Source organism: Chiloscyllium plagiosum, unplaced genomic scaffold (genome assembly GCF_037043375.1).
Source record: "Chiloscyllium plagiosum isolate Xiang-an unplaced genomic scaffold, Cpla_swu_hap1 HiC_scaffold_27, whole genome shotgun sequence".
In the NCBI taxonomy this organism is placed as follows: domain Eukaryota; kingdom Metazoa; phylum Chordata; class Chondrichthyes; order Orectolobiformes; family Hemiscylliidae; genus Chiloscyllium; species Chiloscyllium plagiosum.
In genome coordinates this window covers 65,309,754-65,437,558 of record NW_028270165.1, presented here as the reverse complement: position 1 = coordinate 65,437,558, position 127,805 = coordinate 65,309,754, and the positions used below count along the sequence as shown (strand labels likewise).

The 127,805-nt window shown below is 41.5% G+C and overlaps 3 protein-coding genes across 3 annotated transcripts; all 3 read right to left on the bottom strand.

Annotated features, from left to right (window-relative positions):
- Positions 1-6,298: 6,298 nt before the first annotated feature.
- Positions 6,299-42,299, bottom strand: LOC148144492 (scavenger receptor cysteine-rich type 1 protein M130-like). Its single transcript, XM_087975349.1, has 14 exons — positions 42,254-42,299; positions 33,991-34,023; positions 32,958-33,272; positions 32,085-32,399; positions 28,860-29,174; positions 26,827-27,144; positions 23,255-23,572; positions 21,727-22,067; positions 21,210-21,540; positions 20,757-20,873; positions 19,295-19,402; positions 17,914-18,027; positions 16,594-16,725; positions 6,299-6,486 (listed from the first exon to the last, which is right to left on the bottom strand). Exons 1-14 carry the CDS (start codon positions 42,297-42,299, stop codon positions 6,299-6,301), a joined length of 2,991 nt encoding a protein of 996 aa, XP_087831475.1.
- Positions 42,300-58,066: 15,767 nt separating this feature from the next.
- LOC148144491 (scavenger receptor cysteine-rich domain-containing protein DMBT1-like) lies at positions 58,067-95,137 on the bottom strand. The gene is made up of 15 exons (XM_087975348.1): positions 95,006-95,137; positions 93,031-93,164; positions 87,745-87,836; positions 77,163-77,195; positions 76,131-76,445; positions 70,563-70,877; positions 68,532-68,849; positions 64,706-65,023; positions 63,183-63,523; positions 62,666-62,996; positions 62,529-62,570; positions 62,229-62,345; positions 60,763-60,870; positions 59,384-59,497; positions 58,067-58,194 (listed from the first exon to the last, which is right to left on the bottom strand). Exons 1-15 carry the CDS (start codon positions 95,135-95,137, stop codon positions 58,067-58,069), a joined length of 2,838 nt encoding a protein of 945 aa, XP_087831474.1.
- Positions 95,138-101,358: 6,221 nt separating this feature from the next.
- Positions 101,359-119,471, bottom strand: LOC148144490 (scavenger receptor cysteine-rich type 1 protein M130-like). The gene is made up of 13 exons (XM_087975347.1): positions 119,054-119,471; positions 118,173-118,487; positions 114,947-115,261; positions 112,909-113,226; positions 109,344-109,661; positions 107,816-108,156; positions 107,299-107,629; positions 107,162-107,203; positions 106,861-106,977; positions 105,395-105,502; positions 104,014-104,127; positions 102,690-102,821; positions 101,359-101,378 (listed from the first exon to the last, which is right to left on the bottom strand). The coding sequence occupies exons 1-13, from the start codon at positions 119,469-119,471 to the stop codon at positions 101,359-101,361; spliced, it is 2,889 nt and encodes a 962-aa protein (XP_087831473.1).
- Between the last annotated feature and the right edge of the window lie 8,334 nt (positions 119,472-127,805).

The following is a 127,805-nucleotide window of genomic DNA, read 5'->3' as shown; positions in this document are numbered from 1 at the left end:
CACTCGCTGCTTACATTGCTGCATTAACTGCAACATACTTTCACAAGCTGGAAGGCACTTCGCACAAAGCAATCGGCTTCATTTACACACCGCCCATTATCTGAACAACTTGAAGCATTCGCCACCAAGATTCAGCCACAGAAGTTGCGCCATCAATGTTAACGGCAACAACTCAGCTAAACACCTTCACACAACCGAACAAAACTGCACCCGCACCAGCTAACAAGGTGCACAGAAAATTGAAAGTCCAGGCACTTTCAATTTCCCATCCTGATTGGAATGGCGTCGTTGTTCCTTCACTGATACTTGATCATGATTCTGTAATTCTCTCCTCACATATGATGATGAACCGAGCCTCAACTAATGCAGTGGACCATGAGTTCAGGTCACCGCCGCCTGGTTGGATTTTATGTAACATTTACCAAACCAGACATTCCCACAGTTTTGAATTTTAAAAAAAAGTGTCGTGAAATAAATATCCTAATAATGATTTCCACCTCTCCCATTTGTCACTAAGAATAAAGTTGGAAAAGGATTTATTTTGGATATTTCATTTTTGAAAGGATTGCGTGATGAAAATCGTAGTGTAAAACAATATCGAGGTAAACATATTAATTCCACATCAAATAGTGGAATAAATCTCGAATGCAGCGAACGTGAATTAAGTAACATATGTAAAAATCACAACGCCAGGTTATAATCGAGCCAGTTTATTTGGAAGCACTAGCTTGTGGAGTGCCGCTCCTCTATCAGCACAACGACATGATGAAGGAGCAGCGCTCTGAAGGGGAGTGCTTCCAAATAAACCCCGTTGGACTCTAACGTGATGTTGTGTGATTTATAACTTTGTCCACCCCAAACCAACACTGGCACCTCCACATTAAAGTCACCTAGTTAAATGAATTATATCACAAAACGGTCACACAGACCACAGGTATAATCTGAGAGTATAATCCATTTGTGTGTGAGTTCAATCAATGGTGACATTGACTGGTGTTTTACTGACACCATGTTCACTGTTAGCCCAGAATCCGGTGCATCCAAATGTAACAGACAACCGTTACAGCTGGTCAGAATTTCTTGAGAAGATTGAAAATTGCTTTCTTCTTGGCTTTCCTTCAGTGATAACACCGTCAGCAAAACAAAAATTCAAACCAAGATAAGACGCCTAATCTGCCTCCATATTCCTATTCAGTTCATGTCTAAAAGTAGGTCTGGCACAACTTTCATCAGACAATAGGAGATATGTTTAAAGTGAGTTCAAATTTTCGAAGAGTAAACTCTGCCAACAAAATGATATTACTGTCAGCCCTGCCTCAATTTGCAGCTCTCTTGCCCCGACACAGAAAAGTAATTGTTTAAACCCGATTCCACCGGTTTGAGCATAAAGTCAGCGCTGAAGGAGCAGTTTGGTTCACAGGTCAGTTGGTGCACGTATCTTAGCGTCCTCGATTCTCTGTGGGAAAAGGAGAGGGCCGATCCTGTCGGGTTGCTCACTCAGCAGACTGTCCAAGTCATTTGGCAGAATGCTTCACCATTAGAACGTTCTAACAAGCACGAAGACAGCACTTGGGAAGGGCACAGACTGCCAGATCTCTCATGTACACCTAGTTAGTTTGCGGCTACCCACACTGCTCTCTCAGTGAATGCGGGGTTTGGAAGAGTGGCGGGGACACGGGTAGGGACTTAAAACATATCCTACTGGAATGGTCCTTTGCAAAAGATGTCTGGCGAAAGATGTAGTACTTTCTGTCGAGTCTCTTCACAAGCAGCTCTTTGACTCAGGACACAGTGGTCTACGGTCTGTTCCCCATGACACACCCCGACTCTGAAACAAACAACTGCACCTGGAAGAGCACCAAATCGCTGAAAAATGCACGTTTGTTGGCATTAAACTCTTTGGTATTCCAGGGCAAGTATTTGACCCCGAATGAGGGTTGCACAGTGGAACATTCCAAGGACCAGGACTAAGTGTTGAGGGATGTATAAAAGGTTGGGGCAGCTGTCACTAAGGCAGTGGAGAAAGACCACTGTCTTAGGTCTTGCTGCAGAAGGTATATGGGGGTCCGTTCAGTTACCAGACCCCCCTGATGTCTCAAGTATATATAGTTACAATCTTGTCCATGTAAGACATGCCTTTAGAGTGTTGCTGTAGAGAGTCAAATTCCAGTGTTTGTTTTTCCTTCATACAGGATTGTACAGAAGTCGGAGAAAGTGAGGATTGTAGATGCTGGAGATCAAAGACAAAAAGGGTGGTGGTGGAAAAGCACAACTGGCCGGGCAGGACCCGAGGAGCTGGAGAGTCGACGTTTGAAGCAGAAGATCTTTATCCTGATGAAGATTTTACGCTCGCAACGTCGAACCTCCTGTCCCTCGTACGCTGCCTTACCGGCTCCGATTTTCCAGCACCACACTTTTTAACTGCGGTACAGTAGTGACCTGTTTCAATGACTACCTATGTATGTAAAGGTATTTTATACATACAGTTTTTATTTGGAGAGAGAAAAGAAGCATCTTTCTGTAAAAATGTTTACAGTAATTTGACGGAATTTCATCAACAACTTTCCCAGTCCAGGAAGGAGAGCTTTTGATATTGGCCTGGCCAGTGCCAATCATTCGACCAAATTCAGTGAATAACAAAACTGGCGAACAAAGGAACTGTGCATGTTGGAAATCAGAAACAAAGGAGAAATTGCTGGAAATACTTCGCGGATCTGGCAATATTTGCAGACAGAAAGCAGCGTGAATGTTTCGCTTTGGTTATTTGAAGATAACCAGTTAACTGTGCTCTTTATTAGAGCGACAATTCTAACAGATTTCATGGAATAAATTGCCTGCCAAGTTTCCAAAATTACAGAACTGTCTGAACAATAAAATATAACAAATTAGCACACAGCGCCTTTGTTCCACTGAGGATGCGAACGGCTAACTGCGCCCTTTGTCACAGCAATGTTTCTTACACTTTCCTCGGAGGAACTTGCCTGTCACGTTTCCTAAATTGCAGAACTGTCTCAACAACAAAATGTACCAAATTGGCCCAGAGTTCCTTTGTTTCACTGACATTGTCAACGGCGCTATATAAATGCATCAGTATCGAGAAAGTTTTGGAATATAAAAAGACGAAATACTAACGAAAATCAGTGGCACATCAAGCTCCTAGAAATGCAAAGATATTCAGTTTCTATTTTACACTCTCCCAAATATTGACGAATAAATTAGGTAGATATTGTTCAGCAGGTTTCCCGACCACACATACTGTTAAAGCAGCGAAGGGCACTGTTTCCAAACACACCCGAATTGTCTGAGTAGGTTTTCAACTCTGTGATCTGTACGGAAACTACGAATAAGTGCAAGGATTGGGGGTGAATGGGGGTTGTGGTTGGGGAGCTCTGAAGCATCAGAATCAGTTCCATAAAAAGTCAGAAAATAATGAAGACAAAATAAATTTCATTCCTTATCATGCCACTATTTCATCTCGCATAGACTGATCATTATATTTTTGCCACATGTATGTTACCAATCATTGACCTATAAATGGTTGAGAAAATGTATTCAAGAGACCATAACTCACAGTTCAATAGCTGCAGAAGAAGTAAATTCACGAGGTTTACAAACATCGTCCCAGCTGGTGGTTCCAGATCAAATCTGAACGTTAGCTGAATGCTGATCACAGATACTGAGCAGCAGTTAACATATCAAGTAACTCCTCGATTTCTGTAACAGTTAGTTCCTTCACCACGACTTATCCAGGGGCTCGTGTTTCTTTCCATCAACCAATAGATTTTGATGTGAGCAGACTATTGAGTAAACTCTGTCTTCTCCACCAATGAGAAATGCTGTGACCATTAATGGATACAATGAAACCGGGTTCCAAACGCTAGTTCATCTTAACAGAACAATGACGCTTCAGATTTGACTTGGAAGCGAGTCCCCACGCCGGAATCCATATCACAGAATCACACCACCACAGGAGGTTGTTGGTCTCAGAATCTTTGAATATACTCTGCAACTCAGCATCTCCACGAGCAGCTGGAGAAAGAGCTCAATTTCCATTTCGTCACTTTCCACTCTTCAGGACTAAAAATGGAGACTAACACCTTCAGAGCTGAACCTCTACCCTTCCTTTAGATTACAAGTAACCCCTTTCCTCCCTTATATATTCCTGTCCTGTCGACATTGGTCTCAGCACAGCAGACCCACATTAATCTCATTCCTCCAATCCTTAGCATCTATTCTGAGTCATAATTCTGTCTATTACTATAACTATCAGTCCGTTGTTTATCCTCTGAGCACACAGACCACCTGTTTCAGTCTCTTCTCCTCCCCCGTCTGTGCACAGTATTAAAAACTGTCATTATCCAGAATAATCACATTTGATTCAAAATATTAACTCGCTTTGTGTGTCCACACACGCTGCTCAACTTATTGTTTTCTTCAAATGTTGGTCTTGTTTGTTTATAAAATCAGCTTTCCGTTATTCTAAAAGTGTTAAGCATTGAATTAACTTTTAGAAAGACTTTAAAAAGTCCCCAAAAACCTTATCTTATTTTTACTACAGTTCGTAATTTCTATGTCTCTTCTGCAAACTTGTTCCCTCGTCTCCATCACTATACTTTCTAATATTTTACTCATCAGGATCATTCGGTAGAATTTGTCCAACCCAGTTGCGAGAGGAAATAATTGTTTTCTTTTCCTCATCCTATGCAAAATCTGCTCAAATTTCAAATCATGTTGATTTCCCTCCTTGGATGGTCAGCTCTTATGGGACGGAAACAGTGCAATACAACAATTATTCAAATTATTCAAGTTTGACAAATATCAAATTTCCTCTTGATATGCCTCATCTTTCAAACTTGCAGGGCCTGACATCATGGCAACTGTGACGGTACATGTAGAGCGGAGAACGTAGAATATCGAACATTACAGCGCAATACAGGCCGTTTTGGCCCTCAATGTTGCGCCAACTTGTGGAATCAATCCGAAGCCGACCTGTGGAATTAATCTATCCTACAGGAGTCCATTTTCATCCATACGTCCGTCTCGTGACCATTAAAATGCACTTAAAGTTGGCTGGTCTGCTACAGTTACAGGCAGTGCATTCCACGCCACTCCGACTCTCTGAGTAGACTAAGTTATACAAGAATGGAACAAGTTTGTCACTTCATCAGAGAAAGTGAGGACTGTAGATTGTGGAGATCAGAGTCGAACAGTGTGGCGCTGGAATAGCACAGGAGGTCAGACAGCAAGCGAGGAGCAGAAGAATCGACGTTTCAGACTGAAGGCTTTCATTGGGAATGAATCGTGGAGACTGGTAAACTGCATTTTTTGCCACTAACTGAGATGGCAATAGATTTAGTACAGGTTTTGGTTTGTCACAATGCAAAAGTTTCCAGATTCTGAAACAGAAACAAGTCTGGAAGAATAGGGATGGAAAATATGAACTGTCTGTTCTAAATTCGAGGAAGGGAGAAACAGGGATGAACAGGCTGTCCGGTTAATTGCAATATTCTGAACAAGGTAGCGTCCACCATAAACAATGTGATAACAAGCATCAATTGGGGCAGACAAAATTGAAATTAATTATGGAAGAGAAGTCGTGGTTTGAGAATTCCACAATATTTTGATGAGGGAACTTTTATATTGAATATGGGAGAATCTGTCCATGTGATATCGACGGCTCATTGAACACTTTTGATAAAATCTAGCGCAAGAGGTTGGTGTACAGAACTGGAACCTGCGCTATGATATGTGACATACAGGTCAGGACAGAGAACTGTCTCACTGATAGAAAAAGTTGTGCATTTTCAGTGGGAAGGAGGTGATAAACGGAGTGTATGGGAAATCGAAGGTGGGGCATTAGCTATCTACAGCGCACTTCAACGATTTTGGATGAGGGGATCAAATGTGACTTTGCGAGGTTTGCTGATCAGAACCTTACAAACAGGCTTCAAGGCCTTCTGGACAAGTTGAGTCAAAGAGAAAATGCGTGAAAGATGCCGTCTAACTCGGATCAGTGTAAGGTTAACGACATTGGACAGAAAACAGGAGAGAATAGAACACCAGAGAGTAAAATAAATATTTAAAGGTATGTTAGTGATAATGAACAAAGAGAAACGGATGACCCGGTACCCCATTAACTGAAAACAAGGAAACAATTCCGAGACTAAAAGGTAAGTGCGAATTTGACCTTCTTTGAAAAACGGGTTCAGTCCAAGAATAAAGGTTTTTTTTAAAAAAATGCTTCTACAGAACATTGCAGAGACCGTTGAAGTATTATGTGCCGTTTTGATCGCCTTGCCTAAGATACAGGGCTTTGCATTGGAATAGTTGCAGTGAAATCTACCAGACTGATATCGAGCATAGCAGATGTGTCCTGGAAGGAAACATTGTATTCATTGTGTCCACAATCATTGGTGAGGATCTCATTGAAACGCAAATACTTCTCACGGCCTTGACATGCAGGATGCAGGTTTGATGTTCGTCTGGCTTATGGTATCGAGAAAAATGGGTCATGGTCTTGAGATACAGGTTTGCCATTTCATAGGGTTGCACAGAGATTTTGGCACTCAGGGAATTGTGAGTGGAATTCTCGACAAGATTGGGATGTCATTGGGTACATTCAAGAAAGATGCATCAGTTTCCTACCAGCGTGAAAACTGTGGAAGCTAAATGTAGAAGGTAAAATTAGAACATACAGCGCAGAACAGGCCCTTCGGCCCTCGATGTTGCGCCGACCTGTGAAGTATTCTCAGTTCGTCCCCCTACACTATCGCAAAATCATCCATGTGCTCATCTATGGACTGTTTAAATCTTCCTAATGTGGCTGAGTTGACTTCATTAGCAGGTAGGGCATTCCAAGCCCTTACCTCTCTCTGTGGAAAGAACCTGCCACTGACATCTGTCTTAAATGTATCACCCCTCAATTTGTAGTTATGCCTTCTCCTACAAGTTGACGAAATCATCCTAGGAAACGTACTTCACTGCCTGCCCTGTCTTAACCTCTGATCATCTTGTATGTCTCTGTCAAATCCCCACTTAGCCTTTTTTCCAATGAGAACACAAATTTATCGGTCTGCATTCGTATGAGAGAGAGAGAGAGAGAGGGGGGGGGGGGCGATAGAGACAGAGACAGAGAGAGAGAGAAAGAGAGAGGGACATACAGAGAGAGAGAGAAGATTGGTAATGTGTTCAACTGGAGGATCACCATGAAGTCACCTAATAAAAGCGCAACACTCCAAAAGCTTGTGATTGCGAATGAACCTTTCAGACTTTAATTTGGTGATGTATGACTTCTAACTTCATGGATATAAAACGTAGAATTTGAAATTTTGAAACCATTTGTTAATGTAAATCGATATCTAGCGTCATTTCATTCTACCAACAGTTTCATTGAAATGGGTGGAACAATGCACAAGAAGATCAGCGATAGTTTCAGGACAATCTGCTGTTCAGACAACTCTTTCATTGCACTTTGGGGCATGTGGAGCAGAAAGAGGGATATTTCAGATATTCTGGTGTCTTCAATTGTGGAATGAAATGCAGATCATGACCTGAACCTCAGACCATTTCCCTGTAATCAACTTCACAGTTCTGTTTAAAATTCCATCACTGGATAGGGGCAGCGCTGTCTCTGCCAGCATTTATTACCCATCGCTATTTCCCCTTGAGAAATCCGTCATGAACTGGGTTCTTTAAACATTGAACACGAAATGCTGCGGTTAGACCGACAATGCCGTGAGGGAGGTATTTTCCAAGATTTTGACCCAACGGCAAGGAAGGAATGGCGACATAATTTCAATTAAGATAATGAATTGCACAGATGGGAACTTGGTCTGTTCCCAAATATCTGCCGGCCTTATTCTCTGGGTAGAATTTCTCGTGAGTTTGTAAACTGCAGTCTGAGGAGCCTTGGTGAATTTATTCAGTACCTTGTGAAAATACTGTACATTGCTGTTACTGATGGTAGTAGATTTTTGTGGATGTGGTCACAGTCACTCGAGCTGCTGTGGTCCGGATGCTGTCAAGCTTCTTGAGTTTTGTTGGAGATGCACCCAGTCCGGCATTTGGGAGTACTCCATCACTATGTTTCCCTGTCCTAAGATTCAGCGAGACATGTTGAGTTTCCCAGCATTATCGATGCTTGATTAAGAGCTAAGTTGCCCTGGTGGAACTCAGACTGGAAGTCAGCACACACTTTATTACCGTGTGGTTCCTATTTGACAACACTGTTGGTGACCCCTTCCAACACATGGCTGCTGACTGAAAGCAAGCGGTTTGGACAATATTTGGCCTAGTTGGATTTGTCCTTTGGTTAACATAGGAACACATGTGGCCCATTTCCCGCACTACCTCGGGACATAAATAGTGCAGAGACATTGATATAAAGGTCATCATGTCAAATTATCCTTTTGCAGGTAACCACTCTTTACGGAAGTGTAGATCACAAAATACCTGAAACAAAATTGGATAATCACAGAATACAAAATGAAGTTGTGGAAGTGTGTGTGTTATTTTCTCTCCCTGAAAGTCTGTGATCAATGTTGTTACAACAGCATCAGTGCTGTAACTCAGTTGTTTGTAATATACATAAGTGTTTTGAATGAAACTGTAGGTGCTCTGATCAGTGACGTCCTGATTGTCACACTTATCATCAATACCGATTTGGAATCCACATCGCTCCTTTACTACTATAAGGCCTGTCTCTGTCTTATTCTCTGCTCACTCTCCACATCTCTTTCCCTTGAGCATCTTAGATAAATTGCACATAAATCAGCATTATCCAGCCCTCTTCAGGTCTGAATAACAGTCAATGGACTCGAAACATTAAAATCATATTTGTCCCAAGTTTCTGCAGATCTTCTGTGTTATTAATTCAGATTGCCAACACCATCAGAACTTTGATCGTGTGGCCATGGTTAAGAAACTGGGTACAGTTTAGCGTTATAACTACATTCATTCACATTATCAACAATTTCCATTTTATCCTGTGCTGTTTTGATCTAGTCATCTACAAGACAGCGCCTGCACCATGTCTCGCAGATGTGCTGCAGAATTTCACATCATATATGGGTTGTGTTACGATACAGGGCAAATTGCCAATCATCTGAAGAAATCTGATCTTTCAGACAGAGGCAAAATGCATGAACACACATTTTGATATCATAAATGCTGGACGTTACCAATGAATTGATTGCATCGAAGAGCCGTAGCATGTTGTTAAAAAAACACGCAGAAGCATATTTTACAGCAGATCATAATTTGGAATTTGGCAGGATTTATGTAAGGTTCAGTGTATGAAAAGGCAGCTTCTCATTCTGCAGAACATCAGAAACGTCACTGCGCGTCTTGCCTTTCTGTTCAAACAACAGGAAACACCTGGTACCGTGGTAAATTCTGTACTCTAATGTTGTCGCCTGTTTCTCCTTTAAAATAAAAAATATCAGATGGAAAAAGCAGTGAATTCGGAATTAGAATATACACTCAACAGAATCTCAATGGGGGCGTCAACATGGAAGAGCACATCTCAGCTCCAGGCTCATGTCAACTGGGAATCTATAAATATGTTAACACCTTAAATCCTGAACGGTCGCACAAAATTTCTGTAATCTAGTTACTGGTAAACAAACGTCTAACAGAATGATTCAGCGTGACAGAAACGATCAGTTTGAGATTCAATCAGTGCGAACAAACGTGAATTAGGATCCAAGACTGAGGCTACACGTTTGAAGACAGTCTGTCTGTCACAGAATCACTGAGTTGCAATAGCCTTACAGACTGGGATGAGTTTGTTCGGCCAATGGTGTCTGTGATGGAAATGTGTTGCTGGAAAAACGCAGCAGGTCAGGCAGCATCTAGGGAACAGGAGAATCGACGTTTCGGGCATAAGCCCTTCTAAGCGATTCTCCTGTTCCCTAGATGCTGCCTGACCTGCTGCGTTTTTCCAGCAACACATTTCCATCTCTGACCTCCAGCATCTGCAGACCTCACTTTCTCCTCAATGGTGTCTCTACTGGCTTTTCAAACACTCATGATTACCTAATGCCAGTGTCCTGTCTTAATCGGATAATCTTGCAAATATTTGCTTCCATATTCATCTAATGCTGTGGCAAGTTTCAATCTGCATTCCCCAAGTTTCCAGGCAGTGCCTTCCATCACCTGACGTCCATCTTCGCTGCTTTTGCAGATCTCTAAACTATTGTCGTCACCTGCTTGTCCCATTTGTTTTCGGGAATGCTTTCTCCCAATCTACTCTGATTCCACGTGATTCCAAATTCTGATCATTGACTTTTAAATGATTCCCACCTGACAAAATTAGATTTCCCCTGAAAAGAATCCCTTAAATCTAATTTCTCCAGTTACTGCCTGATGACCTTATCATTTGCCTTGCCCTGTACTAAAACATTTACCAGGGGACCTGTATGATCATTATTCTACCTACCTTAAACATACTGAACTTTGATCACTGTTCCCAAATTGTCCTGCACTGAAACATTATTCGGAAACAGACAGAAATTGTTAAAAAAAAATACTCAACAGGTCTGGCAGTATCTGTGGAGAGCAAGCATAGTTAACGTTTCGGGTTCACTGACCTCCTTCAGAATTGGCTTTGGCTCTGAAGCTATTGATATATATCCTGGAGAAGGTATGGGGACGGATGAATGAGTGAAAAATGGAGTGAGGTGGGACAATGAGAGATGAAAATAGTTGGATAGACAAAGGATTGATAAAAGGCTCGTTGGGAATGTTCTCATCACCACCTTGTTCTCTGGAAAGAATCTCTCGCAGGTTTGCTATTATAACCTCGCGAAGCTCAGTGCAAGCTGGAGGAACAACAGGTCATTTTCCTTCTGGGAACTCCGCACCCTTCTTGTCTCAAAAGTGTGTACATGCGTTTTTTTCTGTGTTTGAGAAGGTGCGGGGGTCGGGCCTGCCTTCTTGAACTGCTGCAGTCAATGTGCTGTAGGGCAGAACCACAATGTCCCATCGGGAGGGATTTCCAGGATTCTGACCAATTCACACCATTCTGAGTCGAGATGGTGAGGGGCTCGGAGGGGAACCTGCAGGGATTGGTGTTCCCCCATATGCTGCTCCTTATCCTTCAAGTCCCCTCCTAGTCACACGCCTTACCTTCTCATGGACGTAACTAGGGACAGCATGATAAATGGCGGGAGTGTGGTGCTGGAAAGGCACAGCAGGTCAGGCAGCATGCTGGGCCCAGCCAAAGACACATCAGGTCCAGTGAATGAATTAAAAATAAAACAAATCCATTCTATTTTTTTGAATACACAGCCTGGGTAATTTACACTTCTCCAGTCCTCTGACAACACTCTCGTATCTGAAACGTGTCACATTGACTCCCCCAGTGAGCCACGGAGGTACCAATGAGACTGGGCAGACGTTCGATGTTACTGTGTAGAACGCTGCTGGAATGGAATGGGTTAATGGAACCTGTTTGTTCTCCATCTCCCATTAACATCAGGCTCCACAGTTTATCGCTGTGTACCTGGAGGGCACTCTCCTCCTTTAATACTCAGGGACTCCTTGCAACGTGTTACCCTGCCATGTCAGTGGTTGTGCCAACTCCCTCAGTAATGGGGGACGGTCGTCTCGACAGACAGAGGAAGAGATTGGATTCTGAGAGTGACTGATTGTGATCATTACAATGGACTGAAGTTTCTACAATTCACTCTACTGGCATTCCCAGAATTGGTTACCTCTAACATCTCGAATTCAGGACGTGTTTTGGATAATTCAGGGTGTCTCCTACCCCATTCTGGCTGTCGTTGGCATTCCTGGTATGAATCTGGTGAGGACACACCATCTAGTGAGGCCACTTTTGATGTACCACGCTCAATTCTGCTCGCCCTGCTTAAGGAAGGATGTTATTAAATTGGAAAAGAAAGCAGAAAAGTTTGACAATGCTGTAATCTAAACTGGATGGTTTGTGTTGCCAGGAATGGTTGGATAGGCTGGGACTGATTTCTTCCCGGATTGTAGGTGACTGATGGATGACATTGTAAAGCTTTACAATGTCACGATTGACATACATAACGTGAGTATCCAAGGCTTTTCATTCGCCAGGGTGGGGGAAACCAAACACACAGGGCATAAGTTTAAGGTGAGAGGGGACAGGATTACAAGGGAACTGAGTGTAGCTTTTTCACATGATTCGTGTTTGGAATGAGCTGCCAGAGAAAGCGGTGGAGGCTTTTTGCATTTCTAATCCAAACAATGTGAATGGGATACCTTTATCCCAAGCATTTGGGTAGCCCTGACAGTTCGCTCTTAAACATGATCTACGGGGTCTGATGCCACCTTTCCAAGGCTCCCTTGGATTCAGGATGGTACGCATTTAATTTAAAGTGCTGCATGCAGAATGTATCCATGACTTCCTTAAATACCGTGGAGCAAAATTGGAGACTTGGTCTGACTGAATCTCTCTAGGTTACCCATACTGGGTAAAGAAAGGTACCAACTCCTCCACCACCCTTTTTGCCTTAACACACCAATATGGAAATACCTCCGCAAATCTGATAGCCACATCCATTACAGTGAGCAAGCAATGCTTCCCATTTCTGGTTTTACGGAGAGGACATACACAATCATTCATAACCCACGTGACGTGTTCTTGGGATCTGCGGTAATTGGCAGCAAATGCACTAGTTTGATTACTGCCTGTGGCTCACCCTACTACGCACCTCTGAAATGTATGGCAAAGTGTACACATCCTTATGCAGTCCAGGCCAACAGAAGTGCTTTGGTACCATAGCCTGTGCCTTGATCACACGAGGTGACCTCCTCCTGGTAATTCATTGCTCCCCATAATAATTTCCGAGTTACTCAGGGAGAGAGGAAGAGGGACAGGGCAGACAGGAACACGACAAAGGGAAAGAGTGAGAACAGTGAAGAATCAGAAGCAGGAGAGGAAGGGATAAAGCGTGGGGGAGAGGGTGTGGGGAACGGCAGACATGTCGAGAGATATGGAGCAGGGGACAGATGAAGGAAGAACGAGGTGAGAGTGGGACAGGGAGAGGGAGAGAGAGAGAGATGGAGGAGTGAGGAGGAGAGAAGAAGAAGGCAGAGAGAGAAAAAGAGAAGAGAAATGTCTCTGTCCCAATTACTCCCTTGTGTTAAAACTGATATAACGCCACCCTCTGCTGGACTGCCAACGCCACTGCATAGGAGAAGATGCAGCGTACCATCAGAGAGAGAGAAAGAGAGCGACCAACTCACAGCAGCATACAGATACAGAAAGACAACCATCTATATTGATGCGCACATCGGTACCCACGACACTGACGCACATACGCTTCACACAGATGCAAGCACACAGACATGCACACACTAGTGAGATGATTTCAATTGTACTTCAGGTTCCCTCAGAGTGAAAGATGTTTCTGTTGAGAAACCAATGAGTTTCTTCTGCAATGTCGAATTGATTTATCTTTGGGCTGTTTCCTGACATTGTACACCTTAAATCGAACATTTGCTGGCAACTGTATTCGGGGACCTCCCAGTGAATTGTTTTAACAAGGAGAAATGATGAATATTCTTGCACTTTGTGCAATTTACATATCTATGTAATTTATTGAGTCAGATTCTAAGTAATGGAAGAATTTAATATCTGAAGGGGTCAGGCCAACACTGGGTCTGTTCATCTCCTTCTGCTCATATCACAGGGGCAAGGTCGATTGAACAAAATTTCTACAAGTGCAGGTTTGAAGAAGAAAGTGTGTTGCTGGCAGCATCCAAGAATGATTCCTGAAGAAGGGTTCATACCCGAAGCGTCGATTCTCCTGCTCCTCGGATGCTGCCTGCCCTGCTGCGCTTTTTCCAGCAACACACTTTCAGCTCTGATCTGCAGCATCTGCAGTCCTCACTTTGTCCTTGAAGAATAAAGTATCGTTGTAACCTGGGAAATTCACAGGCTTGAATGCTTTATCCAAGAAACAATATCTACCGCTTATGGACTGGTATTGGTTGGCATTGTCTCACTTGGAATACAAGAGGAGGACGGGGTTGGCGGAGGGGGTAGAGAGAGGAAGCGAGAGAACTTCTGGCAGCCAGAACTGTGTGTCATCTTCCAAATGTGGCCGAATTAAAGTTCGACAACACACAACCTGACTGCATAAAAATTAAACCACGTATTTTCCGACTAATGCAGGAAACCTTGTCATGTGCCTCCTTGCTTACCTGACCCACCTGATGCAAGCAGATTGTAAGCCACGATCCTTCTGAATGTTAACTTTCCAAGTTCCCTTTCGTTTCCTGTGTTCTTCCATCCTGCAATCAGCGTTCCAACGTACTGGCCGAATCAAAAGTATTCTCATATTCAGAGATGCAGTTGCACAAGCACAGCCAATTACAACCACTCTCACTTTCTCACTGACACTCACACACATACACTTGGCACTGACATCAACAAACGGACTCAGAATCCCAAAACAAACTTGCAATCACTGCATGTTTATTGATGAATTGTGTCCTACATTTTGCAACATCACTTTCAGAAATATTCCCAGTTCAGGGACAGAACATTTCATTCAATAAATAGCAAACCAGCACTTCATAGAATTCTTTGCCTTGACAAGTTTAAAAGCCTCCTTCATTCGTTATGAGAAAGCAAAGCAATTTCACATGGAATTTCCTCAATACCTCATTGACAAGCCACAGGACCATCGTCCACTATTGTGACTTCAAACATTCACACTGAGAAATGAATTACGTAATGTATGCACACATAAAAAATAACTTCGATGCACTCTGTTTATACCCACTTTTAACTCATTAAAACACACAACATGCAATTTTTCAGATATATTTCAAATGTATATATATATGCAAATATATACATTTCAATGCCAAAGTACATGCTGCTGAATTACAACCAGTTGCAGCTTATATTGAGAAAAATATTTTGGAGATTCAAAACGATAGTCGGTGACTTCTCGCAATATTAGGACGTCCCATGTTGAAATCGCTTCTAAAATCGACCTGAAATGATAAAAAAAATAATTTGAGTCCACGCGTTCAAGTCACGCCTGGCTCTATTCACAGCACATGAATCTACCAATCCCTAGCTGAAACTCTCACTCCATGGAGTAGGGACAAGACTAATTCTGCCTCAGCAAGGTCAGACTGATGACGGGCCATATTTGGAAGGCACATTGACATGTTTCTCGATCTGTGTGTTTAGTATATCACTGGCCATGCACGATTTTGCAGGTGAGATGTTGATTGAAAGTGCAAGATAAACAAATATCTATGGTTTCTTTCGCACTCCTAAAACAGTTTAATAGATCTCTGTGAAACAATAAAAGTTGCTTTCTTCATTAATTTAAACAATCCTCACGAATGTATTCAATGTTTAACTGAAAAATAAATGTCAAGTTTCCCATGATGATTTTCAACATTACATAGTGCTCAAGATATTTCAGAATTTTGCAGAAAGCCAAGGCATCCCATTCTCTCCTCTGCATCAGAAACATTGGAACTCAGAGGGAAACGTCGCAATTATGGGCTTGATGCGAACGTTGTAAAAGTTTGGATCGCACATCCAGTGCATGTCAACAGTGAAGGCGCCACCGATATGCGAGTTATCAGGGGAAGTCAGATGTATTTTCTGATTGGACAACAGAGGTAACATGGCAACGGCTGTATCATAGTTCTATCGAATCATGCAGTGCAGGGAAGCTCATTTGGCCATTCATAATCAGAAGCAAACAACGGGAATTGCTAGAAAAAACCCAGCATGTCTGGACACATGTTTGGAAGACATCAAAGTTAAAGTTACAGGCCCGGTGACCATTCTTCAAAGAAACATAGGACCTTGGTTGTTAGTGTGGTGACTGTTACATGTTACAGGAGAGTACTCACAACAGTAATTAAACAACTCTCTGTGAAAAAGGAGAGAAAGTGAAGAATAATGGAAGCGGATAACTGGGAACACAAGGAACATTGGAGCAGTTTTTCTTTTCCAAAATGCCATTCGAAAACACTAAAATGGTTAAGCAGCTGATCAGATAGTCTGGGTTTCAAAGGCAACCGTGAGTTATTGGCATTTTTAATGTTCAGCTTAAGGAGACGTATTCTTCTTCGGGAATGGGTGTGAATGCAGTTCCTGAAAACAACCACATCAAACACACGTCTCTTTGCACATTACAAGTAAAGGTCCTAGGCTCTGTATTCCCTGTGAGCTACAAGAACTAAACCATTCAAACTGTTGAGCACGTAAAACCCTATCTTTCATATTCTCCATACAGCCAGTTGATGACGCATTGAAACAGCAATTTTGTAGATATGTAATTACAAAATTCGGTGAACATCAGCTATTCGAAGAACTGACAAAACGCAGTGTATGATGAATACCATCAAATTCATTTTTAAAGACGGTTCTTCATGCTATTGAAATAAAAATCGTTCTCCAATAATACATTGCTTTCTCAGTGACAAGCTGTGGAAGTGAGGCACAGGTTTGGACGTTGTTCTAGGATTTTCAGTAAATATAATATTATCATGGAATGGAAAGGAATTATCGCAGTGTGAATGCACAGAAAGGTGGTTAAAGATGTGAGTATCTGTTATTCAACTCACCAAGTGAACAAAGACCACTGTCATCATCTGTAAGTGTGAGGGGTTCATCAGGATCACTGTCCAATTGTAACTTTCCATCATGACAGTCTGCATCTTCAGTCTCAACATCGTCATACTCACCACGAATTCGACCTGGAGACAAAGATGAGCATCACTGATACAAATTGAAATACACAACAACGATAACTAGAAAACGAGACGAATGCCTCAGATAAGGCAAGTGCGGGAAACTGAGACCAGAAGAGTTCGGTCATAATTCTGAAGTTACGGAATGAGCAGAGTTGGTGCAAATTGGGATTGTTTTCTGTGGAAATGAGAAGGTGAAAGGTTATCTGATTGAATTATTCAAGATAATAACCCGGATAAGACAGGGAACATAAAGTAAACTACTTCAACTGATTAGACTATTTTAGCTCGAGGTGTTATACACAGAATTAATGCCAGACCGTTCAGGGAAGATGTCAAGAAAGGATAAAGTTGTACAGGGTTTGGAAATATATTTCCCAAAAATTAGCTGATGTCTGATCAATTCTTAATTTTAAATGTGGCCGAGATTATTGTTGATCAAAGGTATTTATGGACATGCTTCAAAGGCAGGGAGCTGGATTTAGGCCACACCATAGTTTGGAATTATCTCATTGAAAGGAGGAAGAGTTACGAAGGGCTGAGAGACCTACCGCAGTATCTGTCTTGCAATTAATTGACTTGGAGCTGAGCATGCAGAGTTGCTGGCATGCCTGCGATGAGTCATGAAATGATGACGACAGTAGTTGGGGAAGACAGGAGGAACATTTCTCTTTGGTGCAGAGATCAAAGATCAGGGATCATACATTTCAGAGAAGTGATGGGAGAAGTAAAGAGGAAATCTTCGACTCTCTGCCAGGAAGGGTGATAGAGGCAAAACACGCTCAAAAAAGTATTCAGTGATGCACTTGCAATGTCAAGACATACAAGGCTGTGGGCCAAGGTGTGCTGGAAAAATGCGATTAGAATGATAACCTGGTTGTTTTTGTAATGTTCAGCTTAAGGAGACGTATTCTTCTTCGTGAATGGGTGTGAGTGCAGTTCCTGAAAGCAACGACATCGAACGCACATCTCTTTGCACATTACAAGTAGAGGTCATAGGCTCTATAATCTCTGTTAGAAACAAGACAGCCGGACAGACCATGCCCATGATCATGTGGTATCAAAACAACGATTTTCTCTTTAACCAACATTCCACTGGTCACACTACCATGTGAGGGTTGCCATCGTTAAGTTTAGAACAGCATAGAGGGTGTAGGACGAAAATTAATTGACAGAAAGTGATGCTATACACACCTGGAATACTGTTGGATTTCACCTCAAGATTTTCAGATCCGGGATTATTGTCAGTCAAGTTGTGGCTGGTGTAGTATTCAATGCGATTGAGTGAGTCAATGGAAGCATAAATTACTAAAAATAAAAATGGAGAGTTATTTTCAAACACGAATTCCAAGAGAAGCCATGACCAATAAGATTGAGAATGAGGCAAATATTCTTCAACCAGATGCTTGCGAATCTATGGAACACAGATGGCTATTGAGGCCAATCAGTGTGTATTTAAAACAGAAATACAAAGGTTATTGATTAATAAGGGGATAAAAACATCCAAGGAGAAGACAAATCAAAGTGGTTGAGAATCACATCAGCCCTTATTGAATGGCAGAATAGACTCGATGAGCCAAATGATCTAATCCTGATCCTGTATGTCGTAGACTTATGGACTGTAGTTGAAGGTTTTATGTTATTAATTGTAGGGTGACAACAGAAAGTATTGTTCTTTAATCGTGCCTGTAGAAATATCTGGAATAATGTCAAGTGAACCCACTGCGGGAAGGAATATGATATAAGATCGAAGAGCAGGAGTACTCCATCTGACCGTTCCAGCCAGCTCCGCCGTTCAATAAGATCATAGCTGATCTTTTCGTGGCTTCAATTCGACTTACTCACGATTTTAACGTTCAAAACATTATTCACCCCAGTTCTAAAAACATCTGATGAGGCAGGGAATTCCATACATTCTCAATCCTTTGGGTGAAAATTTTCCTCCTCAATTTAGTCCTACATCTGCTATCTCTACTTTTCAGGCCATGTCCGTTCAAATAATAGTCATTTCTAATTTTATTCCAACCAAAATGGATAATTTCACATTAATCATCTACCAGACATTTTCTTTCCATTCATTTACACTGTATCTGAACACCTGCAAAGTTTCAGAGTCATATGCACACTTTCAGCACCACTCATCTTCTGTGATTCATCATATTTGTTTATACATTGAATCCTCAATTTTGCTTCCGCTCTTTGGTGCTGTGTAATCCATACTTACTGCAAAAATTATATCATTTTAAAATCAATGACGAATTGATTAGTTGTCCAGCCATCTGAAGGGGTCAGGGTGGAACCAGGGTAGAAGTGAAATTGATAGTTCTGTTTGCATTTTCAAATACATGCCAGAAATAATCTACCATGAATGTAGGCCAGTGGAGATTATTATATTGAAATTCTTCATCTCACGAAATGCGGACAGAAACAAAGTTAATGAGATAGCTTCCCACACACGACGACTGTGTTTTAACTATTAATCATGTTCATTCAGTCATTGATCACGGAAGACTGCAAATTAATTGGAAGCTATACTTATCCAGTCATGATTCACGATACAATTGGAAATATATACCTGGTCCATGTTTGTGATCCGTCCTCTTGCCAGGGGGAATATTCTCAATTTCTTCATAAATTCCTTGGTACAAACCAAGGCGTGAGCCTCTGCCACCAAGGTAAAGTTCTGTTGAATAAACAATAGACTGGTCAGCATTTGTAGCTGAACACTCGCAGAAACAAGGTGTTTATATCTGAAGAACCAGGGGAGAGAAGAACGAGTTCACACAATGCTGTAGATTAGAATCTTCGCACAACGTTAACTGATCGCTGAAGGGAGAACATCTTGGAAAAACAAGTTAACAGGCCATGATTAATTTCCATGTCACATCAGTTACCGAACCTAGTATGTTAAACAGAAAGAGCGAGACGTCCTTGTTGGTATAAATTTGGGTATTTTGTTCTAATTTTGCTGATTCAAACTTCTATTCAAGAAAATTCTCAGCTCGCAAATGTGAGTGAAAATGTTGAGTGCAGAAAATGAAACTCTTTCATGCAATGAAAAAACGAAAATGCTAATAACCTATATTTTTTAAAAAAACTTGATACCATTGAGGAGATTACAAATTAATGTTCAACATACCGTGGTGCTAACAAACAAGGTTGATAATAATGTTGTTAGAATTGGACTACTTTCATTAAACAATTGCATAATTATGACAATTAGTTAAAAACCAAAACGTGAGACGAATGAAATAAGGTGCACCTTGATGACATTGATCGTGATAGACTAAGTGCATAGTTTTTATGGCTATATGTAAAGGAAAATTAAGAGCATGTGAAAGGATAGAAAATGATTGTTATTAGTGTTGATTGTCATTGCCAACTCGTGGAAAATGGTTCCCAAGCAAACGCTTTTAAATTATTGTGCAAAGTACAGAAGTATCATTTGCTCAGTCAAGGGAAGCCAATTGTTGCCTAACTGGAAGTTCCCTTAAAAGGACCCTTAATCCTCTCAATGATCTTGGGTTGTGGTAGCAGCACCCAGACACTGAAGAAACATAAATAATAGTAACTAATGAAGAAATATTTAGAGGCAGTCTGCAAATAACTCAATGAAACGGAGAAATATTGCTGCCATCATTGACCTGCTCTGGAATGTCATGTATATGTTAACTGAAAGATAAGAAAGTGCAGTCATTATATTTCTTTCCCAATGATAATGACTGTAGCAACTCCACATTATAAGTTAATTCAGTTTCTCTCCAAATATATTGAGCGACTTGATGCATACTTCACACAGTTAGAATATTCTTTTAACTGCTATTTACAGATTTGATGCATTTATCTGAGTGTTTATTAAAACTTAGCGTTTCATTGGGCAAAGTCCCTCGAAGAAAACAAACAGCCAAGAAGTGCCGCACAATCGTGACCATCTCAGTCAAATGCTCGAAAAGTGCAATAAAAACGTACAGCCCCGAGAACATATGCAACAGTGAAAGTGACGCAGTGTTATCTCAGTTGGGAGATATGATGCTTACCTTTCATTTGCAATTTTCTTTGCATGACCACCAGTAATGCGATTAACTCACAGATTAACAAGACTCCCAAAGATGAACAGACGACAACAGGCATGGAAATAGACGGACTTTCCTGCCCTTAAAGGAGGGAGTACAAATGGGTTTAGCATAGTTAAGGTCTGTCATGGAAAATTGTGAATAATCATCATTAAGGAAACAATGACACTAGCTTCCAAATCGTGAAAATGCCAACAGCATCAATGTCACTTTTCAGGAAAGTAACGCGAACACAAATACTAATAATAGTATCAGTCATAAATACCCGCAGGTGGAGGTGAAGGGGAGACCGTCACCAACTCGGATCCTGTGGAACAGAAAGTACGAATAGTTATGAAGGGAAATGTAATTTAGGAAATCAAATAGTTGCCCTGATTTTTAACATTAATGGCGCACGTCAGTCAGCATCAATCTTACCAGAACACTTTACACTGGCAATTTCCTTGTGGTTGCACTTGCTTTTAGCTGGAGCTGCGGAGAGACAGTCCAACAGAGAGAATTCTCTTCCCTTACACTTCACATCATTCTGCCAGATAACATCTTTCTCCTGCGAGAGAGCGGCCTCATCTCGGGCTGATAGAGCGAAGCCACATCCCAGCTCTCTGCAGACAACATTAGCATCAGTTATATCCCAGGAATTGCCACACAACGTTCCCCAGCGTTTATCGCACATGATTTCCACTCTTCCAGAACAGTTGCTGCTTCCTCCATGCAAGTGCACACTGTCTTGCCTATCTGTGGTACAGAACTGATTATTATTGAATGCAGTGCAAAGCAGAATCTCCAAGAATTGGCACATAGAGAAAGAAGACGCACCTAATTGTTGATGGCAGTAAGTTGAACTGAGGGTCTGCTCCTTTGTCACATTGCTCTCTGTTGGAAGGAGAAAGATGCTCAATCTATTGGGAATTCATGCTTGAAATGACACCCGAACATTGAGAAGGCTTGTCATGTTACCTGAACAAACTACACCAGCATCTTCCCGGTGTTGACAGTCGTGTTGACCCCACGGATCTGTGTGACATTGCCACAGTGTCGACTCGTGTGACAGACACTCCATCTCATCGAGCCAAATAGTTCCCGTTCCTGCTCCGAATGATTGAGCGTCGTATTCAACATACTGGAACGCACCACAGTGCAGCTGTTTACAAATCACTTTGGCAACGTGTGGATCCAATGTGTCTGAACACACTGTTCCCCAGGTCCCATTGTAGAACACCTCCACTCTTCCCTCACAGCCATGCTTTCCATTCACCAGCCGCAGCTCCTTGTGTTCTGTTCAAACAATAACAGATATCCAGAATGTTAGATTGTTCATATCGCTGGTGTGTCCTGTGATTGCCGAAACGAGCAGGATGCATGATATGAACAAAGGTAATTGCTGGAGAAACTCAACAGAATCTGTGAAGAGAGAAAGCACAGACAAATCTCCAGGTCCAGTGACGCGTATTCTGAATTGAGGAAGTGTCTCTGGACATGAAACGTTGTCTCTTTGTCTCGACGGATGCTGCTAGACATATGAGTTTTTCCAGAAATTTTCCTTTTTTGTTTTAGATTCGCTGCATCCGCGGATCGTTGTGTTCAGTTTTCTTCATGACACATATTGCAATGAAAAAAGGAGTGAGCCAAATGTGTATCGTGCATGGAGTTTAGAAGGACTTGACCAAGGCACTACTAGAAACTGGCGAACTGTTTGAGAACCCGAAATGGTCGAGAAGCAGAAACTGACAGAAAACAGAAAGCCTGTGTTAAAGGTAAATTGTCCACTTTGCAGAAGTGACGATCCACTGGAACTGGTTCTGATATCATGGCTGTTCAATTATATATATATATATAGATAGATATGCAATCACTTTTAATTTTGTATCACCAGGGAAGTTTCAAACTGCTCAGTTGGAAGCAAATTACGGAATCTTTTTACCGTTCTGAAAAATCATGAAAACAGCAAGTGCACAGTAATAAACAGGCAGTACAGGTCTGATACAATTGTACAGGAGCTATGTCTGATACAGTGAAGTCTGCTCGGAAACATAAAGAAAAAAAAATCACTCCTTCATTTTCGAGCCACAAATAGTTCGATAGACACACGAACATGTCTCATATTTCTGGTGGCTCGTTACAAAAGTAAAGATCATAAATTTGGAATTCATTTTTAGCAAACCCTTTATGACAATCAGGGCAATATTGACATCCACTTGGAGTCGTGACAACAGATCAAAAATGACACTTTTCATGACAAACGCGACGTGTATCAATAGAAGATTTAAAAAACTGACAGAAAAGCAACTTAGATTAGAGAAACGAATTGTTCTTTCACTTTTTGTGTACATGTAAGTGTCAGAGATCGTTTCTTTAAATTACTGCCGCTGCTCTACATTCCTTCGAGTTCAGTGAACATACGTCAGCATGACGTCTCACCTACAACATTCGAGCAAATTAAAAGCATTGAAGAATGGCCTCACCCGAGCACATAATTCTCACATCCTCTTTATGAGAACAGTCGTCTTGGTGACCCAATGGTACTGAAGGACATTCCCAGAGAAATGACTCGTTTCCAGAACACTTCACATCCTTCCACCAAATGTGGACTGAGCCCGGTCCAGAGGAGGAAGGGGGTGTCATATCCAGTGCTTTTCCACAACCCAGTTGTTTACAAACGACTTCAGCGTCTACCACATCCCATGAATCATCACAAACTGAGCCCCATATTCCATTGTAGTAAATCTCCACTCGACCAGCACAAGGGCTTCCACCATCTGACAGCCTTAACTGAAAGTGATCTGTGAAAGAATTACACATTTAATGCACATTCCCTTCATCACTCAGGGCAACATAGTGTATAGATACAGGAAAGAGCGTTTTAAATGTTCTCATGAGAAATACTTATTGTGCTGAAACTTAATTTCTTGCAAAATTAATCGATCAAGTGTAACCTTTTAGCAAGAATGGACAGCACATAAATGTTTCAAAATATCTTATTGCACCTGGTACTGCCAGGCTAAGTTTCCCTTTCTATATTGAACATTCCGAGAAATATTTTGCAAACAGTTGCATTTGTGCTTTCTCTTCCTGTCACTCCATTTATGTCTGTCCACGTGTTACTTTGTCTAATGCTCAACCTATTTTATAGTGCACATAACTGTACGTTTATCCAATATAAATACCGTCTCAGCTTTCATTCATCAGCGCACATGAGAATACTATACCTTACGAGAATATAACTGAAAGACAACATATATATTAGCATGACAGCAATAGCACTTTGAGTAGTTGTAGAAGTGTAAATACTGAAAGGGGACGAAAAGTCATTTCAGGTTATTATCACGTGTACGTAGATACAAAGGTCCAGAACTAATTCACAGAATCACGGATTTAAGAAGTCTTCAGCACAGAGAAAGAACCTTCGGCCTACCAATTTTGTTTCTGTCAAAAACAAGCTTCTAAATATTTTAATCTCATTTCCCAGCACTTGGGTTCGTCCTTAACTCCTTCGCATCACAAGTGCACATCTAAATATATCTTAGATTTCCCTAACGTTTCTGCCTCTACCACATTTACAGGCAGTGAGTTGTAGACTACTCCCCCGCCCCAAGTGGATGAAAAAGAATATCCTCAGGTCCCTCTGAACCTTCTGTCCATCACCTTAACTCTATGCCGCAAGGTAAGCAATTGCATAACATAGGGGAAAGATTCCTTCTTGCTTATTATCCACCTCAATCCTGCCCATACTCAGTCGACTCTGTTCAAAGGAAATGAATCCAAATCTGGCCAAGTTGTCTTCATAGCTAAATGTTGTTCATCTCAAGAAAATCTCTCAGACGTTGCCCACTGCATTGTCTCCATTACTGTCAAATCCATCCTCTGATATGGATTCCTTAACTGCACACAGTTTTCTGCTCTGGTCTAAATCATGCTTCTTGCAGTTTGAGAATAAACTTGTTCGCCCTTAAAACACTGTCTTCAGCTTCTAACGAACCATTTTATGATCTTTATAGAGGAAAAGTGAAGCTTCCATCACGTCAACAGCATAACAGCTGTTTGTAAGTTATTCTGCACAATGGAATTTTTGACAACTTGTGCGCTGGACCTGACACGAGAGGAGACCTTCCCTGAGCTCACTGCTTGCAAACTGCTTTTCTGATTGATCACAAGTCACACAGTTGCTTATATCTACCGCACAGCATTCCAATGTTGTTGCAATGTCCCCGGTTGTAATTCGAGATGACTACTTTACACACATTCACCAAGAAGCCATTGCCTAGACATTTCAATGAGCATGAAAGCGTTCCTTCAGGGTCTCATCACCATCCCGAGATACATAACGCACAACGACTCCCAAAATATTATATAATTCCAGTGCGGCGACTTCGCATGTGAAACATCTCAAGACATTTGTTTTGTATGGAATCCATCTCTCGTGCATTATCTACAAAATTCAAACTGCGCTTTCAGTCTCTGCAATGCTGCACAAGATCAAAATTTTCTCAGAGAAGATAAAAACCTCTACTAATTGAAAGAAATGCGGTCATTTCAAGTAATGGAGTCCTAGAGATGTCCAGCACAGAAACAAACCCTTCAGTCCAACTCCTCCATGTCAATCACGTATTCTAAATTAATCCACTCCTATTTGACAACATTCCGCACACATATCTCTAAACCCTTCCTATTTATTCACAAATCCAGATGACTTTTAAATGTTGTAACTGTACTATCCTCCAACACCTCACTGTCAAGATATTTCATACGTACAACCTCTTTTGTGACAAACATTGTCCCTCAGTTCCATTAGAAATCTTTTCGCCTTACTTTTAACCTCTGCCCTCCAGATTCGGATTTCACTATCCTGGGGACAATGCCTTGTCTATTCACCTTATGCATGCCCCTCCTGATATAATAAACTTCTGTCAGGTCTCCCTTCAGCCTCTGACCATCCAGGGAAAAACGCCCCAGTCTGTTTATCTTCTCCCAAAAAGTCAATCCTTCCAACTCTGGTAACATCACTGCAAATCTTTTCTGAATTCTTTCAAGTTTCCCAGCATTGTTCTTCTAAAAGGGTGGCCAGAATGATACACATAAGTCCAAAAGTGGCCAACCAATGTACAGCCACAGCATGACTTTCGAACTCTTGTATTCAGTGGCACGGATCAATTAATGTAAGAGTACCAATGACCTTCTTCACTGCACTGACTCTCCATGCCTCCATTTTCAATGCGCTTCGAGTCTGCACACCGAGGTCTCATTGTTTGGCAACAATCCCCAGGACCTTACCATTAAAAGTATAATTTGTGCACGTGTGTCAACTGTACTTTTGGGTTAAGAAACTGTAATTAGATTCCTGATTAGATTAGATTTCTTAGAGTGTGGAAACAGGCCCTTCGGCCCAACAAGTCCACACCGACCCTCTGAAGAGCAACCCACCCACACTCATTCCCCTACATTTACCCCTTCACCTAACACTACAGGCAATTTAACACGGCTAATTCACCTATACTGCATATCTTTGGACTGTGAGAGGAAACCAGAGCACCCGGAGGAAACTCACGCAGAAACGGGGAGAATGTGCAAACTCCACTCAGACAGTTTGCTGAGGCGGGAATTGAACCCGGGTGTCTGGCGCTGTGAGGCAGCAGTGCTATCCACTGTCCCACTGCCGCCCCTTAAGATTAGATTAGATTAGATTCCCTACATTGTGGAAAGTGACCCTTTGGACCAACCAGTCCACACCGACCCTCCGACGTTTAACGCACCCAAACCCATTTCCCTCTGACTAATGCAAATAACACTCTGTGCAATTTAGCATAGCCAATTCACCTGACCTGCCACGTAATGCTTGTATCTCACAACAAAATGGTGTCAATTTCTCATATTCATCCATCTGCAACCGCCGCCCACCTCAGATCTGCTTTCATCCCAGAGATGAATAAATGGTTTCAGTGGCACTGACAAGCAAGTGGTGTACATTCTCAATTTACTCAGCAGATGAATATTTGTCTTGATATATCTGAGCCGGTTTAAATGTGAAGAGTCTGCTTACCTGAACAGAGGACCCCTACGCTACTGCCTTCGATGTCAGACGAATTCAATGTGTTGGAGATCCTGCAGTCCTGGAGATGTGATTCATGTCCATGACATTGGACAACATGTACCCACGAACCACCATCACTCTCCCCGTACTTTGAAGAATTATATATTTCTAAGGCATAACCGCATCCCAGCTGTCTGCAGACAACGTTGGCAACATTCTGATCCCACACGGTGTCCTGCACTCCGCCCCAGCTTCCATGAGAGTAAACTTCAACTCGGCCATCACAGCGGCTTTCTCCATTCACTAGTCTTAGCGCCCAATTTTCATCTGCAAAATAAGAGTTACTGAGAACAGCGATTGAAATGAACACAGATATTCGAGAACTGACAATCACAGGAAAATGTATGATTTGCAATCATAAAGATATTTTGTCCATTTACTTTTTCAAATACTTTCATCATGTCATCACATTTCTTCTGTCAACAAAATTGAGAGAGGCGTGGAAATAAAAGTGCTGCTACTCTGGCATTCGTTTGAAAATAAAGTCTCGTCTTCAGCGAGCGACCTCATCCATTCAGGCCGACTGTCAGTCTGCAAATGCTACTCGTATGCTTTGACCATTTATATGTTGCCACTCCTCTCATGGTTGATGGCAGAGCATGTTGCACTGAGCAAATGACCCGCAACATGACTGAGACAACGGTCAAGAATATAATGGAAATTTAGGAACAAGTCTGTTTGAGAATTATGACATTCAAAACACTTGTGAAAATTTGGGATAGCTCCTAAATTTTAAAACGTGATGCTGTCACTCACTAACGTAACTGCCAATATTCTCCATTATCTTTTGAAAACTGTCTCCACGTTATTGCTACGTCAAAACCTTTTATAAGAAGGTATGAATACATCTGATTTCTGCGGAGCCATTTGTGTAGATCCTGATATTCCCTGCCAGGAGTTGAGGGCAGAATGTCATGTCATAAAAATGTTGTCAGGAGTAATTCAGATGCTTTATGCATTCTCTGGGGAATGTTGGAAAATTTATGCTCTGGAATTGGAGCCCAGTTTCAGCTCGTGAACAGGGGAAACTATGAAGAAATATTGAAACCAAAACTCATGAAGCTCCTAATGTTTGTCAGGAAATCAAATCTGATTTCCACATTTGATCTGCCCGACAAGGTCTTCAGGCTCATAAAAGAGTGACAAAATCATAACTAAAGGCCTGTAAAACCAACTTAGTTAAAATGAAATCAGGCATGAGCACAAATCCTTGCCTCACCAGTTACATCTCCGTTCCCTGAAAGACTAAGTATCACAATAATTATTGTTTAAATGTTCGTGGAATATTCCAAATCTGAAACAGTACAGAGAGTTTAGAAGCACTAACACAATTAGTAACCCAGGCAGAATGGATGCATTTTTGGAGAGACAGGGGATTGACATTTGAAGAATGCGGCAGTTATATGCAAAGATTTAGGAAATTAATTATCATCTTGGATGGCATTCAGAATTTTTTAAAAAAACATAATGTACATTTAATACAAATAAACTTCCGAAAACTCAAGTGTTGCATCTCAGAACATCATTGTGCCAAATCAAACATGGCCTCTTGATTTGCAAAGTGGAGGTAGAAATTAAGACCTGGTGGTGCTGAGAGTGCCCGAAATTCCAGAATAGCAGCTGGTAAAGATCAAACTGAGTTAATAGTCTGGAATGGAAAGTTAGTCTTAGCGATGGTGACAGTCAAACGATCATCAATTCTCCTAACAACTCATCTGGCTAATACTTTTCCTTATGGAAGGACATCTGCCGGTCTAACCTTTTCTGACGGACATATGACTGCGGATTATTAACCATATAGTTGAAAGGTAATGACTTCCTGAAGTGAAATAGTGCACCAGTTAAACGGAGATTAGTCACAAAAGGCCGACAGGCCATGGGCTCACCAGTGACATTCCATTAAGGTATAAATAAAATAATTCCAAACTTTAAGTACACAAAAACACTGTTTCGCAAAAGAGCAATTACTATAAAAGACACACCCGAGCAGATGACATTGGCCATATTTCCATGTAAACAGTTGAAGCTTTCCCCATGTGAAACAGGACAGTTCCACAATCGTCGCTCGTTTCCGTTGCATTCATAGTTTTCCTTCCACACTGGTCGGGCTCCCCTCCCAAATCGAGCATCTCTCGGGATCGACTTTACAGTCCCGCAAAAAAGGTGCTCACAGACCACATTGGCGTCTTGTAAGCCAAAGTAAACACCGCACAGCGTTCCCCACTGCTCTCCATGCAGGACCTCCACTCGCCCAGAGCACCTGTTCTCCCCACCAACCAATCGGGGCCCATTGTTTCCTGTTTTGGATCAAATAAACAAACAAACGTTTGCAAATATCCACGCACTTGTTCGAGATTCAAAAGAGAAAATAAATCGAATCTCATCCTCCATTGCCCAATACAACACATGACAGTTACAATGTCTTCAAAATAATTACGATTATTTCATGAAACTCTTTCCACTATTCACATTGAAAGGGTATTCCCAAGATAGTGATTATGATCATTTACCTCAGTCCTGGAAAACCTATGAAACGAGGGTGTAAAGGTTAACTTGATGCAGTCCATAGTTTGATAACAGCAGTGTACTTTTGGTCCCGATTGCTCGTGCAGGTTAGATTGACTTTTGCAATCATGCAGTAATGCTTAACTCAATTTACTGATGAATACGTGGCTGCATTCTTGTTAGAGAGATGTGGTTGATGGTGATTTAACCTGATGGTCACTATTCATCAGCCGAGGGTTGAGCTCAGAAGGTGGAGGAACAGAGGGATCTTGGGGTCTATGTACATAGATCTTTGAAGGTTGCCACTCAGGTGGATAGAGTTTGTAAGAAGGCCTATGGAGTATTATCGTTCATTAGCAGAGGGATTGAATTCAAGAGTCGTGAAGTGATGTTGCAGCTGTACAGGACTTTGGTTAGGCCACAGCTGGAGTACTGTGTGCAGTTCTGGTCGCCTCACTTTAGGAAAGATGTGGAAGCTTTGGAGAGGGTGCAGAGAAGATTTACCAGGATGTTGCCTGGAATGGAGAGGAAGTCGTACGAGGATAGGTTGAGAGTTCTCGGCCTTTTCTCGTTGGAACGGCGAAGGATGAGGGGTGACTTGATAGAGGTTTATAAGATGATCAGAGGAATAGATAGAGTAGACAGTCAGAAACTTTTTCCCCGGGTACAACAGAGTGTTACAAGGGGACATAAATTTAAGGTGAAGGGTGGAAGGTATAGGGGAGATGTCAGGGGTGGGTTCTTTACCCAGAGAGTGGTGGGGGCATGGAATGCCCTGCCCGTGGGAGTGGTAGAGTCGGAATCATTGGCGACCTTTAAGCGGCATTTGGATAGGTACATGGATGGGTACTTAATCTAGGTTAGAAGTTCGGCACAACATCGTGGGCCGAAGGGCCTGTTCTGTGCTGTATTGTTCTATGTTCTATGTAAGGACATTCATGGCAACTTCAGATTGTGGGGGTAATGAAACAACGCTGATGGCATTACCTTATATCAAATACCAGTCATTCAGCCCACTGAGGTCGCCGATTCCATCAGGGTGTTACAATACAGTGCAGTTAACGAGGCGAATGTATTAAATAATTATTTTTGAAGGCAATTTCCGAAACATGGGCAACAAATGAGTTTACATGTTTGAGGCAATTGAGATACTTATAAAGTTAAAAGTTTTTTTGTACAGTGAGATGTTGAGCATCCAGGTGACCAAATCATGACCAGTGCATCAGATGCTGGCTGCAATATGCAGTTTCAATAATATTAACCTTTATTCTCCCATCGAACCTACAGTAATGAAATCAATTATAACCTGCGAAAGTGTACCGTTTGGTAGAATGTGACATGGACTTCCCCGAATTTGCATTGAGGTGCAGAGTAACACTTCAAAATTAGCCCCTGGTACCATGCATCAATGTTTTCAATCCATTATTCATGACATCTCCCAACTTCAGTAGAGCATGCAAAGAGAACAGAACAGATAAGTACGTGACAGATGAAACTTTAAGCAAAGAAGTTTGAGGCAGTATATTTTGGCAGCCTGGAAAATGACATACAACGTGCATTTAGATGTTTTCACCTTTTCCCTCTTCATGTTGTGAATAAGTGCACTTTGACAGAAGTGCTGGAGCTTCAAAAGCTGAGATACATCAAGTTGACAGAATACTAGGTAGAGTAGTCAGCAATGCAACTTAAACTTAAATTTAAGAATAGAAGAATTTCGGGCAGAAAGAGAGAAATAATTCCTTTGCGTTTGGGAAGATAGGAAAACATTGTTTATAATTATGTGGAACACATAATTGACAAAGTGTGTCCTGGCTCTTGAGGAGATGCATACTCGAAGAGATACGCGAACAGGCTTCTATTTTCGACTAATGTGTATTGTACAGGTTATGGATCATATTGAAGCAATGAAGCTGGAACTGATAGAGGTGTACGAGAATATTACTTGATGAACAAAGCAGCAAACGAAAGAAATTACGGGACCTGCCAATTGATCATCGAAAGAGTAACAGGCAATAATGTTACGATTTCGGACAAAAGGTGCACAGTATTACATATTGGAATGTAGTGAATCAGACTGTTGACAAAGTGCATACCATGCAAAATACAACGTGTTACGAAGGCAAGATAAATTTACAGCAACGTGAAAGTTCTGAGATTGAGAAGGGTCGCAAGGAAGGGACAGAACGGTGAATAAATTACCATGATAATATCTATCAACCAACGAGTGTTTGTGAGCTGGAACTTCTTGCTGAAGAAGTTGTTGTCAAGAGTGATCTTCAATGATGTCATACAGTCTGTTTGTATTGTTATAAAATATAATCGGGTCAGGGAGATTCAGAAAATAAACAATTGCCTTGTCGTAACTGTAATTGTCTGAGGTTCACGTCAATGTATCTGTATCGACCAACGATTCATATTATCCTCCATGAGCGACGTTTAGTCAACGTCGACACTAAAGTGTATTGACTGTGGACAGTTGAAGAAATGTCTTTCCCAATCCAAACGCAAACGTTTTAAAATGTTTAAATTTTCAATAATTTCGTGTAAATTTTACCTCATCACTCTTGTGCCAGAGAATATGAGAACCTTGAGGATTAGTTGAGATTTGTCACGGTCAAAGCAATGTCAGGAATGCCAGCGACATTACTCTTACACACATGAAGCGGAAATGTGTCTTTTTCATTCGGTTAGCTTGTACTCACCTGAACATATCAGGGTGACATTGTTGTGTCCAGTGCAATCCTGGTGCGTGGTTGAAGACCGAGGGCACTTCCCCAGCTGAGTCTCATTGCCCATACATTGAAACACCTCAGTAGCCGTGAGAACAGCACTGCCTCCAGAATGCATCGAGCTTGAAACAGACACTGCGACTCCACAATGAAGCTGTGCACAGGCCACATTGGCGGTTTTCAAATCCCATTCAAGCCCACATATTGTTTTCCAGGTGTCACCGAACTGAACCTCCAGTCTTCCAAAGCATTGGGAATTTTGTGGTAACAACCTCGGAGCTCTGTGATCTGAGATTTTTTTCAAAATCAGAGCAATTTTTAGCAACAGCGACTTAGATTATTTTCTGATAAACATTAATGTGATTAATTTTATGTCTGGCACATCTGGAAATAAATTGTTCCTGCAATCAGTTTGCTACCCTGTCGATCTCATTCATGTTCACCCACAACCCCGACCCTCAGCTAATCTGACAGAAAGCGACTTTCAATCTCGAGATAAATGGCACAAAGTGATTCTGCCAGTCAACTCAATGTCGAACGTCAGTATGCATTGGGTTGTAAATGTGATAATTCCTGCAGCGCAGTTCTCTCAATGTGGCTTCAAATGACCTCACAATCGACACCTATCCTGCCCCTTCACCGGATTGGAAACGGTAACAGGAATTCACCTCTCCCATTGTCTTCAAATATTCACAAATTGCATTGTAACACCGAATAAATTGGGGGTTTTGTTAGTATCATGCTAATAATATTTGGATAGTTGTCGTTGTGTTATCGTATCCCTTTCTGGTTCCAGACAGCACTGACTAGTGATAAACCTACACAGAAATGGCAATAGATTTTTACCTGAACAGACGACACCAGCATCATTGTCGTGTGAGTAGCTGTAGTGACGCCATTCCTCTGATTGACACTCCTTCAGAGCGCGCTCGGTCCCGCTGCACTCAACATCCAAGGTCACAATGGGTCCGGATCCTTGTCCAAAGTGAGCCCCGCCCGGGGCAGAGACCGCGGTCCCACAGTCCAGCTCCCGACACACAACAGCAGCATCTGGCAGGTTCCATTTATAATCAAGCACAGTTCCCCACTGCCCCTTGTAGTGAATCTCCACTCGGCCAGCGCAAGGACTGCCCCCATTCTCAAGTCTCAGCCTCACTGTCTCTGTAAATATAAAAGTGGTCACCAACGTGAACACTGCTTAATTGTAAAATATCGAATCATCGCCTGCATTCCCGGCTCACAACGCAACGGGAGTGAGGGCATGGCAAAAATGCAGGCTATCGCAATATAACTCAGGATACGTAATGTGGATGGAGAAGGGCGAATGGTCATTTGAAAAAAAATGATGCCGACTCACAGAGAGCGAGGGTCAGAGATCAATTTCTATGGAAACATATCCATAAACTGGCCAACATGAGAAGATTTTTATTTCTCATTCATGGGATGTGGGCACGCTGAATAGCGAGAAAAACACACTGATCCGCCCTGCGAACATCTGAAAATGAAACAGCATTTCCGTCTCCCAGGGCCAGAGATATTGTGGGATGTCCAGTCATGTGAGCATGATGTCACTGCTCAATTGTGAGTGAAATAATTTATATAAATTTCCGACAGCAGCACTGCGTGTGCAGGTGCATCTTCACAGTATCTCCATGTGTTGTCTCTCTATCTGAGAACGGCAGTGTGCGGAGGAACTGAGTTTTCACACTCTGCTCCCCTGAAATAAGAAACCTTCAGGAATAATGCATCCCCATTAATTATGAACACACAGCTGTTCAACTTGCACATTAAGGCAAGGAGATCATCAGCACAAGTTTGTGTTTGAACGGAATCATCAGAATATAGGTTTTGCCTGTATATGAAAAAAAAGTGCAATTACCTTTACGATCGGCCTGAGTGTCGCCACGTCTGCCTGAAATAGGGGGATGAAAATTAAAGTGTTACAATTCAATTTAACACGAAGAAATAAATTGAACAAATGCAACAAATGCGGGCAATAATTATCGCTAGTTTGCCAAATAATCCTATTTTACACAGAGGATAGTGTGAGTAGGGAATAAGCTGCGAGTGGAAGTGATTGAGGTGGAACATTAATAACGTGTAAAAGAGGTTCAGACAATCATATGGATAGGGACAGTAGAGAAGGATATGAGTCAAGTGCAGAGAAATAGGTTTTGTGTGGATTGACATTTTGGTTGACATGGAACAGTTTGGGGCAAAGGGTCTATCTCCGTGCTATGACTATATATGATATCTGGAAATTTCACATCCTCATTTCATGCAATGCTGATAAAAGCAGGAAATATAATTACTGCAATTATCAATTATTGTCTGTTTTCTTCTAAAGTTAACCGAATTGTTTCCACACAGAGAGACACGCTGCCAATTCTCTGACTGGTCTACTCGTCACTGCATTTCCACCTTCCTTAACATTGTGATGATCGCCAAAAAGAACGATAATGCTCCCCAGTTACCAAAGCTTTCAGCATTTTAGAAACTTTAGTGTATCAGCAATACTGAAATAAACACTGACTAACAGTGCTTCGTCAGCAACAAACTTCCGAAAGTGTTTTTTTAAGTGCTTACCAACTTTAATATTCGACTTTATTATGTTCCCCTATCTACATGGCGACAGTATCACGAGATTCACTCAACAACAATATCCAGCAGGAATTTTCCATTTTCCCAATTCTGGAACATGACGTTTTACGATGGATTGAAAGAGGCAGTTCAATATGTCACTGTCCACAAACCATTCCGTGATCACAACAGAGGAAGAAGGTCATTCGGTCCAAGGGGCCTGTGCTACCTCTTTGAACAAACTGCTTAACTTGTTCCAACCACGTTCAACTGCACTTGGGACAAGATGGTGATGAACACGCTATGTACTTTTGTTTTAAAGGAATATTCGAGTGTTTCCTGAGTTGCCCTGTTATTGATGTTACTAACAATATATTGTCCTCCTCTCCCAAGCTGACAGAGGAATCGAAATATAGTTTCAATTTAAATTTAGTTACATTTTCTCCCAATGCGTGATATATTTTGATGATTTTTAGCTTCCTGAGAATACGATCCCATACAATTTTTAAAAAATTTCGATAAGCCTCGAATTACTTGTTTTGAATCTCAGAATAATTTCCTTAAAACTTTCAAGCAATCAGACAATACGGGTCATCGGTACATGTGTTAATAGATGGTCGCTCACTGTGATGTATTCAATCCGTGCTGTACAACCTCTCTCATGACCTGCATTCACCGACTTGACTGATCGTTCACCTCTTTATCATTCGTATGCAATATCCTTACAATGTAATGCTAAATCCTTATTGTTTTTTAATGTAATGTGTTGCAGGAAATGAACAGGAAAAATTTAAAAGAATGTCTTGCAGGTTGGTCCGTTCATCAGACGTTTGATGTTCCTTACTATCTGGAGAGTTTTGGAAAACAACAATTCCGGATCAGATCAGTGACACCATTGTGAACTCTCTCACTGATGGGAGAACTGATGCAAACTAAATCTACTGAAAGACTGTTCGTCGCGATTTCAGACAGATGTAACTATGGAATAAACTTGTCTGGTTTTGAACACGTATGTTGTCCTTTTGAACTACTTTTGAGAACATTTACTGTCTCACATGAAACACTACAGAGGACATACCTTTCAGCGTTGAATCAAGTGAGAGTCGGTACAATTAGTGTCCTACACTTTTCACACCGATAAAAGAACATAAGAACTCGGAGCAAGAGTGGGCCACCTGGCCCATCAAGGCTGCGCCGCCATTCAATGAGATCCTTTCGTGGATTCAGTTAGACTTACCCGCCTATCCTCCACAGCCCATAATTCCTGTACTGTTCAATAATCCATGTATCTTTGTTTTAAATGCATCCAACAAGGTAGCCTCAACTCCTTCACTAGGCAGGGAAATCCACAGATTCACAACAGAATTGGTGAAAAAGTTACCTCAGTCTGAAATCTTATTCTCCCTATTTTAAGGCGACTTTCCCGGGTTCTAGTTTGACCCGCCAGTGGAATAAACCTCCACGCTGCTATCATATCTACTCCCTTCATAATTGTATAAGTTTCTGTAGGAGTCACCACTCATTCTTCTAAATTCCAATGAGCGTAGTCCTCGTCTTCTCAAGCTCTCCTCACAGGCCAAACCTCTCTTCTCCAGAATCAATGCTGTGAACCTTCTCCGCTGTCTCTCTAGTGCCAGTACATTCCTCCTCTAACACTGAATCCTGCCTACTTCAAACTGAATCGCTGTATTGAGAAAGAAGTCAAGTTGATTTTCAGTCTGCTTCAGCCGGACATGAGGGACATGAACGTCACTTCTTAACTGTAATGTTTATTTAGATTTCAATAAATAGTCATTTGTTTGACTGATATTTTGTAATTTAATTAAATGTCAATCAAGGCAGGGAATATAAAGAAACAAAATTACTGATAGCAGCAAAAATGCAGAATACCTGTCCTTTTTGAACGCGAATTTAAACTGAACACATATTAATTACTAAATTTAGAACTAAATAATGCATTCACCTCCCATTTGATATGACTTTACTCATTCATTTTAAAAAAAGTATCAATTCGACTTTACAGTCTACCCGAGTAGTAGAATTATGTCGAGAATAAAGAATTAATGTCTTAGTAAAATTGAAAACCATGAGTTGAACATGGGTGCCTGGAAGTGATCCTTGTATTTCTTCTTGTCTAATATCGAATTTATAAAAGAGCAATAATGGATTAAGAAGTCCGCTATCCATTACTTCTGCACGAGGTGAATATTGAAGTGGTTTATGCAACTTACAATTTCATATTTCATGCACTTCCCTAGTTGCTCAACAAAGATCTACAAAACATAATGATGGAGCCGATCACCATCTCGTGCTTTGTCATCTGATCCAAGAATGTTGTTACTTCTAGATTAGTAAATATGAGATTAAGCTATCCAATTTGTCCTACTGTTTCACAAATTGAGAAGTTTCAAAGCGCGAGATGAAACAAAATAGTGTGCAAGTGATGCAGAACCAGAGTAAAATTACTTCTCTTTCAAATCTATTGTCTCCTCTTAGGAGCCACTGAGACTGTTGATCTCGAAGGTACACAAAACTAAACTCAGAAATCTTTCTTTCAATGGTTCTGAGCAACCTCCGGAAATTTAGTTTTGCATCGGTCCCCAATCAAGTCTCCTTCAAGTGCTTTTAATAAAATTATATGCAACAGCGTCAGGAGTTCTGCCTCTGGTCGTCAAACTCACAACATAAACCATTTCACAAATTAAGCCAAAGCAATTGAGACACCAGGCTGCTGGCAGAAAAGAAAAGTGCATATGGAAAATCTGAAACAAATATGAAGAATGCTGGATGAACGCAACACATGCGGAGAGAGGAACAGTGTTAAAGTTGCGACTCTGTTGGGACTCCTTATTTTCTATCCTTCTGTTCTGAGTGATCATATCAGACTCGAAACATTATCTGTGTTTCACTCTTCATTAATGTTGACAGATTTCCTGTGTTTATACAAAATTTTCCAAGTTTCTTTAAGGTATGAAGCTGTTATGCATACTGCACAAAGTTCATGTTAATAAATGTATAATCAACCTCCTTTCTTCATATATCAGCTAATAAAATAATGTTGAAAGTATTCACACATATAGAATGTGAAACCAAGTCTGAACAACTTGAACAGTGTTGATATGCATGTCTTTTTTTATCTTCTGCCATATACCTTAGGACAAAACAGACAGCAACTATACTTTAAAGGAGATAATACCAGTTTAATCTTCTGGATATAAAATGCAATCCACTCTCAGTGTCACTGCACCCATTATATGGGTGTAAATGGATTGACCAAATACAGCACGTCAACAAAATCTAGGCACACTAGTTACTCTAACCCAACATTTCGATCTCGAGAGACTGATTTAACCTCTGCGATCTGCTTTATGGAAATAATCCACGACATGCCGACTTAAGCACTTAATTCATTAATATACATGTAAATATACCGGATATTCAACGGGAGAAGAATGAGAAAGAGGGCTTCAATACCTTGGATAATTCATGATGCTGGATAAGTAGGAGTAAATTTTCCAGAGAATGAGAAGCCGAACTTACCACAAAGCAATACACCTCCGTGTACATGAACTCTCTTAACATACTACGCCATAACATTTACAGAATCTCGTGTAACTTAGACACCCTACAGTGTGGAAACAGGCCAAATGGCCCAACATGTCCAAGCTAACCCTCCGAAGATTAACCCAACCAGACCCATTCCCATCTGATTAATTCACCGAGCCCAGTGTGGGCAACGTGGCATGGTCTGCACATCATTGGACTGTGGGAGGAAACCGGAGCACCTGGATACACAGGGACAATGCATAAACAGGGACAATGTTTAAACTCCACACAGACATCGCCCGAGGCTGGAATCAACTCAGCCAACATGCCGCTCCATATAATGATCTGAACTGGGATGTCCATCCTTTCACTACCAGTCAAGAACAGGAGCCACATTTACAGCATTATTCACTTTCTGACTCCTCAAGAGTAATAACTGTGAGCAATATACAAGCCAGCGCTATGAACAGACATTCGCTCCTTAAATTGCTGCAATAAACTGTAACACACTTTCAAAAGCTGGAAGGCACTTGGCACAAAGAAATCGGCTTCACTTACAACCCTTCCATTAGCTGAAGAACTTAAAGCATTCACCACCAAGATTCAGCCACCAAAGTTGCGCCATCAATGTTAACTGCAACAACTCAGCTAAACTCCTTCCCACAACTGAACAAAACTGCAGCCACACTACCGAACAAGGTGCACAGATAATTAAAAGCACCGGCACCTGCAAATTCCCATCCTGATTGGGATGGCGACATTGTTCCTTCACTGATATTTGGTCAAGATCTGCAATTCTCTCCTCACATATGATGATGTACCTCGCCCCAACTAATACAGTGGACCATGAGATCAGGTGACCGCCACCTGGTTGGATTTTATGTAACATTGACCAAACCAGACATTCCCACAGTTTTGAACAAATAGTAAAAGTGTTGCGAAATAAATATCCTCATAATGATTTTCACCTCTCCCATTTGTCACTAAGAATAAAGTTGGAAAAGGATTTATTTTGGATATTTCATTTTTGAAAGGCTTGCGTGATGAAAATTGTGATGTTAAACAATATTGAGGTAAACATGTTAATTCCACATCAAATAGTGGAAAAAACCTCGAATGCGGTGAACGTGAATTTAATAACATACGTAAAAATCACAACTCCAGATTACAGTCGAGCCAGTTTATTTGGAAGCACTAGCTTGTGGAGTGCTGCTCCTCTATCAGCACAACGACATGGTGAAGGAGCAGCGCTCTGAAGGGTAGTGCTTCCAAATAAACCCCGTTGGACTCTAACATAATGTTGTGTGATTTTTAACTTTGTCCACCCCAAACCAACACTGGCACCTCCACATTAAAGTAACCTCGATCCACAAATAATATCACAAAACGGTCAGGCAGACCATAGGTATAATCTGAGAGTATAATCCCTTTGTGCATGAGTTTAATTAATGGTGACATAGTGCTGACTGATGTTTTACTGACACCATATTCACTGTTAGCCCAGAGTCTGGTGCACCCAAATGTAACAGACAACCGTTACAGCTGGTCAGGTTTTGTTGAGAAGATTGGGATTGCTTTCTTCTTGGCTTGCCTTCAGTGATAACACCGTTAGCAAAACAAAAAATCGAAACAAGATAAGACGCCTGAACTACCTCCATATTTCTATTCAGATCATGTTGAAAAGTAAGTCGATTACAACCGTCATCAAAGAATGGGTACAACTCTCACCAGAGAATAGGAGATATGTGTAAAGTGAGTTCAAGTTTTCGAAGAGCTAACTCTGCCAACAAAATGATATTAATGTAAGCCCTGCCTCAATTTGCAGCTCGCTTGCCTCGACACAGAAATTCAGCGCTGAAGGAGCAGTTGATGCACGTATCTTAGAGTCCTAGACACTCTGTGGGAAAAGAAGAGGGTGAACCCTGTCGGGTTGTTCTCTCAGCAGACTGTCCAAGTCATTTGGCAGAATGCTTCATCACCAGAACGTTCTAACAAGCACGAAGACGTCGCTTGGCTTGTGGTGAGAACGGCACAAACTGCGAGATCCCTCATGTACACCTGGCCAGTTTGCGACTACCCACACTGCTCTCTAAGTGGATGTAGGGTTTGGAAGGATGGCAGGGCACACGGGAAGTGACCGTAAAACATATCTTTCTGGAATTGCCCTTTGCAAACGATGTCTGGAGAAAGATGCAGTCAATTCTGTCGAGGCTTTTCACAAGAAGCTCTTTGACTCAGGACACTGCTCTCCGATCAGTTGCCCACGATACACACCGACACTGAAACAAACATCAACTGCGCCTGGAAGAGCATCAACTCGCTGAAAGATGTTCTTTGGTTTGCATGAAACTCTTTGGTATTCCAGAGCAAGCGTTTGACCCCGACGGAGAGTTGCACACTGGCACATTCCAAGGTGCAGGACTATGTGTTTAGGAATGCATTAAATGTTGAGGCAGCTGCCGCCAAGGCAGTGGAGAAAGACCACTGTCTGAGGTCTTACTGCTGAAGGTATATGGGGGTCCGTTCAGGTATCAGACCCCCCGATGTCTCGTGTATATATGAATACATGCCTTTAGTGTGTTGCTGGATAGAGTCAAATTCCAGTGTTGGTTTATCCTTCATACACGAATGTACAGAAATAAGAGAAAATTAGGATTGTAGATGCTGAAGATCAAAGTCTAAATGGGTGGTGGTGGAAAAGCACAACTGGCTGGGGATAATCCGAAGAGCTGGAGAGTAGACGTTTGAAGCATAAGATCTTTATCCTGATGAAGATTTTATGCTCGAAACGTCGAACCTCCTGTTCCTTGTATGCTGCCTTACCAGATCTGCTTTTCCAGCACCACAGTTTTTGACTACTGTACAGAAGTGACCTGTTTCAGTGACTAAGTATGCATGTAAAGGTATTTATATGAATAAAGTTTTTATTTGGAGACAGGAAAAAAGAAGACATCGTTCTGTAAAAATGTTTACAGTAATCCTACTGAAATTCTTCAACAACTTCCCCAGTCCAGGAAGAAGAGCTATTGATATTGCGCTGGCTAGTGGCAATCATTCAACTAAATTCACTGAATAACAAAACTGGTGAACAAAAGAAGGTCAAAGAACTGTGCATGTTGGAAATCAGAACCAAAGGAGAAATTGCTGGAAATACTTCGCAGATCTGGCAACATTTGCAGACAGAAAGCAGCGTGAATGTTTCGCTTTGGTTATTTGAAGATGACCAGTTGACTGTGCCCTTTATTAGAGCGACAATTCTAACAGATTTCATGGAATAAATTGCCTGCCAAGTTTCCAAAATCGCAGAACTGTCTGAACAATAAAATATAACAAATTAGCACACAGCGCCTTTGTTCCACTGAGGATGCGAACAGCTAACTGCGCCCTTTATCACAGCAATGGTTCTTACACTTTCCTCGGAGGAACTTGTCTGTCACGTTTTCAAAATTGCAGAACTGTCTCAACAACAAAATGTACCAAATTGGCCCAGAGTTCCTTTGTTTCACTGACATTGTCAACGGCGCTATATAAATGCATCAGTATCGAGAAAGTTTTCGAATATAAAGAGAAGAAATACGAACTAAAATCAGTGGCACATCAAGCTCCGAGAAATGCAAAAATATTCAGTTTCTATTTTACACTCTCCCAAATATTGACGAATAAATTAGGTAAATATTGTTCACCAGGTTTCCCGACTACACACACTGTTGAAGCAGCGATGGGCACTGTTTCCAAACACACCCGAATTGTCTGAGTAGGTTTTCAACTCTGAGCTGTACAAAACTCCGAATAAATGCAAGATTGGGGGTTAATGGGTGTTGTGGTTGGGGAGCTCTGAAGCCTCAGAAACAGTTCCATAAAAAGTCAGAAAATAATGAAGACAAAATAGTTTTCATTCCCTATCATGCCACTATTTTATCTCGCATAGACTGATCATTATATTTTTGCCACATATATGTTGCCAATCATTGACCTATAAATGGTTGCGAAAATGTATTCAAGAGACTATAACTCACAGTTCAACAGCTGCAGAAGAAGTAAGTTCACGAGGCTTACAAACATCGTCCCAGCTGGTGGTTCCAGATCAAATCGGAACTTTAGCTGAATGCTGTTTCCCAGATACTGAGCAGCAATTAACATATCAAGTGACTCCTCGATTTCTGTAACATTTGGTTCCTTCACCACGACTTGTCCAGGGGCCCGTCTTTCTTTCCATCAACCAATAGATTTTAATGTGTGCCGACTACGAAGTAAACTCTGTCTTCTCCACCAATGAGAAATGATGTGACCATTAATGGGTACAATGAAACCGGGTTCCAAACACTAGTTCATCTTAACAAATCAATGACGTTTCAGATTTTGACTAGGAAGCGAGTCCCCACGCCGGAATCTGTATCACACAATCACACAACCACAGGAGGTTATTGGTCTCAGATTCATTGAAAATGCTTTGCAACTCAGCAGCTCCACGAGCAGCTGGAGAAAGAGCTCGATTTCCATTTTTTCACTTTACACTCTTCAGGACTAAAAATGCAGACTAACAACTTCAGAGCTGAACCTCTACCCTTCCTTTACATTACAAGTTACCCCTTTCCTCCCTTATATATTCTGGTCCTGTCGACATTGGTCTCAGCACAGCAGACCCACATTAATCTCATTCCCCCAATCCTTAGCACCTAGTCTGAGTCATAATTCTGTCTATTACTATAACTATCAGTCCGTTGTCTTATTCTCTGAGCACACAGACCACCTGTTTCAGTCTCTTCTCCTCCCCCTTCTGTGCACACTATTAAAAACTGTCATTATCCAGAATAATCACATTTGATTCAAAATATTAACTCGCTTTGTGTGTCCACAGATGCTGCTCAACTTGTTGTTTTCTTCAAATGTTGGTCTTGTTTGTTTATAAAATCAGCTTTCCGTTATTCTAAAAGTGTTAAACATTGAATTAACTTTTAGAAAAACTTTAAAAAGTCCCCAAAAACCTTATCTTATTTTTACTGCACTTCGTAATTTCTATGTCTCTTCTGCAAACTTGTTCGCTCGTCTCCATCACTATACCTTCCAATATATAACTCATCAGTATCATTCGGTAGAATTTGTCCAACCAAGTTGCAGAGGAAATAATGGTTTTCTTTTCCGCTTCCTATGCAAAATCTGCTCAAATTTCAAATCATATTGATTTCCCTCCTTGGATGGTCAGCTCTTATGGGACGGATACAGTGCAATACAGCAATTATTCAAATTATTCAAGTTTGCCAAATATCAAATTTCCTCTTGATCTGCCTCATCTTTCAAACTTGCAGGGCCTGACATCAGGGCAACTGTGACTGTACATGTAGAGCATAGAACGTAGAATATCGAACATTACAGCGCAATACAGGCCCTTTTGGCCCTCAATGTTGCGCCAACTTGTGGAATCAATCCGAAGCCGACCTGTGGAGTTATTCTATCCTACAGGAGTCCATTTTCATCCATATGTCTGTCTAATGACCATTAAAATGCCCTTAAGGTTGGCGGGTCTACTACAGTTTCAGGCAGTGCATTCCACGCCACTACGACTCTCTGAGTAGACTAAGTTATACAAGAATGGAACAAGTTTGTCACTTCATCAGAGAAAGTTAGGACTTTAGATTATGGAGATCAGAGTCGAACAATGTGGCGCTGGAATAGCACAGGAGGTCAGACAGCATCCGAGGAGCTGAAGAATCGACGTTTCAGACTGAAGGCTTTCATTGGGAATTTGTGGAGCCTGATAAACTGCATTTGTTGGCACTAACTGAGACGGCAATAGATTTAGTACATGTTTTGGTTTGTCACAATGCAAAAGTTTCCAGATTCTGAAAAAGAAACAAGTCTGGAAGAACTCGAAAATATGAACTGTCTGTTCTAAATTCGAGGAAGGGAGAAACAGAGATGTACAGGCTGTCCGGTTAATTGCAATATTCTGGACATGGTAGCGTCCACCATAAACAATGTGAAAACAAGCATCAACTGGGAACTGACAAAATTGAAATTAATTATGGAAGAGAAGTCTTGGTTTGAGAATTTCACAATATTTTGATGAGGGAACTTTTATATTGAATATGGGAGAATCTGTCCATGTGGTATCGACGGCTCATTGAACACTTTTGATAAAATCTAGCGCAAGAGGTTGGTGTACAGAACTGAAGCCTGCGCTATCATATGTGACATACAGGTCAGGACAGAGAACTATCTCACTGAGAGAAAACGTTGTGCATTTTCAGTGGGAAGGAGGTGATAAACGGAGTGTCTGAGAAATCGAAGGTGGGACATTAGCTATCCACAACGCACTTCAACGATTTTGGATGAGGGGATTAAATGTGACTTTGCGAGGTTTGCTGATCAGAACCATACAAACAGGCTTCAAGGCCTTCTGGACAAGTTGAGTCAAAGAGAAAATGCGTGAAAGATGCCGTCTAACTCGGATCAGTGTGAGGTTAACGACATTGGACAGAAAACAGGAGAGAATAGAACACCAGAGAGTAAAATAAACATTTAAAGGTATGTTAGTGATAATGAACAAAGAGAAACGGATGACCCGGTACCCCATTAACTGAAAACAAGGAAACAATTCCGAGACTAAAAGGTAAGTGCTAATTTGACCTTCTTTGAAAAACGGGTTCAGTCCAAGAACAAAGGTTTTTTTAAAAAAAAATATGCTTCTACAGAACATTGCAGAGACCGTTGAAGTATTATGTGCCGTTTTGATCGCCTTGCCTAAGATCCAGGGCTTTGCATTGGAATAGTTGCAGTGAAATCTACCAGATTGATTTCGAGCATAGCAGATGTGTCCTGGAAGGAAACATTGTATTCATTGTGTCAACAATCATTGGTGAGGATCTCATTGAAACGCAAATAATTCTAACGGCCTTGACATGCAGGATGCAGGTTTGATGTTCGTCTGGCTTATGGTCTCGAAAAAATGGGTCATGGTCTCGAGTTACAGGTTTGCCATTTCATAGAGTTGCACAGAGATTTTGGCACTCAGGGGATTATGAGTGGAATTCTCGAAAAGATTGGGATGTCATTGGGTACATTCAAGAAAGATGCATCAGTTTCCTACCAGCGTGAAAGCTGTGGAAGCTAAATGTAGAAGGTAAAGTTAGAACGTAGAACATACAGCGCAGAACAGGCCCTTCGGCCCTCGATGTTGCGCCGACCTGTGAACTATTTTCAGTTCGTCCTCCTCCACTATCCCAAAATCATCCATGTGCTCATCTATGGACTGTTTAAATCTCCCTAATGTGGCTGAGTTGACTTCATTAGCAGGGAGGGCATTCCATGCCCTTACCACTCTCTGTGTAAAGAACCTGCCACTGACATCTGACTTAAATCTATCACCCCTCAATTTGTAGTTATGCCTTCTCCTACAAGCTGACGAAATCATCCTAGGAAAGGTATTTCACTGCCTGCCCTATCTTATCCTCTGATCATCTTGTATGTCTCTGTCAAATCCCCCCTTAGCCTTCTTTTTTCCAATGAGAACACAAATTTATCGGTCTGCATTCGTATGAGAGAGAGAGATGGCGATATAGACAGAGACAGAGAGAGAGAGAAAGAGAGAGGGACATACAGAGAGAGAGAGAAGATTGGTAATGTGTTCAACTGGAGGATCACCATGAAGTCACCTAATGAAAGCGCAGCACTCCAAAAGCTTGTGATTGCGAATGGACCTTTCAGAGTTTAATTTGGTGATGTAAGACTTCTAACTTCATGGATATAAAACGTAGAATTTGAAATTTTGAAACCATTTGTTTATGTAAATCGATATCTAGCGTCATTTCATTCTACCAACAGTTTCATTGAAATGGGTGGAACAATGCACAAGAAGATCAGCGATAGTTTCAGGACAATCTGCTGTTCAGACAACTCTTACATTGCACTTTGGGGCATGTGGAGCAGAAAGAGGGATATTTCAGATATTCTGGTGTCTTCAATTGTGGAAGGAAATGCAGATCATGATCTGAACCTCAGACAATTTCCCTGTAATCAACTTCACAGTTCTGTTTAAAATTCTATCACTGGATAGGGGCAGCGCTGTCTCTGCCAGCATTTATTACCCATCGCTATTTCCCCTTGAGAAATCCGTCATGAACTGGGTTCTTTAAACATTGAACACGAAATGCTGCAGTTAGACCGACAATGCCGTGAGGGAGGTATTTTCCAAGATTTTAACCGAACGGCAAGGAAGGAATGGCGACATGATTTCAATTAAGATAATGAATTGCACAGATGGGAACTTGGTCCGTTACCAAATATCTGCTTGGTCTTATTCTCTGGGTAGAATTTCTCGTGAGTTTGTAAACTGCAGTCTGAGGAGCCTTGGTGAATTTATTCAGTACCTTGTGAAAATACTGAACATTGCTGTTACTGATGATAGTAGATTTTTCTGCATGTGGTCACAGTCACTCGAGCTGCTGTGGTCCGGATGCTGTCAAGCTTCTTGACTTTTGTTGGAGATGCACCCAGTCCGGCATTTGGGAGTACTCCATCACTATGTTTCCCTGTCCTAAGATTCAGCGAGACATGTTGAGTTTCCCAGCATTATCGATGCTTGATTAAGAGCTCAGTTGCCCTGGTGGAACTCAGACTGGAAGTCAGCACACAGTTTATTACCGTGTGGTTCCTATTTGACAACACTTTTGGTGACCCCTTCCAACACATGGCTGCTGACTGAACGTAAGCGGTTTGGACAATATTTGGCCTAGTTGGATTTGTCCTTTGGTTAACATAGGAACACATGTGGCCCATTTCCCGCACTACCTCGGGACATAAATAGTGCAGAGACATTGATATAAAGGTCATCATGTCAAATTATCCTTTTGCAGGTGACCACTCCTTACGGAAGTGTAGATCACAAAATACCTGAAACAAAATTGGATAATCACAGAATACAAAATGAAGTTGTGGAAGTGTGTGTGTTATTTTCTCTCCCTGAAAGTCTGTGATCAATGTTGTTACAACAGCATCAGTGCTGTAACTCAGTTGTTTGTAATATACATAAGTGTTTTGGATGAAACTGTAGGTGCTCTGATCAGTGACGTCCTGATCGTCACACTTATCATCAATACCGATTTAGAATCCACATCGCTCCTTGACTACTATAAGGCCTGTCTCTGTCTTATTCTCTGCTCGCTCTCCACATCTCTTTCCCTTGAGCATCTTAGATAAATTGCACATAAATCAGCATTATCCAGCCCTCTTCAGGTCTGAATAACAGTCAATGGACTCGAAACATTAAAATCATATTTGTCCCAAGTTTCTGCATTTCTTCTGTGTTATTAATTCAGATTGCCAACACCATCAGAACTTTGATCGTGTGGCCATGGTGAAGAAACTGGGTACAGTTTAGCGTTATAACTACATTCATTCACATTATCAACAATTTCCATTTTATCCTGTGCTGTTTTGATCGAGTCATCTACAAGACAGCGCCTGAACCATGTCTCACAGATGTGCTGCAGAATTTCACATCATATATGGGTTGTGTTACGATACAGGGCAAATTGCCAATCATCTGAAGAAATCTGATCTTTCAGACAGAGGCAAAATGCATGAACACGCATTTTGATATCATAAATGCTGGACATTACCAATGAATTGATTGCATCGAAGAGCCGTAGCATGTTGTTAAAAAACACGCAGAAGCATATTTTACAGCAGATCATAATTTGGAATTTGGCAGGATTTATGTAAGGTTCAGTGTATGAAAAGGCAGCTTCTCATTCTGCAGAACATCAGAACCGTCACTGCGCGTCTTGCCTGTCTGTTCAATCAACAGGAAACACCTGGTACCGTGGTAAATTCTGTGCTCTAATGTTGTCGCCTGTTTCTCCTTTAAAATAAAAAATATCAGATGGAAAAAAGCAGTAAATTCGGAATTAGAATATACACTCAACAGAATCTCAATGGGGGCGTCATCATGGAAGAGCACATCTCAGCTCCAGGCTCATGTCAACTGGGAATCTATAAATATGTTAATACCTTAAATCCTGAACGGTCGCACAAAATTTCTGTATTCTAGTTACTGGTAAACAAACGTCTAACAGAATGATTCAGCGTGACAGAAACGATCAGTTTGAGATTCAATCAGTGCGAACAAACGTGAATTAGGATCCAAGACTGAGGCTACACGTTTGGAGACAGTCTGTCTGTCACAGAATCACTGAGTTGCAATAGCCTAACAGACTGGGATGAGTTTGTTCGGCCAATGGTGTCTGTGATGGAAATGTGTTGCTGGAAAAACGCAGCAGGTCAGGCAGCATCTAGGGAACAGGAGAATCGACGTTTCGGGCATAAGCCCTTCTAAGCGATTCTCCTGTTCCCTAGATGCTGCCTGACCTGCTGCGTTTGTCCAGCAACACATTTCCATCTCTGACCTCCAGCATCTGCAGACCTCACTTTCTCCTCAATGGTGTCTGTACTGGCTTTTCAAACACTCATGATTACCTAATGCCCGTGTCCTGTCTTAATCGGATAATCTTGCAAATATTTGCTTCCATTTTCATCTAATGCTGTGGCAAGTTTCAATCTGCATTCCCCAAGTTTCCAGGCAGTGCCTTCCATATCGTGACGTCCATCTTCGCTGCTTTTGCAGATCTCTAAACTATTGTCGTCACCTGCTTGTCCCATTTTTTTTCGGGAATGCTTTCTCCCAATCTACTCTGTCCACATCTCTCAGGCAGGCAGGAGGAGATATGAAGCATGTGCAAGACTTAGAAATCATTACCACAGAGAAATGCAGAAGATATAAAGTTGCACTGAGTCGGAGCAGGGATAAAGCAATGGGAATTAGACAGAGAAAGACGTTGAGCACTGATGTCACAGAATTATATGATCACACCATAGAACATAGAACAGACCTCCAAAGGAGCTGATCTTTCTGCCCAATATGCTTGTGTCCACCATGATGCTGTTCTGAACTGATTCCATTTGCATGCATATGGTCTGCTTCTCTCTATCCTCTACCTGTTCATTCAACTGTCTAAACACCATTGTTGATACCATAACTGTTCATGCCACCTCCCATGGTAACACATTCCAGGTACTACTATCTTTGAGGTTAAAAACTCACTTTTCCTTCCACCTTTCTGCCTCTCAACGTAAAATTGTGCCCACCAGTATTGTACATTTCCGCCCTACGGAGACTCTGATTATTCTCTTTGCCTCTCCCTCTCATAATTTTAAATACTTCAGTAATCTCCCCCTCAGCTTCTGATGCTCAAACGGAATAATCCACGTTTGTCCAACATCTCCTTGTGGTTAATACATTCCAATCCACCAACATTCTGTGAAACATCTTCTGCATGCTCTCCAAAGCTTCCACCTGCTTCCAGTAGTGCAGCCTTCAAAACTGTGCATGGGCCTCCAAATTTTTCTTGATCGATGCCTGATACATTTGCAGCGCGATTTGCCAACATTTACATTTACTGCCCCGACTGGAGAAGGAAAACATGCTGTATAACTTCTTTACTAATTTATCCACTTGTGTTGCATCTTTCAGGGAGATATGGACGTGAGCCCTCTGTCAATCAATGATATTCAGAGTCCGACCATTAACAGTGCAGTTTCCACTTGCATTTAATTTCCAAAAATGCATCACCATCATTGCCAGGTAAAACGCTGTCCATTGTTTCTCCAACCAAATGTGTAACTGATCCATGACTTGTTGTGACTTTTGACTCCCTTCCTTACTGTGCATAATCAGTCAATTTTTGTGTCGTCTGCAAACTTACTAATGACACCACCTACACTTTCATCCAAATTTTATACATGTGGTTAATCACCTGCAGACAGGGAAAAACACGGTTCTGTAACATCCTGTGTTTTCAATGGTCAATTCAATTTTACACCAAACTTTCCATATCACCATGGATTCCATATCACTTACTTTTCTGAACCAATCTCCAATGAGGGATTTATCAAACACTTTACCAAAATCCTTGACCTTCATTGACGTGTTTTCCTCTTGCTTCTGAGCTCCCACATCCATCAAATTACACTTCTTTGGATCCACCTCCATCTGCTATTTCTCTGCTCAAATTTCCAAATGTTCCATAGCCTGCTGTATGCTTTGACAGACTTTCTCACTACCCACATCTCCGGTAATTTTCATGTTTTCTGGAAATTTACTCACCAGATCAGCTAAATGAATTTTACAAACAATGCAGGTCACAACAAGGATCGTTCTGCAAAGAGATATCTCTCAGACCTCCAGGCAGAAAACAGATATCAAAGTTGTACTTTCTGTCTCCTCCAGCCAAGCCAATTTTTGATATATCTTACAAACTCACAACCATGGAACCCATGTGGTTTTATCTGCTAGACGTACTGGAGATTATTCAATGCTTCAGTAAATTCTTTGCCGGCAACAACATCTACTCACTACCCTCATCAATTATCTTCATCACTTGCTCACAAAATTCAGTCAAATTTGCGAGTCACGGCATCCCACGTTAACCCATGGCTACTATCTCTAAATGCACTTCTTTTAACAAATGTGAGCAAATGCCGTCCATATGAATCTTCTACAAGCAGTTAACTACCATGGATGAAAAACACAACTACATGTAATTCCCTGAATTAACAGTGTTGCTCTTTTTAACCAAACGAAACACATTGCCTATTCTCCAGTCTCCTGTGTCCTCTCTTGTGGCTAAAGAGATACAAGAATCTCTGACAAAGCCTCAGCAAATACCCCAGCCACCAAATCCTTCAATATCCTGGGAACATATCTAAACTGATATTTCACATCACACCCGAAACCTCCTCACTCCTAATCTTGAAAAGACCCAGAATATCAACATATTCCTCCCTAAATTTGCCATCATCTATCTCATTCTTACTTTGTGGATACGGATGCGAGATATTCACTAAAGACCTGACTCCCTTCCTCTAGCTTTCGTCATAAAATCCCTCCTTTGTCCTTGAGTCTGTTCACACTGAACTCTTGCTCTGAATGCAACAATACATCGCCCTGATCCTACTGGCCAACAACATTTTATGGTCTGTTTTAGCACTGATAATTCATCTGTTAATGTTTTCTCTGCTTCCTTCAAACCTCGCAATGGTCTTGTTTGATTTCAATGTTCTAAGCACGTGCTTCCTTTTCTCATTCTGACGAAACTTTTGATATCTCTTGTCATTTGCAATTTCCGAATCTTGCCGTCCTAACCTTTCTGCCTCACAGGAAGACGTTGATTCAGGTGTAGTTAAAAAATTGAAAAAACATTTGGACAGTTACATAACTAGGAAAAGTTCAGAGGGAATGGGACAACTGCAGGCAAATGGGACTGCTCTACTTTGGGAAAACTTGATCAGTTTTGACGAGTGGATCAAAAGGTCTGTTACCGTGATGTACGACTGTATGGTTCCACGTGATTCCGAATTCTGATCATTGACCTTTAAATGAATCCCACCTGACAAAATTACATTTCTTCTGAAAAGAATCACTTAAGCCTAATTTCTCCAGTTGACTATTCTAAAACATGAACCAGAGGACCTGTATGATCATTATTCTACCTACCTTGAACATACTGAACTTTGATCACTGTTCCCACATTGTCTTGCACTGAAACATTCACCGGAAACAGACAGAAATTGTTAAAAAAAAAACACAGCAGGTCTGGCAGTGTCTGTGGAGAACAAGCATAGTTAACGTTTCGGGTTCCCTGACCTCCTTCAGAATGGGCTTTGGCTCTGAAGCTGTTCATATATACGCTGGAGAATGTATAGGGACGGATGAATGAGTGAAAAATGGAGTGAGGTGTGACAATGAGAGATGAAAATATTTGGATAGACAAAGGATTGATAAAAGGCTCGTTGGGAATGTTATTAAATTGGAAAAGAAAGCAGAAAAGATTTACAATGCTGTAATCTAAACTGGATTGTTTGTGTTGCCAGGAATGGTTGGATAGGCTGGGACTGATTTCTCCCCGGATTGTAGGTGACTGATGGATGACATTGTAAAGCTTTACAATATCACGATTGACATACATAACGTGAGTATCCAAGGCTTTTCAATCACCAGGGTGGAGGAAACCAAACACACAGTGCATAAGTTCAAGGTGAGAGGGGACAGATTTACAAGGGAACTGAGTGTAGCTTTTTCACATGATTCATGTTTGGAATGAGCTGCCAGAGGAAGCGGTGGAGGCTTTTTGCATTTCTAATCCAAACAATGTGAATGGGATACCTTTATCCCAAGCATTTGGGTAACCCTGACAGTACGCTCATAAACGTGATCTACGGGGTCTGATGCCACCTTTCCAAGGCTCCCTTGGATTCAGGAAGGTACGCATTTTATTTAAGGTGCTGCATGCAGAATTTATCCATGACTTCCTTAAATACTGCGGAGCAAAATTGGAGACTTGGTCTCACTGAATCTCTCTAGGTTACCCATACTGGGTAAAGAAAGGTACCAACTCCTCCACCACCCTTTTTGCCTTAACACACCAATATGGAAATACCTCCCGAAATCTGATAGCCACATCCATTACAGTGAGCAAGCAATGGTTCCCACTTCTGGTTTTATGGAGAGGACATACACAATCATTCATAACCCACGTGATGTGTTCTTAGAATGCGCGGTAATTGGCAGCAAATGCACTAGTTTGATTACTGCCTGTGGCTCACCCTACTATGCACCTCTGAAATGTATGGCAAAGTGTACACATCCTTCTGCAGTCCAGGTCAACAGAAGTGCTTTGGTACCATAGCCTGTGTCTTGATCACACGAGGTGACCTCCTCCTGGTAATTCATTGCTCCCCATAATATTTTCCGAGTTACTCAGGGAGAGAGGAAGAGGGACAGGGCAGACAGGCACACGACAAAGGGAAAGAGTGAGAGACAGTGAGGGATCAGAAGGAGGAGGAGAGGAAGGGATAAAGCGTGGGGGAGAGGGTGTGGGGAACGGCAGACATGTAGAGAGATATGGAGCAGGGGACAGATGAAGGAAGAACGAGGTGAGAGTGGGACAGGGAGAGGGAGAGAGAGAGATGGAGGAGTGAGGAGGAGAGAAGAAGAAGGGAGAGAGAGCAAGAGAGATGAGAAATGTCTCTGTCCCAATTACTCCCTTGTGTTAAAACTGATATAACACCACCCTCTGCTGGACTGCCAACGCCACTGCATAGGAGAAGCTGCAGCGTGAAAGCCATCAAGCGGACCATCAGAGAGAGAGAAAGAGAGCGACCAACTCACAGCAGCATAGAGATACAGAAAGACAACCATCTATATTGATGTGCACACCGGTACCCACGACACTTACGCACATACGCTTCGCACAGATGCAGGCACACAGACATGCACACACTAGTGAGATGATTGCAATTTTACTTCGGGTTCCATCAGAGTGAAAGATGTTTATGTTGAAAAACCTATGAGTTTCTTCTGCAATGTCGAATTGATTTATATTTGGGCTGTTTCCTGATATTGTACACCTTAAATCGAAAATTTGCTGGCAACTGTATTCTGGCCCCTCCCTGTGAATTACAATTCTATGTAATTTATTGAGTCAGATTCTAAGTGACGGAACAATTTAATATTTGAAGGGCTCAGGCCAACACTGGGTCTGTTCATCTCCTTCTGCTCATATCACAGGGGCAAGATTGATTGAACAAAAGTTCTACAAGCGCAGGTTTGAAGGTCAGGCAGCATGCAAGAATGATTCCTGAAGAAGGGCTCATGCCCGAAACGTCGATTCTCCTGCTCCTCGGATGCTGCCTGACCTGCTGCGCTTTTCCAGCAACACATTTTCAGCTCTGATCTGCAGCATCTGCAGACCTCACTTTCTCATGGAAGAATAAAGTATCATTGAAACCTGGGAAATTCACTGGCTTGAATGCTTTATCCAAGAAAAAATATCTGCCGCTTCTGGACTGGTATTGGTTGGCATTGTCTCACTTGGAATATAAGAGGAGGACGGGGTTGGGGGAGGGGGTAGAGAGAGGAAGCGAGAGAACTTCCAAGCCTTTGACTCTCGCATGTTTTAGTTTATTGTTTCGTTCAAACTTCCCTCCCGGATAAAGTGTATCTCATTGTAGGCAGGAACACACACTCGTACAAACACAACAAAATGCAAAGACACACATATGGAAACTCGCATCAACATGGCCATCAGTTTAGTTTCGTTTAGTTTGCATTACAGCATGGAAACAGGCCCTTCGGCCCAACAAGACCACACCGACCCGCCGAAGCGTAACCCACCCATGCCCCTACATTTACCCCTTACCTAACACTACGGGCAATTTACCATGGCCAATTCACCTCATCTGCACATCTTTGGACTGTGGGAGGAAACCGGAGCACCCGGAGGAAACCCACGCAGACACGGGGAGAACGTACAATCTCCACACAGTCAGTCGCCTGAGGTGGGGTAGAGAGAGGAAGCGAGAGAACTTCCAAGCCTTTGACTCTCGCATTTTTTAGTTTATTGTTTCATTCAAACTTCCCTCCCGGATAAAGTGTATCTCACTGCAGGCAGATACAGACACACTGGTACAAACACAACAAAATGCAAAGACACACATATGGAAACTCGCATCAACATGACCATCAGTGTTATATCACTTTGAACAAAAGGGATGACTGAGAGAAAGTGGGGAATGGTTTAACCCTATTTCAACAGATTCAACATCTAAAACAAACAGAGACTCCACTGCAAAGAGACACAGTCACAGATATCGTCTCTGGATGTGTTCTCTTTTTTTGTATCTCTGTCTCTACTTTTCGGTTCTGTCTTTCTCACCCACCACTCCCTGCTTGTTTACACCTTAAAATATTACCTTACACATTTCTCACTCTCACACATGCCGTGCCTCAATTCATAGCCTTCTGAAGTTTCCTCCTTTCTGTCCGTTCAAAATTAACACCTCGCCCCCACTCCCACACCCACCCCGCGCCAAAATTGTGCTTCCACAATTTGTCCCATTCGCAACTTTGGCGATCCTCACCAAACATGCCCCTCCAAACAGAGCATGCATCACACCCTTTGTAGTGTCCCACACCTGCACGCTGTTCTTACAGTGGTAGCTTCAACAACGCCTCCATGTCACTTCGGGGGAGTGGCAACCAGAACTGTGTGTCATCTTCCAAATGTGGCCGAATTAAAGTTCGACAACACACAACCTGACTGCATAAAAAGTATACCACGTATTTTCCGACTAATGCAGGAAACCTTGTCATGTGCCTCCTTGCTTACCTTACCCACCTCCGTTGCTACCTTTACAGAAAAGCAGATTGTAAGCCACGATCCTTCTGTAGGTTAACTTTCCAAGTTCCCTTCCATTTCCTGTGTACTTCCCTCCTGCAATCGGCTTTCCAACGTATTGGCCGAAGCACAGATATTCTCATATTCAGAGGTGCAGTTGTACAAGCACAGCTAATTACAACCACTCTCACTTACTCACTGACACTCACACACATACACTTGGCACTGACATCAACAAACGGACTCAGAATCCCAAAACAAACTTGAAATCACTGCATTTTTATTGATGAATTGTGTCCTACATTTTGCACATCACTTTCAGAAATATTCCCAGTTCATGGACAGAACATTTCATTCAATAAACAGCAAAACAGCACTTCATAGAATTCTTTGGCTTGACAAGTTTAAAAGCCTCCTTCATTCGGTATGAGAAAGCAAAGCAATTCCACATGGAATTTCCTCAATACCTCATTGACCCGCCACAGGACCATCGTCCACTATTGTGACTTCAAAAATTCACACTGAGAAATGAATTATGTAATATATGCACACATAAAAAATAACTTCGATGCACTCTGTTTATACCCACTTTTAACTCATTAAAACACACAACATGCAATTTTTCAGTTATATTTCAAATGTATATATATGCAAATATATATATTTCAATGCCAAAGTACATGCTGCTGAATTACAACCAGTTGCAGCTCATAGTGAGAAAAATATTTTTGAGATTTAAAACGATAGTCGGCGACTTCTCGCAATACTGGGACGTCCCATGTTGAAAACGCTTCTAAAATCTACCTGAAATGATAAAGAAAATAATTTGAGTCCACGCGTTCAAGTCGCCTCTGGCTCGATTCACAGCACATGAATCTACCAATCCCTATCTGAAACTCTCACTCCATGGAGTAGGGACAAGACTAATTCTGCCTCAGCAAGGTCAGACTGATGACGGGCCATATTTGGAAGTCACATTGACATGTTTATCGATCTGTGTGTTTAGCTGATGCAAACGACAGCCTGGAAATTACTCTGAAGATTAGAGAGATATGTGCAGCAAGTGATCACTGGGCCAATATTTATTCTACAATCAACAAGCTCACTCAAAATATTATATAATGATCATCGCCTCTGGTTTGTGCGAATATTGGCTGGGCAATATCCTAAATGATAGTAGTTATGAAATGTTCAAAAGTATATCATTGGCCATGCACGATTTTGCAGGTGAGATGTTGATTGAAATTGCAAGATAAACAAATATCTATGGTTTCTTTCGCACTCCTAAAACAATTTAATAGATCTCTGTGAAACAATAAAAGTTGCTTTCTTCATTAATTTAAACAATCCTCACGAAAGTATTCAATGTTTAACTCAAAAATAAATGTCAAGTTTTCCATGATGATTTTCAACATTACATAGTGCTCAAGATATTTCAGAATATTGCTGAAAGCCAAGGCATCCCATTCTTTCCTCTGCATCAGAAACATTGGAACTCAGAGGGAAACGTCGCAATTGTGGGTTTGATGCGTACGTTGTAAAAGTTTGGATCGCACATCCAGTGCATGTCAACAGTGAAGGCGCCACCGATATGCGAGTTATCAGGGGAAGTCAGATGTATTTTCTGATTGGACAACAGAGGTAACATGGCAACGGCTGTATCATAGTTCTATCGAATCATGCAGTGCAAGGAAGCTCATTTGCCCATTCGTAATCAGAAACAAACAACGGGAATTGCGAGAAAAACCCAGCATGTCTGGACACATGTTTGGAACACATCAAAGTTAAAGTTACAGGCCCGGTGACCCTTCTTCAAAGAAACACAGGAGCTTGTTTGTCAGTGTGGTGACTGCTACATGTTACAGGAGAGTTCTCACAACAGTAATTAAACAACTCTCTGTGAAAAAGGAGAGAAGGTGAAGAATAATGGAAGCGGATAACTGGGTTCCAAGGAACATTGGAGCAGTTTTTCTTTTCCGAAAGGTCATTCGAAAACACTAAAATGGTTAAGCAGCTGATCAGATATTCTGGGTTTCAAAGGCAAACGTGAGTTATTGGCATTTTTAATGTTCAGCTTAAGGAGACGTATTCTTCTTCGGGAATGGGTGTGAGTGCAGTTCCTGAAAACAACCACATCAAACGCACGTCTCTTTGCACATTACAAGTAAAGGTCCTCGGCTCTGTATTCCCTGTGAGCTACAAGAACTAAACCATTCAAACTGTTGAGCACGTAAAACCCCATCTTTCATATCCTCCATACAGCCAGTTGATGACGCATTGAAACAGCAATTTTGTAGATTTGTAATTACAAAATTAGGTAAAGATCAGCGATTCGAAGACCTGACAAAACGCAGTGTATGATGAATCGCATCGAATTCATTTTTTAAAGACGGTTCTTCATGCTATTGAAATAAAAATCGTTCTCCAATAATACATTGCTTTCTCAGTGACAAGCTGTGGAAATGAGGCACAGGTTTGGACGTTGTTCTAGGATTTTCAGTAAATATAATATTATCATGGAATGGAAAGGAATTATGGCAGTGTGAATGCACAGAAAGGTGGTTAAAGATGTGAGTATCTGTTATTCAACTCACCGAGTCAACAAAGACCACTGTCATCATCTGTAAGTGTGAGGGGTTCATCAGGATCACTGTCCAATTGTAACTTTCCATCATGACAGTCTGCATCTTCAGTCTCAACATCGTCATACTCACCACGAATTCGACCTGGAGAGAAAGATGAGCATCACTGTTACAAATTGAAATACACAACAACGATAACTAGAAAACGAGACGAATGTCACAGATAAGGCAAGTGCTGGAAACTGAGACCAGAAGAGTTCGGTCAAAATTCTGAAGTTACGGAATGAGCAGAGTTGGTGCAAATTAGGATTGTTTTCTCTGGAAATGAGAAGGTGAAATGTTATCTGATTGAATTATTCAAAATAATAACCCGGATAAGATAGGCAACATAAAGTAAACTACTTCAACTGATTAGACTATTTTAGCTCGAGGTGTTATACACAGAATTAATGCCAGACCGTTCAGAGAAGATGTCAAGAAAGGATAAAGCTGTACAGGGTTTGGAAATATATTTCCCAAAAATTAGCTGATGTCTGATCAATTCTTAATTTTATATGTGGCCGAGATTATTGTTGATCAAAGGTATTTATGGACATGCTTCAAAGGCAGGGAGCTGGATTTAGGCCACACTATAGTTTGGAATTATCTCATTGAATGCAGGAAGAGTTACGAAGGGCTGAGAGACCTACCGCTGTATCTGTCTTGCAATTGATTGACTTGGAGCTGAGCATGCAGAGTCGCTGGCATGCCTGCGATGAGTCATGAAATGATGACGACTGTAGTTCGGGAAGACAAGAAGGAACATCTCTCTATGGTGGAGAGATCAATGACCAAAGGCCATACATTTCAGACAAGTGATGGGAGAAGTAAACAGGAAATCTACGACTCTCTGCCAGGAAGGGTGAGATAGGCAAAACGCGCTCAAAAAAGTATTCAGTGATGCACTTGCAATGTCAAGACATACAAGGCTGTGGGCCAAGGTGTGCTGTAAAAATGCGATTAGAATGATAACCTGGTTGTTTTTGTAATGTTCAGCTTGAGGAGACGTATTCTTCTTCGGGAATGGGTGTGAGTGCAGTTCCTGAAAGCAACGACATCGAACGCACATCTCTTTGAACATTACAAGTAGAGGTCATAGGCTCTATAAACTCTGTGAGCAACAAGACAGCCGGACAGATCATGCCCATGATCATGTGGTATCAAAACAGCGATTTTCTCTTTAACCAACATTCCAGTGGTCAGACTACCTTGTGCGGGTTGCAATCGTTAAGTTTTGGACAGCTTAGAGGGTGTAGGACGAAAATTAATTGACAGAAAGTGATGCTATACACACCTGGAATGCTGTTGGATTTCACCTCAAGATTTTCAGATCCGGGATTATTGTCAGTCAAGTTGTGGCTGGTGTAGTATTCAATGCGATTGAGTGAGTCAATGGAAGCATAAATTACTAAAAATAAAAATGGAGAGTTATTTTCAAGCTCGAATTCCAAGAGAAGCCATGACCAATAAGATTTACAATGAGGCAAATATTCTTCAACCAGAGGCTTGCGAATCTCTGGAACACAGATGGCTATTGAGGCCAATCAGTGTGTATTTAAAACAGAAATACAAAGGTTATTGATTAATAAGGGGATAAAAACATCCAAGGAGAAGGCAAATCAAAGTGGTTGAGAATCACATCAGCCCTTATTGAATGGCAGAATAGACTCGATCAGCCAAATGATCTAATCCTGATCCTGTATGTCGTAGACTTATGGACTGTAGTTGAAGGTTTTATGTTATTAATTGTAGGGTGACAACAGAAAGTATTGTTCTTTAATCGTGCCTGTAGAAATATCTGGAATAATGTCAAGTGAACCCACTGCGGGAAGGAATATGATATAAGATCTAAGAGCAGGAGTACTCCATCTGACCGTTCCAGCCAGTTCCGCCGTTCAATAAGATCATAACTGATCTTTTCGTGGCTTCAGTTCGACTTACTCACGATTTTAACGTTCAAAACATTATTCACCCCAGTTCTAAAACATCTGATGAGGCAGGGAATTCCATAAATTCTCAATCCTGTGGGTGAAAATGTTCCTCCTCAATTTAGTCCTAAATCTGCTATCTCTACTTTTCAGGCCATGTCCGTTCAAATAATAGTCATTTCTAATTTTATTCCAACCAAAATGGATAATTTCACATTTATCATCTACCAGACATTTTCTTTCCATTCATTTACACTGTATCTGAACACCTGAAAAGTTTCAGAGTCATATGCACACTTTCAGCACCACTCATCTTCTGTGATTCATCATATTTGTTTATACATTGATTCCTCAATTTTGCTTCCGCTCTTTGGTGCTGGGTAATCCATACTTACTGCAAAAGTTATGTTATTTTAAAATCAATGACGAATTGATTAGTTGTCCAGCCATCTGAAGGGGTCAGGGTGGAACCAGGGTAGAAGTGAAAATGATAGTTCTGTTTGCATTTTCAAATACATGCCAGAACTAATCTATCAGGAATGTACGCCAGTGGGAATTATCATATTGAAATTCTTCATCTCACGAAATGCGGACAGAGACACAGTTAATGAGATAGCTTCCCAACACGACGACTGTGTATTAACTATTAATCATGTTCATTCAGTCATTGATCATGGGAGACTGCAAATTAAATGGAAGCTATACTTATCCAGTCATGATTCACTATACAATAGGAAATATATACCTGGTCCATGTTTGTGGTCCGTCCTCTTGCCAGGGGGAATATTCTCAATTTCTTCATAAATTCCTTGGTACAAACCAAGGCGTGAGCCTCTGCCACCAAGGTAAAGTTCTGTTGAATAAACAAGAGACTGGTCAGCATTTGTAGCTGAACACTCGCAGAAACAAGGTGTTTATATCTGAAGAACCAGGGGAGAGAGGAAAGAGTTCACACAATGCTGTAGATTAGAATCTTCACACAACGTTAACTGATCGCTGAAGGGAGAACATCTTGGAAAAACAAGTGAACAGGTCATGATTAATTTCCATGTCACATCAGTTACCGAACCCAGTATGTTAAACAGAAAGAACGAGACGTTCTTGTTGGTATACATTTGGGTATTTTGTTCTAATTTTGCTGATTCAAATATCTATTCAAGAAAATTCTCAGCTCGCAATGGTGCATGTGAGTGAAAATGTTGAGTGCAGAAAATGAAACTCTTTAATGCAATGAAAAAACGAAAATGCTCATACCTATATTTTTAAAAAAACTTGATACCATTGAGGAGATTACAAATTATTGTTCAACATACCGTGGTGCTAACAAACAAGATTGATAATAATGTTGTTAGAATTGGACTACTTTCATTAAACAATTGCATAATTATGACAATTAGTTAAAAACCAAAACGTGAGACGAATGAAATAAGGTGCACCTTGATGACATTGATCGTGATAGACTAAGTGCCTAGTTTTTATGGCTATATGTAAAGGAAAATTAAGAGCATGTGAAAGGATAGAAAATGATTGTTATTAGTGTTGATTGTCATTGCCAACTCGTGGAAAATGATTCCCAAGCAAACGCTTTTAAATTATTGTGCAAAGTACAGAAGTATCATTTGCTCAGTCAAGGGAAGCCAATTGTTGCCTAACTGGAAGTTCCCTTAAAAGGACCCTTAATCCTCTCAATGATCTTGGGTTGTGGTAGCAGCACTCAGACACTGAAGAACCATAAATAATAGTAACTAATGAAGAAATATTTAGAGGCAGTCTGCAAATAACTCAATGAAACGGAGACATATTGCTGCCGTCATTAACCTGCTCTGGAATGTCATGTATATGTTAACTGAAAGATAAGAAAATGCAGTTATTATATTTCTTTCCCAATGATAATGACTGGAGCAACTCCACATTATACGTTAATTCAGTTTCTCTCCAAATATATTGAGCGACTTGATGCATACTTCACATAGTTAGAATATTCTTTTAACTGCTATTTACAGTTTTGATGCATTTATCTGAGTGTTTATTAAAACTTAGCGTTTCATTGGGCAAAGTCCCTCGAAGAAAACAAACAGCCAAGAAGTGCCGCACAATCGTGACCATCTCAGTCAAATGCTCGAAAAGTGCAATAAAAACGTACAGCCCCGAGAACATATGCAACAGTGAAAGTGACGCAGTGTTAGTTCAGTCGGTAGATATGATGCTTACCTTTCATTTGCAATTTTCTCTGCATGACCACCAGTAATGCGACCAACTCACAGATTAACAAGACTCCCAAAGATGAACAGACGACAACAGGCATGGAAATAGACGGGCTTTCCTGCCCTGAAAGGAGGGAGTATAAATGGGTTTAGCATAGTTAAGGTTGTCATGGAAAATTGTAAATAATCATCATTAAGGAAACAATGACACTAGCTTCCAAATCGTAAAAATGCCAACAGCATCAATGTCACATTTCAGGAAAGTAACGCGAACACAAATACTAATAATAATATCAGTCATAAATACCCGCAGGTGGAGGTGAAGGGGAGACGGTCACCAACTCGGATCCTGTGGAACAGAAAGTCCGAATAATTATGAAGGAAATCAAATAGTTGCCCTGATTTTTAACATTAATGGCGCACGTCAGTCAGCATCAATCTTACCAGAGCACTTTACGCTGGCAATTTCCTTGTGGTTACACTTGCTGTTAGCTGGAGCTGCGGAGAGACAGTCCAACAGAGAGAATTCTCTTCCCTTACACTTCACATCATTCTGCCAGATAACATCTTTCTCCTGGGAGAGAACGGCCTCATCTCGGGCTGATAGAGCGAAGCCACATCCCAGCTCTCTGCAGACAACATTTGCATCAGTTATATCCCAGGAATCGCCACACAACGTTCCCCAGCGTTTATCGCACATGATTTCCACTCTTCCAGAACAGTTGCTGCTTCCTCCATGCAAGTGCACACTGTCTTGCGTATCTGTGGTACAGAACTGATTATTATTGAATGCAGTACAAAGCAGAATCTCCAAGAATTGGCACATAGAGAAAGAAGACGCACCTAATTGTTGATGGCAGTAAGTTGAAGTGAGGGTCTGCTCCTTTGTCACATTGCTCTCTGTTGGAAGGAGAAAGATGCTCAGTCTCTTGGAAATTCATGTTTGAAATGACACCCGAACATTGAGAAGGCTTGTCATGTTACCTGAACAAACTACACCAGCATCTTCCCGGTGTTGACAGTCGTGTTGACCCCACGGATCTGTGTGACATTGCCACAGTGTCGACTCGTGTGACAGACACTCCATCTCATCGAGCCAAATAGTTCCCGTTCCTGCTCCGAATGACTGAGCGTCGTACTCAACATACTGGAACGCACCACAGTGCAGCTGTTTACAAATCACTTTGGCAACGTGTGGATCCAATGTGTCTGAACACACTGTTCCCCAGGTCCCATTGTAGAACACCTCTACTCTTCCCTCACAGCGATGCTTTCCATTCACCAGCCGCAGCTCCTTGTGTTCTGTTCAAACAATAACAGATATCCAGATTGTTAGATTGTCCATATTGCTGGTGTGTCCTGTGATTGCCGAAACGAGCAGGGTGCATGATATGAACAAAGGGAATTGCTGGAGAAACTCACTAGAATCTGTGAAGAGAGAAAGCACAGACAAATCTTCAGGTCCAGTAACGCGTATTCTGAATTGAGGAGGCGTCACTGGACATGAAACGTGGTCTCTTTGTCTCGACGGATGCTGCTAGACATATGAGATTTTCCAGAAATTTTCCTTTTTGTTTTAAATTCGCAGCATCCGCGGACCGTTGTGTTCAGTTTTCTTCATGACACATATTGCAATGAAAAAAGGAATGAGCCAAATGTGTATCGTGCATGGAGTTTAGAAGGACTTGACCAAGACACGACTAGAATCTGGCGAACTGTTTGAGAACCCGAAATGGTCGAGAAGCAGAAACTGACAGAAAACAGAAAGCCTGTGTTAAAAGTAAATTGTCCACTTTGCAGAAGTGACGGTCCACTGGAACTGGTTCTGATATCGTGGCTGTTCAATTATATACATATATATAGATATATATGCAATCAATTTTAATTTTGTATCACCAGGGAAGTTTCAAACTGCTCAGTTGGAAGCAAATTACGGAATATTTTTACTGTTCTGAAAAATCATGAAAAACGCAAGTGCACAGTAATAAACAGGCAGTACAGGTCAGATACAATTGTACAGGAGCTGTGTCTGATACAGTGAAGTCTGCTCGGAAACATAAAGAAAAAAAACTCCCTTCATTTTCGAGTCACAAATAGTTCGATAGACACACGAACAGGTCTCATATTACTGGTGGCCCAATACAAAAGTAAAGATCATAAATTTGGAATTAAGTTTTAGTAAACCCTTTATGACAATCAGGACAATATTGGCATCCACTTGGAGTAGTGACAACAGATCAAAAATGACACTTTTCATGACAAACGCGTCTTGTATCAATAGAAGATGAAAAAACTGACAGAAAAGCAAGTTAGATTAGAGAAACGAATTGTTCTTTCACTTTTTGTGTACATGTAAGTGTCAGAGATCGTTTCTTTAAATTACTGCCGCTGCTCTACATTCCTTCGAATTCAGTGAACATACGTCAGCATGACGTCTCACTTACAACATTCGAGCAAAGTAATAGCATTAAAGAATGGCCTCACCCGAGCACATAATTCTCACATCCTCTTTATGAGAACAGTCGTCTTGGTGACCCAATGGTACTGAAGGACATTCCCAGAGAAATGATTCGTTTCCAAAACACTTCACGTCCTTCCACCAAATGTGGCCTGAGCCCGGTCCAGAGGAGGAAGGGGGTGTCATATCCAGTGCTTTTCCACAACCCAGTTGTTTACAAACGACTTCAGCGTCTACCACATCCCATGAATCATCACAAACTGAGCCCCATATTCCATTGTAGTAAATCTCCACTCGACCAGCACAAGGGCTTCCACCATCTGACAGCCTTACCTGAAAGTGCTCTGTGAAACAATTACACATTCAATGCACATTCCCTTCATCACTCAGGGCAACATAGTACATAGATACAGGAAAGAGCGTTTTAAATGTTCTCACGAGAAGCATTTATTGTGCTTAAACATAATTTCTTACAAAACTGTTAGATCAAGTGTAACCTTTTAGCAAGAATGTACAGCACATGAATGTTTCAAAATATCTTATTGCACCTGGTACTGCCAGGTTCAGTTTCCCTTTCTATATTGAATATTCTGTGAAATATTTTGCAAACAGTTGCATTTGTGCTTTCTCTTCCTGCCACTCCGTTTATGTCTGTCCACGCGTTACTTTGTCTAATGCTCACCCTATTTTATAGTGCACATAACAGTACGTTCGTCCAATATAAATACCGTCTCAGCTTTCATTCATCAGCGCACATGAGAATACTATACCTTACGAGAATATAACTGAAAGACAACATATATATTAGCATGACAGCAATAGCACTTTGAGTAGTTGTAAAAGTGTAAATACTGAAAGGGGACGAAAAGTCATTTCAGGTTATTATCACGTGTACTTAGATACAAAGGTCCAGAACTAATTCACAGAATCACAGATTTAAGAAGTCTTCAGCACAGAGAAAGAACCTTCGGCCCACCAATTCTGCTTCTGTCAAAAACAAGCTCCTAAATATTTTATGCTCATTTCCCAGCACTTGGGATCGTCCTTAACTCCTTCGCATCACAAGTGCACATCTAAATATATCTTAGATTTCACTAACGTTTCTGCCTCTACCAAACTTACAAGCAGTGAGTTCCAGATTACTCCGCTGCCCCAAGTGGATGAAAAAGAGTATCCTCAGGTCCCTCTGAACCTTCTGTCCATCACCTTAACTCTATGCCACATGGTAAGCAATTGCATAACATAGGGGAAAGATTTCTTGTTGCTTATTATACACCTCAATCCCGCCCATACTCATTCGCCTCTGTTCAAAGGAAATGAATCCAAATCTGGCCAAGTTGTCTTCATAGCTAAATGTTGTTCATCTCAAGAAAATCTCTCATCCGTTTCCCCCTGCATTGTCTCCATGACTGTCAAATGCATCCTCTGATGTGGATTCCTTAACTGCACACAGTTTTCTGCTCTGGTCTAAATCATGCTTCTTGCAGTTTGAGAATAAACTTTTTCGCCTTAAAAACACTGTCTTCAGCTTCTAACGAACCATTTTATGATCTTTATAGAGGAAAAGTGAAGCTTCCATCAGGTCAACAGCATAACAGCTGTTTGTAAGTTATTCTGCACAATGGAATTTTTGACAACTTGTGCGCTGGACCTGACACGAGAGGAGACCTTCCCTGAGCTCACTGGTTGCAAACTGCTTTTCTGATTGATGGCAAGTCACACAGTTGCTTATATCTACCGCACAGCATTCCCCTAACTTTAGTTCCAATGCTGTTGCAATGACCCCGGTTGTGATTCGAGAAGAGTACTTTCCACTCCATCACCAAGAAGCCATTGCCTCGACATTTCAATGATCATGAAAGCGTTCCTTCAGGGTCTCATCACCATCCCGAGCTACATAACGTACAACGACTCCCAAAATATTATATAATTGCAGTGCGGCGACTTCGCATGTGAAACATCTCAAGACACTTGTTTTGGATGGAATACGTCTCTCGTGCATTATCTGCAAAATTCAAACTGCGCTTTCAGTCTCTGCAATGCTGCACGAGATCAGAAGATTCTCAGAGAAGATAAAAAGCTCTACTAATTGAAAGAAAAGCGATCATTTCAAGTAATGGAGTCCTAGACATATCCAGGACAAAAACAAATCCTTCAGTCCAACTCCTCCATGTCAATCATATATTCTAAATTAATCCACTCCCATTTAACAACATTCCGCGCACATATCTCTAAACGTTTCCTATTTATTCACGAATCCAGATGCCTTTTACATGTTGTAACCGTACTATCCTCCAACACCTCACTGTCAAGATATTTCATACGTACAGCCTCTTTTGTGACAAACATTGTCCCTCAGTTCCATTAGAAATCTTTTCCTCTTACTTGTATCCTCTGCCCTCCAGATTCGGATTTCACTATCCTGGGGACAATGTCTTGTCTATTCACCTTATGCATGCCCCTCCTGATATAATAAACTTCTGTCAGGTCTTCCTTCAGCCTCCGACCATCCAGGGAAAAACGCCCAGTCTATTTATCTTCTCCATATAAGTCAATCCTTCCAACTCTGCTAACATCACTGCAATTTTTTTCTGAATCCTTTCAAGTTTACCAGCATTGTTCTTCTAAAAGGGTGGCCAGAATGATACACATAATTCCAAAAGGGGCCAACCAATGTACAGCCACAGCATGACTTTCGAACTCTTGTATTCAGTGGCACGGATCAATGAATGTAAGAGTACCAATCACCTTCTTCACTGCACTGTCTCTCCATGCCTCCATTTTCAATGCACTTAGAGTCTGCACACCGAGGTCTCATTGTTTGGCAACAATCCCCAGGACCTTACCATTAAAAGTATAAATCCTCCTCGGATTTTACTTATAAAAAGCCTCACCTCATATTTATTTAAATTAAACTCCAATTCCCATTCCTCGGAATTTTTGCCTGTCTGAACAATATCTGTTTATAATCATTCTCATCAAAATTTCAAATCGCAACGCCAACGTCACTCTCACAAAATTAGAAATTGCTGGTGAAATGCAGGAGGTTTACTGGCCTCTTTGGGAAGTGGGGTTAGCATTTCAAGTCGAGTGACTCTTTATCTGAACTAACGCATTCTTTGTGCACGTGTGTCAACTTTACTTTTGGGTTAAGAAACTGTAATTAGATTAGATTACTTAGAATGTGGAAACAGGCCCTTTGGCCCAACAAGTCCACAACGACCCTCCGAAGAGCAACCCACACAGACCCATTCCACTACATTTAACCCTTCACCTAACACGACAAGCAATTTAACATTGCCAATTCACCTATACTGCACATCTTTGGACGGTGAGAGGAAACCGGAGCACCCAGAGTGAACTAACGCAGAAACGGGGAGAATGTGCAAACCACTCAGACAGTTCCCTGAGGCGGGAATTGAACCCGGGTTTCTGGTACTGTGAGCAGTAGTGCTTATCACTGTGCCAGCCTGCCGCCCCTTAAGACTAGATTAAATTCCCGACATTGTGGAAAGTGGCCCTTTGGACCAACCAGTCCACACCGACCCTCTGAAATTTAACCCACCCAGACCCATTTTCCTCGGACTAATGCAAATGACAATCTGCGGAATTTAGCATAGCCAATTCACCTGACCTGCCACGTAATGCTTGTATCTGACACAAAAATGGTGTTAATTTCTCATATTCATCCATCTGCACCCGCCGCCCACCTCAGGTCTGCTGATATCCGAGCGATGAATAAATGGTTCGAGTGACACTGACAAGCCAGTGGTGTACATTCTCAATTTACTCAGCAGATGAATATTTGGCTTGATATATCTGAGCTGGTTTAAATGTGAAGAGTCTACTTACCTGAACAGAGGACCCCTACGCTACTGCCTTCGATGTCAGACGAATTCAATGTGTTGGAGATCCTGCAGTCCTGGAGCTGTGATTCATGTCCATGACATTGGACAACATGCACCCACGAACCACCATCACTCTCCCCATACTTTGAAGAATTATATATTTCTAAGGCATAACCGCATCCCAGCTGTCTGCAGACAACGTTGGCATCATTCTGATCCCACACGGTGTCATGCACTCCGCCCCAGCTTCCATGAGAGTAAACTTCAACTCGGCCATCACAGCGGCTTTCTCCATTCACTAGTCTTAACGCCCAATTTTCATCTGTAAAATAAGAGTTACTGAGAACAGCGATTGAAATGAACACAGATATTCGAGAACTGACAATCACAGGAAAATGTATGATTTGCAATCATAAAGATATTTTGTCCATTTACTTTTTCAAATACTTTCATCATGTCATTACATTTCTTCCATAAACAAAATTGAGAGAGGCGTGGAAATAAAAGTGCTGCTCTTCTGGCTTTCGTTGAAAATAAAGTCTCGTCTTCAGCGAGCGACCACATCCATTCAGGCCGACTGTCAGTCTGCAGATGCTACTCGTATGCTTTGACCATTTATATGTTGCCACTACTCTCATGGTTGACGGCAGAGCATGTTGCACTGAGCAAATGACCCGCAACATGACTGAGACAACGGTTAAGATGATAATGGAGACGGAGGAACAAGTCTGTTTGAGAATTATGACATTCAAACCACTTGTGAACATTTGCGATAGCTCATAAATTTTAAAACGTGATGCTGTCACTCACTAATGTAACTGCCAATGTTCTCCATTTTCTTTTGAACATTGTCTCCACGCTATTGATACGTCAACATCTTTTATTAGAAGGTATGAATACATCTGATTTCTGTGGCGCCATTTGTGCAGATTCTGATATTCACTGCCAGGAGTTGAGGGCAGAATGTCATGTCGTAAAAATGTTGACACGAGTAATTCAGATGCTTTATGCATTCTCTGGGGGAATGTTGGAAAATGTATGCTTTGGAATTGGAGCCCAGTTTCAGCTCGTGAACAGGGAAACTATGAAGAAATATTGAAAACAAAACTCATGCAGCCCCTAATGTTTGTCAGGAAATCAAATCTGGTTTCCACATTTGATCTGCCCGACAAGGTCTTCAGGCTCATAAAAGAGTGACAAAATCATAACTAAAAGCCTGTAAAACCAACTTAGTTAAAATGAAATCAGGCATCAGCACCAATCCTGGCCTCACCAGTCACATCTCCGTTCCCTGAAAGACTAAGTATCAGAATAATAATCGTTAAAATGTTCGTGAAATATTCCAAATCTGAAACAGTACAGAGAGTTTAGAAGCACGAACACAATTAGTAACCCAGGCAGAATGGATGCATCTTTGGAGAGACAGGGGATTGACATTTGAAGAATGCGGCAGTTATATGCAAAGATTTAGGAAATTAATTATCACCTTGGATGGCATTCAGAATTTTTTTAAAAACATAATGTACATTTAATACAAAATAGCTTCCGAAAACTCAAGTGTCGTATCTCAGAACATCATTGTGCCAAATCAAACATGGCCTCTTGATTTGCAAAGTGGAGGTAGAAATTAAGACCTGGTGGTGCTGAGAGTGCCCGAAATTCCAGAATGGCAGCTGGTAAAGATCAAACTGAGTTAATAGTCTGGAACGGAAAGTTAGTCTTAGCGATGGTGACAGTCAAACGATCATCAATTCTCCTAACAACTCATCTGGCTAATACTTTTCCTTATGGAAGGACATCTTCCGGTCTAACCTTTTCTGACTGACATATGACTGCGGATTATTAACCATATAGTTGAAAGGTAATGACTTCCTGAAGTGAACTAGTGCACCAGTTAAACCGAGATTAATCACAAAAGGCCAACAGGCCATGGGCTCACCAATGACATTCCATTAAGGTATAAATAAAATAATTCCAAACTTTAAGTACACAGGAACACTGTTTAGCAAAAGAGCAATTGCTATAAAGGACATACCCGAGCAGATGACATTGGCCATACTTCCATGTAAACAGTTGAAGCTTTCCCCATGTGAAACTGGACAGTTCCACAATCGTCGCTCGTTTCCATGGCATTCATAGTTTTCCTTCCACACTGGTTGGGCTCCCCTCCCAAATCGAGCATCTCTCGGGATCGACTTTACAGTCCCGCAAAAAAGGTGCTCACAGACCACATTGGCGTCTTGTAAGTCAAAGTAAACACCGCACAGCGTTCCCCACTGCTCTCCATGCAGGACCTCCACTCGCCCAGAGCACCTGTTCTCCCCACCAACCAATCGGGGCCCATTGTTTCCTGTTTTGGATCAAATAAAGAAACAAACGTTTGCAAATATCCACGCACTTGTTCAAGATTCAAAAGTGAAAATAAATCGAATCTCATCCTCCATTGCCCAATACAACACATGACAGTTACAATGTCTTTAAAATAATTACGATCATTTCATGAAACTCTTTCCACTATTCACATTTAAAGGGTATTCCCAAGATAGTGATTCTGATCATTTACCTCAGTCCTGGAAAACCTATGAAACGAGGGTGTAAAGGTTGACTTGATGCAGTCCATAGTTTGATAACAGCAGTGTACTTTTGGTCCCGATTGCTCGTGCAGGTTAGATTGACTTTTGCAATCATGCAGTAATGCTTAACTCAATTTACTGATGAATACGTGGCTGCATTCTTGTTAGAGAGATGTGGTTGATGCTGATTGAACCTGATGGTCACTATTCATCAGCCGTGGGTTGAGCTCAGAAGGTGGAGGAACAGAGGGATCTTGGGGTCTATGTACATAGATCTTTGAAGGTTGCCACTCAGGTGGATAGAGTTTGTAAGAAGGCCTATGGAGTATTATCGTTCATTAGCAGAGGGATTGAATTCAAGAGTCGTGAAGTGATGTTGCAGCTGTACTTGACTTTGGTTAGGCCACAGTTGGAGTACTGTGTGCAGTTCTGGTCGCCTCACTTTAGGAAAGATGTGGAAGCTTTGGAGAGGGTGCAGAGAAGATTTACCAGGATGTTGCCTGGAATGGAGAGGAAGTCGTACGAGGATAGGTTGAGAGTTCTCGGCCTTTTCTCGTTGGAACGGCGAAGGATGAGGGGTGACTTGATAGAGGTTTATAAGATGATCAGAGGAATAGATAGAGTAGACAGTCAGAAACTTCTTCCCCGGGTACAACAGAGTGTTACAAGGGGACATAAATTTAAGGTGAAGGGTGGAAGGTATAGGGGAGATGTCAGGGGTGGGTTCTTTACCCAGAGAGTGGTGGGGGCATGGAATGCCCTGCCCGTGGGAGTGGTAGAGTCGGAATCATTGGCGACCTTTAAGCGGCATTTGGATAGGTACATGGATGGGTACTTAATCTCGGTTAGAAGTTCGGCACAACATCGTGGGCCGAAGGGCCTGTTCTGTGCTGTATTGTTCTATGTTCTATGTAAGGACATTCATGGCAACTTCAGATTGTGGGGGTAATGAAACAACGCTGATGGCATTACCTTATATCAAATACCAGTCATTCAGCCCACTGAGGTCGCCGATTCCATCAGGGTGTTACAATACAGTGCAGTTAACGAGGCGAATGTATTAAATAATTATTTTTGAAGGCAATTTCCGAAACATGGGCAACAAATGAGTTTACATGTTTGAGGCAATTGAGATACTTATAATGTTAAAAGTTTTTTTGTACAGTGAGATGTTGAGCATCCAGGTGACCAAATCATGACCAGTGCATCAGATGCTGGCTGCAATATGCAGTTTCAATAATATTAACCTTTATTCTCCCATCGAACCTACAGTAATGAAATCAATTATAACCTGCGAAAGTGTACCGTTTGGTAGAATGTGACATGGACTTCCCCGAATTTGCATTGAGGTGCAGAGTAACACTTCAAAATTAGCCCCTGGTACCATGCATCAATGTTTTCAAACCATTATTCATGACATCTCCCAATTTCAGTAGAGCATGCAAAGAGAACAGAACAGATAAGTAAGTGACAGATGAAACTTTAAGCAAAGAAGTTTGAGGCAGTATATTTTGGCAGCCTGGAAAATGACATACAACGTGCATTTAGATGTTTTCACCTTTTCCCTCTTCATGTTGTGAATAAGTGCACTTTGACAGAAGTGCTGGAGCTTCAAAAGCTGAGATACATCAAGTTGACAGAATACTTGGTAGAGTAGTCAGCAATGCAACTTAAACTTAAATTTAAGAATAGAAGAATTTCGGGCAGAAAGAGAGAAATAATTCCTTTGCGTTTGGGAAGATAGGAAAACATTGTTTATAATTATGTGGAACACATAATTGACAAAGTGTGTCCTGGCTCTTGAGGAGATGCATACTCGAAGAGATACGCGAACAGGCTTCTATTTTCGACTAATGTGTATTGTCCAGGTTATGGATCATATTGAAGCAATGGAGCTGGAACTGATAGAGGTGTACGAGAATATTACTTGATGAACAAAGCAGCAAACGAAAGAAATTACTGGACCTGCCAATTGATCATCGAAAGAGTAACAGGCAATAATGTTACAATTTGGGACAAAAGGTGCACAGTTTTACATATTGGAATGCAATGAATCAGACTGTTGACAAAGTGCATACCATGCAAAATATAACGTGTTACCAAGGCAAGATAAATTTACAGCAACGTGAAAGTTCTGAGATTGAGAAGGGTCGCAAGTAAGGGACAGAACGGTGAATAAATTACCATGATAATATCTATCAGCCAACGAGTGTTTGTGAGCTGGAACTTCTTGCTGAAAAAGTTGTTGTCAAGAGTGATCTTCAATGATGTCATACAGTCTGTTTGTATTGTTATAAAATATAATCGGGTCAGGGAGATTCAGAAAATAAACAGTTGTCTTGTCATAACTTTAATTGTCTGAGGTTCACGTCAATGTATCTGTATCGACCAACGATTCACATTATCCTCCATGAGCGACGTTTCGTCAACGTCGACACTAAAGTGTATTGGCTGTGGACAGTTGAAGAAATGTCTTTCCCAATCCAAACGCAAACGTTTTAAAATGTTTAAATTTTCAATAATTTCGTGTATATTTTACCTCATCACTCTTGTGCCAGAGAATATGAGAACCTTGAGGATTAGTTGAGATTTGTCACGGTCAAAGCAATGTCAGGAATGCCAGCGACATTACTCTTACACACATGAAGCGGAAATGTGTCTTTTTCTTTAGGTAAGCTTGTACTCACCTGAACATATCAGGGTGACATTGTTGTGTCCAGTGCAATCCTGGTGCGTGGTTGAAGACCGAGGGCACTTCCCCAGCTGAGTCTCATTGCCCGTACATTTAAACACCTCAGTAGCCGTGAGGACAGCACTGCCTCCAGAATGCATCGAGCTTGAAACAGACACTGCGACTCCACAATGAAGCTGTGCACAGGCCACATTGGCGGTGTTCAAATCCCATTCAAGCCCACACATTGTTTTCCAGGTGTCACCGAACTGAACCTCCAGTCTGCCAAAGCATTGGGAATTTTGAGGTACCAACCTCAGAGGTCTGTGATCTGAGATATTTTAAAAAAGCGCAGAATCAGAGCAATTTATAGCAACAGCGACTTAGATTATTTTCTGATAAACATTTATATGATTAATTACAGGTCTGGCATTTAGAACATAGAACATAGAAGAATACAGCGCAGTACAGGCCCTTTGGCCCTCGATGTTGCGCCGATCCAAGCCCACCTAACCTATACTAACCCACTATCCTCCATATTCCTATCCAATGCCCGCTTAAATGCTCATAAAGAGGGAGAGTCCACCACTGCTACTGGCAGGGCATTCCATGAACTTACGACTCGCTGAGTGAAGAACCTACCCCTAACTTCAGTCCTATATCTACCCCCCCCCCCTTAATTTAAAGCTATGCCCCCTTGTAATACCCGACTCCATACGCGGGAAAAGGTTCACACTGTCAACCCTATCTAACCCCCTAATCATTTTGTACACCTCAATCAAGTCACCCCTAAACCTTCTTTTCTCTAATGAAAACAGCCCCAAGTGTCTCAGTCTTTCCTCATACGATCTTCCTACCATACCAGGCAACATCCTGGTAAACCTCCTCTGCACCCGTTCCAGTGCCTCCACATCCTTCCTATAGTATGGCGACCAAAACTGCACACAATATTCCAGATGCGGCCGCACCAGAGTCTTATACAACTGCATCATGACCTCAGGACTCCGGAACTCAATTCCTCTACCAATAAAAGCCAGTACGCCATATGCCTTCCTCACCGCACTATTTACCTGGGTGGCAACTTTCAGAGATCTGTGTACATGGACACCAAGATCCCTCTGCTCATCCACACTACCAAGTATCCGATCATGAGCCCAGTACCCCATCTTTTTGTTATTCTTCCCAAAGTGAATCACCTCACACTTAGCTACATTGAATTCCATTTGCCACCTTTCTGCCCAGCTCTGCAGCTTCTCTATATCCTGCTGTAACCTGCCACATCCTTCCTCACTGTCAACAACTCCTCCGACTTTCGTATCATCCGCAAACTTGCTCACCCAACCTTCTAACCCCTCTTCCAGGTCATTTATAAAAATGACAAACAGCAATGGTCCCAAAACAGATCCTTGCGAAACACCGCTAGTGACGGCACTCCATGAAGAAACTTTGCCATCAACTACTACCCTCTGTCTTCTTCCATCCAGCCAATTCCTAATCCAAACCTCCAACTCACCCTCAATGCCATATCTCCGTATTTTCTGCAGTAGCCTACCATGGGGAACCTTATCAAACGCCTTACTAAAATCCATATATACCACATCTACCGCTTTCCCCTCATCAACCTCCTTCGTCACCTTTTCAAAGAATTCAATAAGGTTTGTGAGGCACGACCTGCCCTTCACAAAACCATGCTGACTATCCTTGATCACATTATTCCTATCCAGATGTGCATAAATCCTATCCCTTACAATTCTCTCTAAGACTTTGCCCACAACAGAAGTGAGACTCACCGGCCTATAGTTACTAGGGTTATCCCTACTCCCCTTTTTGAACAAGGGAACCACATTTGCTATCCTCCAGTCTTCTGGCACGACTCCTACTTCCCACTACTATCCTTCTGGAAATAAATTGTTCCTACAATCAGGTTGCTGCCCTGTCGATCTCATTCATGTTCAGCCATAACCCCGACCCTCAGCTGTTCAGACAGAAAGCAACTTTCAACCTGAGGATAAGTGACAGAAAGTGATTCTGCCAGCCAACACAATGTCTCATCTCAGTATGCATTGGGTTGTAAATGTGATCATTCCTGCAGCGCAGTTCTCTCAATGTGTCTTCAAGTGGCATTACAATGGACACCTGTCGTGCCCCTTTACTGGATTGGAAACGGTAACGAGAATTCACCTCTCCCATTCGCTTCAAATATTCACGCATTATATGATAATACCGAATGAATTGGGCGTTTTGTTATTATCATGTTAATAATATTTGGATAGTTGTCGCTCTGTTATCATATCCCTTTCTGGTTTCAGGCAGCTCCGGCTTGTGATAAAGCTCCAAAGAAATGGTAATAGATTTTTACCTGAACAGACGATACCAGCATCATTGTCGTGTGACAAGCTGTAGTGATCCCATTCCTTTGATTGACACTCCTTCAGAGCGCGCTCGGTCCCGCTGCACTCAACATTCCAGGTCACAATGGGTCCGGATCCTCGTCCAAAGTGAGCCCCGCCCGAGGCAGAGACCGCGGTCCCGCAGTCCAGCTCCCGACACACAACTGTGGCATCCGGCAGGTCCCAAAGATCATGATCGACTGTCCCCCACTGTCCCCTGTAGTGAATCTCCACTCGGCCAGCGCAAGGACTGCCCCCATTCTCAAGTCTCAGCCTCACCGTCTCTGTAAAACACCGAAATCGTAATCAAAGTGAATACTGCGCAATTGTGAAAGCTCCAATTGATGTCTGCATTCCCAGCTCAGAATGCAATGGGAGTGATGGCATGGCAAAAGAAATGCATGCTATCGCAATGTAACTCACAATACGTATTGTGGATGGTGAAATGCCATTTTAGAAGTGATGCTCACTCACAGAGAGCGAGGGTCAGAAAAATGTTTCCACAGAAACAATTCCTCTAAACTGGCCTAGGTGAGGAGAATTTTTATTACTCATTCATGACATATGGGCGCAATGAATGGCGAGAAAAACACAACTGATCCTCCGTGCATCTGAAAATGAAACAGTACTTCCGCCTGTCACAGCCCGAAATATTGTGGGATGTATGATCATATGCGCACAATGTACAGCTCAATAGTGAGTGAAATGGTTTATATACATTGCTGAAAGCAGCACTGTGTGTGTAACTGAATTTTCACAGTATCCCCATGTGTCGTCTCGATCTGAGAATGGCAATGTGCGTAGGAACTGATCCTTAACACTCTGCTCCCCAGCAATCCTGAAATGAGAGACCTTCAGAAGTCATGCAACCCCATTAGTTATGAACAGACAGCTGTTCAACATGAATTTTAAGGCAAGGAGATTCTTAGCACAACTTCGTGCTTGAACAGAATCATCAGAATATAGGAAATCGACTCCATATAAAAGGAGCATGCAGTTACCTTTACTATCGGCCTGAGTGTCAGCAAGTCTGCCTGAAATAGAGGGATAAAAATTCAATTTAGCACGTAGAAATAAATTAGACAAATGCAAAAATGCGGGCAATAATTATCATTAGTTTGCCAAATAATCATATTTTACACAGAGGGTGGTAAGCATCTGGAATAAGCTGCGAGTGGAAATGATTTAGGCGGGTACAGTAACAACACTTTAAAGATATTCGGACAGCTACATGGATAGGGATAGTTGAGAACGATATGAGTCAAGTGAAGAGAAATGGATTTGACATTCGTGGATTAACATTTGATCAGCCTGGACCAGTTTGGGACAAAGGCCCGATGTCCTTACTGTGACTCTGTATGATATCTGGAAAGTTCAAATCTCATTTCATGCAATGGTGATAAAAGCAGGAAATATAATTACTGCAATTATCAAATATTGTCTGTTTTCTTATAAATTTGACCAAATTGTTTCCACACAGAGAGACACGCTGCCAACTCTCTGACTGGTCTGCTCGTCACTCCATTGCTATCTTCCTCAACATTGTGATGATCCCTGTAAAGAGCGACAATACTCCCCAGTTACCAAAGCAAGGCACCCCCGTCCAAAGTTTTCAGCATTTTAGAACTTTGAGTCGATCAGCAATACTGAAATAAACAATGGCTAACAGTGCTTAGTCAGCAACCAAGCCCCGAAAGTATATTTATTTTTTTCAGTGTTTACCATCTTTAATATACGGCTTTATTATGTTCCCCTATCTACATGGCGACAGCATTACGAGATTCACTCATCAACAATATCCAGCAGGAATTATCCATTTCCCTAAATCTGGAACAGGAAGTTTTATGATGGATTGAAAAAAGAAGATCAATATGTAACGGTCCACAAACCATTCTACGGTCACAACAGAGGAAGAAGGTCATTCTGTCCAAGGGGCCGATGCTACCTCTTTGAACACACTGCTTAATGTGTTTCAATGTCTATCGTCATTGCCAACAAAGTATCACTCTCAGTATTTTTAACCCACGTTCAACTCCACTGGGGACAGGATGGTGATGAACCCGCTTTAAACTTTTTGTAAGTGTTTACTGGTTGGCGAACGTGGTGCCACTGTTTAAGAAGGGTGGTAAGGGCACGCCAGGGAACTATAGACCAGTGAGCCTGAGGCAGTGGTGGGCAAGTTGTTGGAGGGAATCCTGAGGGGCAGGATGTACATGTATTTGGAAAGGCAAGGACTGATTAGGAATAGTCAACATGGCTTTATGCGTGGGATATCATGTCTCACAAACTTGATTGAGTTTTTTGAAGAAGTAACAAAGAAGATTGATGACGGCAGAGCGGTCGATGTCATCTGTATGGACTTCTGTAAGGCGTTCGACAAGGTTCTCTATGGGAGACTGTTTTAGCAAGGTTAGATCTCACGGAATACAGGGAGAACTAGCCATTTGGATACAGATCTGGCTCAAAGGTAGTTGACAGAGGGTCGTGTTGGAGGGTTGTTTTTCAGACTGGAGGCTTGTGACCAGTGGAGTGCCACAAGGATCGGTGTTGGGTCCTCTCCTTTTTTTGTCATTTACATAAAGATTTGGATGCGAGCATAAGAGGTACAGTCAGTAAGTTTGCAGATGATACTAAAATGGGAGGTGTCGTGGACAGCGAAGAGGATAACCTCAACTTACAACAGACTCTTGACCAGATGGGCAAATGGGCTGAGAAGTGGCAGATGGAGTTTAATTCTGATAAAAGCGAGATGCTGCATTTTGGGAAAGCAAATCTCCGCAGGACTTATACACTTAATGATAAGGTCCGAGGGAGTGCTGTTGAACAAAGAGAACTTGGAGTGCAGGTTGATAGGTCCTTGAAAGTGGAGTCGCAGATAGATAGGATAGTGAAGAAGGCGTTTGGTTTGCTTTCCTTTACTGGTCAAGGTATTGGTACAGGAATTGGGAGGTCATGTTGCGGCTGTACAGGACATTGGTAAGGCCACTGTTGAAATATTGCGTGCAATTCTGGTCTCCTTTCTACCGTAAAGATGTTGTGAAACTTGAAAGGGTTCAGAAAAGATTTACAAGGATGTTGCCAGGGTTGAAGGGTCTGAGCTACAGGGAGAGGCTAAACAGACTGGGGCTGTTTTCCCTGGAGCGTCGGAGGCTCCAGGTGACTTTATAGACGTTCACAAAATTATGAGGGACATGGAGAGAATAAACATGCAAAGTCTTTTCCCTGGGGTCGGGGAGTCCAGAACTAGAGGGCATAGGTTTATGGTGAGAGGGTGAAGATATAAAAGAGACCCAAGGGCAACTTTTTCACACAGAGAGTGGTACATGTATGGAATGTGCTGCCAGAGCAAGTGGAGGAGGCTGGCACATTTGCAACATTTAAGAGGCATTTGGATGGGTACATGAATACGAAAGGTTTGGAGGGATATGAGCCCGGTGCTGGCAGATGGGACTAGATTGGGTTTGGATATCTGGTCGGCATGGACAGGTTGAACCGAAGGGCCTGTTTTCATGCTGTGCATCTCTATGACTCTATGACTCAACTGAGTTTGCCCTGTCATTCATTTTACTATAACTTATTTTCCCCCTCTCCCAAGCTGATAGAGGCATCGAAATATATTTTCAATTTTAGTTAAGTTAAAATTTCACGCATTGTGTGGTACAGTTTGATGATTTTTAGCTTCTTGTGAAAACTTTCCCATACAATTTTTATAAATTCTATAAACCTCGAATTGCTTGTTTTCAATCTCAGAATAATATCATGTCGACTTTCAGACATCATGGGTCATCTGTTCATGTGTTAATAGATGGTCGCTCACTATGGATTTATTCAATCCCTGCTGTACAACATCTCTCATAAACTGCATTCACCGACTTGAGTGACCGTTCACCTCTTTATCATGCGTGTGCAATATCCCTACAATTCAATGTTAAATCTTTATTTTTTTAATGTAATTCGTCACAGAAAATGAACAGGACAAATCTAAAACAATGTCTTGCACGCTGGCCCAATTATCAGAAGTTTGAAGATCCTTACTCACTGGAGATTTTTGGAAAATAACAAATACATATCAGATCAGTGGCATCATTGTGAACTCTCTAACTGATGGGAGAACTGGTACAAACTAAATCTACTGAAAGACTGTTCATCGCAATTTCAGACAGATGTAACTATGGAATAATTCTGTCTGGTTTTGAACACGTATGTCCTTTTGAACTACTTTTGCAGCATTTACTGGCTCACGTGAAATTTCTCTTGCAACATTGCAGAGGGTACACCATTCAACGTGGAATGAGGTGAGAGTCGGTACAATTAGTGTTCTCCATATTTCACATCTGTATGAGAACACAAGAACGACGAGCAGGCGTGGGCCATCCGGCCCATCAAGGCTGCACCACCATTCAATGAGACCATGGGCTGATCTTTCCGTGGATTCAGTTGCACTTACCCGCCGATTCTCAACAACCCATAATTCCAGTGCTGTTCAATAATCCATATATCTACGTTTGATTTCATCCAACAAGATAATCTCAACTGCTTCACTGGGCAGGGAATTCCACAGATTCACAACAGAATGGCTGGAAAAGTTCCTCTTCATCTCAGCCTGAAACCTGATCCTCCTTAGTTTAAAGCTACTTTCCCACGTTCTACTTTCACCCACTAGTGTGATGAACCTCCATCATATCTACTCCGTTCATTATTTTCTATCTTTCTGTCAGATTCGCCCCTCATTCTTCTAAATTCCAAATATTGTCCTGGTCTTCTCAAGCTGTCCTCTCCGGAATCAATGCTGTGAAGCTTCTCCGCAATCTGTCCAGTGCCAGTGCAGTATTTAGCTAACACAGATGACTGCCTACTTCAAGCTGAATCGCTGTATCAAGGAAGAAGGCAAGTTGATTTCCAGTCTGCTTCAACTACACATGAGGGACATGAATACCATTTTTATTTTTACAGTAGCGTTTATTTAGATTTCAAAACATCTTTATTTCTCTGAAATTTTGTAATTCAATTAAGTGTCAATCGACACAGGGAATAAAAAGAAACAAAATTATTGACAGCAGCAAAAATGCAGAATACTTGACATTTCTGTATGCGAATTAAAACTGAACACATATTAATTACTAAATTTAGAAACTAAACAATGCATTCACCTCTCGGTTGATATGACTTCAATCATTCATTTTTCTTCACATAAAGGATCAATTAGATTTTATGGTATACCCAAGTAGTAGAATTATGTCGCGAATAAAGAATTCAATTCTTAGTAAAATAGAAAACATTGAGTTGAACATGTGTGCCTGGGAGTGACCCTTGTGTTTCTTCTTGACTAATATCGAATTTATAAAAGAGCAATAGTGGATTGAAAAGTCAGCTATTCATTACTTCGGCACGAGGTGAATATTAAAGTGGTTTTGTGCAACTTGCAATTTTATATTTCATGCACTTCCCTAATTATAGTCATAGAGTCATAGAGATGTACAGCATGGAAAAAGACCCTTCGGTCCAACCTGTCCATGCTGACCAGATATCCCAACCCAATCTAGTCCCACCTGCCAGCACCCGGTCCATATCCCTCCAAACCTTTCCTTCGAATATACCCATCCAAATGCCTCTTAAATGTTGCAATTGTACCAGCCTCCACCACTTCCTCTGGCAGCTCATTCCATACTCTTACCACCTTCTGCGTGAAAAAGTTACCCCTTAGGTCCCTTTTACATTTTTCCCCTCTCACCCTAAACCTATGCCCTCCAGTTATGGACTCCCCCACCCCAGGGAAAAGACTTTGCATATTTACCCTATCCATGCCACTCATAATTTTATTAACCTCTATAACATCACCCCATAGCCTCCATTGCTCCAGGGAAAACAGCCCTAGCCTGTTCAGCCTCTTCCTATAGCTCAAATCCTCCAACCCTTGTATTCCATGAGATCTAACCTTGCTAATCAGTCTTCCATGGGGAACCTTGTCAAACGCCTTACTGAAGTCCATATAGGTCACATATACTGCTCTGCTCTCATCAATCTTCTTTGTTACTTCCTCAAAAAACTCAATAAAGTTTGTGAGATATGATTTCTCACACACAAAGCCATGTCGACTATCCCTAATCAGTCCTTGTCTTCCCAAATACATGTGAATCCTGCCCCTCAGGATTCCCTCCAGTAACTTGCTCAATACTGAGGTCAGGCTCACTGGTCTATAGTTCACTGGCATCTTTACCGCCCTTCTTAAACAGTGGCACCACGTTTGGCAACCTCCAGTCTTTCGGCACCTCACCTGTTCAACAAAGATCGACAAAACTTAATGATGGAGCCGTTCACCATCTCATGCTCTATAATCTGATCCAAGAATGTTGTTACTTCTAGATAAATTAATATGAGATTAAGCTACCAATTTGTCTCACTGTTTCACAAATTGAAAAGTTTCAAAGCACGAGATGAGACAAAATAGTGTACAAGTAATGCAGAACCAGAGTAAATTTACTTCTCGTTCAAATTTATTGTCTCATCTTAGTAGCCACTAAGACTGTTGATCTCGAAGTTACACAAACTAAACTCAGAAACCTTTCTTTCAATAGTTCTGAGCAACCTCCATTTCTATGCCAATTTATTCTTGCATCAGTCCCCAATCGGGTCTCCTTCCAACTGAACCCGAAATGCTTTTTCTTAAATTATATGAAACAACGTCAGGTTACTATCTCTGGTCGTCAAATTCACAACGTAAACAATTTTACAAATTAAGCCAAAATAATTGAGACACCGGGCTGATTGTAGAAAAGAAAAGTGCACATGGAAAATCTGAAACAACTGTGGAGAATGCTGGTGAACCCCAACACATGCGGAGAGAGGAACAGTGTTAAAATTGCCACTCTGTTGGGACTCCTTATTTTCTATCCTTCTGCTCTGAGTGATCGTATCAGACTCGAAATATTTCTGTGTTTCACTCTTCATTGATGTTGACATATCTCCTGATTTCATCCAACATTTTTGAAGTTTCTTTGAGCTATCAGGCGGTTATGCGTACTCCACAAAATTCATGTTAATAAATATATATTCAACCCCCTTTGTTCATATATCAGCTTATAAAATAATTTTGAAAGTGAAATCTAGTCTTTGAGCAACTTGAGCTGTGTTGATGTGCATGTCTTTTTTTTATCTTCTGCCATATATCTTAGGACAAAACAGACAGCAACTAAACTTTAAAGGAAATAGTACCAGTTTAGTCTTCTGGATATAAAATGCAATTCACTCTCAGGGTCACTGTACCCGTGATTTGGGTGTAAATGGATTGACGAAATGCAGTACATAAATAGACTCGAGGCACACCAGTTACTCGAACCCATTATTTCGATCTCGGGAGCCTGATTTAACCGGTGTGATATGTTTTATGAAAATAATCCACAAAATTCGAATTCAAGCACTTAATTCATTAATGTACATGGAAATACGTCCATGGGAAGAATGAAAAAGAAGGCTTCAATACCTTGGTTAATTCATGTCACTGGATAAATAGGAGTAAATTTTCCAGAGATTGAGAAACCCAATTTACCACAAAGCAATATATTTTTGTGTACATGAACTCTCTTAACATACTACGCCATAGCATAGACAGAATCTTTTAAAGCTAGACTTTCTACGGAGTGGAAACAGGACAAATGGCCCAACAAGTCTATGCTGACCCTCCGAAGAGCAACCAACCCAGACCCATTTCACTCTGACTAATGCACCTAACGCAGTGTGGACAACTTGGCATGGTCTGCACATCTTTGGACTGTGGGAGGAAACCAGAGCACCTGGAGGAGAGCCACACATACACAGGGGCAATGTGTAAACACCACACAGTCACTCGCCCGAGGCTGGAATCAACTGAGCTGACATGCTGCTCCATATAATAATCTGAAGCAGGATGCCCATCCTTTCACTACAAGTGGAGAACAGGTGCCAGATTTTCAGCATTATTCACTTTCTGAAGAGTAATAACTGTGAGCAACACACAAACCAGCGCGCTTAACAGACACTCGCTGCTTACATTGCTGCATTAACTGCAACATATTTTCACAAGCTGGAGGGCACTTCGCAGAAAGCAATCGGTTTCATTTACACACCGCCCATTATCTGAACAACTTGAAGCATTCACCACCAAGATTCAGCCACAGAAGTTGCGCCATCAATGTTAACGGCAACAACTCAGCTAAACACCTTCACACAACCGAACAAAACTGCACCCACACCAGCTAACAAGGTGCACAGAAAATTGAAAGTACCAGCACCTGCAAATGCCCATCCTGATTGGAATGGCGTCGTTGTTCCTTCCCTGATACTTGATCATGATTCTGTAATTCTCTCCTCACATATGATGATGTACCGAGCCTCAACTAATGCAGTGGACCATGAGTTCAGGTCACCGCCACCTGGTTGGATTTTATGTAACATTTACCAAACCAGACATTCCCACAGTTTTGAATAAAAAGAAAAAGTGTCGTGAAATAAATATCCTAATAATGATTTCCACCTCTCCCATTTGTCACTAAGAATAAAGTTTGAAAAGGATTTATTTTGGATATTTCATTTTTGAAAGGCTTGCGTGATGAAAATCGTAATGTAAAACAATATCGAGGTAAACATATTAATTCCACATCAAATAGTGGAATAAATCTCGAATACAGCGAACGTGAATTAAGTAACATATGTAAAAATCACAACGCCAGGTTATAATCGAGCCAGTTTATTTGGAAGCACTAGCTTGCGGAGTGCTGCTCCTCTATCAGCACAACGACATGGTGAAGGAGGAGCGCTCTGAAGGGTAGTGCTTCCAAATAAACCCCGTTGGACTCGAACGTGATGTTGTGTGATTTATAACTTTGTCCACTCCAAACCAACACTGGCACCTCCACATAAAAGTCACCTAGTTCTATGAATAATATCACAAAACGGTCACACAGGCCACAGGTATAATCTGAGAGTATAATCCATTTGTGTGTGAGTTCAATCAATGGTGACATTGACTGGTGTTTTACTGACACCATGTTCACTGTTAGCCCAGAATCCGGTGCATCCAAATGTAACAGACAACCGTTACAGCTGGTCAGAATTTCTTGAGAAGATTGAAAATTGCTTTCTTCTTGGCTTTCCTTCAGTGATAACACCGTCAGCAAAACAAAAATTCAAACCAAGGTAAGACGCCTCATCTGCCTTCATATTCCTATTCAGTTCATGTCTAAAAGTAAGTCTGGCACAACTCTCATCAGAGAATAGGAGATATGTGTAAAGTGAGTTCAAATTTTCGAAGAGTTAACTCTGCCAACAAAATGATATTACTGTCAGCCCTGCCTCAATTTGCAGCTCTCTTGCTCCGACACAGAAAGGTAATTGTTTAAACCCGATTCCACCGGTTTGAGCATAAATTCAGCGCTGAAGGAACAGTTTGGTTCACAGGTCAGTTGGTGCACGTATCTTCGCGTCCTCGATTCTCTGTGGGAAAAGGAGAGGGCCGATCCTGTCGGGTTGCTCACTCAGCAGACTGTCCAAGTCATTTGGCAGAATGCTTCACCATTAGAACGTTCTAACAAGCAGGAAGACATCACTTGGGAAGGGCACAAACTGCCAGATCTCTCATGTACACCTAATTAGTTTGCGGCTACCCACACTGCTCTCTCAGTGAATGCGCGGTTTGGAAGGGTGGCGGGGACACGGGTAGGGACTTAAAACATATCCTACTGGAATGGTCCTTTGCAAAAGATGTCTGGCGAAAGATGTAGTACTTTCTGTCGAGTCTCTTCACAAGCAGCTCTTTGACTCAGGACACAGTGGTCTACGGTCTGTTCCCCATGATACACCCCGACACTGAAACAAACAACTGCACCTGGAAGAGCACCAAATCGCTGAAAAATGGACGTTTGTTGGCATTAAACTCTTTGGTATTCCAGGGCAAGTATTTGACCCCGAATGAGGGTTGCACAGTGGCACATTCCAAGGACCAGGACTAAGTGTTGAGGGATGTATAAAAGGTTGGGGCAGCTGTCACTAAGGCAGTGGAGAAAGACCACTGTCTTAGGTCTTGCTGCAGAAGGTATATGGGGGTCCGTTCAGTTACCAGACCCCCCTGATGTCTCAAGTATATATAGTTACAATCTTGTCCATGTAAGACATGCCTTTAGAGTGTTGCTGTAGAGAGTCAAATTCCAGTGTTTGTTTGTCCTTCATACAGGATTGTACAGAAGTAGGAGAAAGTGAGGATTGTAGATGCTGGAGATCAAAGACAAAAAGGGTGGTGGTGGAAAAGCACAACTGGCCGGGCAGGACCCCAGGAGCTGGAGAGTCGACGTTTGAAGCAGAAGATCTTTATCCTGATGAAGATTTTACGCTCGCAACGTCGAACCTCCTGTCCCTCGTATGCTGCCTTACCGGCTCTGCTTTTCCAGCACCACACTTTTTAACTACGGTACAGTAGTGACCTGTTTCAATGACTACCTATGTATGTAAAGGTATTTTATACATACAGTTTTTATTTGGAGAGAGAAAAGAAGCATCTTTCTGTAAAAATGTTTACAGTAATTTGACGGAATTTCATCAACAACTTTCCCAGTCCAGGAAGGAGAGCTTTTGATATTGGCCTGGCCAGTGCCATTCATTCGACCAAATTCAGTGAATAACAAAACTGGCGAACAAAGGAACTGTGCATGTTGGAAATCAGAAACAAAGGAGAAATTGCTGGAAATACTTCGCAGATCTGGCAACATTTGCAGACAGAAAGCAGCGTGAATGTTTCGCTTTGGTTATTTGAAGATGACCAGTTGACTGTGCCCTTTATTAGAGCGACAATTCTAACAGATTTCATGGAATAAATTGCCTGCCAAGTTTCCAAAATTACAGAACTGTCTGAACAATAAAATATAACAAATTAGCACACAGCGCCTTTGTTCCACTGAGGATGCGAACGGCTAAATGCGCCCTTTATCACAGCAATGTTTCTTACACTTTCCTCAGAGTAACTTGCCTGTCACGTTTCCTAAATCGCAGAACTGTCTCAACAACAAAATGTACCAAATTGGCCCAGAGTTCCCTTGTTTCACTGACATTGTCAACGGCGCTATATAAATGCATCAGTATCGAGAAAGTTTTCTAATATAAAGAGAAGAAATAGTAACTAAAATCAGTGGCACATCAAGCTCCGAGAAATGCAAAAATGTTCAGTTTCTGTTTTACATTCTCCCAAATATTGACGAATAAATTAGGTAGATATTGTTCAGCAGGTTTCCCAACTACGCACACTGTTGAAGCAGCGATGGGCACTGTTTCCAAACACACCCGAATTGTCTGAGTAGGTTTTGAACTCTGTGAGCTGTACGGAAACTACGAATAAGTGCAAGGATTGGGGGTGAATGGGGGTTGTGGTTGGGAAGCTCTGAAGCCTCAGAAACAGTTCCATAAAAAGTCAAAAAATAATGAAGACAAAATAATTTTCATTCCCTATCATGCCACTATTTTATCTCGCATATACTTATCATTATATTTTTGCCACATGTATGTTACTAATCATTGACCTATCAATGGTTGAGAAAATGTATTCAAGTGACCATAACTCACAGTTCAATAGCTGCAGAAGAAGTAACTTCACGAGGCTTACAAACATCGTCCCAGCTGGTGATTCCAGATCAAATCGGAACAGTTGCTGAATGCTGATCACAGATACAGAGCAGCAGTTAACGTATCAAGTGACTCCTCGATTTCTGTAACAGTTAGTTCCTCCACCACGCCTTGTCCAGGGGCTCGTGTTTCTTTCCATCAACCAATAGATTTTGATGTGAGAAGACTATTGAGTAAACTCTGTCTTCTCCACCAATGAGAAATGATGTGACCATTAATGGGTACAATGAAACAGGGTTCCAAACACTAGTTCATCTTAACAGATCAATGACGTTTCAGATTTTGACTTGGAAGCGAGTCCCCACGCCGGAATCCATATCACAGAATCACACAACCACAGGACGTTATTGGTCTCAGATTCTTTGAAGATACTCTGCAACTCAGCATCTCCACGAGCAGCTGGAGAAAGAGCTCAATTTCCATTTCTTCACTTTACACTCTTCAGGACTAAAAATGGAGACTAACAACTTCTGAGCTGAACCTCTACCCTTCCTTTAGATTACAAGTAACCCATTTCCTCCTTTATATATTCCTGTCCTGTCGACATTGGTCTCAACACAGCAGACCCACATTAATCTCATTCCCCCAATCCTTAGCACCTATTCTGAGTCATAATTCTGTCTATTACTATAACTATCAGTCCGTTGTCTTATTCTCTGAGCACACAGACCACCTGTTTCAGTCTCTTCTCCTCCCCCGTCTGTGCACAGTATTAAAAACTGTCATTATCCAGAATAATCACATTTGATTCAAAATATAAACTCGCTTTGTGTGTCCACACATGCTGCTCAACTTGTTGTTTTCTTCAAATGTCAGTCTTGTTTCTTTATAAAATCAGCTTTCCGTCATTCTAAAAGTGTTAACCATTGAATTAACATTTAGAAAAACTTTAAAAAGTCCCCAAAAATCTTATCTTATTTTTACTACAGTTCGTAATTTCTATGTCTCTTCTGCAAACTTGTTCCCTCGTCTCCATCACGATACCTTCCAATATTTTACTCATCAGGATCATTCGATAGAATTTGTCCAACCCAGTTACGAGAGGAAATAATGGTTTTCTTTTGCTCTTCGTCTGCAAAATCTGCTCAAATTTCAAATCATGTTGATTTCCCTCCTTGGATGGTCAGCTCTTATGGGACGGATAAAGTGCAATACAACAATGTTTTGCAATTATTCAAATTTGCCAAATATCAAATTTCCTCTTGATATGCGAGAGGAAATAATTGTTTACTTTTCCACTTCCTCTGCAAAATCTGCTCAAATTTCAAATCATGTTGATTTCACTCCTTGGATGGTAAGCTCTTATGGGACCGATACAGGGCAATACAAGTTATGCAAATTATTCAAGTTTGCCAAATATCAAATTTCCTCTTGATATGCCTCATCTTTCAAACTTGCAGGGCCTGACATCATGGCAACTGTGACTGTACATGTAGAGCATAGAACATAGAATATCGAACATTACAGCGCAATACAGGCCCTTTTGGACCTCAATGTTGCGCCAACTTGTGGAATCAATCCGAAGCCGACCTGTGGAATTAATCTATCCGACAGTAGTCCATTTTCATCCATATGTCTGTCTAATGACCATTAAAATGCCCTTAAAGTTGGCGGATCTGCTACAGCAACAGGCAGTGCATTCCACGCCACTACGAATCTCTGAGGAGACTAAGTCATACAAAAATGCAACAAGTTTGTCACTTCATCAGAAAAAGTGAGGACTGTAGATTGTGGAGATCAGAGTCGAACAGTGTGGCGCTGGAATAGCACAGGAGGTCAGACAGCATCCGAGGAGCAGACGAATCGACGTTTCAGACTGAAGGCTTTCATTGGCAATTTGTGGAGCCTGATAAACTGCATTTTTTGGCACTAACTGAGACGGCAATAGATTTAATACATGTTTTGGTTTGTCACAATGCAAAAGTGTCTGTTCTAAATTCGAGGAAGGGAGAAACAGGGATGTCCAGGCTGTCCGGTTAATTGCAATATTCTGAACATGGTAGTGTCCACCATAAACAATGTGATAACAAGCATCAATTTGGGCAGATAAAATTGAAATTATTTATTGAAGAGAAGTCGTGGTTTGAGAACTCCACAATATTTTGATGGGGTAACTGTTATATTGAATATGGGAGAATCTGTCCATTTGTATCGACGGATCTTTGAACACTTTTGATTAAATCGAGGTGTACAGAAATGAAGCCTGCGCTATCATATGTGACATACGGTCCAGGACAGAGAATTGTCTCACAGAGAAAAAAAGTTGTGCATTTTCAGTGGGAAGGAGGTGATAAACGGAGTGTATGGGAAATCGAAGGTGGGACATTAGCTATTTACAACGCACTTCAACGATTTTGGATGAGGGGATCAAATGTGACTTTGAGAGGTTTGCTGATCAGAACCATACAAACAGGCTTCAAGGCCTTCCGGACAAGTTGAGTCAAAGAGCAAATGCGTGAAAGATGCCGTCGAACTCGGATCAGTGTGAGGTTAACGACATCGGACAGAAAACAGGAGAGAATAGGAAACCAGAGAGTAAAATAAATATTTAAAGGTATGTTAGTGATAATGAACAAAGAGAAACGGATGACCCGGTACCCCATTAACTAAAAACAAGGAAAGAAGTCCGAGACTGAAAGGTAAGTGCTAATTTGACCTTCTTTGAAAAACGGGTTCAGTCCAAGAACAACGTTTTTTAAAAAAAACTGCTTCTACAGAACATTGCAGAGACCGTTGAAGTATCATGTGCCGTTTTGATCGCCTTGCCTAAGATATAGTGCATTGCATTGGAATAGTTGCAGTAAAATCCACCAGACTGATTTCTCGCATAGCAGATGTGTCCTCTAAGGAAACATTGCATTCATTGTGTCCACAATCATTGGTGAGGATCTCATTGAAACGCAAATAATTCTAACGGCCTTCACATGCAGGATGCAGGTTTGATGTTCATCTGGCTTATGATATCGAGAAAAATGGGTCATGGTCTTGGGATACAGGTTTGCCATTTCGTAGGGTTGCACAGAGATTTTGTCACTCAGGGAACTGTGAGTGGAATTCTCGAAAATGTCGTTGGGATGTCATTGGTACATTCAAGAAAACAAGCATCAGTTACCTACCAGCGTGAAAACTGTGGAAGTTAAAAGGTGAAGTTAGAACATAGAACGTAGAACAATACAGCGCAGACCAGGCCCTTTGGTCCTCGGTGTTGCGTCAACCGGTGAACTATTCTCAGTTCGTCCCCCAACACTATCACAAAATCATCCATGTGCTCATCTAAAGATTGTTTAAATCTCCGTAATGTTTCTGAGTTGACGACATTAGCAGGTAGGGCATTCCACGCCCTTACCACCCTGTGTGTAAAGAACCTGCCACTGGCATGTGTCTTAAACCTATCACCCCTCAATTAGTAGTTGACTCTTTCATTGCACTTTGTGACATGTGGAGCAGCAAGAGGGATAATTCAGATCTCCTAGTGTAATCAATTGTGGAATTGAATGCAGATCATGATCTGAACCTCAAACCATTTCCCTGTAACCAATTCTATTTAAAATTCTATCACTGGATACGGGCAGCGCTGTCTCTGCCAGGATTTATTACCCATTGCATTTTCCCCCTTGAGAAATTCGTCATGAACTAGGTTCTTAAAACTTTGAACACGAAATGCTGAAGTTAGACTGACAATGGCGTGAGGGAGGTATTTTTCAGGATTTTGACCCAACGACAAGGAAGAAATGTCGACATACATCCAAGTCAGGATAATGAATAGCATAGTTGGGAACTTGTTCTGTTCCACATATCTGCCGGCCTTATTCTCTGCTTAGAATTTCTATTGAGTTTGTAGACTGCTGTCTGAGGAGCCTTGGTGAATTTATTCAATGTCTTTTGAAAATAGTGCACATTGCTGTTACTAAGTGATGGTAGTGGATGTTTGTGGATGTGGTCACAGTCACTTGGCTGCTTTGTTCTGGATGCTGTCAAGGTTATTGAGTTTTGTTGGAGCTGCACCAAGTCCGGCATTTGTGGAGTTTCCATCACTATGTCTCTCGGTCCACAGACGCAGCGAGACACGCTGAGATTTGCAGCATTTTCGGTATTTCATTAAGATCTAAGTTGCCCTGGTGGAACTCAGACTGGGAATCAGTGCGCAGTCTATTGCCATGGGGTACCTGTTTGACAGCATCGTTGATGACCCCTTCAAACACAAGACTGCTGACTGAGAGTAAACGGGTTTAGACAATATTTGGCCTGGTTGGATTTGTCCTGTGGTTAACACAGGAACATATGTGGCCTATTTCCCGCACTACCTTTGGACATGGAAAGTGCAGAGACATTGATATAAAGGTCATCATGTCAAATTATCCTTTTGCAGGTGACCACTCCTTACGGAAGTGTACATCACAAAATACGTGAAACAAAATTGGATGATCACAGAATACAAAATGAAGTTGTGGAAGTGTGTGAGTTATTTTCTCTCCCTGAAAGTCTGTGATCAATGTTGTTACAACAGCATCAGTGCTGTAACTCAGTTGTTTGTAATATACATAAGTGCTTTGAAAGAAACTGTAGGTGCTCTGATCAGTGACGTTCTGACCGTCACACTTATCATCAATACCGATTAAGAATCCACATCACTCCTTTACTACTATAAGGCCTGTCTCTGTCTTATGCTCTGCTTACTCTCCACATCTCTTTCCCTTGAGCATCTCAGATGAACTGCACATAAATCAGCATTATCCAGCCCTCTTCAGTGGACTCGAAACATTAAAATCATATTTGTCCCAAGTTTCTGCAGTTCTTCTGTGTTCTTAATTCAGATTGCCAACACCATCAGAACTTTGATCGTGTTACCATGGTTTCGAAACTGGGTACAGTTTAGCGTTATTGACTACATTCATTCACGTTATCAACAATTTCCATTTTATCCTGTGCTGTTTTGAACTATTCATCTACAAGACAGCGCCTGAGCCATGTCTCACAGATGTGCTGCAGAATTTCACATCATATATGGGTTGTGTTGCGATACAGGGCAAATTGCCAATCATCTGAAGAAATCTGATCTTTCAGACAGAGGCGAAATGCATGAACACGCATTTTGATATCATAAATGCCGGACATTACCAACGAATTGATTGCATCGAAGAGCCGTAGCATATTGTTAAAAAACATGCAGAAGCATATTTTACAGCAGATCATAATTTGGAATTTGGCAGGATTTATGGAAGGTACAGTGTATGAAAAGGCAGCTTCTCAGTCTGCAGAACCACAGAACCGTCACTGCGCGTCTTGCCTTTCTGTTCAAACAACAGGAAACACCTGGTACCGTGGTAAATTCTGTGCTCTAATGTTGTCGCCTGTTTCTCCTTGAAAATAAAAAATATCAGATGGAAAAAAGCAGTAAATCGGAATTAGAATAGACACTCAACAGAATCTCAATGGGTGCTACATCATGGAAGGGCACATCTCAGCTCCAGGCTCATGTCAACTGGGAATCTATAAATATGTTAACACCTTAAATCCTGAACGGTCGCACAAAATTTCTGTAATCTAGTTACTGGTAAACAAACGTCTAAAAGAGTGATTCAGCGTGACAGAAAAGATCAGTTTGAGATCCAATCAGTGCGAACAAACGTGAATTAGGATCAAAGACTGAGGCTTTACGTTTGAAGACAGTCTGTCACGGTTTCACTGAGTTGCAATAGCGTTACAGACTGGGATGAGTTTGTTCGGCCAATCGTGTCTGTCCTGGCTGTTCAAACACTCATGATTACCTAATGCCAGTATCCTGTCTTAATCGGATAATCTTGCAAATATTTGCTTCCATATTCATCTAATGCTGTGGCAAGTTTCAATCTGCATTCCCCAAGTTTCCAGGCAGTGCCTTCCATATCCTGACGTCCATCTTCGCTGCTTTTGCAGATCTCTAAACTATTGTTGTCACCTGCTTGTCCCATTTGTTTTCGGGAATGCTTTCTCCCAATCTACTCTGTCCACATCTCTCAGGCAGGCCGGAGGAGATATGAAGCATGTGAAATCATTACCATAGAGAGACGCAGAAAAGGGACAGTTGCACTAATTCGGAGCAGGAATAAATCAATGGGCATTATACACAGAAAGACGTTGAGCACTGATGTCACAGAATTATATGATCACACCATAGAACATAGAACAGAACTCCAAAGGAGCTGGGCTTTCTGCCCAGTATGCTTGTGTACACCATGATGCTGTTCTAAACTGATTCCATTTGCATGCATATGGTCTGCTTCTCTCTATCCTCTACTTGTTCATTCAACTGTCTAAATACCATTGTTGATACTATAACTGTTCACGCCACCTCCCATGGTAGCACATTCCAGGTACTACTATCTTTGAGGTTACAAACCTGCCTCGGACTTTTCCTTCCACCTTTCTGCCTCTCAACGTAAAATTGTGCCCACCAGTATTGTACATTTCCGCCCTACGGAGACTCTGATTATTCTCTTTGCCTCTCCCTCTCATAATTTTAGATACTTCAGTAATCTCCCCCTCAGCTTCTGATGCTCAAAAGGAATAATCCACGTTTGTCCAACATCTCCTTGTGGTTAATACATTCCAATCCACCAACATTCTGTGAAACATCTTCTGCATGCTCTCCAAAGCTTCCACCTGCTTCCAGTAGTGCAGCCTTCAAAACTGTGCATGGGCCTCCAAATTTTGCTTGATCGATGCCTTATACATTTGCAGGGCGATTTGCCAACATTTACATTTACTGCCCCGACTGGAGAAGGAAAACATGTTGTATAACGTCTTTCCTAACTTATCCACTTGTGTTGCATCTTTTAGGGAGATAAGAACCCTTTGTCAATCAATGATATTCAGAGACCGACCATTAACAGTGCAGTTTCCACTTGCATTTAATTTCCAAAAATGCATCACCATCTCTTACCAGGTAAAACGCTATCCATTGTTTCTCCAACCAAATGTCTAATTGATCCATGACTTGTTGTGACTTTTGACTCCCTTCCTTACTGTGCATAATCAGCCAATTTTTGTGTCGTCTCCAAACTTACTAATGACACCACCTACACTTTCATCCAAATTTTATACATGTGGTTAATGACCTGCAGACAGAGAAAAACTCGGTTCTGTGTCATCCTGTGTTTTCAATGGTCAATTCAATTTTACACCAACCTTTCCATATCACCAAGGATTCCATATCACTTACTTTTATGAACCAATCTACGATGAGGAATTTATCAGATACTTTACCAAAATCCTTGACCTTCATAGACGTGTTTTCCTCTTGCTTGTAAGCTCCCACGTCCATCAAATTACACTTATTTCGATCCAACTCCATCTGCTATTTCTCTGCTCAAATTTCCAAATGCTCCATCGCCTGCTATATGTTTTGACAGACTTTCTCACTACCCACATCTCCGGTAATTTTCATGTTTTCTGGAAATTTACTAACCAGATCAGCTAAATGAATTTTACAAACAATGCAGGTCACAACAAGGATCGTTCTGCGAAGAGATATCTCACAGACCTCCAGTCAGAAAACAGCTATCAATGTTATACTTTCTGTCACCTCCAACCAAGCCAATTTTTGATTTATCTTACAAACTCATAACCATGGAACCCATGTGGTTTTATCTGCTAGACATACTAGAGATTATTCAATGCTTAAGTAAATTTTTGCCGGCAACAACATCTACGCACTACCCTCATCAATTATCTTCATCACTTGCTCACAAAACTCAGTCAAATTTGTGAGTCACGGCATCCCACGTAAACCCGTGGCTACTATCTCTAATATGCGTTTTTTTTTACAAATGTGAGCAAATCCCGTGCCTATGAATCTTCTACAAGCAGTAACCGACCATGGATGAAAGACACAGCTACATGTAATTCCCTGAATTAACAGCGTTGCTCTTTTTAACCAAAAGGAACTCGTTGGCTATTCTCCAGTCTCCTGTAGCCTCTCTTGTGGCTAAAGACATACAACATATTCCTCCCTAAAATTCCCATCGTCCATCTCATTCTCCGTTGTGGATACAGATGCGAGATATTCACTGAGGACCTGACTCCCTTCCTCTAGCTTTCGTCATAAATTCCCTCCTTTGTCCTTCAGTCTGTTCACACTGAACACTTGCTCTTAATGCAACAATAACATCGCCCTCATCCTACTGGCCAACAACATTTTATGGTCTGTTTTTGCACTGATAATTCATCTGTTATTGTGTTTTTGCTTCCTTCAAACCTCTCAAGGGTCTTGTTTGATTTCAATTTTCTAAACATTTGCTTCCTTTTCTCATTCTGACTAAACTTTTGATATCTCTTGTCATTTGCAATTTGCGAATCTTGCCGTCCTAACCTTTCTGCCTCACAGGAAGACGTTGATGCAGGTGCAGTTATAAAATTGAAAAGACATTTGGACATTTACATAACGAGAAAAAGTTCAGAGGGGCATGGACCAACTGCAGGCAAATGGGACTGGTCTACTTTGGGAAACTTGATCAGTTTTGACGAGTGGATCAAAAATTCTGTTACCGTGATGTCCGACTGTATGATTCCACGTGATTCCGAATTCTGATCATTGACCTTTAAATGATTCCCACCTGACAAAATTACATTTCCCCTGAAAAGAATCCCTTAAATCTAATTTCTCCAGTTATTGCCTGATGACGTTATCATTTGCCTTACCCTGTACTAAAACATTTACCAGGGGACCTGTATGATCATTATTCTACCTACCTTAAACATACTGAACTTTGATCACAGTTCCCAAATTGTTCTGCACTGAAACATTCATCGGAAACAGACAGAAATTGTTTAAAAAAAAATACTCAACAGTTCTGGCAGTATCTGTGGAGAGCAAGCATAGTTAACGTTTCGGGTTCACTGACCTCCTTCAGAATTGGCTTTGGCTCTGAAGCTATTGATATATATCCTGGAGAAGGTATGGGGACGGATGAATGAGTGAAAAATGGAGTGAGGTGGGACAATGAGAGATGAAAATAGTTGGATAGACAAAGAATTGATAAAAGGCTCGTTGGGAATGTTCTCATCACCACCTTGTTCTCTGGAAAGAATCTCTCGCAGGTTTGCTATTATAACTTAGCGACGCTCAGTGCAAGCTGGAGGAACAACACGTCACTTTCCTTCTGGGAACTCCACACCATTCTGGTCTCAAAAGTGTGTACATGCATTTTTTTCTGTGTTTGAGAAGGTGCGGGGGTCGGGCCTGCCTTCTTGAACTGCTGCAGTCAATGTGCTGTAGGGCAGACCCACAATGTCCCTTCGGGAGGGATTTCCAGGATTCTGACCAATTCACACCATTCTGAGTCGAGATGGTGAGGGGCTCGGAGGGGAACCTGCAGGGATTGGTGTTCCCCCATATGCTGCTCCTTATCCTTCAAGTCCCCTCCAAGTCGCACGCCTTACCTTCTCATGGACGTAACTAGGGATGGCATGATAAGTGTCGGGAGTGTGGTGCTGGAAAGGCACAGCAGGTCAGGCAGCATGCTGGGCCCGCCAAAGACACATCAGGTCCAGTGAATGAATTAAAAATAAAACAAATCCATTCTATTTTTTTGAATACACAGCCTGGGTAATTTACACTTCTCCAGTCCTCTGACAACACTCTCGTATCTGAAACGTGTCACATTGACTCCCCCAGTGAGCCACGGAGGTACCAATGAGACTGGGCAGACGTTCGATGTTACTGTGTAGAACGCTGCTGGAATGGAATGGGCTAATGGAACCTGTTTGTTCTCCATCTCCCATTAACATCAGGCTCCACAGTTTATCGCTGTGTACCTGGAGGGCACTCTCCTCCTTTAATACTCAGGGACTCCTTGCAGCGTGTTACCCTGCCATGTCAGTGGTTGTGCCAACTCCCTCAGTAATGGGGGACGGTCGTCTCGACAGACAGAGGAAGAGATTGGATTCTGAGAGTGACTGATTGTGATCATTACGACAATGGACTGAAGTTTCTACAATGGACTCTACTGGCATTCCCAGAATTGGATACATCTAACATCTCGAATTCAGGACGTGTTGTGGATAATTCAGGGTGTCTCCTACCCCATTCTGGCTGTCGTTGGCATTCCTGGTATGTATCTGGTGAGGACACAGCATCTAGTGAGGCCACTTTTGATGTACCACGCTCAATTCTGCAAGCCCTGCTCAAGGGAGGATGTTATTAAATTGGAAAAGAAAGCAGAAAAGTTTGACAATGCTGTAATCTAAACTGGATGGTTTGTGTTGCCAGGAATGGTTGGATAGGCTGGGACTGATTTCTCCCCGGATTGTAGGTGACTCATGGATGACATTGTAAAGCTTGACAATATCACGATTGACATACATAACGTGAGTATCCAAAGCTTTTCATTCACCAGGGTGAGGGAAACCAAACACACAGGGCATAAGTTTAAGGTGAGAGGGGACAGGATTACAAGGGAACTGAGTGTAGCTTTTTCACATGATTCGTGTTTGGAATGAGCTGCCAGAGAAAGCGGTGGAGGCTTTTTGCATTTCTAATCCAAACAATGTGAATGGGATACCTTTATCCCAAGCATTTGGGTAGCCCTGACAGTTCGCTCTTAAACATGATCTACGGGGTCTGATGCCACCTTTCCAAGGCTCCCTTGGATTCAGGATGGTACGCATTTAATTTAAAGTGCTGCATGCAGAATGTATCCATGACTTCCTTAAATACTGCGGAGCAAAATTGGAGACTTGGTCTGAATGAATCTCCCTCGGTTACCCATACTGGGTAAAGAAAGGTACCAACTCCTCCACCACCCTTTTTGCCTTAACACACCAATATGGAAATACCTCCGCAAATCTGATAGCCACATCCATTACAGTGAGCAAGCAATGCTTCCCACTTCTGGTTTTACGGAGAGGACATACACAATCAATCATAACCCACGTGACGTGTTCTTGGGATCTGCGGTAATTGGCAGCAAATGCACTAGTTTGATTACTGCCTGTGGCTCACCCTACTACGCACCTCTGAAATGTATGGCAAAGTGTACACATCCTTATGCAGTCCAGGCCAACAGAAGTGCTTTGGTACCATAGCCTGTGCCTTGATCACACGAGGTGACCGCCTCCTGGTAATTCATTGCTCCCCATAATATTTTCCGAGTTACTCAGGGAGAGAGGAAGAGGGACAGGGCAGACAGGAACACGACAAAGGGAAAGAGTGAGAACAGTGAAGAATCAGAAGCAGGAGAGGAAGGGATAAAGCGTGGGGGAGAGGGTGTGGGGAACGGCAGACATGTAGAGAGATATGGAGCAGGGGACAGATGAAGGAAGAACGAGGTGAGAGTGGGACAGGGAGAGGGAGAGAGAGAGAGATGGAGGAGTGAGGACGAGAGAAGAAGAAGGCAGAGAGAGAAAAAGAGAAGAGAAATGTCTCTGTCCCAATTACTCCCTTGTGTTAAAACTGATATAACGCCACCCTCTGCTGGACTGCCAACGCCACTGCATAGGAGAAGATGCAGCGTACCATCAGAGAGAGAGAAAGAGAGCGACCAACTCACAGCAGCATCCAGATACAGAAAGACAACCATCTATATTGACGCGCACACCGGTACCCACGACACTGACGCACATACGCTTCACACAGATGCAAGCACACAGACATGCACACACTAGTGAGATGATTTCAATTGTACTTCAGGTTCCCTCAGAGTGAAAGATGTTTCTGTTGAGAAACCAAAGAGTTTCTTCTGCAATGTCGAATTGATTTATCTTTGGGCTGTTTCCTGACATTGTACACCTTAAATCGAACATTTGCTGGCAACTGTATTCGGGGACCTCCCAGTGAATTGTTTTAACAAGGAGAAATGATGAATATTCTTGCACTTTGTGCAATTTACATATCTATGTAATTTATTGAGTCAGATTCTAAGTGATGGAAGAATTTAATATCTGAAGGGGTCAGGCCAACACTGGGTCTGTTCATCTCCTTCTGCTCATATCACAGGGGCAAGGTCGATTGAACAAAATTTCTACAAGCGCAGGTTTGAAGAAGAAAGTGTGTTGCTGGCAGCATCCAAGAATGATTCCTGAAGAAGGGTTCATACCCGAAGCGTCGATTCTCCTTCTCCTCGGATGCTGCCTGCCCTGCTGCGCTTTTTCCAGCAACACACTTTCAGCTCTGATCTGCAGCATCTGCAGGCCTCACTTTCTCCTTGAAGAATAAAGTATCGTTGTAACCTGGGAAATTCACAGGCTTGAATGCTTTATCCAAGAAACAATATCTACCGCTTATGGACTGGTGTTGGTTGGCATTGTCTCACTTGGAATACAAGAGGAGGACGGGGTTGGCGGAGGGGGTAGAGAGAGGAAGCGAGAGAACTTCTGGCAGCCAGAACTGTGTGTCATCTTCCAAATGTGGCCGAATTAAAGTTCGACAACACACAACCTGACTGCATAAAAATTAAACCACGTATTTTCCGACTAATGCAGGAAACCTTGTCATGTGCCTCCTTGCTTACCTGACCCACCTGATGCAAGCAGATTGTAAGTCACGATCCTTCTGAATGTTAACTTTCCAAGTTACCTTTCGTTTCCTGTGTTCTTCCATCCTGCAATCAGCGTTCCAACGTACTGGCCGAATCAAAAATATTCTCATATTCAGAGATGCAGTTGCACAAGCACAGCCAATTACAACCACTCTCACTTACTCACTGACACTCACACACATACACTTGGCACTGACATCAACAAACGGACTCAGAATCCCAAAACAAACTTGCAATCACTGCATTTTTATTGATGAATTGTGTCCTACATTTGCAACATCACTTTCAGAAATATTCCCAGTTCAGGGACAGAACATTTCATTCAATAAATAGCAAAACAGCACTTCATAGAATTCTTTGGCTTGACAAGTTTAAAAGCCTCCTTCATTCGGTATGAGAAAGCAAAGCAATTTCACATGGAATGTCCTCAATTCCTCATTGACAAGCCACAGGACCATCGTCCACTATTGTGACTTCAAACATTCACACTGAGAAATGAATTACGTAATGTATGCACACATAAAAAATAACTTCGATGCACTCTGTTTATACCCACTTTTAACTCATTAAAACACACAACATGCAATTTTTCAGATATATTTCAAATGTATATATATGCAAATATATACATTTCAATGCCAAAGTACATGCTGCTGAATTACAACCAGTTGCACCTTATATTGAGAAAAATATTTTGGAGATTCAAAACGATAGTCGGTGACTTCTCGCAATATTAGGACGTCCCATGTTGAAATCGCTTCTAAAATCGACCTGAAATGATAAAGAAAATAATTTGAGTCCACGCGTTCAAGTCACCTCTGGCTCTATTCACAGCACATGAATCTACCAATCTGTAGCTGAAACTCTCACTCCATGGAGTAGGGACGAGACTAATTCTGCCTCAGCAAGGTCAGACTGATGACGGGCCATATTTGGAAGTCACATTGACATGTTTATCTATCTGTGTGTTTAGTATATCACTGGCCATGCACGATTTTGCAGGTGAGATGTTGATTGAAAGTGCAAGATAAACAAATATCTATGGTTTCTTTCGCACTCCTAAAACAATTTAATAGATCTCTGTGAAACAATAAAAGTTGCTTTCTTCATTAATTTAAACAATCCTCACGAATGTATTCAATGTTTAACTGAAAAATAAATGTCAAGTTTCCCATGATGATTTTCAACATTACATAGTGCTCAAGATATTTCAGAATTTTGCTGAAAGCCGAGGCATCCCATTCTCTCCTCTGCATCAGAAACATTGGAACTCAGGAGGAAACGTCGCAATTATGGGTTTGATGCGAACATTGTAAAAGTTTGGATCGCACATCCAGTGTATGTCAACAGTGAAGGCGCCACCGATATGCGAGTTATCAGGGGAAGTCAGATGTATTTTCTGATTGGACAACAGAGGTAACATGGCAATGGCTGTATCATAGTTCTATCGAATCATGCAGTGCAGGGAAGCTCATTTGGCCATTCGTAATCAGAAGCAAACAACGGGAATTGCTAGAAAAAACCCAGCATGTCGGGACACATGTTTGGAAGACATCAAAGTTAAAGTTACAAGCCCGGTGACCATTCTTCAAAGAAACATAAGACCTTGGTTGTTAGTGTGGTGACTGTTACATGTTACAGGAGAGTACTCACAACAGTAATTAAACAACTCTCTGTGAAAAAGGAGAGAAGGTGAAGAATAATGGAAGCGGATAACTAGGAATACAAGGAACAATGGAGCAGTTTTTCTTTTCCAAAATTCCATTCGAAAACACTAAAATGGTTAAGCAGCTGATCAGATAGTCTGGGTTTCAAAGGCAACCGTGAGTTGTTGGCATTTGTAATGTTCAGCTTAAGGAGACGTATTCTTCTTCGGGAATGGGTGTGAGTGCAGTTCCTGAAAACAACCACATCCAACGCACGTCTCTTTGCACATTACAAGTAAAGGTCCTGGGCTTTGTATTCCATGTGAGCTACAAGAACTAAACCGTTCAAACTGTTGAGCACGTAAAACCCCATCTTTCATATTCTCCATACAGCCAGTTGATGACGCATTGAAACAGCAATTTTGTAGATTTGTAATTACAAAATTAGGTGAACATCAGCTATTCGAAGAACTGACAAAACGCAGGGTATGATGAATCGCATCGAATTCATTTTTAAAGACGGTTCTTTATGCTTTTGAAATAAAAATCGTTCTCCAACAATACATTGCTTTCTCAGTGACAAGCTGTGGAAATGAGGCACAGGTTTGGACGTTGTTCTAGGATTTTCAGTAAATATAATATTATCATGGAATGGAAAGGAATTATGGCAGTGTGAATGCACAGAAAGGTGGTTAAAGATGTGAGTATCTGTTATTCAACTCACCGAGTGAACAAAGACCACTGTCATCATCTGTAAGTGTGAGGGGTTCATCAGGATCACTGTCCAATTGTAACTTTCCATCATGACAGTCTGCATCTTCAGTCTCAACATCGTCATACTCACCACGAATTCGACCTGGAGAGAAAGATGAGCATCACTGATACAAATTGAAATACACAACAACGATAACTAGAAAACGAGACGAATGTCTCAGATAAGGCGAGTGCTGGAAACTGAGACCAGAAGAGTTAGGTCGGTCATCGTAATTCTGAAGTTACGGAATGAGCAGAGTTGGTGCAAATTAGGATTGTTTTCCCTGGAAATGAGAAGGTGAAATGTTGTCTGATTGAATTATTCAAGATAATAACCCGCATAAGACAGGGAACATAAAGTAAACTACTTCAACTGATTAGACTATTTTAGCTCGAGGTGTTATACACAGAATTAAAGCCAGACCGTTCAGGGAAGATGTCAAGAAAGGATAAAGCTGTACAGGGTTTGGAAATATATTTCCCAAAAATTAGCTGATGTCTGATCAATTCTTCATTTTAAATGTGGCCGAGATTATTGTTGATCAAAGGTATTTATGGACATGATTCAAAGGCAGGGAGCTGGATTTAGGCCACACTATAGTTTGGAATTATCTCATTGAATGCAGGAAGAGGTACGAAGGGCTGAGAGACCTACCGCTGTATCTGTCTTGCAATTGATTGACTTGGAGCTGAGCATGCAGAGTCGCTGGCATGCCTGCGATGAAACATGAAATGATGACGACTGTAGTTGGGGAAGATAGGAAGGAACATCTCTCTATGGTGGAGAGATCAATGACCAAAGGCCATACATTTCAGAGAAGTGATGGGAGAAGTAAACAGGAAATCTTCGACTTTCTGCCAGGAAGGGTGATAGAGGCAAAACACGCTCAAAAAAGTATTCAGTGATGCACTTGCAATGTCAAGACATACAAGGCTATGGGCCAAGGTGTGCTGGAAAAATGCGATTAGAATGATAACCTGGTTGTTTTTGTAATGTTCAGCTTAAGGAGACGTATTCTTCTTCGGGAATGGGTGTGAGTGCAGTTCCTGAAAGCAACGACATCGAACGCACGTCTCTTTGCACATTACAAGTAGAGGTCATAGGCTCTATAATCTCTGTGAGCAACAAGAAAGCTGGACAGACCATGCCCATGATCATGTGATATCATAACAGCGATTTTCACTTTAACCAACATTCCTCATGAAACAGCCAGTGATCACACTACCTTGTGAGGATTGCCATCGTTAAGTTTGTAGGACGAAAATTAATTGACAGAAAGTAATGCCATACACACCTGGAATGCTGTTGGATTTCACCTCAAGATTTTCAGATCCGGGATTATTTTCAGTCAAGTTGTGGCTGGTGTAGTATTCAATGCGATTGAGTGAGTCAATGGAAGCATAAATTACTAAAAATAAAAATGGAGAGTTATTTTCAAGCTCGAATTCCAAGAGAAGCCATGACCAATAAGATTGAGAATGAGGCAAATATTCTTCAACCAGAGGCTTGCGAATCTATGGAACACAGATGGCTATTGAGGCCAATCAGTGTGTATTTAAAACAGAAATACAAAGGTTATTGATTAATAAGGGGATAAAAATATCCAAGGAGAAGGCAAAGCAAAGTGGTTGAGAAGCACATCAGCCCTTATTGAATGGCAGAATAGACTCGATGAGCCAAATGATCTAATCCTGATCCTGTATGTCGTAGACGTATGAACTGTAGTTGAAGGTTTTATGTTATTAATTGTAGGGTGACAACAGAAAGTATTGTTCTTTAATCGTGCCTGTAGAAATATCTGGAATAATGTCAAGTGAACCCACTGCGGGAAGGAATATGATATAAGATCTAAGAGCAGGAGTACTCCATCTGACCGTTCCAGCCAGTTCCGCCGTTCAATAAGATCATAACTGATCTTTTCGTGGCTTCAGTTCGACTTACTCACGATTTTAACGTTCAAAACATTATTCACCCCAGTTCTAAAAACATCTGATGAGGCAGGGAATTCCATAAATTCTCAATCCTGTGGGTGAAAATGTTCCTCCTCAATTTAGTCCTAAATCTGCTATCTGTACTTTTCAGGCCATGTCCGTTCAAATAATAGTCATTTCTAATTTTATTCCAACCAAAATGGATAATTTCACATTTATCATCTACCAGACATTTTCTTTCCATTCATTTACACTGTATCTGAACACCTGCAAAGTTTCAGAGTCATATGCACACTTTCAGCACCACTCATCTTCTGTGATTCATCATATTTGTTTATACATTGATTCCTCAATTTTGCTTCCGCTCTTTGGTGCTGTGTAATCCATACTTATGGCAAAAGTTATATTATTTTAAAATCAATGGCGAACTGATTAGTTGTCCAGCCATCTGAAGGGGTCAGGGTGGAACCAGGGTAGAAGTGAAATTGATAGCTCTGTTTGCCTTTTCAAATGCATGCCAGAAATAATCTATCAGGAATGTAGGCCAGTGGGAATTATCATATTGAAATTCTTCATCTCACGAAATGCGGACATAGACACAGTTAATGAGATACCTTCCCACACACGACGACTGTGTTTTAACTAATAATCATGTTCATTCAGTCATTGATCATGGAAGACTGCAAATTAAATGGAAGCTATACTTATCCAGTCATGATTCACTATACAATAGGAAATATATACCTGGTCCATGTTTGTGATCAGTCCTCTTTCCAGGGGGAATATTCTCAATTTCTTCATAAATTCCTTGGTACAAACCAAGGCGTGAGCCTCTGCCACCAAGGTAAAGTTCTGTTGAATAAACAATAGACTGGTCAGCATTTGTAGCTGAACACTCGCAGAAACAAGGTGTTTATATCTGAAGAACCAGGGGAGAGAAGAACGAGTTCACACAATGCTGTAGATTAGAATCTTCACACAACGTTAACTGATCGCTGAAGGGAGAACATCTTCGAAAAACAAGTGAACAGGCCATGATTAATTTCCATGTCACATCAGTTACCGATCCTAGTATGTTAAACAGAAAGAGCGAGATTTTCTTGTTGGTACAAATATGGGTATTTTGTTCTAATTTTGCTGATTCAAATATTTGTTCAAGAAAATTCTCAGCTCACAATGGTGCATGTGAGTGAAGATGTTGAGTGCAGAAAATGAAACTCTTTAATGCAATGAACAAATGAAAATGTGAATAAACTGTATTTTTTTAAAAACTTGACAACATTGAGGAGATGACAAATTAATGCTCAAGATACAGTGGCGCTTACAAAAAAGGTTGATAACTATGTTGTTAGAATTGGACTACTTTCATTAAACAATTGCATAGTTATGACAATTAGGTAAAAACCAAAACGGGACAAGAATGAAATAAGGTGTACCTTGATGACATTGATCGTGATAGACTAAGTGCATAGCATTTATGGCTATATGTAAACGAAAATTAAGAGCACGTGAAAGGGTAGAAAATGATTGTTATTGGTGTTAATTGTCATTGCCAACTCGTGGAAAATGGTTCCCAGGGAAACGCTTTTAAATTACTGTGCAAAGTACAGAAGTATCATTTGCTTAGTCAAGGGAAGCCATTTGTTTCCTTCCTGAAAGTTCCCTTAAAAGGACCCTTCATCCTCTCAATGATCTTGGGTTGTGGGAGCAGCACCCAGACACTGAAGAACCATAAATGAACAGTAACTAATGAAGAAATATTTAGAGGCAGTCTGCAAATAACTCAATGAAACGGAGACATATTGTTGCCATCATTGACCTGCTCTGGAATGTCATGTCTATGTTAATTGAAAGATAAGAAAGTGCAGTCTTTATATTTCTTTCCCAATGATAATGACTGTAGCAACGCCACATTACACCTTAATTCAGTTTCTCTCCAAATATATTGAACTACTTGACGCATACTTCACACAGTTAGAATATTCTTTTAACTACTATTTACAGTTTTGATGCAGTTATCTGAGTGTTTATTAAAACTAGCGTTTCATTGGGCAAAGTACCTCGAAATAAACAGAACCCAAGAGGTGACGCACAATCGTGACAATCTCAGTCAAACGGTGGAAGAGTGCAATAAAATTCTACAGCCCCGAGAACATATGCAACAGTGAAAGTGACGCAGTGTTAGCTCAGTCGGTAGATATGATGCTTACCTTTCATTTGCAATTTTCTTTGCATGACTACCAGTAATGCGATTAACTCACAGATTAACAAGACTCCCAAAGATGAACAGACGACAACAGGCATGGAAATAGACGGGATTTCCTGCCCTTAAAGGAGGGAGTACAAATGGGTTTAGCATAGTTAAGGTCTGTCATGGAAAATTGTAAATAATCATCATTAAGGAAACAATGACACTAGCTTCCAAATCGTGAAAATGCCAACAACATCAATGTCACTTTTCAGGAAAGTAACGCGAACACAAATACTAATAATAATATCAGTCATAAATACCCGCAGGTGGAGGTGAAGGGGAGACCGTCACCAACTCGGATCCTGTGGAACAGAAAGTACGAATAATTATGAAGGAAATCAAATAGTTGCCCTGATTTTGAACATTAATGGCGCACGTCAGTCAGCATCAATCTTACCAGAGCACTTTACGCTGGCAATTTCCTTGTGGTTACACTTGCTTTTAGCTGGAGCTGCGGAGAGACAGTCCAACAGAGAGAATTCTCTTCCCTTACACTTCACATCATTCTGCCAGATAACATCTTTCTCCTGGGAGAGAGCGGCCTCATCTCGGGCTGATAGAGCGAAGCCACATCCCAGCTCTCTGCAGACAACATTAGCATCAGTTATATCCCAGGAATTGCCACACAACGTTCCCCAGCGTTTATCGCACATGATTTCCACTCTTCCAGAACAGTTGCTGCTTCCTCCATGCAAGTGCACACTGTCTTGCGTATCTGTGGTACAGAACTGATTATTATTGAATGCAGTGCAAAGCAGAATCTTCAAGAATTGGCACATAGAGAAAGAAGACGCACCTAATTGTTGATGGCAGTAAGTTGAACTGAGGGTCTGCTCCTTTGTCACATTGCTCTCTGTTGGAAGGAGAAAGATGCTCAATCTATTGGGAATTCATGCTTGAAATGACACCCGAACATTGAGAAGGCTTGTCATGTTACCTGAACAAACTACACCAGCATCTTCCCGGTGTTGACAGTCGTGTTGACCCCACGGATCTGTGTGACATTGCCACAGTGTCGACTCGTGTGACAGACACTCCATCTCATCGAGCCAAATAGTTCCCGTTCCTGCTCCGAATGACTGAGCGTCGTACTCAACATACTGGAACGCACCACAGTGCAGCTGTTTACAAATCACTTTGGCAACGTGTGGATCCAATGTGTCTGAACACACTGTTCCCCAGGTCCCATTGTAGAACACCTCCACTCTTCCCTCACAGCGATGCTTTCCATTCACCAGCCGCAGCTCCTTGTGTTCTGTTCAAACAATAACAGATATCCAGAATGTTAGATTGTTCATATCGCTGGTGTGTCCTGTGATTGCCGAAACGAGCAGGATGCATGATATGAACAAAGGTAATTGCTGGAGAAACTCAACAGAATCTGTGAAGAGAGAAAGCACCGACAAATCTCCAGGTCCAGTGACGCGTATTCTGAATTGAGGAAGTGTCTCTGGACATGAAACGTTGTCTCTTTGTCTCGACGGATGCTGCTAGACATATGAGTTTTTCCAGAAATTTTCCTTTTTTGTTTTAGATTCGCTGCATCCGCGGATCGTTGTGTTCAGTTTTCTTCATGACACATATTGCAATGAAAAAAGGAGTGAGCCAAATGTGTATCGTGCATGGAGTTTAGAAGGACTTGACCAAGGCACTACTAGAATCTGGCGAACTGTTTGAGAACCCGAAATGGTCGAGAAGCAGAAACTGACAGAAAACAGAAAGCCTGTGTTAAAGGTAAATTGTCCACTTTGCAGAAGTGACGATCCACTGGAACTGGTTCTGATATCATGGCTGTTCAATTATATATATATATATAGATAGATATGCAATCACTTTTAATTTTGTATCACCAGGGAAGTTTCAAACTGCTCAGTTGGAAGCAAATTACGGAATCTTTTTACCGTTCTGAAAAATCATGAAAACCGCAAGTGCACAGTAATAAACAGGCAGTACAGGTCTGATACAATTGTACAGGAGCTATGTCTGATACAGTGAAGTCTGCTCGGAAACATAAAGAAAAAAAAATCACTCCTTCATTTTCGAGCCACAAATAGTTCGATAGACACACGAACATGTCTCATATTTCTGGTGGCTCGTTACAAAAGTAAAGATCATAAATTTGGAATTCATTTTTAGCAAACCCTTTATGACAATCAGGGCAATATTGACATCCACTTGGAGTCGTGACAACAGATCAAAAATGACACTTTTCATGACAAACGCGACGTGTATCAATAGAAGATTTAAAAAACTGACAGAAAAGCAACTTAGATTAGAGAAACGAATTGTTCTTTCACTTTTTGTGTACATGTAAGTGTCAGAGAACGTTTCTTTAAATTACTGCCGCTGCTCTACATTCCTTCGAGTTCAGTGAACATACGTCAGCATGACGTCTCACCTACAACATTCGAGCAAATTAAAAGCATTGAAGAATGGCCTCACCCGAGCACATAATTCTCACATCCTCTTTATGAGAACAGTCGTCTTGGTGACCCAATGGTACTGAAGGACATTCCCAGAGAAATGACTCGTTTCCAGAACACTTCACATCCTTCCACCAAATGTGGCCTGAGCCCGGTCCAGAGGACGAAGGGAGTGTCATATCCAGTGCTTTTCCACAACCCAGTTGTTTACAAACGACTTCAGCGTCTACCACATCCCATGAATCATCACAAACTGAGCCCCATATTCCATTGTAGTAAATCTCCACTCGACCAGCACAAGGGCTTCCACCATCTGACAGCCTTAACTGAAAGTGATCTGTGAAAAAATTACACATTCAATGCACATTCCCTTCATCACTCAGGGCAACATAGTGTATAGATACAGGAAAGAGCGTTTTAAATGTTCTCATGAGAAATACTTATTGTGCTGAAACATAATTTCTTACAAAATTAATCGATCAAGTGTAACCTTTTAGCAAGAATGTACAGCACATAAATGTTTCAAAATATCTTATTGCACCTGGTACTACCAGGTTCAGTTTCCCTTTCTATGTTGAACATTCCGTGAAATATTTTGCAAACAGTTGCATTTGTGCTTTCTCTTCCTGTCACTCCATTGATGTCTGTCCACGCGTTACTTTGTCTAATGCTCAACCTATTTTATAGTGCACATAACTGTACGTTCGTCCAATATAAATACCGTCTCAGCTTTCATTCATCAGCGCACATGAGAATACTATACATTACGAGAATATAACTGAAAGACAACATATATATTAGCATGACAGCAATAGCACTTTGAGTAGTTGTAGAAGTGTAAATACTGAAAGGGGACGAAAAGTCATTTCAGGTTATTATCACGTGTACTTAGATACAAAGGTCCAGAACTAATTCACAGAATCACCGATTTCAGAAGTCTTCAGCACAGAGAAAGAACCACCAATTCTGTTTCTGTCAAAAACAAGCTCCAAAATATTTTAATCTCATTTCCCAGCACTTGGGTTCGTCCTTAACTCCTTCGCATCACAAGTGCACATCTAAATATATCTTAGATTTCCCTAACGCTTCTGCCTCTACCACATTTACAGGCAGTGAGTTCCAGACTACTCCCCCGCCCCAAGTGGATGAAAAAGAATATCCTCAGGTCCCTCTGAACCTTCTGTCCATCACCTTAACTCTATGCCGCAAGGTAAGCAATTGCATAACATAGGGGAAAGATTCCTTCTTGCTTATTATACACCTCAATCCTGCCCATACTCAGTCGACTCTGTTCAAAGGAAATGAATCCAAATCTGGCCAAGTTGTCTACATAGCTAAATGTTGTTCATCTCAAGAAAATCTCTCATACGTTGCCCCCTGCATTGTCTCCATTACTGTCAAATGCATCCTCTGATGTGGATTCCTTAACTGCACACAGTTTTCTGCTCTGGTCTAAATCATGCTTCTTGCAATTTGAGAATAAACTTGTTCGCCCTTAAAACACTGTCTTCAGCTTCTAACGAACCATTTTATGATCTTTATAGAGGAAAAGTGAAGCTTCCATCAGGTCAACAGCATAACAGCTGTTTGTAAGTTATTCTGCACAATGGAATTTTTGACAACTTGTGCGCTGGACCTGACACGAGAGGAGACCTTGCCTGAGCTCACTGCTTGCAAACTGCTTTTCTGATTGATCACAAGTCACACAGTTGCTTATATCTACCGCACAGCATTCCAATGTTGTTGCAATGTCCCCGGTTGTAATTCGAGATGACTACTTTACACACATTCACCAAGAAGCCATTGCCGAGACATTTCAATGAGCATGAAAGCGTTCCTTCAGGGTCTCATCACCATCCCGAGATACATAACGCACAACGACTCCCAAAATATTATATAATTCCAGTGCGGCGACTTCGCATGTGAAACATCTCAAGACATTTGTTTTGTATGGAATCCATCTCTCGTGCATTATCTACAAAATTCAAACTGCGCTTTCAGTCTCTGCAATGCTTCACAAGATCAAAAGTTTCTCAGAGAAGATAAAAAGCTCTACTAATTGAAAGAAATGCGGTCATTTCAAGTAATGGAGTCCTAGAGATGTCCAGCACAGAAACAAACCCTTCAGTCCAACTCCTCCATGTCAATCACGTATTCTAAATTAATCCACTCCTATTTGACAACATTCCGCACACATATCTCTAAACCTTTCCTATTTATTCACAAATCCAGATGCCTTTTAAATGTTGTAACTCTACTATCCTCCAACACCTCACTGTCAAGATATTTCATACGTACAACCTCTTTTGTGACAAACATTGTCCCTCAGTTCCATTAGAAATCTTTTCGCCTTACTTTTAACCTCTGCCCTCCAGATTCGGATTTCACTATCCTGGGGACAATGCCTTGTCTATTCACCTTATGCATGCCCCTCCTGATATAATAAACTTCTGTCAGGTCTCCCTTCAGCCTCCGACCATTCAGGGAAAAACGCCCCAGTCTGTTTATCTTCTCCCTATAAGTCAATCCTTCCAACTCTGCTAACATCACTGCAAATCTTTTCTGAATCGTTTCAAGTTTCCCAGCATTGTTCTTCTAAAAGGGTGGCCAGAATGATACACATAATTCCAAAAGTGGCCAACCAATGTACAGCCACAGCATGACTTTAGAACTCTTGTATTCAGTGGCACGGATCAATGAATGTAAGAGTACCAATCACCTTCTTCACTGCACTGACTCTCCATGCCTCCATTTTCAATGCACTTAGAGTCTGCACACCGATGTCTCATTGTCTGGCAACAATCCCCAGGACCTTACCATTAAAAGTATAATTTGTGCACGTGTGTCAACTGTACTTTTGGGTTAAGAAACTGTTCTTAGATTCCTGATTAGATTGATTTCTTAGAGTGTGGAAACAGGCCCTTCGGCCCAACAAGTCCACACCGACCCTCTGAAGAGCAACCCACCCACACTCATTCCCCTACATTTACCCCTTCACCTAACACTACAGGCAATTTAACATGGCTAATTCACCTATACTGCATATCTTTGGACTGTGAGAGGAAACCGGAGCACCCGGAGGAAACTCACGCAGAAACGGGGAGAATGTGCAAACTCCACTCAGACAGTTCCCTGAGGCGGGAATTGAACCCGGGTTTCTGGCGCTGTGAGGCAGCAGTGCTATCCACTGTCCCAGCCTGCCGCCCCTTAAGATTAGATTAGATTAGATTCCCTACATTGTGGAAAGTGACCCTTTGGACCAACCAGTCCACACCGACCCTCCGACGTTTAACGCACCCAAACCCATTTCCCTCTGACCAATGCAAACAACAATCTGCGCAATTTAGCATAGCCAATTCACCTGACCTGCCACGTAATGCTTGTATCTCACAACAAAATGGTGTCAATTTCTCATATTCATCCATCTGCACCCGCCGCCCACCTCAGATCTGCTTTCATCCCAGAGATGAATAAATGGTTTCAGTGGCACTTACAAGCAAGTGGTGTACATTCTCAATTTACTCAGCAGATGAATATTTGTCTTGATATATCTGAGCTGGTTTAAATGTGAAGAGTCTACTTACCTGAACAGAGGACCCCTACGCTACTGCCTTCGATGTCAGACGAATTCAATGTGTTGGAGATCCTGCAGTCCTGGAGCTGTGATTCATGTCCATGACATTGGACAACATGTACCCACGAACCACCATCACTCTCCCCGTACTTTGAAGAATTATATATTTCTAAGGCATAACCGCATCCCAGCTGTCTGCAGACAACGTTGGCATCATTCTGATCCCACACGGTATCCTGCACTCCGCCCCAGCTTCCATGAGAGAAAACTTCAACTCGGCCATCACAGCGGCTTTCTCCATTCACTAGTCTTAGCGCCCAATTTTCATCTGCAAAATAAGAGTTACTGAGAACAGCGATTGAAATGAACACAGATATTCGAGAACTAACAATCATAGGAAAATGTGTGATTTGCAATCATAAAGATATTTTGTCCATTTACTTTTTCAAATACTTTCATCATGTCATTACATTTCTTCTGAAAAAAAATTGAGAGGGGCGTGGAAATAAAAGTGCTGCTACTCTGGCTTTCGTTGAAAATAAAGTCTCGTCTTTAGCTCGCGACCTCATCCATTCAGGCCGACTGTCAGTCTGCAGATGCTACTCGTAGGCTTTGACCATTTATATGTTGCCACTACTCTCATGGTTGAGGGCAGAGCATGTTGCACGGGGCAAATGACCCGCAACATGACTGAGACAACGGTCAAGAAGATAATGGAAATTGAGGAACAAGTCTGTTTGAGAATTATGACATTCAAAACACTTGTGAACATTTGGGATAGCACATAAATTTTAAAACGTGATACTGTCACTCACTAACGTAACTGCCAATATTCTCCATTTTCTTTTGAAAATTGTCTCCACGCTATGGATACGTCAAAATCTTTTATTAGAAGGTACGGGTACGAATACATCTGATTTCTGCGGAGCCATTTGTACAGATCCTGATATTCCCTGCCAGGAGTTGAGGGCAGAATGTCATGTCGTAAAAATGTTGACACGAGTAATTCAGATGATTTATGCATTCTCTGGAGGAATGTTGGAAAATGTATGCTCTGGAATTGGAGCCCAGTTTCAGCTCGTGAACAGGGAAACTATGAAGAAATATTGAAAACAAAACTCATGCAGCCCCTAATGTTTGTCAGGAAATCAAATCTGGTTTCCACATTTGATATGCCCGATAAGGTCTTCAGGCTCATAAAAGAGTGACAAAATCACAACTAAAGGCCTGTAAAACTAACTTAGTTAAAATGAAATCAGGCATCAGCACCGATCCTGGCCTCACCAGTTACATCTCCGTTCCCTGAAAGACTAAGTATCAGAAAAATTATCGTTTAAATGTTCGTGAAATATTCCAAATCTGAAACAGTACAGAGAGTTTAGAAGCACTAACACAATTGGTAACCCAGGCAGAATGGATGCATTATTGGAGAGACAGGGGATTGACATTTGAAGAATGCGGCAGTAATATGCAAAGATTTAGGAAATTAATTATCATCTTGGATGGCATTCACAATTTTTTAAAAAAGATAATGTACATTTAATACAAATTAACTTCCGAAAACTCAAGTGTCGTATCTCAGAACATCATTGTGCCAAATCAAACATGGCCTCTTGATTTGCAAAGTGGAGGTAGAAATTAAGACCTGGTGGTGCTGAGAGTGCCCGAAATTCCAGAATGGCAGCTGGTAAAGATCAAACTGAGTTAATAGTCTGGAACGGAAAGTTAGTCTTAGCGATGGTGACAGTCAAACGATCATCAATTCTCCTTACAACTCATCTGGCTAATACTTTTCCTTATGGAAGGACATCTGCCCCGGTCTAACCTTTTCTGACGGACATATGACTGCGGATTATTAACCATATAGTTGAAAGGTAATGACTTCCTGAAGTGAACTAGTGCACCAGTTAAACCGAGATGAATCACAAAAGGCCAACAGGCCATGGGCTCACCAGTGACATTCCATTAAGGTATAAATAAAATAATTCCAAACTTTAAGTACACAGAAACACTGTTTCGCAAAAGAGCAATTGCTATAAAAGACACACCCGAGCAGATGACATTGGCCATACTTCCATGTAAACAGTTGAAGCTTTCCCCATGAGAAACTGGACAATTCCACAGTCGTCGCTCGTTTCCGTTGCATTCATAGTTTTCCTTCCACACTGGTCGGGCTCCCCTCCCAAATCGAGTATCTCTCGGGATCGACTTTACAGTCCCGCAAAAAAGGTGCTCACAGACCACATTGGCGTCTTGTAAGCCAAAGTAAACACCGCACAGCGTTCCCCACTGCTCTCCATGCAGGACCTCCACTCGCCCAGAGCACCTGTTCTCCCCACCAACCAATCGTGGACCATTGTTTCCTGTTTTGGATCAAATAAAGAAACAAACGTTTGCAAATATCCACGCACTTGTTCGAGATTCAAAAGAGAAAATAAATCGAATTTCATCCTCCATTGCCCAATACAACACATGACAGTTACAATGTCTTTAAAATAATTACGATCATTTCATGAAACTCTTTCCACTATTCACATTTAAAGGGTATTCCCAAGATAGTGATTATGATCATTTACCTCAGTCCTGGAAAACCTATGAAACGAGGGTGTAAAGGTTGACTTAATGCAGTCCATAGTTTGATAACAGCAGTGTACTTTTGGTCCCGATTGCTCGTGTAGGTTAGATTGACTTTTGCAATCATGCAGTAATGCTTAACTCAATTTACTGATGAATACGTGGCTGCATTCTTGTTAGAGTGATGTGGTTGATGGTGATTTAACCTGATGGTCACTATTCATCAGCCGTGGGTTGAGCTCAGAAGGTGGAGGAACAGAGGGATCTTGGGGTCTATGTACATAGATCTTTGAAGGTTGCCACTCAGGTGGATAGAGTTTGTAAGAAGGCCTATGGAGTATTATCGTTCATTAGCAGAGGGATTGAATTCAAGAGTCGTGAAGTGATGTTGCAGCTGTACAGGACTTTGGTTAGGCCACAGTTGGAGTACTGTGTGCAGTTCTGGTCGCCTCACTTTAGGAAAGATGTGGAAGCTTTGGAGAGGGTGCAGAGAAGATTTACCAGGATGTTGCCTGGAATGGAGAGGAAGTCGTACGAGGATAGGTTGAGAGTTCTCGGCCTTTTCTCGTTGGAACGGCGAAGGATGAGGGGTGACTTGATAGAGGTTTATAAGATGATCAGAGGAATAGATAGAGTAGACAGTCAGAAACTTTTTTCCCCGGGTACAACAGAGTGTTACAAGGGGACATAAATTTAAGGTGAAGGGTGGAAGGTATAGGGGAGATGTCAGGGGCGGGTTCTTTACCCAGAGAGTGGTGGGGGCATGGAATGCCCTGCCCGTGGGAGTGGTAGAGTCGGAATCATTGGCGACCTTTAAGCGGCATTTGGATAGGTACATGGATGGGTACTTAATCTAGGTTAGAAGTTCGGCACAACATCGTGGGCCGAAGGGCCTGTTCTGTGCTGTATTGTTCTATGTTCTATGTAAGGACATTCATGGCAACTTCAGATTGTGGGGGTAATGAAACAACGCTGATGGCATTACCTTATATCAAATACCAGTCATTCAGCCCACTGAGGTCGCCGATTCCATCAGGGTGTTACAATACAGTGCAGTTAACGAGGCGAATGTATTAAATAATTATTTTTGAAGGCAATTTCTGAAACATGGGCAACAAATGAGTTTACATGTTTGAGGCAATTGAGATACTTATAATGTTAAAAGTTTTTTTGTACAGTGAGATGTTGAGCATCCAGGTGACCAAATCATGACCAGTGCATCAGATGCTGGCTGCAATATGCAGTTTCAATAATATTAACCTTTATTCTCCCATCGAACCTACAGTAATGAAATCAATTATAACCTGTGAAAGTGTACCGTTTGGTAGAATGTGACATGGACTTCCCCGAATTTGCATTGAGGTGCAGAGTAACACTTCAAAATTAGCCCCTGGTACCATGCATCAATGTTTTCAAACCATTATTCATGACATCTCCCAACTTCAGTAGAGCATGCAAAGAGAACAGAACAGATAAGTAAGTGACAGATGAAACTTTAAGCAAAGAAGTTTGAGGCAGTATATTTTGGCAGCCTGGAAAATGACTTACAACGTGCATTTAGATGTTTTCACCTTTTCCCTCTTCATGTTGTGAATAAGTGCACTTTGACAGAAGTGCTGGAGCTTCAAAAGCTGAGATACATCAAGTTGACAGAATACTTGGTAGAGGAGTCAGCAATGCAACTTAAACTTAAATTTAAGAATAGAAGAATTTCGGGCAGAAAGAGAGAAATAATTCCTTTGCGTTTGGGAAGATAGGAAAACATTGTTTATAATTATGTGGAACACATAATTGACAAAGTGTGTCCTGGCTCTTGAGGAGATGCATACTCGAAGAGATACGCGAACAGGCTTCTATTTTCGACTAATGTGTATTGTACAGGTTATGGATCATATTGAAGCAATGGAGCTGGAACTGATAGAGATATACGAGAATATTACTTGATGAACAAAGCAGCAAACGAAAGAAATTACTGGACCTGCCAATTGATCATCGAAAGAGTAACTGGCAATAATGTTACAATTTAGGACAAAAGGTGCACAGTTTTACATATTGGAATGCAATGAATCAGACTGTTGACAAAGTGCATACCATGCAAAATATAACGTGTTACCAAGGCAAGATAAATTTACAGCAACGTGAAAGTTCTGAGATTGAGAAGGGTCGCAAGTAAGGGACAGAACGGTGAATAAATTACCATGATAATATCTATCAGCCAACGAGTGTTTGTGAGCTGGAACTTCTTGCTGAAAAAGTTGTTGTCAAGAGTGATCTTCAATGATGTCATACAGTCTGTTTGTATTGTTAAAAAATATAATCGGGTCAGGGAGATTCAGAAAATAAACAATTGTCTTGTCATAACTTTAATTGTGTGAGGTTCACATCAATGTATCTGTATCGACCAACGATTCATATTATCCTCCATGAGCGACGTTTAGTCAACGTCGACGCTAAAGTGTATTGACTGTGGACAGTTGAAGAAATGTCTTTCCCAATCCAAACGCAAACGTTTTAAAATGTTTAAATTTTCAATAATTTCGTGTATATTTTACCTCATCACTCTTGTGCCAGAGAACATGAGAATCTTGAAGATTAGTTCAGATTTGTCACGGTCAAAGCAATGTCAGGAATGCCAGCGACATTACTCTTACACACATTAAGCGGAAATGTGTCTTTTTCTTTAGATAAGCTTGTACTCACCAGAACATATCAGGGTGACATTGTTGTGTCCAGTGCAATCCTGGTGCGTGGTTGAAGACCGAGGGCACGTCCCCAGCTGAGTCTCATTGCCCGTACATGTGAACACCTCGGTAGCCGTGAGGACAGCACTGCCTCCAGAATGCATCGAGCTTGAAACAGACACTGCGACTCCACAATGAAGCTGTGCACAGGCCACATTGGCGGTTTTCAAATCCCATTCAAGCCCACACATTGTTTTCCAGGTGTCACCGAACTGAACCTCCAGTCTGCCAAAGCATTGGGAATTTTGTGGTACCAACCTCGGAGCTCTGTGATCTGAGATTTGTTTAAAAAGCGCAGAATCAGAGCAATTTATAGCAACAGCGACTTAGATTATTTTCTGATAAACATTTATATGATTAATTACAGGTCTGGCATTTCTGGAAATAAATTGTTCCTACAATCAGTTTGCTGCCCTGTCGATCTCATTCATGTTCAGCCATAACCCCGACCCTCAGCTGTTCAGACAGAAAGCAACTTTCAACCTGAGGATAAGTGACAGAAAGTGATTCTGCCAGCCAACACAATGTCTCATCTCAGTATGCATTGGGTTGTAAATGTGATCATTCCTGCAGCGCAGTTCTCTCAATGTGTCTTCAAGTGGCATGACAATGGACACCTGTCGTGCCCCTTTACCGGATTGGAAACGGTAACGGGAATTCACCTCTCCCATTCGCTTCAAATATTCACGCATTATATTATGAAACCGAATGAATTGGGCGTTTTTTAATTATCATGTTAATAATATTTGGATAGTTTTCGCTCTGTTATTATATCCCTTTCTGGTTTCAGGCAGCTCCGGCTTGTGATAAAGCTCCAAAGAAATGGTAATAGATTTTTACCTGAACAGATGACACCAGCATCATTGCTGTGTGACCAGGAGAGGTGATCCCAACTCGCTGATCGACACTCCTTCAGAGCGCGCTCGGTCCCGCTGCACTGAACATTCCAGGTCACAATGGGTCCGGATCCTCGTCCAAAGTGAGCCCCGCCCGGGGCAGAGACCGCGGTCCCGCAGTCCAGCTCCCGACACACAACTGCGGCATCCGGCAGGTCCCAAAAATCATGATCGACTGTCCCCCACTGTCTCCTGTAGTGAATCTCCACTCGGCCAGCGCAAGGACTGCCCCCATTCTCAAGTCTCAGCCTCACCGTCTCTGTAAAATACCGAAATGGTAACCAAAGTGAATACTGCACAATTGTGAAAGCTCCAATTGCTGTCTGCATTCCCAGCTCATAATGCAATGGGAGTGATGGCATGGCAAAAGAAATGCATGCTATCGCAATGTAACTCACAATACGTATTGTGGATGGTGAAATGCCATTTTAGAAGTGATGCTCACTCACAGAGAGCGAGGGTCAGAAAAATGTTTCCACAGAAACAATTCCTCTAAACTGGCCTAGGTGAGGAGAATTTTTATTACTCATTCATGACATATGGGCGCAATGAATGGCGAGAAAAACACAACTGATCCTCCGTGCATCTGAAAATGAAACAGTACTTCCGTCTGTCACAGCCCGAAATATTGTGGGATGTATGATCATATGAGCACAATGTACAGCTCAATAGTGAGTGAAATGGTTTATATACATTGCTGAAAGCAGCACTGTGTGTGTAACTGAATTTTCACAGTATCCCCATGTGTCGTCTCGATCTGAGAATGGCAATGTGCGTAGGAACTGATCCTTAACACTCTGCTCCCCAGCAATCCTGAAATGAGAGACCTTCAGAAGTCATGCAACCCCATTAGTTATGAACAGACAGCTGTTCAACATGAATTTTAAGGCAAGGAGATTCTTAGCACAACTTCGTGCTTGAACAGAATCATCAGAATATAGGAAATCGACTCCATATAAAAGGAGCATGCAGTTACCTTTACTATCGGCCTGAGTGTCAGCAAGTCTGCCTGAAATAGAGGGATAAAAATTCAATTTAGCACGTAGAAATAAATTAGACAAATGCAAAAATGCGGGCAATAATTATCATTAGTTTGCCAAATAATCATATTTTACACAGAGGGTGGTAAGCATCTGGAATAAGCTGCGAGTGGAAATGATTTAGGCGGGTACAGTAACAACACTTAAAAGATATTCGGACAGCTACATGGATAGGGATAGTTGAGAACGATATGAGTCAAGTGAAGAGAAATGGATTTGACATTTGTGGATTAACATTTGATCAGCCTGGACCAGTTTGGGACAAAGGCCCGATGTCCTTACTGTGACTCTGTATGATATCTGGAAAGTTCAAATCTCATTTCATGCAATGGTGATAAAAGCAGGAAATATAATTACTGCAATTATCAAATATTGTCTGTTTTCTTATAAATTTGACCAAATTGTTTCCACACAGAGAGACACGCTGCCAACTCTCTGACTGGTCTGCTCGTCACTCCATTGCTATCTTCCTCAACATTGTGATGATCCCTGTAAAGAGCGACAATACTCCCCAGTTACCAAAGCAAGGCACCCCCGTCCAAAGTTTTCAGCATTTTAGAACTTTGAGTCGATCAGCAATACTGAAATAAACAATGGCTAACAGTGCTTAGTCAGCAACCAAGCCCCGAAAGTATATTTATTTTTTTCAGTGTTTACCATCTTTAATATACGGCTTTATTATGTTCCCCTATCTACATGGCGACAGCATTACGAGATTCACTCATCAACAATATCCAGCAGGAATTATCCATTTCCCTAAATCTGGAACAGGAAGTTTTATGATGGATTGAAAAAAGAAGATCAATATGTAACGGTCCACAAACCATTCTACGGTCACAACAGAGGAAGAAGGTCATTCTGTCCAAGGGGCCGATGCTACCTCTTTGAACACACTGCTTAATGTGTTTCAATGTCTATCGTCATTGCCAACAAAGTATCACTCTCAGTATTTTTAACCCACGTTCAACTCCACTGGGGACAGGATGGTGATGAACCCGCTTTAAACTTTTTGTAAGTGTTTACTGGTTGGCGAACGTGGTGCCACTGTTTAAGAAGGGTGGTAAGGGCACGCCAGGGAACTATAGACCAGTGAGCCTGAGGCAGTGGTGGGCAAGTTGTTGGAGGGAATCCTGAGGGGCAGGATGTACATGTATTTGGAAAGGCAAGGACTGATTAGGAATAGTCAACATGGCTTTATGTCTCACAAACTTGATTGAGTTTTTTGAAGAAGTAACAAAGAAGATTGATGACGGCAGAGCGGTCGATGTCATCTGTATGGACTTCTGTAAGGCGTTCGACAAGGTTCTCTATGGGAGACTGTTTTAGCAAGGTTAGATCTCACGGAATACAGGGAGAACTAGCCATTTGGATACAGATCTGGCTCAAAGGTAGTTGACAGAGGGTCGTGTTGGAGGGTTGTTTTTCAGACTGGAGGCTTGTGACCAGTGGAGTGCCACAAGGATCGGTGTTGGGTCCTCTCCTTTTTTTGTCATTTACATAAAGATTTGGATGCGAGCATAAGAGGTACAGTCAGTAAGTTTGCAGATGATACTAAAATGGGAGGTGTCGTGGACAGCGAAGAGGATAACCTCAACTTACAACAGACTCTTGACCAGATGGGCAAATGGGCTGAGAAGTGGCAGATGGAGTTTAATTCTGATAAAAGCGAGATGCTGCATTTTGGGAAAGCAAATCTCCGCAGGACTTATACACTTAATGATAAGGTCCGAGGGAGTGCTGTTGAACAAAGAGAACTTGGAGTGCAGGTTGATAGGTCCTTGAAAGTGGAGTCGCAGATAGATAGGATAGTGAAGAAGGCGTTTGGTTTGCTTTCCTTTACTGGTCAAGGTATTGGTACAGGAATTGGGAGGTCATGTTGCGGCTGTACAGGACATTGGTAAGGCCACTGTTGAAATATTGCGTGCAATTCTGGTCTCCTTTCTACCGTAAAGATGTTGTGAAACTTGAAAGGGTTCAGAAAAGATTTACAAGGATGTTGCCAGGGTTGAAGGGTCTGAGCTACAGGGAGAGGCTAAACAGACTGGGGCTGTTTTCCCTGGAGCGTCGGAGGCTCCAGGTGACTTTATAGACGTTCACAAAATTATGAGGGACATGGAGAGAATAAACATGCAAAGTCTTTTCCCTGGGGTCGGGGAGTCCAGAACTAGAGGGCATAGGTTTATGGTGAGAGGGTGAAGATATAAAAGAGACCCAAGGGCAGCTTTTTCACACAGAGAGTGGTACATGTATGGAATGTGCTGCCAGAGCAAGTGGAGGAGGCTGGCACATTTGCAACATTTAAGAGGCATTTGGATGGGTACATGAATACGAAAGGTTTGGAGGGATATGAGCCCGGTGCTGGCAGATGGGACTAGATTGGGTTTGGATATCTGGTCGGCATGGACAGGTTGAACCGAAGGGCCTGTTTTCATGCTGTGCATCTCTATGACTCTATGACTCAACTGAGTTTGCCCTGTCATTCATTTTACTATAACTTATTTTCCCCCTCTCCCAAGCTGATAGAGGCATCGAAATATATTTTCAATTTTAGTTAAGTTAAAATTTCACGCATTGTGTGGTACAGTTTGATGATTTTTAGCTTCTTGTGAAAACTTTCCCATAAAATTTTTATAAATTCTATAAACCTCGAATTGCTTGTTTTCAATCTCAGAATAATATCATGTCGACTTTCAGACATCATGGGTCATCTGTTCATGTGTTAATAGATGGTCGCTCACTATGGATTTATTCAATCCCTGCTGTACAACATCTCTCATAAACTGCATTCACCGACTTGAGTGACCGTTCACCTCTTTATCATGCGTGTGCAATATCCCTACAATTCAATGTTAAATCTTTATTTTTTTAATGTAATTCGTCACAGAAAATGAACAGGACAAATCTAAAACAATGTCTTGCACGCTGGCCCAATTATCAGAAGTTTGAAGATCGTTACTCACTGGAGATTTTTGGAAAATAACAAATACATATCAGATCAGTGGCATCATTGTGAACTCTCTAACTGATGGGAGAACTGGTACAAACTAAATCTACTGAAAGACTGTTCATCGCAATTTCAGACAGATGTAACTATGGAATAATTCTGTCTGGTTTTGAACACGTATGTCCTTTTGAACTACTTTTGCAGCATTTACTGGCTCACGTGAAATTTCTCTTGCAACATTGCAGAGGGTACACCATTCAACGTGGAATGAGGTGAGAGTCGGTACAATTAGTGTTCTCCATATTTCACACCTGTATGAGAACACAAGAACGACGAGCAGGCGTGGGCCATCCGGCCCATCAAGGCTGCACCACCATTCAATGAGACCATGGGCTGATCTTTTCGTGGATTCAGTTGCACTTACCCGCCGATTCTCAACAACCCATAATTCCAGTGCTGTTCAATAATCCATATATCTACGTTTGATTTCATCCAACAAGATAATCTCAACTGCTTCACTGGGCAGGGAATTCCACAGATTCACAACAGAATGGCTGGAAAAGTTCCTCTTCATCTCAGCCTGAAACCTGATCCTCCTTAGTTTAAAGCTACTTTCCCACGTTCTACTTTCACCCACTAGTGTGATGAACCTCCATCATATCTACTCCGTTCATTATTTTCTATCTTTCTGTCAGATTCGCCCCTCATTCTTCTAAATTCCAAATATTGTCCTGGTCTTCTCAAGCTGTCCTCTCCGGAATCAATGCTGTGAAGCTTCTCCGCAATCTGTCCAGTGCCAGTGCAGTATTTAGCTAACACAGATGACTGCCTACTTCAAGCTGAATCGCTGTATCAAGGAAGAAGGCAAGTTGATTTCCAGTCTGCTTCAACTACACATGAGGGACATGAATACCATTTTTATTTTTACTGTAGCGTTTATTTAGATTTCAAAACATCTTTATTTCTCTGAAATTTTGTAATTCAATTAAGTGTCAATCGACACAGGGAATAAAAAGAAACAAAATTATTGACAGCAGCAAAAATGCAGAATACTTGACATTTCTGTATGCGAATTAAAACTGAACACATATTAATTACTAAATTTAGAAACTAAACAATGCATTCACCTCTCGGTTGATATGACTTCAATCATTCATTTTTCTTCACATAAAGGATCAATTAGATTTTATGGTATACCCAAGTAGCAGAATTATGTCGCGAATAAAGAATTCAATTCTTAGTAAAATAGAAAACATTGAGTTGAACATGTGTGCCTGGGAGTGACCCTTGTGTTTCTTCTTGACTAATATCGAATTTATAAAAGAGCAATAGTGGATTGAAAAGTCAGCTATTCATTACTTCGGCACGAGGTGAATATTAAAGTGGTTTTGTGCAACTTGCAATTTTATATTTCATGCACTTCCCTAATTATAGTCATAGAGTCATAGAGATGTACAGCATGGAAAAAGACCCTTCGGTCCAACCTGTCCATGCTGACCAGATATCCCAACCCAATCTAGTCCCACCTGCCAGCACCCGGTCCATATCCCTCCAAACCTTTCCTTCGAATATACCCATCCAAATGCCTCTTAAATGTTGCAATTGTACCAGCCTCCACCACTTCCTCTGGCAGCTCATTCCATACTCTTACCACCTTCTGCGTGAAAAAGTTACCCCTTAGGTCCCTTTTACATTTTTCCCCTCTCACCCTAAACCTATGCCCTCCAGTTATGGACTCCCCCACCCCAGGGAAAAGACTTTGCATATTTACCCTATCCATGCCACTCATAATTTTATTAACCTCTATAACATCACCCCATAGCCTCCATTGCTCCAGGGAAAACAGCCCTAGCCTGTTCAGCCTCTTCCTATAGCTCAAATCCTCCAACTCTTGTATTCCATGAGATCTAACCTTGCTAATCAGTCTTCCATGGGGAACCTTGTCAAACGCCTTACTGAAGTCCATATAGGTCACATATACTGCTCTGCTCTCATCAATCTTCTTTGTTACTTCCTCAAAAAACTCAATAAAGTTTGTGAGATATGATTTCTCACACACAAAGCCATGTCGACTATCCCTAATCAGTCCTTGTCTTTCCAAATACATGTGAATCCTGCCCCTCAGGATTCCCTCCAGTAACTTGCTCAATACTGAGGTCAGGCTCACTGGTCTATAGTTCACTGGCATCTTTACCGCCCTTCTTAAACAGTGGCACCACGTTTGGCAACCTCCAGTCTTTCGGCACCTCACCTGTTCAACAAAGATCGACAAAACTTAATGATGGAGCCGTTCACCATCTCATGCTCTATAATCTGATCCAAGAATGTTGTTACTTCTAGATAAATTAATATGAGATTAAGCTACCAATTTGTCTCACTGTTTCACAAATTGAAAAGTTTCAAAGCACGAGATGAGACAAAATAGTGTACAAGTAATGCAGAACCAGAGTAAATTTACTTGTCGTTCAAATTTATTGTCTCTTCTTAGTAGCCACTAAGACTGTTGATCTCGAAGTTACACAAACTAAACTCAGAAACCTTTCTTTCAATAGTTCTGAGCAACCTCCATTTCTATGGGAATTTATTCTTGCATCAGTCCCCAATCGGGTCTCCTTCCAACTGAACCCGAAATGCTTTTTCTTAAATTATATGAAACAACGTCAGGTTACTATCTCTGGTCGTCAAATTCACAACGTAAACAATTTTACAAATTAAGCCAAAATAATTGAGACACCGGGCTGATTGTAGAAAAGAAAAGTGCACATGGAAAATCTGAAACAACTGTGGAGAATGCTGGTGAACCCCAACACATGCGGAGAGAGGAACAGTGTTAAAATTGCCACTCTGTTGGGACTCCTTATTTTCTATCCTTCTGCTCTGAGTGATCGTATCAGACTCGAAATATTTCTGTGTTTCACTCTTCATTGATGTTGACATATCTCCTGATTTCATCCAACATTTTTGAAGTTTCTTTGAGCTATCAGGCGGTTATGCGTACTCCACAAAATTCATGTTAATAAATATATATTCAACCCCCTTTGTTCATATATCAGCTTATAAAATAATTTTGAAAGTGAAATCTAGTCTTTGAGCAACTTGAGCTGTGTTGATGTGCATGTCTTTTTTTTATCTTCTGCCATATATCTTAGGACAAAACAGACAGCAACTAAACTTTAAAGGAAATAGTACCAGTTTAGTCTTCTGGATATAAAATGCAATTCACTCTCAGGGTCACTGTACCCGTGATTTGGGTGTAAATGGATTGACGAAATGCAGTACATAAATAGACTCGAGGCACACCAGTTACTCGAACCCATTATTTCGATCTCGGGAGCCTGATTTAACCGGTGTGATATGTTTTATGAAAATAATCCACAAAATTCGAATTCAAGCACTTAATTCATTAATGTACATGGAAATACGTCCATGGGAAGAATGAAAAAGAAGGCTTCAATATCTTGGTTAATTCATGTCACTGGATAAATAGGAGTAAATTTTCCAGAGATTGAGAAACCCAATTTACCACAAAGCAATATATTTTTGTGTACATGAACTCTCTTAACATACTACGCCATAGCATAGACAGAATCTTTTAAAGCTAGACTTTCTACGGAGTGGAAACAGGACAAATGGCCCAACAAGTCTATGCTGACCCTCCGAAGAGCAACCAACCCAGACCCATTTCCCTCTGACTAATGCACCTAACGCAGTGTGGACAACTTGGCATGGTCTGCACATCTTTGGACTGTGGGAGGAAACCGGAGCACCTGGAGGAGAGCCACACATACACAGGGACAATGTGTAAACACCACACAGTCAGTCGCCCGAGGCTGGAATCAACTGAGCTGACATGCTGCTCCATATAATAATCTGAAGCAGGATGCCCATCCTTTCACTACAAGTGGAGAACAGGTGCCAGATTTTCAGCATTATTCACTTTCTGAAGAGTAATAACTGTGAGCAACATACAAACCAGCGCGCTTAACAGACATTCGCTGCTTACATTGCTGCATTAACTGCAACATATTTTCACAAGCTGGAAGGCACTTCGCACAAAGCAATCGTCTTCATTTACACACCGCCCATTATCTGAACAACTTGAAGCATTCGCCACCAAGATTCAGCCACAGAAGTTGCGCCATCAATGTTAACGACAACAACTCAGCTAAACACCTTCACACAACCGAACAAAACTGCACCCACACCAGCTAACAAGGTGCACAGAAAATTAAAAGTACAGGCACTTTCAATTTCCCATCCTGATTGGAATGGCGTCGTTGTTCCTTCACTGATACTTGATCATGATTCTGTAATTCTCTCCTCACATATGATGATGAACCGAGCCTCAACTAATGCAGTGGACCATGAGTTCAGGTCACCGCCGCCTGGTTGGATTTTATGTAACATTTACCAAACCAGACATTCCCACAGTTTTGAATTTAAAAAAAAAGTGTCGTGAAATAAATATCCTAATAATGATTTCCACCTCTCCCATTTGTCACTAAGAATAAAGTTGGAAAAGGATTTATTTTGGATATTTCATTTTTGAAAGGATTGCGTGATGAAAATCGTAGTGTAAAACAATATCGAGGTAAACATATTAATTCCACATCAAATAGTGGAATAAATCTCGAATGCAGCGAACGTGAATTAAGTAACATATGTAAAAATCACAACGCCAGGTTATAATCGAGCCAGTTTATTTGGAAGCA

Coding starts and splice junctions, on each gene's coding strand:
- LOC148144492 (XM_087975349.1), bottom strand. CDS start 42,299: ATGTTTGTAAGCCTCGTGAACTTACTTCTTCTGCAGCTGTTGAACT. Junction 34,024..42,253: donor TCTTCTGCAGCTGTTGAACT/GTGAGTTATAGT, acceptor CCCCTATTTCAG/GCAGACGTGGCGACACTCAG. Junction 6,487..16,593: donor CAGTGGTCTTTGTTCACTTG/GTGAGTTGAATA, acceptor CGATACCATAAG/CCAGACGAACATCAAACCTG.
- LOC148144491 (XM_087975348.1), bottom strand. CDS start 95,137: ATGGAGTTGGATCGAAATAAGTGTAATTTGATGGACGTGGGAGCTTAC. Junction 68,850..70,562: donor GGCCAATGTCATCTGCTCGG/GTATGTCCTTTA, acceptor CTTATTTTACAG/ATGAAAATTGGGCGTTAAGA. Junction 59,498..60,762: donor GGACCACAAACATGGACCAG/GTATATATTTCC, acceptor TTTTATTTTTAG/TAATTTATGCTTCCATTGAC.
- LOC148144490 (XM_087975347.1), bottom strand. CDS start 119,471: ATGCCATCACTCCCATTGCATTATGAGCTGGGAATGCAGACAGCAATT. Junction 107,630..107,815: donor ACATGACAAGCCTTCTCAAT/GTTCGGGTGTCA, acceptor AATAATAATCAG/TTCTGTACCACAGATACGCA. Junction 104,128..105,394: donor TGATCACAAACATGGACCAG/GTATATATTTCC, acceptor TTTTATTTTTAG/TAATTTATGCTTCCATTGAC.